Source organism: Mesoplodon mirus (genome assembly GCF_964341445.2).
Source record: "Mesoplodon mirus genome assembly, chromosome: 20".
Taxonomy (NCBI): Eukaryota; Metazoa; Chordata; class Mammalia; order Artiodactyla; family Ziphiidae; genus Mesoplodon; species Mesoplodon mirus.
This window is the reverse complement of record NC_138996.1, coordinates 36,329,455-36,473,633: the sequence shown is the minus strand read 5'-3', so window position 1 is coordinate 36,473,633 and position 144,179 is coordinate 36,329,455. Positions and strand designations below refer to the sequence as shown.

At 39.4% G+C, this 144,179-nt stretch overlaps 1 protein-coding gene across 2 annotated transcripts; it reads right to left on the bottom strand.

Annotated features, from left to right (window-relative positions):
- Window positions 1-43,411: 43,411 nt before the first annotated feature.
- On the bottom strand, window positions 43,412-88,265 carry NEIL3 (nei like DNA glycosylase 3). Of its 2 annotated transcripts, none has more exons than XM_082608569.1 (10): window positions 88,003-88,265; window positions 80,707-80,834; window positions 72,840-72,974; window positions 72,320-72,533; window positions 69,524-69,598; window positions 67,787-67,953; window positions 58,175-58,344; window positions 56,312-56,729; window positions 50,544-50,718; window positions 43,412-43,485 (listed from the first exon to the last, which is right to left on the bottom strand). In XM_082608569.1, exons 1-10 carry the CDS (start codon window positions 88,156-88,158, stop codon window positions 43,429-43,431), a joined length of 1,695 nt encoding a protein of 564 aa, XP_082464695.1. In that variant the 5' UTR covers window positions 88,159-88,265; the 3' UTR covers window positions 43,412-43,428. The 2 variants fall into 2 exon arrangements, with proteins under 2 accessions (XP_082464695.1, XP_082464694.1); XM_082608568.1 differs by lacking the exon at window positions 43,412-43,485 and adding an exon at window positions 48,834-49,135.
- Window positions 88,266-144,179: the final 55,914 nt, after the last annotated feature.

Below are 144,179 nucleotides of genomic sequence, written 5' to 3'. Positions count from 1 at the left end.
AGTAACCCTGAAGAAATCTGTTTATTCTAAAGAGTTGTTAGGGGAGTGAAATGTCTCCCAAGTTATCTTTTTAAATGCTGTTCCATTGTATTCTGAGGTGATATGTTTTGTCTTTTACTGAATAGGTTATTATTCAGAATGCTCACTTATCTTTACACTCTTCATTTTGAATTCAACTACACTCTGACTTTTCTGTAAATCTTTTATGAGCAAGGTCTCTGGTGGGTCCTCTTTAATTGGTTAAGGATTATCAGCCGAGAACACTGTCAAAACTCTAGACAGTATTTCTTTTTAAAAAAAATCATGCACAAAACTTTGCCTGGGATAAGTTGTCTGGATGCAGATAAAAACAAACCGTGCTCTTTGCCCACAAATTCTATTTGAACCTGGCTTGTCAAAACAAGGAGGGCTTTCAAGTGCTCCATTAGCAGTCATATTCTTGAACAGCTTTGCTTTTTAAAACTGGATAGTTTGTGCTATGATTCCGACAAAACTGAAAGAAGGGGATTGTAGGCCTTTGCTTATAAAATATTCTTGTAGCTGTTCTTTTCATGGTATGAAATGCAAAAGCCTCTGAAGGGTTTCTTCTGTCATCTTACAAATCTAGACAGCAATGTCATTATCCAGTGTGAAGGAATAAACATAAACACACACACACATCCACCTGCCACATGGACACCATTTCCTTTTTTTTCCCCTATTAGGTTATTGTCTACCCCAGAGAATTCATGCTTGACTATGTATTGGCCCAGTTCAAAATCTTCCCTCACCTTCTTCCTTCCCTTCTTACCTGAAACTTGTGAAACATCTTCCCAATCTTTTCCCTGTTCATATCAAAACATGCACAAATGTCTCCTAGGCTTTTCTGTGTACACCTTTGGAGAGCCCCAATAACTAAGATGACTATTACTACATTTGTAATTAAACGTATTTCTAAATACTGTATTTGGAACTTCCCTGGCGGTCCAGTGGTTAAGACTCTGTGCTTCCACTTCAGGGGGCCCAGGTTCGAGCCTGGGTGAGGGAACTAAGATCTCGCATGCCGCAAGGCATGGCCAGAAAATGAAAACAAAACATAATAAGTAAATTAAATAAATAAATACTGTATTAAACTTAGAAGTGGTACTACAGTCAATGTTAGTATGTTTAATTCTAAATTTTCTATGCTATCATACTTATGCACTAACTGAGCTATTTTACATCACTTTTTAAATCATTTAAAAATAAAACTGGATCACTAATCATTAGAGAAATGCAAATCAAAACTACAGTGAGGTACCACCTCACGCCGGTCAGAATGGCCGTCATTAACATGTCTAAAATAACAAACGCTGGAGAGAGTGTGGAGCATGTAAGTTGGTGCAGCCACTGTGGAAAACAGTATGGAGGTTCCTCAGAAAACTAAAAATAGAATTACCATATGATCCAGCAATCCCACTCCTGGGAATATACCTGGACAAAACTATAGTTTAAAAAGATACATGCACCCCTATGTTCATAGAAGCATGGTCACAATGGCCAAAACATGGAAACAACCTAAATGTCCGTTGACAGATGAATAGATAAAGAAGATGTGGTACATATATACAATGGAACACTACTCAGCCATAAAAAAGAACAAAATAATGCCACTTGCAGCAACATGGATGCACCTAGAGATTATCACACTAAGTGAAGTAAGTCAGAAAGAGAAAAACAAATACCATATGATATCACTTATATGTGGAATCTAAAATATGACACAAATGAACATATCTACAAAAGAGAAACAGACTCATAGACATAGAGAACAGACTTGTGGTTGCCTGGACGGGGTGTGGTGGGAGGGAGAGGGATGGACTGGGAGGTTGGGATTAGCAGGTGCAAACTATTATATAAAGAAGGGATAAACAATAAGGTCCTATTGCAGAGCACAGGGAACTATATTCAATATCCTATGATAAACTATAATGGAAAAGAATATGAAAAAAATGTAAAATAAATAAATAAAATTAGCATTCAAAGCCAAGATTAAACTAAAAATGAAAACATGTGCAATATTCTGTCTGATACCATAAGTTGAACTCAGGGAAAACAAGCTGATTTTACTGTTACTATAAGTTAAACATCATTAAGAAGATACATTTCCTGCCAAGGTCTTCATAGCAGGCATTACAAACCTAATACTACATCAGCAAATTTTTGATTATTACTTTTGGCTTACATTCTATTGGGTATAACATCCCTCTGCTTTTAGGAGACATGTAAAATTGTTGCCAGCTTTGAGAAGTTGTTTCAGATCAGCATAACTGATCATCAGAACTAAATTATATTAGTCTTTAAGCCTTAATATACCTTATTTTGGATTTGCAATGCATTTCAAGATGTCCTTATGTCCACTGTTCTTAGATTTTAGAAAAATCATTCACAGCCATTTGTATATTCAGGAAATTCATGAATCCCAGCACATGCAGAGTTGTGTTTTCCCAAAACCTGCTTTCATTTAGGCAACTCCCGGTCATCAGTTAATAGGAAGGGCTTTCCCACCACTCATCCTGCACCAGAGAGAAATTTTCTGCAGGGAACGGGACCAGAGCTGTCCACTCCAAACACAGATGTCTTGCTGGGAGTCCCTTTCCTTCTTTTGAGATTCTGATCTGCTTTGGGAGAAGGGCTCAAAGGGTCAGGGGTAGTTGAAAGAACTTGCACAGGGGACAATTTTTATATTATCTCTTTCACCTGGGAGATTTTTCATAAGCCTGCTCAGAACCTCTCTGCTTGGTATGCAATACAGAAATAACGGGGTAAGTCTCATAAATTGAATTGAACTGACCATGGATTTGAAGTTGCTGCCTTTCCCACTGAGTTAAAGCCAAACAGAGTTGCCTCCCCCGGCTAAGCTTTGATCAGTAGTTCAGTACTTCCCTCTTCCTGACTCAAATGCATCCAGTCCCCAGCCCTGGTTTTATTAAATGTTCTTGTTCACTTCACTGGAAATGCTTTAACTCTGGCACCTGCTGGCTGTGAAAGTGATTAGGATTTCATGGGACCAGAGCATTTCATTTCTAGTAAGCCACACCACGGCCCATAAATTAATACAGGATTATGCCTCAGCATTTACTCTGCAGGCTTGTTTTGAACTGAAAAGGAAAGGCAATTGAAAGGATGAAGAAAAAAAGCAAATGCTCAGATGAAAAGTGAACAGTTGTACAAAACCTGACCGTGTGTATTAGCATAAGAGCTTTCTTAGGAGGAAACTAAGAAGCATACGCTGTGGTACTCGTTCCTGCTTATAAGCATCATCCCTCCTCTCAAGACCTGACTCACTTTACATATGGAAAATGTCTTACCCTCTGCCAGAACGTATATGGGTCATCTTGAACCTCGCTGAAAGCCAGTTGAGTGATTGCAGTTACAATCCCAGCTGAGCCCAGCTTCGCAAGCATTCCCACCAAGGTGCAAGATTCCTGAATAAAGCTGTCTTAGACCCTCCGGGCCAGCACATCCAAAGCCAAGTGCTACCAAGTGGCCTTTGTCAACATCAAGATGAGCAGGAGAATCACCCCAATTAGTTCTGTCTGAATTCTTAACACCTGCAGATGGAAGATTAAAACGGAGCCAGTATTGCTAAGGGAGCTCTCTGAAACACAGCTGGGAGGTCACTGAGGGACTGTGACTTACACATACTTCAGCCTGGATGGGATCTGACCTTTTGACCATTTATTATCCTAACGAAGGCATCGAGAACATCTGCCAGAAACTCAAGATACTTCTTGGACCCCTACCCTAAAATAACTCCTGATTCCTTAAAGACAAATATTCCCTGACATGTCAATCATAATTCTCACCAGGCAACTTTAACAACCATGTGATTTTTTGTCTTTATAAGACCCTGACTCTTTCCCTCCCCTGAACCCTCTTTTGGTTTTACCTGAATCTGTGTCTCCCAAACTGCAGTTCTGAAGACCCCAAATAAAGCTCCTTGCTCTTACAGGGTCGATACTGACTATTGTTCAACATCCCCAAATAGTTAAGATAATATAAATGTTGTTGTTGGCCCATGGGCCAAGTCCAGCCCACTGCCTGTTTTTGTACAGTCTGTGAGCTAAGAAGGGATCTTACATTATTAAGTGGCAGAAGAAACACAAAATAATATTTTTTGACACAAGAAAATTCTATGATGTTCAAATGTCGGTGTCCACCAGTAGAGTGGTATGGAAGGACAGCCACACTCTGCTTGTGTGCTGTCGATAGCTGCTTTTGCAATACAAGGGCAGAATGGAATAACTGCAACAGAGATTTCTAATTTACTACATGACCTTTACAGAAAAAGTTTAACTTCTTTTTTTTTTTTTTTTTTTTTTTTTTTTGCGGTACGCGGGCCTCTCACTGTTGTGGCCTCTCCCGTTGCAGAGCACAGGCTCCGGACGCGCAGGCTCAGCGACCATGGCTCACGGGCCCAGCCGCTCCGCGACATGTGGGATCCTCCCGGACCGGGTCACGAACCCGTGTCCCCTGCATCGGCAGGCGGACTCTCAACCACTGCGCCACCAGGGAAGCCCTTAACTTCTGTTTTAAACCACTAAGTTTTGTGTTGATTTCTTACACGGCAATAGATAAGCAACTGTCATCTAAGTCAAAAGACAAGATCTGGACTTCCCTGGTGGTGCAGTGGTTGAGAATCTGCCTGCTAATGCAGGGGACACGGGTTTGATCCCTGGTCTGGGAGGATCCCACATGCCGCGGAACAACTAGGCCCGTGAGCCACAACTACTGAGCCTGTGCGTCTGGAGCCTGTGCTCCGCAACAAGAGAAGCCACGATAGTGAGAGGCAGGCGCACCGCGATGAAGAGTGGCCCCCGCTTGCCACAAATAGAGAAAGCCCTCACACAGAAACAAAGACCCAACACAGCAAAAATAAATAAATTAATTAATAAACTCCTACCTCCAACATCTTCTTTAAAAAAAAAAAGACAAAGTCTTGCAAATGGAATACTTAAGAAACACATCTTAATACAAAAGTTGATTTTTTTAAAAAACATCTTTATTGGAGTATAACTGCTTTACAATGGTGTGTTAGTTTCTGCTGTATAACAAAGTGAATCAGCTATATGTATATATATATCCCCATATATCCTCTCTCTTGCATCTCTCTCCCACCCTCCCTGATGAACCCCTCTAAGTGGTCACAAAGCACTGAGCTGATCTCCCTGTGCTATGCGGCTGCTTCCCACAAGGTATCTATTTTACATTTGGTAGTGTATATATGTCCATGCCACTCTCTCGCTTCGTCCCAGCTTACCCTTCACCCTCCTCGTGTCCTGAAGTCCATTCTCTACGTGTGTCTTTATTCCTGTCCTGCCCCTAGGTTCTTCAGAACCATTATTTTTTTCTTAGAGTCCATATATATGTGTTAGGATATTTGTCTTTCTCTTTCTGACTTATTTTACTCTGTATGACAGACTCTAGGTCCATCCACCTCACTACAAATAACTCAATTTCGTTTCTTTTTATGGCTGAGTAATATTCCACTGTATATATGAGCCACATCTTCTTTATCCATTCATCTGTCAATGGACACTTAGGTTGCTTCCATGTCTGGCTATTGTAAACAGTGCTGCAATGAACATTGTGGTACATGTATCTTTTTGAATTATGGTTTTCTCAGGGTATATGCCCAGTAGTGGGATTGCTGGGTCATATGGTCGTAGTTCTATCTTTAGTTTTGTAAGGAACCTCCATACTGTCCTCCATAGTGGCTGTATCAATTTACATTCCCACCAACAGTGCAAGAGGGTTTCCTTTTCTCCACACCCTCTCCAGCATTTATTGTTTCTAGATTTTTTGATGATGGCCATTCTGACCGGTGTGAGGTGATACCTCATTGTAGTTTTGACTTGCATTTTTCTTATGATTAGTGATGTTGAGCATTCTTTCATGTGTTTGTTGGCAATCTGTATATCTTCCTTGGAGAAATGTCTCTTTAGGTCTTCTGCCCATTTTTGGATTGGGTTGTTTGTTTTTTTGATATGGAGCTGCATGTGTTGCTTGTAAATTTTGGAGATTAATTCTTTGTCAGTTGCTTCATTTGCAAGTATTTTCTCCCATTCTGAGGGTTGCCTTTTCGTCTTGTTTATGGTTTCCTTTGCTGTGCAAAAGCTTTTAAGTTTCATTAGGTCCCATTTGTTTATTTTTCTTTTTATTTCCGTTTCTCTAGGAGGTGAGTCAAAAAGGATCTTGCTGTGATGTATGTCATAGAGTGTCTGCCTATGTTTTCCTCGAAGAGTTTTAAAGTTTCTGGCCTTACATTTAGGTCTTAAATCCATTTTGAGTTTATTTTTGTGTATGGTGTTAGGGAGTGTTCTAATTTCATTCTTTTACATGTAGCTGTCCAGTTTTCCCAGCACCACTTATTGAAGAGGCTGTCTTTTCTCCACTGTATACTCTTGTCTCCTTTATCAAAAATAAGGTGACCATATGTGCGTGGGTTTATCTCTGGGCTTTCTATCCTGTTCCATTGATCTATATTTCTGTTTCTGTGCCAGTACCATACTGTCTTGATTACTGTGGCTTTGTAGTATAGTCTGAAGTCATGGAGCCTGATTCCTCCAGCTCCGTTTTTCTTTCTCAAGACTGCTTTGGCTATTCAGGGTCTTTTGTGTTTCCATACAAATTGTGAAATTTTTTGTTCTAGTTCTGTGAAAAATGTCATTGGTAGTATGATAGGGATTGCATTGAATCTGTAGATTGCTTTGGGTAGTATAGTCATTTTCACAATGTTGTTTCTTCCAATCCAAGAACATGATATATCTCTCCATCTGTTTGCATCGTCTTTAATTTCTTTCAACAGTGTCTTATAGTTTTCTGCATACAGGTCTTTTGTCTCCTTGGGTAGGTTTATTCCTAGGTATTTTATTCTTTTTGTTGCAATGGTAAATGGGAGTGTGTCCTTAATTTCTCTTTCAGAGTTTTCATCATTAGTGTATGGGAATGCAAGAGATTTCTGTGCATTAATTTTGTATCCTGCTACTCTACAAAATTCATTGATTAGCTCTACTAGTTTTCTGGTAGCATCTTTAGCCTTCTGTATGTATGGTATCATGTCATCTGCAAACAGTAACAGCTTTACTTCTTCTTTTCCAATTTGGATTCCTTTTATTTCTTTTTCTTCTCTCATTGCTGTGGCTAAAACTTCCAAAACTATGTTGAATAATAGTGGTGAGAGTGGACAACCTTGTCTTGTTTCTGATCTTAGAGGAAATGGTTTCAGTTTTTCACCATTGAGAATGATGTTGGCTGTTGGTTTGTCATATATGGCCTTTATTATGTTGAGGTAAGTTCCCTCTATGCCTACTTTCTAGAGGGTTTTATCATAAATGGGTGTACAACAGTTAATTTCTTAGCCACATACCTTTAAAGTTAAAATTTTTAAAGAAGTTAACTGAAGAAAAATTAACATTGAACTTGCTAATTTTTTTCTCATTTATTGCATACAAATGGCAATATTTTATTCCCACAGGGAACAGGATGAATGTAACCTTTTTGAACTCCTACCGTCCACCAGGCACTGTCCTAGGCCATGGACATGCAATGGTAAGTCAAAACAGATCATGACCCTGCCCTCTTGGAGCTTACTGTCAAATGGAGAAGAAAGACAACAATCAAATAATTCCACTACACAATGTGGAATAGGTGTATCACAGTAATTACATATAGTGCTCTGATAACTATAGCAGGAAGATCTGACCTAGCATTGACGACAGCTAAGTGTCCCCCAAAAACATGATACTTAAGTTAATATCATAATGGTGAGTCAGAGTTAATTAGGCAACACGGGGTGGGCATGCTGAGCACAGAATTTTCCAGACTTGGTGTGTACGGTACCTTTGAGGAGCTGGAGACAAAGAGGATGGTGCAAGATGCAGCCTGAGATCACAGGGCTTGGTAAACTGTCTTACTGCTTTTAAATTTTAATCTTAAGAGTCACTGAAGTATTATAAGCAAGTGGCATGGGAACAGAGAAGGGTCTTGGCTTTAATGTTATCTGATTCACATTTTGAAAAATCATTTTGCAGTGTGGAACAAATGATTGCTGGAAAGCAGGATGGTGTCATACAGAATGAAAAAGGAAAAGGGCTGGTGATAACAAACATTGGGGAAATAAAAACAAAATCTTCTTGCATCCCAGAAATCATCTTCACAAAGGTGGCAGAGAAATAAAATCCTTATCTTGTTGAATAAGCATTAAACCAGAACACGATTCACATCTCAGGCAACCCGCTAAGAGGTTGCAAAGACGGAAAGAGATCTCCCCCTGTGCACAGCTGTGGAGCAGTTCTGTGCACCAGCCAACAATCCTGGGAGAACAGGAAGCCCTGCACAGCTAACCAATCCCAGGGGGAGATTCACACTACATGGAAGATGGCAAAGATAGTCACGATGCTGGTCACCAGGAACAGAAGAGCAAACGCTCTGCCTGCTGCCTCTTGGTGGTGCCCAAGCAGGGCAATTCGCCTCCATGCACCCCCGTCCTGATGCAGTGGAGGACGCCGTGCCCTCCCCGTGGAGGACAGACCTAACAGCAGAGTTGGCCAGGTGCCACATGACACACTCGCTTCAGGTGAAGACCAAAGAGCACTTACGGAACCTGAAACAAGGAAAGATATTCCCACACAAGGTGACAAGCCCAGCATGATTTGTGTGGGCTACTTATCTCTTGGTAAGAAAGTGTTCCAAGCCCAAGGCCACTCCTATGCTGCTGAGGGAAGCTTGTAAGACTGTGCATGAGACCAACTTTCCCAACAGTAGCCAGGCAGATACAACACATCACATACATGCTCTTGAGATAAACAACTAGTCCTCAAGTAAGAGGACTTGACAGCACCATTGGTCACACATGTTCACCCCAACTTTACCTGGTAACTGGGGTGGGGTGACCATTTACGCTAGCAAATTGGCTTTATCCAGAGGAAAAACAAACTTCTCATATCTTTTTTGACTCGAGGTGTTTTTGCAACTTGAAGCAAGATGGCCACAAACTTAGGCTCCTACCCTCCCACACAGACTGGGGGTCACAGGTGCTATCTCTCTAGATGTTACGTTTCAAAGAGACAGTTGCCAGGTCCTTGGGAAAAATATTTCTGGGTCGTTAAGCTGACAAAAGTTCTACGAAGTCTTCAAGAAAATGTATATACATTTCAAAGAGAGGAGAAAGTACTTAGAATTTTTCTAAAGTAAATGCTTTGAGAAAAAGGAGGAAAAAAATATCTCTTATTTTCAACAAGGAGAATTAAGCGTCTTAATTTGTTTTTCCCCTTACACCTGTCCAAGGGAAGATAGAATGTATTTCAGAAAGAATGGAGTGTTGAGAAATGAATACCTTCCATTAAATTTAGGGTCACAGAAGTCATTGGTGACTTTCACGAAGACGGTTACTAGGATGTCCTTAGAGCAGAAGCCAGATGGAGTGAGTTAAAGATGACTGTAGGTGAGGGGATAGAAAGAGTAAGAAAAATAAGCTTCAATTTAATGAAGCTGCCTGTGAGGAGAGGGAGGGAAGCCATACCTGGAGGGGAGTCAGGCAAGTCCGAGGTTGCTGCTTTTCCTTCAGATGGAAGGTGCCCAAGCAGGTTGAAAGCCAACGAGGAGGCTCTAGTAGAAAGGGAAAAGGGGAAATTCAGGGTAGAGAAGCAATAATTCACGGCGTGAGATTCCTGGGGAAGTAAGGGGGGATAGGATTCAAATCTAGGGTAGAAGGGTTGAAAGCTTGGCAGATGAGGAGAGTTTGGGTACACGGAGACAGCTCTAAATTCTAGAAAGCAGTTAGAATTGTGATGAACAACTTTTTAAAGAGTTACAGATTTTGTTATATTTTTGTTTGAAGGCTAGATTAGTTCTGGAGAAAACAGCGTTTAGCCCCATATGAGTGCGAGGGAGAGACGGTCACAGCGGAACAACTGTACTTACAGAAGTGTGAGGCCAGGGAGAGAGGCGGCAAGCTGGTATCCTAGGGGAAGGAGGAGCTTTCCAGAGCCCAAGGACACCAGGCTCAGATCTGACAGTGGAGGAGGGCCCTGTTTAAAGCTCCCAAGCTTTAAACCTGCCCAGACAGCCCCAGCAGGACACACGGGCACCGAGGCGGGGAAGGAAGCTGAGGAACACCTGAGTCTCTCCTCCTGCCCTCCCAGCTGCCGCCGCGGCTTCCTGTGGGCAGGACGCAGCCGAGATCAAGGAAGGGGTCAGCCTCCCAGGCCTCAGAGCTGAGTAGAGAACAGGAAGGGGAGGTGGAAAGTTGAGGACCTGAATTCTCATTACATCTTTAACCGTGAATTGTCTTGAATGTTGTATCTGTCTCCTCTTGACACCCTCAGATGAGGGATCGTTCAAACACAGAAAAGAGGGCTTCCCTGGTGGCACAGTGGTTGAGAGTCCGCCTGCCGGTGTAGGGCACACGGGTTCGTACCCCGGTCCGGGAAGATCCCACATGCTGCGGAGCGGCTGGGCCCGTGAGCCATGGCCGCTGGGCCTGCGCGTCCGGAGCCTGTGCTCCGCGACGGGAGAGGCCACAGCAGTGAGAGGCTCGCGTACCGCAAAAAAAAAAAAAAAAAAAAAAAAAACAGGAAAGAGAAAGTGCCGAACCCAGAATGGTCCACTGGTGACACTCGCCTGGGTTTGCTGTTGCTCCCCTGGACACCTCCCAGCCTCCTCTTCTTGTTTCTCCGCCTTGAACGTCCGCCTTCCTCCGAGCTCGGTTCTGGGTCCTGTCACCCTCGTCCACGCTCCTCGGCTGCTGTCCTGCCGTCTCATCCACTCCCGTGGCTCCAAGTCTTGGCTACAGTGGGATGACTCCCAAATCCGTTTCTCCCGGCACCTCACCTCCCCCTGACCCTCTCCCTCTCCCTCTCTCTCCCCTCGTCCAACCCCCCCCCTCTCTCTCTAACTTGGACTCATGGCTTGACGTGCCTCCTGGAAAGCTCCACTGGGACGCCCTACAATCATCTCAAACTCCTCAGGTACAAATGGAACTCCGTCTTCTCACCAAACATGTTCCTCCTACCACGTTTCCCATCTCAGGGGTTGACAACACCATCCATCCAGTCCTTCAAGACCTCGATACGCTTGTCTGTCACCACACACAGAGTCAAGCACATTTACCTCCTGAATGTTTCAAATCCATATGTTTCTCGCCATCCTCAGCAGCAGTTCCTCAGCTTGGCCACCACTTTCTCTCATGGCGACTATTCTAACCAGGCACCTAACTGATCTTCTAACCTCAGCTCATGGCTCTTCTCTGACCCATTCTCTAAACTCCACAGCAATCTTCTGATAACTCAAATGTGATGATACATGTAATTCTCAGGCAATTACACTGGTGCTAGCATAGAGGGCTAATCTTTAACATGGTTGAAAACACGTTGTAAGGGGCTTCCCTGGTGGCTCAGCGGTTAAGAATCCCCCTGCCAATGCAGGGGACACGGGTTCGAGCCCTGGTCAGGGAAGATCCCACAGGCCGCGCCTAGAGCCCGTGCCCTGCAGTAAGAGAAGCCACCGCAATGAGAAGTCTGCGCACCGCAATGAAGAGCAGGCCCCGCTCGCCGCAACTAGAGAAAAGCCTGCACACAGCAACAAAGACCCAAGGCGGCCATAAATAAATAAATAAATTCATTTTAAAAAACAAACAGACGTGTTATGATATGGTCCCTGCTGACATCACCAAGCCCATTTTTCACACGTCCCCACTCCTCACACGCTGTCTCCAACCAGACCCCCTTCCTCACCAGGATACCTCCTCTGCCTCTCCTCCTTCTACTGTAAAGGTCATCACTTCTTTCTTTTTTTTTTTTTTTTTTTTTGCAGTACACGGGCCTCTCACCGTTGTGGCCTCTCCCGTTGCGGACGCGCAGGCCCAGCGGCCATGGCTCACGGGCCCAGCCGCTCCGCGGCATGTGGGATCTTTCCGGACCGGGGCATGAACCCGTGTCCCCTGCATGAGCAGGTGGACTCTCAACCACTGCGCCACCAGGGAAGCCCAGTCATCACTTCTTACAGGGTGCTTTCCCTCACTCTTTCAGTGTCCCTCTTAAGGGCTCACCCCGCCCCCATCATAACATGTATCACATGAAATTGTTATTGCCTATAACTGTCCTTCCTGAATGATAAGACAGAACTATTTCTGCGTTAAGTATTCTCTCCCCAGTTTCAAGCGTAATGCTTTAACCTGAGTAGGAAATCAATAGATATTTTCATATAAAAGAAAGAAGGAAGGAAGCAATAAAACTCTTCCATGGAACAATGTTGGAATTGGTCATAAGGGAATTTTGTAAAAGTATAGGATGCTACAGTAGCTAAGGTGGCCGACGGGGTGGTTTAAACTTTGAAGGGTAGGGGAAGGCAGGATTCTTAGCTACTCGTGGTGGTACCTGTAGGCACGTAGATCTTGCTCTCTTAAGCCTGAAGTTAGAGGTAGAATTAATTACATGAAAACTTCCACAATAACAACATTTATTAGTGACAAAAAATGGTCTCTGTTGATATTGGTACATGACAATTAAGTAGTAAGACGTGACAGGCTGTGACTGAGCCTGCAATAAGCCACGTTTGGGTGTTTTGCACACGTGTGATAACAGGGTGTCATCTTGACAGTAGGTAGGATCCTGAACCCAGTCTACAAAATATTAAATTGCAAATTTTCCTGTGAAAATCTTTTTCCTAGATTCTTTCCCTTTAAGTGCTTTAGTATCAAAGTAGAAAAAAAAATAAGGGAATTTTGAACATTAAAAAAATTTTAACTTCTGGACTTTGATGAACCAATTTTAGGATCTAACTACATCCCTCCTTACTCGGCCAGGTCAGAAGCAGCAAAGGTGGGATGGAGTGAAAGTGCCCCTGCTGCTTTCTGCCACCTTTCAAGAAGGGCATTTCTTTTTTTTTTTTTTTTAAGATTTATTTTATTTATTTATTTATTTATTTTATTTTTGGCTGCATCGGGTCTTGGTTGCGGCATGCGGGATCTTTGTTGAGGCATGCAGGATCTTTAGCTACAGCACGCAGGCTTCTCTAGTTGTGGCATGCGGGTTTTCTCTCTAGTTGTGGCACATGGGCTCCAGAGTGCGTGGGCTCTGTAGTTTGCAGCACGTGGGCTCTCTCGTTGAGGCACGCGAGCTCAGTAGTGATGGCGCACGAGCTTAGTTGCCCGGCTGCATGTGGTATCTTAGTTCCCTGACCAGGGATAGAACCCGCGTCCCCTGCATTGTTAAGGCGGATTCTTTACCACTGGACCACCAGGGAAGTCCCAAGAAGGGCATTTCTTTATGTGATGGCTGCTAACTCAGCGGATATTTAGAAATTTTCTCTCCCATGAGAGAATACCCTTCAACTTTTGGAACAGCATATCCAGCATATTGGTAAGGTGGGTAGATGTTCTTAAGTCAGGGACATACTGTCCAGAAAGAGACAGACAGACAAACAGAGGAAGTCAAAATATCTTGTGGGGCTTGTCCTTGGAAAAATAATTATACCTTCAAAGATTCACTTTTTTGATATGACATAAATAGGAACAATATATTCATCAAGTCAGATTTTTTTTGTCTTCCATGCAGGGAAATTTCTGTAATCAGCATGCTTGTTTTGTTCTAATATGTAGGAATCTTTGCTTCATGGCATAAGGAAGATGGAGGTGTGTGAATATCACAGTGTTAAGATTTTGCTTGGGTCCATTTTGCTCCCTGATTAACTCTGTGGCCAAGTGACATTGCTTTCTACTAGATTTATTTGGAAACCACTGTCCTTTCTTACAGTTGAAATCACTTTCCTGCAACTTTTGCTCTTTTAGACCAAAGTACTAGATTTATGCCTTAACTCAGCTGAATTTATTGGCCAGTAGGCGAGCATGCAGTGTCTTACTTGCACATTGGGGCAAGGGGTCTGTCACATCTTTCTTTCCTACAAGTTCCATTCAAGTTAGCTATGAAAGCACATTATGCCACTGAACACCAGATGTGGCAGGTTCTTACGGCTTTGTGAACAGGTTTGCCATTTTTGTTTGGGTTGCTGAGTCAGGAAATTGACATTCCACTGTTGTGGTTTTAAAAGTATTTGCTGTGACTTCATTTTTTTCTCCCCTCTGACAGTTGAAGCAGAAAGGTGGATTAGCTTCCTTGATTCCCATGATCTTCTCTGTAGTATTCTGCTGATACACTACTGTGTCAGATAAGTTATGTGAAGTAGAAGAAAATGTCACCTAGTAAATGTGACAGTGTTTGAGGGAGGCCTTGAAAGATATTTCTTGACATTGATGGGTCTCCAAGAAATGTTTTTTAAGGACAGGCAGAATTCTTTTGAAATATTTGAATTGGGGTTTTTTTTTCTGCCGAATTGGCTGAAAGATTACCATGCAAATGCCAACTTTTGTTTTTAAGAGACATAAATTGAGAAGGTCAGTGTAATATTCTACTTGATTTCATTCCACACTGAGAGTTATTGGAAGGTGTTCTTCATGGCACTTGAATCCTCTGTTTTTTCTTATTGTCATACAGTAGATCACATCTCAGAAAGACCAGGTTCTCACTGCCACATGGAGAGAGATTTGAGACAATGACGGGATAATATCTGGTGACAATGTACGTCTTCATGTTTACAGGTGTTGTGTTGTGAATGGTGAACAAAGGCTTAAGTACCTGTGACACTTTCAAAGCCTTTTGATTACAGAGAACTGCCTGTAGTTTCTGGCCATCTGGTGAAGTTGAGTTTAGTTTTCCTTTAATTCAGTATTTGTTTCATAATAGCTTATTATTATTTTTTAAGTGTACAAGATTTCCTGTTTTTCCTGATAAATCACCTTTATCTTTTTACCACATTGAGAGAATTTGAATCACAGTTAAAATATAAAATGCTCAACTATACTTCAATAAAAAAATAAAAATTAAAAAAATGTAAAATGCTATCCATATTTTTTTCATGGTCAAACATTATTATTTTTTTAAATCAACATTCAGTTTCTTCCTTTATGCTATCCATATTTTTGAGGCAAGGATACATCCCTCAAAACTTTGTAAGGATGAAGGAACTGCTTACAGAGGTAAGATTAAAATGGAAACTCGGTGATTATGCCTAAGGACTAGGCAGAAAGTGATGGCTGGGTGTTAAATTTGAGTTCTTTGCCTTATGGATTATATCACTGTGTCTTGGTATGATATCAGGAAATCAGTATGATATAAAACCCTGAAACAAGGTGTTGTGGTTTAAGCTGGACTCTTTTAATTCTTCACAGAACAGAGACTAAAGACAATAAATGTTTCTGAACTGCTACAGTGGATCATGACTTTTACTAGTTAGGACTGCTGATTGCTAGATTTGTTCCTCTTTTTTCCATCAAAAATTAAAACTTCTGAGTCATTTTCAGCACCATATTGAATATATTTTTCCCTTTATTGACAGAAGAATTCCTGCAAATATAAAAAGACTTAGGTCCTAACTCTCATTTAGTCAATTACTGGCATTTCAGTACAAATGCAACCTTCTCAGTTGAGAGTTCCTGTCTTGCCTTCCTCTTGGTATTTACGTGATCTGTAACAATTACCTCTGGGCCTCAACTTCCTTCAGCTCAGCACTTAAGCACTGCCAGGTAAAGAAAACGCCCCTAATCATTCTCAAGAAGTCTCCCTATTTGCAAACCAGTCTCTTCAAACTAATGAGCAATCAGCAGGGCCTTTACTGGAGCCAAGAAGAGACCGGATAGTAATTTTATTGCCTTAGATTTAATGAACAGAAACTGAGATATGAAACTGGATGAGAAGGAAACCAATGGTATTTCTGTTAGCATTAGAAACATACCTGAAAAATAAATAACATAGATAAATAGGGAAAAGAAGGAAAGCTTGCCGAGCAACGAAGAAAGACTTGCCAATGCTAAGTAACTTTTTCTGAATGTGGTAGCTGACATCTCCCCTTAAATACACTCTTTTCTGTCCTTCACAGCACACCTCAGGCTCTGGTAACCAGGTTTGATCTGCAAGATGAATTAGGAAAACCCTACGGACACAGAGGGAAACAGACAGTAATCTACAGGGAGATGAACCACCCGTCCAACTTGAAAATACGTGGCTGGGTCCTAGGTCAACTCCTGTGCTAATAGCACTTGCTTGCTCCCTGATTTTTCCTTCGGGAAATCTACTTCTGCAGAATATGTGAAAAGAGCAAGAATTTAGGAAGGGTGGAGGCAGGTGGATGAATGGGAATATGATTTGTATTAGAAATAATATCAGAAACAAAAAAATACATGTATTCTTTTGGAGTTGATGAGTTGATATTTTTCCTGGGAACATTTACTAGAATCCTGCCCTGGTTCAGAAAGGTTGACTAATCCAAAACTTGATGTGGCTCAAATAATCTGAAATTTGATACAACTCACATTTTATGGTACCTAACCCAAACATGAAATAGAAAAATTTGATTTATTTTCTGAAATTCCCCTTATAAAATTAATATTTGCTTTGAAAAAGTGAGACTCCATATTCCTGCATTCACTCTATGCCCTTATCATTCTTTCTGTGGATTTATCAGACCAAAATACACACAACATATGTGTGTACATTTGTGGTACCTGGCTGCACACAAACATCACACACAGGTTGCTGGAAGCTGAGTGATTAGCAGGAGAGGAGGCTGAAAGGAGGATGGTTTATGAACTGGGTGAACTGCTAAGGTATCCAAGAGTGGCCAGGAATGATGCTACACTCAGGAAAAAAATGAAAACCAAGGAACAAATGAAGAGAAGCAATATAATGAGAAAGAGGAAACCAGAGTAACTTTGAGTGGAAGGATGAGAGGGCCTTCTTCCTCTTTAGCCAAGCTGTGATTTTACCTGTGATCTATGAGTTTCGAGAAAACGAACTTTGCCAGCACACTGCTGAGAAGAGTTGACAACTACCAAGAAACCTATGGATGGAGAGAGATCTGAACAGCACAGCACCCAGTTGGAGCCCTGAGAGAGTAAAACAATGGATCCACTCATCCTTTGGTTATTTCTTGATTTTTCTTTCTCAGACACTATTCTATGTCCAGGAGATAGAGCGATGAAGAAACAGACAAGGATCCTCCCCAGTGAATCTCATGTAGGCAAGGGTGTAGGGGAGGATTGGGGAGGGAGGAGTTATCAATAAACAAACCCAACCATGAGATCCTCTCAGACTGACTGGTAGGGTCTGGGTGCAGATTTAGGTTGGTTGATCACAGGTCTTCCCTGAGGTGGTAACTTTGAAGCAAGGTCTGAATGTTGGGTGGAGCCAGGCATGGAAGATATGGGGTTTGATATTTTGCAGTGAATATTAGTTACCAAAATTGGCCCCTAATTATCCTGGCCATCTCTAACACATACAGAGTTGCAAAATGACATCCTACTAAAAGCATTTCTGAGAGTTCTGGCAACTTCCATGTAAATGTTGCGTTAAATATAATGCAGTGTATGCCATAGTCATTCTTTGACGTTTTAAAAATAAAATCCATCCAGTTCCCTCTCATACTCAGGCATATGTCTCCTGTTAAGATAATCATCTTCCCTTTGATCTTCCAGTATTAATTACGGCTCCTTTCAACGTTGGCGCTCTCAAGGTTAATTTGAACAAAACAAAAACATGTTTGGGCTATGTAGAAAGTTTTCTTTAGAAAAAGATTATACTAAATGTTTGTCTTGGCAGGAACAAGTATTTTTTTTTTGCCTGTGATTCAAAACTATCTGTGTTATTTCATACCTGCTTTCAAGTAGCAGAGCTACACCTTACATGATAACCAAAATGCTATATTTCTGCTCGTGACTATTTACATATTGGCAAATTTCCCTGTAATGACATCTCTTCATGTCTTAAGAGCAGGGGTGGTGCCTGGTTTGGCTTCGGGCTGTCTATCCAAGGATGTGTGCGCAGTGAAAAGACTTGGAAGACGACAGAGAGCTCCCTCTGCAGCAAAGGCAGGTCTGAGTACTGTCCAGTGTAATAAAGGTAACGTCTTCCTCTGGGCAAAGGTCAGACAGGCTTACTGCTTATTATAAAGGATTGGGGTTCCTTTCCATTATGCAATTGACTACCTATGCAGGCAACACCTGCCTTCTTCATGGCACCTGGCGGGATTCAGGATTCAGAGAAATGGTGCAAATACAGATACTCTGGCCACTGCTGCATCTGTGGGTAGTGAAGTCCTTTGTTTCTGACCTGGGAGTTTCATGTCTTCTTCCAGCATTCATAAATCTGTTAGGCACACTTGTTGACTTGCATTCAGATAAAGTCTTAGACCCTTCACCATTCTTGACAACCAACATGTTAAGCATCTTTAATTTCAAACATGGTATATAATGAATGATAAAATACAGTTGACAGTAGACCACTGATAGAAGTATAAACAGATTCCCCTGAAGGTATGTCTGAGGGACAGATTATTCTGGCTGGAGAACATATGGGAAGTTTTAGAATTCAGTGGAGTGCTTGGGGAAGGGCAGGGCTTTTTCAACCGTTGGAATAACAGGGAAGTGCATTCCTAGCAGTGGGAATAGTTCGTGTAAAGTCTAAGAGCATGTTTGCCAATGAGAGACTGGTTACAGTGGGAGTAGGGCCATCGGGAGACAATAAGGAGAAATAAGCCTGGAAAAAAAATAAGCATCCAAATTTGGGGGGACTCTGAATTCTGTGTAATTTTTGCTTTTCTTCTTCATTAGAATCATGGAGGATTTTTTTTTTTAACAAGAAAGTTTCACACTTTGTACTTTGCATTGAAGAACTGGCTTTGGTACTGGAAAACAATAACACAATTATCTTATTAAGATAATTTCTACTCTTCCAAAATGAGGGTTGGCATTGTCTTAAATATTCTAAACAAAGGGTGATTTTTTTTTCTTTACTGCTTTCAGAAAGAGAAGGCATGCACACAAGTACTGTAGATAAACTGCACAGTTCACCACCCTCTCATAGGTAAGATAGGTAGTGTCACCAGGATGATGAGAAATCAAGGCGTCTCCTCTTTTTCCTGTGTAATCTATGACTCCAGGAAATGGTAGATAGCTATCGAGACAGAGAAGCACAACTTCCCTTGTAACCAGCAGGACTCTATGGCCCTATGGGGCCTTTCTGGGACAGAACCCTCCCCCATATCTGTTGCCACTCCTCTCTGGAGTACCCAGAAGTACCCAGATAATAGTATCTCATGCATATTTCGTGAGTTTTTCAGATGCTAAAAACCGCAACCAAGTGGAAGAAATTAACTACCTGATGGTCATGAGCGCAGCCCCTAGACCTTCTGGTGCCTTAGGACTGATAATGTTAACCATCTTATGACCTCAACATCAACCAATCAGAGAAGTGCACACGAGGTGATCACATACCCTGAGATGCCCTTCCTTCACCTGGCCTTTAAAAATGCTTTGCTGAGGGGTTTCTCTGGTGGCGCAGTGGTTGAGAGTCCGCCTGCCGATGCAGGGGATACGGGTTCATGCCCTGGTCCGGGAAGATCCCATATGCTGCGGAGCGGCTGGGCCCGTGAGCCATGGCCGCTGAGCCTGCGCGTCCGGAGCCTGTGCTCCGCAACGGGAGAGGCCACAACAGTGAGAGGTCTGTGTACCGCCAAAAAAAAAAAAAAAAAAAAAAAATGCTTTGCTGAAACACTTCGGGGAGTTTGAGCTTTTCTGGGGGTCCACGAGCTACCCATTCTTCTTGCTTGGCCCTGCTATAAACCTTTCTTTGCTCCAAACTCCGATATTTAGGTTTGTTTGGCCTCACCGTGAGTTGGGCACCATTTCGAAGCAGATTTTCAGACCCATGAGGCTTATTCAAGGGAACAGCTCAGTTTCTTTGCACAGCAAGTTTCCTCCTTCTACAGAAAAGGTAGTCTGGCTAAATATATATATATATATATATATATATATATATATATATTTCCCAGAAATACAGCCTGAAGATTGCAGCCTTCATCTCTTGAAAGACCTTAGTAAATGTCAATGATTTGAAGGTACACTCCAATGTCACATCAAGGACCATGCTTGCTAGAAACAGCTCATTTACACTCAGAGGGAAATAGTCAGAAATAAAATGTGGGAATGTAGCCTTTCAGATATCTTAGCAGTTGATTCTTGATAGAATTGATGTTAAAAAGTTCTAGCATTGATGATATTTATCACAACAGCACAATATGAAAAAATCAAGGTCACTTCCTAAATGTCCTTTCACTATGTTGTTTTCCAGAAGTGTAAATATGACAGAGTGTCTAGGAGCTGCCTAACAGTGGTTTTATCATAAATTCTGAATGATGAATGACTTTCAGACAGTCCTAAGCATCCCACAATGAGCTCTAATAATACCAAAGGAGATTTTTATGATGAATACAAATGACCCCTAAAGCCCATAATGCATCATGGAGAGTAATATCACAATAAGAAGGGAGAAGAAAATGAAACTCTAAATGGGCATATGCTTTTATGTACTTTGATTGAATTTGTATTCTTTCACTCCCTCAATCCAACAATAAATATTATTATGGAAAATAAAAAAAAATATCTTAAATATCTCTGAAAATTTGATCTGTAAGAAAAACTAATATCGCATTTTTATTATAAGACATTTGCATTATAATTTTTACTTATTAGCTAAGTTTAGTATGAAGATAATGCTTTACACATGCTCCCTTCTGAAAAGATTTTTACATGTATTCTCACTTAAACTCTAAAATAACTCTAAGGAAATATTCCCATTTTATAGACAAAGGAACCAAGGCATTAAAATGACACTTTGGCTAGCTCACAGGGTTAGTGAATGATAAAACCAGGAGTAGGAACTTTGGTTGTTTGAAAATTGTACATTAGCCTTACCAACTACCTAAGAGTCACATAAATTAATTTTAAGGCTACCATTCTAGTAAATCTTATTGTGTAAAAAATGATCCCTGAACTTAGAGGCGTTTCATTTTTTTGTTATGACTGTGTGTCAGGGGTCTGGGCAGGGCTGGGCTAGGCATATCTTACCTGGGACTCTGATGCAGTCATGGTCTGGAGGTCAGCCAGGGTGGCAGTCCTCTGGGGGGCTCAGCTGGCCGAGATGTCCCAGAGGGTAACTAACGTAGCTGCGCTGGAGACTGGCTGTTGGCTGGGAATTGAGCTGGGGCTCTCTCTCTGGATCCTCCCAAAGATGCCCCTCCAATGTATGTTGTCTCAGTGTAGCAGGACCTCTTCCATGATGTCCGACTTCCCTCAAAAAGAGCACCTCGAAGAAGAATGAGGCAGAAGGCATAAGCTTTTATGATGTAGCTTGGGAAATCATGGCACCTCTTCTACTATACTCTATTCATTAAAGCAGTCCCAAGCTCTTTCCAATGTCAGGAGTGTTAAATAATTTGTGGCCTTTTATTTTTAACCACTACTGTCTCTAAGGTCACTTTTCTCCTCTGATTTCATTAAAGAGAAAATTTTGTTTAATTTTTATTGAAATATAGTTGATGTACAACCCTCTGATTTAATTTGAGCTAAATATCTCTCACATAAGTTTATGATAAATTTTCTAACAAAACCCAAAAAACCCCACTAATCCAATTCATTCCTTTAGAGGTAAGATAAATTCTAGGTGATTTTTATCAAGTAATTTTAAGGTAAGAGACCTGCTTAATTTGCTTTTATGTTCAATGTTTTATATTTTATGTTCTTAATTTTGATTAAGAGGAGGACATTCTATAATCAGTGAGGTCTACAAAGACTAACTACAGAAGAAAGTGATAATTTCAAAAAGAAGAAGAAAACAGGATCACAAAGCTTTTGCTCTTAATAACTCCTATTGCTCTGTGGTCAGCTCAGAGCTTTTTTGTGAGGGAAACATGACCTCTGCATAAATGAAAAAAAGGATAATGGAGTAAACATCTGTGAAGTTTATATAATAGTTATCAGTTTTTTCTTAATGACAGTTCAGTACCTTTTTCTAAAACCGAGTAGAAAGAAAGTAGCTCACCTAGTTGGATTTAAAGCACTCCCTCTAACTAATGGTGCTATGCAGTGAATGATAATATTGCCTATCTCAGGATGCTCTGTAGCTGGTTCTACATCTTTCAGACAATGGTACCCACACACGACAGACCACTCCATGTGTATCAATTATTTCTTAAACTCAGTTGACTGCTTAGAAATGATAGGTGGGAAAAGCCATTGCAATTACATTTAAGATAATTTTATCCTATGTAACAGTTTACATCTATGTTCTGTGTCAAAGTTTTGAAACATTTTTTATCAGATTTTGATAATATGATCCTCACAACAGCCTTGGAAGGTAGACAGCATCATCATTTGCAGTCACATTTTAATGCTAACTATATAAGGTTGATAAATTTGCACACAAACTCCTAACAGTAGATGAAGAGAGGCTAGAGCTGGTGCCTGATTCCCCCAGTATGCTTTCCATCAGATTACCAACAGAGGAGGAGCCACCATGACAAAGGGAAAGGGGAGTCTGCTGGTTTTGTTATTTGGCCAGAATAGGTCTGAGCTATTTCAAAAGCCCAGGTTATTTGGAAAACCCAAGGTATTTCAGGAAAGAAAACATGTAGTGGTTAAAAAAGGGGGGGGAGGGGAGCATCAGTCTAAGAATTGAAGAACATGCAAATCATATCTTTTCTGTTATTCTCAAGTTTAGAAGATAATTTGCTGCATTAACATTCACGGGCTTTGAGAAAGAAATGGAACAGTCAACAAGATATGACTGCAAATATGTGAAATCATGCAAGTGAAAGATAATATGAAAATATAGTTATCGTTGTGGTAGTTAGTACCCTTGGGAGATATACTGTTGCTTTTTAATGTTGTTAATATATGGTATTTTCAACTTAAAAATAAATCTGATTGATTCCTCAAAGTCTAGCTTTTGAGGAAAATGATGACGTGGAAAAGCTGGGAAGGTATAAGACATGCACTGCTTCCTAAATAATTATGTGCTTTTTGCTCTACTTGATAATTTTGGTGATCTTTTACAAGCAGGTGTGGAAAAGCGGATTGTATGTGGCTCTAAAGTTGTTTCTACTCAAATGAGGATATGTCTGAATCCACAAACCCCTGTGTGCTAAGTACTGTTGTTTACTTGAAGACAAAATTAGTCTCTGAGCCCAATTCTGACAGTCTGGTGGCAAATTCCATTTCAATAACTATTGGTGTCCTTCTGTTCCAAGGTCCTCAAAGTTTCCTGGGTGTGTGGAGACTCACTCAGAGCTGACCACATGGGGATGCTCCACCGATTTTGGATGCCTCAAACACGTTCATGTTCCAGCCCCACATGGTCCCCGAGGGTCAGCTTCGATGCTTCGGAGCCACTCAGCACCTTTGACAAGGTTGCGGACTTTGCGATTACAGTCGGGTATCTCTGCAGCTCTTTCCTTCGTGCTCAGAGGCGCTGGTCTCCTGCCCTGGTATAAATTTCTCCAGGGGCTCAGGATTCTTGAAAACAAAGGCCAGGCTTTAAAATCTTGCTTCTGCCACTTTGCTTGGAAAAGTTATTTAACTTCTACAAGCTTCAGTTTCCTCATCTGGAAAATGGGGATAATAAAATTGGGTTATTGTGAGGATTAAAGGAGTTAACATGTGAAAAATATTTAGAATATGGTCCCCAGTACATGGTAAGTGCTAACTATTGATATTCTCATCATCCAAATAACATAGTTCCTGGAGTTCGAAGGTACTGAAGCAGATCCGTAAGTTTTGAAATCTCTCTATGTAGAATGTGTTTATACATAATATTTTCAATACCTAAATGTATACTTTGTTCAATTAAGCTTAGAAGAATAGAAAGAAACAGCAGTTTTTAAAGCAGCTCTGCACTCATGCATGATTTGGGGAGAATCAGAATAGAAGTATTCTTTGTAATGTCCTCCTTACTGCTGGTTAAGATGGTAGCAATGGATCTAGGGATATGTGTCCAGCCTATATTTAAATTGACAGGAAATAATAAGACAGCAAGCAGGTGGCTATTAACCCCCCCTTGCCCAGTGAGGTAAGTATCTGATACTGAGTAAAAGGAAAGTATTTTAGAGAAAAAAAAATTTTTTCTGGGGAAATCCAATCTTTTGTGCAACAAGATAATTCCTCCTCAAGCCAAGGCTCTATCTAAAACACTTCCTCATCCCAGGAGCAATAGAGTCACAGAGGTCCTTGTTAGAAAGTCAATCACAGCAAATGTTGTGCAAAAAGGAATCAGATCCTGTGTTTTAACATTAGAGGAAAAAAGTTAGAAAACTAGGACTCTGTCCTAAACTAATGCAGCAAAGGCAAAATAGAATACTGCTTTTGTTTTTTGCTGAAGTAAAAAAAACATTTAATAGAACTAATGAACTAACGCTAATGACGTTTGGAAATCCCGCTTGTTAAAGTTTATTGTGTTTTGTCTTTAACATACAAATCACAAAAAATTCTACTCAGTATATAAGTAAACAGGGTCATTGATCAAGTTTTACCAGTTAGATCTTGAGTTACAATATCAAAACAGATCCATGTCTAAAAACTGTTGACCCTTTAATCACATTCAGTTCTCCAGGAGGATCTAGTGTAATTTTTTTCATTTCATTTTTACCCCAACTATAGAATTTATAATGAGAATGAAGGAAAAAATTGTATTAAACAATATATTGGGAACTCTTATTTCCTTAGCATTCTCTTTTCCCAAACTTCTTGGCTCCCCTGCAGACACCAAGTACAGTCGACTTTTTCTCTTGCACTGTGCTTCACATCTCTTTATTTTTATTACCAGAATAGCCACTCTAACCTAGACCTTTACCATCAACCTCATGACCAAATTATTGCAAATGCTCTCATTCTTTTCCCATTTCACTCTGTACAGTATGTTGCTCATAGACTATACTTTATAAAACTCATCTGTACTAAAACTCTTCAGTACTTTTCTGTAGGGTTAGATCTAGTACCTTGAATGACTGGGTCTCATCTCATGTCGTTTCATATTCAAGATCTTACATCAATCTGCTTTCCACTATATAATTTCTTACTGTCCTCAAATTATGGCCTCCATCCAATCAAGTGGGCTTCCTTCCAGCCCTCTGAATATGTGCCATGGAGACTCCATCTCTGTGCCTTTGCTTGAGTGGTTTTCCCATGCCCAGAACAACTACCTTACTAAAGTCACATTTCTTTGTGTCTCACTAGCATCCTAACTGGTGTATGAAAATTATTTGCAAAATTCCAACTCAGAGCAATGTCTTCTTTTTCTGAATTTCTACAGCATTTCTGGTAACGGTCTGTGTTCATATTAAATAATTCTTTACATTGATTTCTAATTGTTTCATTAAAATAAAATATTCTGTACATTGTGAGAGATGAGTAATTACTCCCAGGATGTATCTATACAGTGAAAATGAAAAGATGATTAGTTCAGATATCTGATGAATTGTAATATTTCTCTACATCCAGTTCAGACCTTTCAGAACAAATTGTCCAAGTAGATAGAGGAGTGGCTGGAGAGCAAAGAAAAAACAAACTGAAAAGCACATCCTCAAGTCCACCTACCTGTACTAAGCAAACCTCTGCAGGCAGCTCCTGTGGGTGTAGTTTTGGTGCACCTTTGTCTCTCAGAGGTCTTCTGCTGCTACTCCCGTCTCTTCTTTCCCCATTTTCAACGATCATGAATGCTCATCAAAGGTACTTTTGCTCTGATAGCAGCAAAAATAGTTCAGTTATAAAAATCAAGCTTTATGTTGGTTATGGTCTATGGTCTTAAACTTAGGAATACCTGAATAGTTTTTCATTACAGAATTTTACATATTTATCTCAGAATGACAAGATAGGCTTTTTTTTTTTTTAAATCTGAGATTGAGTGAGAGAATCGGAAGTGCATGCAATAATCTCTCAGGGTTGCAGGGGAAATAGGATAGTGAGGGTGACCTCCAGATGACAAGGAAGAACACAGGTATTTTGAGGTAGCTTACCTTCTAGCTATTGCTTCAGTGTTAGTTAAGGAAGGGAACTTTGAAGTAAAGTTATGTAGTAGAAGGAATTGTGGAACCACAAATGATTAAAATTACAATAATTGTAAAATCTGAAGGATGTGATTTCCCTACCAGATACAAATGTATCAGACAACCACAGAGGAGACACAGGGAACAGTAGCCATTTGAATGAAGGAATTTCAGTGGCACAGAGAAGGTGCCCTGCCACTGGAGAGGCTGATGGTCCATTCTGGTTAATAGATTGAAGAATCAAATCCAAGGCTTCTGAATGGTATTTCTTAAGACAACATTTAATAAATGCAAACCAAATAAATGCAACCAAAAGTTTTAATGCATGAATGGCAAGCGTATTCAGGAAAAATATGGGCTTGCTGTACTAATTAAGGAAAGATGAACTTTGCCTAAACAAGGTTCAAATTAGCTTCTGATAAAATCAATTAAATATAGGGAAATAATTCTTGATTTAAAACTTCCAGGGCTTCCCTGGTGGCGCAGTGGTTAAGAATCCGCCTGCCAATGCAGGGGACACGGGTTCGAGCCCTGGTCCGGGAAAATCCCACATGCCGCAGAGCAACTAAGTCCGTGCGCCACAACTACTGAGCCTGCGCTCTAGAGCACGTGAGGCACAGCTACTGAAGCCCGTGCGCCTAGAGCCCGTACTGCACAACAAGAGAAGCCACTGCAATGAAAAGTCCGAGCACCTCAACGAAGAGTAGCCCGGCTCACAGCAACTAGAGAAAGCCTGTGCACAGCAACAAAGAGCTAACACAGCCAAAAATAAATAAATAAAATAAATAAAATTTTTTTTTAAATTCCAGAAAGCCAACTTTTAAAAAAATGTGAGATGTAAGATTTTTAGCTTCCAAGGCTCAGTTGAGAGTAATGAAGGAATTTTATAGAGTATTTTATAGAGTATTTAAGGAAAATAGGAAGGACTAAATTGCTTATTACATTGGCCAATTGAACTGTGGGAGGAAATAGAAAAGCCCTACTGGACTGTGTAAATTCTTCAACACCTGTGTTAAAAGCCCTAATGAAAACACATTAGCAAGTGAAAGGAAAGCCTGCCTAAAATGTGAATGTCCCATGCTTGGAAGATGAAAGAGGATAGAGATCATGCAGATTACAAAATCACCAGGAAGGCTACCAAAAGATGGGAGGAGGAATAGCATTGCAGGGGAAAAGCAGAAAGCACCATGGTATTGAAATCTTACTGTGGAAAGTATGTACTTGGTGTTAGGCCATCTAGTATTTTTTTTAATGGCAATGGAATATATGACAGAAATCTGACAAGGATAAATCATCCTAAGCTAGGAGTATGAGTACTAACAGGGAGAAATGCAAATTTTAAAGCACAGTGATTGTTTATAATGTACGACTACCCTACTACTCTACTGGTGAAATTTCTCCATTGGGCGAGAATAATTTAGGGAAGGATAAATGGCTACAGCCTTGAATCTGAGCACTGAACAGAAGTCCTCGCTGGAAGTATTTGTGAATTAAGCCACGATATAATAGGAATCAATGTCTTCTTGGAGAGCAAACACTTTAAAAAAATCTATCACTTGGTTACTCAGCTTTAGGAAACAAACCATGATAAAATGCAGGTACTGTAAGGCAGAATCAATAATCAGCAGGAAATCTGTACACTGTTTAAAAACACTCTGGAGCAAACCCAGGAAAAGTGTAAGCTATGCATCAAAAAGAACCGTCTCCCATCCTTCTTCCTCCTACCCCTTGGCCTGACTCTGACTCCTTCCCTCCCACCAGTTACTGCCCCTCTTTCCCAACTTCTTACACATGGAAACTCACAGATAGCACAGTTACCTGGCAAATAATAAGCCAGTATTATCAAAAATATATCTTTTCAAAGATGGTTATTTTTCCAAATGAGAACCAAAGTCCCATATATTGTGGCAGATTAGGAACAAACTAGAAATCTCGGAGGCCAGAAATAATTCAAGGTGTATTAAGATTACCCCAGTCTCTCAGGATGAACATCTTGGAGTTCTTTTTCATTCTTTTTCTCCTTCATTCCCTATATCTCCCTTTTTAACCTAATTGTCCCAAATCTAGATTGTAATAAGTACAACTTCTGGAGTACTTCCTATAAATCTGTATGAATATATTTCCTCTAATGCTCAAAACAATGGGTAAGGTAGACATTACAGCTCTCTTCCTGGAAGTAAAAGAATTAAGGCCCAAAGACCTACAGTGTTTGCCCAAGGCCATTTAGTGGGCAAATGCCAAGAGCTGTGTCTTAACCAAAATTCCTTTCATTAACTTGAGTTCCTTTTCTTATAACCCATCCCCGTCCACCCCAGCAAGGCCTCATCACCTCTTAATTATTGAAAGAGCTTTGTGACTTTTAGATGCGTATCCCTTTTTCAACTCATCCTTCACAGTAGTTCCCAAGCAAAGCTTTCATATCAGAAATAATTTGTGACATCTGTTTGATCTGTACTTTCAGAAGAATATAGTCGATGGGAAAAGGATCCAAAGGAGGGCAATTAGAGACATCAAGAAGAAGGAGAGACAACAGTGTAGTAACAGACTGGCTGAATTACACCTCTGAAAAGTCAAAGCTTAGACGAGATATGACAGGTGCCAATAATATAAGAAGAAAGGAAGGGAGTGAACACAGATAAGGCAGCAAGTCAGAGAAATGCCAGGAAGCTCAAAGGAGTGATGAGTGGGGAACTTTCAAAGGTCTAAAAGGAAGAGGAGCTTAATAGGATGAATAATAAACTTCTGAAAATTCTACTCTGTGAGATGCTAAGTATAAAAAACATGAATGACTTCAAGATGGCTTTGGATAAATCTACAGATAACAGCCTTGTAAAGAATCATTAAGGGAAGCGTCTGCTATTTGGAATACATTTTAATTCTTTTGAGGTTAACATCATCTATATTAGTTAATAACTTCCTTTTTTAAAGGACACTCTGTGGCTATGGTTAGAGACAGAATCATAGGCAGAGCAGTTAAGAATCTCATTCTATAGGGAAAGGCAATGTAGCTTGATTCCACCTATGACTCTGCCACCTGCTATCTTGGTCAATTCACCTGTTCTTTCTAAGTTTGAGGTTGATATCTGCAAACTGGGGGAAATGATAATTCCTACCTCAGAGTATGATTGTGAAAATGAAAAAGATATCTATATCTATGTCTATATCTATAGCTATATATTTCCATGCCTAGGACATGGTAAATATTGAAAAATAGTTAGAAATCTATGAACCTTCCCAATAATTTTGAAATAACGATGAGAACCAGGGAGCAGGAAAGGAAGAGGAAGGGAGGGGAAAAAGGGATTGTAAAAATGGAAATAAGCTGGGATATTTCAAATAAATGTGTAGTGTAAGGAAAGCCAAACAAACTAAACAACAAAATTTCTCAGTTAACAGGAAAAGTGGAGATGAGAAATTAGTAGAAATGATTGAAACAGACAGTAACCAAATAATCTGACAAGTTAATGAATCCATTAGGTAACCCTCTGCAAGGAAGAAGAGACAAGATACAAAATTGTATGCAGATGTAACTTTTGTTTCCCAAGATAGTCCCCAAATGGTACAAGGTGCTGTCACAGATAAAAGCGTAGGAAGCTCACTGCTTTGAAGTCCCATCTCAGTGGTCCAGTAGGAAAAGAGAGGACCTCAATTCAAGGTAAATGTGGCCCATGAAGGGAGCACCATGATTGGATTTGTTTAATGTTACTTCCCTATTTCATAGAAATTTGATGTACTGATAGTTTAAATAAATAATTTATTTGAAACTGATAATGTAAAAGAGAGTGAAAATAATGATAATCAAAGAAAACTGAATATTGTTAAGTCAGTGAAACCTCAGGCCTGACCTTTTGCTATTTGTCCACAAGCATACAGAGAGTTAATTTTTTTAAGGAAGGAGAAAAAAAGTGTGCTCAGATGTGGGAGGGTTAGCATAAAAAATGATAAGTTATCTTTAAAAGGGTTTTATATTTTTTCATAGGAGAAGATGTCATAAGCAGAAAATTTATTTTTATAATACTGTTAACCTTTGATTTATGACCTAATATTTATCAGGAAATTGTCACTTATAGAGAGCTATCATAATTTATATCAACTAGCTCAACTCTTCATCCACTGATGCCAGAGTAGTCTATATAGTGAAATTCAAAATCGAGTAAAGTGTTATGTATATGAAGGAATTTAATAAATTGCAACATTATTTTATTTGCTTATTAGAAAATACAAAACAAAACAAAACTGTGGATTCTTTCCCAAGAACAAGTTCATGTAGTAATCAATAATCATCTGAAAACCCAAAGGAAAGAATAGAAAACATTCTCAATAAACCAAATGGCTTCAAGATAAAGTGCTGTGATGAATGAAGAAGAAATTCAAAAACTTTTATTCTGAGAGAACAGCCTTTTGACCATCATTCCCATCATGGGAGTAATTACAAGAGAATGAGTTAAATCGATACTTACTCTAAACTAGTCCCCTGACTTTTTTTTAAAGAAAAACATGGAGGTAAGCTTTTTATTTTGATATTTGTCTTTTAATAAAAAGCAATGAAATACAGTAAAAAAAAAAAAATCACCAATTAATGCACAAGCTAGGTGATAGTTCATTAATGTTTCATTTTTATCACCTTCTTTACTTAAAGTCTGAAAAGGCTTTTTTAAAGAATACAAGATTTGAATGAGTTGGAAGAGTGATTGGTAAGTATTCTTGGCACATCAAAGAATGTGGGAAAAGTCAGAATAATAAAGGAGAAAAGAAGAAACATAGACTTGAAAACAGGTTCAAATACCACTGAGACCAGACTGAAGTCTCTCAGCTCTGCTGACAGTAGAAACACCTGTCAGGGAAGCTTTTAAAACATACTGATGCCTGAGCCCCACTCTCAGTGGTTCTGATTTAATTGGTCTGACTTTGAACCTGGGCATAGGTATTTTTAAAAGCTTTCCCTTCTTTTAATATGCAACCAGTGTTGGGCATGCCCTGTATTAGGCCAGCACTTCAGGTGTGGTGCATGGGCCCTGAGGGTTCCTAAGACATTCCCACATGGTCCATGAAGTCATAACACTTTTCATAGTAATATTCAGGCATCATTTGTCTTTTCCACTGTGACTTTTGGCACTGGCAATGATGGTGTAAAAGCAATGATGGATAAAACGGCTGCCATACTAGCATGAATCAAGACAGTGGCACCAAACGATGCTAGCTGTCAACCTATTTTTCACAATCACGAACTTGAGGTTAAAAAAAAAGCCAGTTTCTCTTAAGAATGTCCTTGATGAGGCAGAAAATACTGTTAATTTTTATTAAACGTCAACACTTGAATATATGTTTTTTTAACATTCTGTGTGACAAAATGGGGATTACACATAAAGTATGTCAGCTCCGTAGTGAAGTATGATGTTGTCATGAGGAAAACATTGTGATTGTTTGAATTGTAAGCTAAAATTAGCCGATGTTTTTGTAAAAGATGTTTTATTTGAACAAATGATTAATAGGTAAACTATAGTTATACAGATTTGGGTAATTGGCAGACATTATATTGAAAATGAATAAAGTAAGCCTGGTACATCAAAGGAAAACAACCATCAGTATGTGTTATCAGTGATAAAATTTGAATTTTTACGTGGAAATTACATTTTCGAATACTTACCTTCACAACAATGAGATTTAACAGCACCTCACAAGTACTTGACTTTTCTTATGAGATCATAGTCATAATAATAAATATTACTTTTTGGTATTGTATAATGAAATCATACATATTTGTAAGAGCTGCATAAATCAGTTACTCAATATTTTCCAGATGACCAATGCATGATGTTACAATAGCATGCATGGGTAAAAAATGCTTTCAAGTACAAGATAAGCCAATGGATTTCAATGTAATAGAGTAAAAGAAGTTCATTGATATGGTATCAATTTCTATGTTGCATATAGCATTTAAGAAATTACCACTTGTCAAGATTTGGTGTTGTATCAAAGAAGAAAATCCCAAATTAGCTGATGAGACAATTAAAATACTCTTCCCTTTCCCCAGGACACAGCTGTGTGAGGCCACAGTTTCTTCTGGAACTTCAATTAAAAGAATACATTGCAACACGGAATTCAGAAAGAGAAACAAGAATCCAGCACTCTTGCTCTAAGCCAGCCAGTAAAGAGCTTTGCAAAACCGTAAAATGATTCATCACTCTTCTCACTAAATGTGTGTTTGTTTTGAAAAATCTAGTTATTTTTCACAAAATATTTTATGTTAACATGTAATGGGTTTATTATTTTTTACTTAATAAATAGATGTTTATAATGTCTCTATTTTAACTTTTAATACGGTAAATATTGATAGATGTAACGCACACCTACATTGTGGTTCTCAGAAAATTTTACCAGTGTGTAAGTGGTCCTGAGAACAAAATATTTGAGAACTGCTGCCCTAAACCAGAGGCAGGTAACAAAGCCTGGTCAGACGACTGCTCTGACTAAACAGAAGGAAACTGAGCAAGCTGACATGGAATCTGATACTAAAATCCCAGGGAAGCCAGGAGAGCATTGAGGAACCATGTGACATTGTCAAGGGAAAGTGACAGACCAGAGAGATGGCTTTCATGGTGGAGAAAATGACAACGATTCAGGCACGAGAAGACTGAGACCTGAACCTGAGCTTTGATTCGGATCTGTGGAAAGGAAGATGCAAACATTCTGACTGCTCTAGAGAAATTATTCTGATTTTTATTTTTATTTTTATTTATTTATTTTTTTGTGGGACCCGGGCCTCTCACTGTTGTGGCCTCTCCCATTGCGGAGCACAGGCTCCGGACACGCAGGCCCAGCGGCCATGGCTCACGGGCCCAGCCACTCCGCGGCATGTGGGATCTTCCCGGACCGGGGCACGAACCCGTGTCCCCTGCATCGGCAGGCAGACTCTCAACCACTGCGCCACCAGGGAAGCCCAATTATTCTGATTTTTAAGGCAAGGAGTCAGAATTCACTCTAAGATGTTTGTCTTGGGGTGACTGCTACTGATATATACACCCCATGGTTGTTTAAGGGGTCGGGAGGCCTGGAGGAAGAGCATTAGAAATTAAGTCCTGCTTTGCTTTGGTGAGGTTCTTCCTGCCCCCAAATTCTTTGTGATAATTTAAAATAGCCTGTCTCATTTTTAGGATTTTACTCTCTGTATGAGGCTCTCTGAATACATCCATTCAGTTCTATTTATTGTGTCGGTCTTGAATGTGTTATATGATGTATGTTCACAGGTTTGACATCTCTGGGAGTGGGAAAGAGAAACTGGCCATGGAGCTATTGAGTGGAGTTTGAGGCCCCTCAACCTGGGGTCTCAGAGCACCAAACCATGCTCCAGGAAGGGCAAAGACTTCGGGAGGTGAGCTAAAGATCACCGAGAATAAGACAAGTTTAGATCTTTGGGATACGACAGGTTTTGCAGAAAGTTGAGAGTGATCCTTTACTCTGGGATTCTTCACTGGGTTTGATACAATACATTTTCAAGAGCTGACTGGCTTGCTGCTTGCTTAACCCTGCTTCCTATGAAGTGCTCCTTGAAAATCAAATTGCCACATTACATTTGCATTGTGTATTACGCCTGGAGTGTTGGCCTTTGAAATAGATTGGTCAGGGCTGCTATTCACAGAAGAGCAAAAAGCAACCAGCTTGATATTGATACTGAAATTGTGCTCTCCTGGAGAGAATGCCAAAGTAAGTTATCAGAGACTACTCTTGAAAAATAAAAGAGCTGAGTAGAGTGGGAAACACACACACACACACACACGGCCCTCTCTCCTTGACTAAACACGTCTTCATTCAGCGGGAGTACTCACATTCTCAGGCACAGCTGAAGATTCTCCTGTAATCTCAGAACGAAGTCAACGTCTCCCTGACTTCTCATTTATAGCTTTGCTTCCTGACCCTTTTGTGCTAGTCATATTCATGCATCATCGTCACCTGACGTTGGATGTGTGGAGGCTGTCTTTATGGCCTCTAGGAAAAGGACATTCACTCCAGTTCCTGAGGGACAGATATAAAAAGTCAGCTTTCAAGAAATTTGTTAACTGACACGGACTTCTTCATTCTGTAACCCCATTTGGGGGAAAATAATTTCAAACTGGCCTCAGATATTGGAAATATGTCAAGTTCCAAGAGGTCAGTATTGTCCATCAAATATTTTTCTGAGAAAGGCAATGCTGAAGGCAATATCATGGACCCAAAAAGCTACTAACACTTTAACTTTGTAATATAGCATGATGTTTAATGAATTTATTACCAGTGGTCTTGAATATCTGAATTAATAGCATTATTGTGAAATAATAAAATTTTATGAAACGACCTGATCAAAATAAAGGTTTCTTTTCCAACTTATTGCTTATAAGAGATTTTCTGATTATCAATTAAGACTTTGGAGTTGGTCTCGGGACATGAATCCACCACCTTCTCCTCAGGTTGCCAGCTTTTCTGATTAAGGCACCTTTCCTTTCTACTGACACTTGCTCCTAGAATTATTGGCTTTTGAGTGGCCAGTAGCCAAACCTGAGTTCGGTAACATTTTGATGATATTTGTGTGGAGAAGGGAAGGAGAAGAATCTATCCTTCTCAACGATAAGTGCTTTGGTTTTCTTTAGTCTAAAACATCTTCATTTCTTTAAATTTTTTACTTGAAATATTTCAAGTTTTCAGTTAATAGAAATGTCTCAAGCATTATGCTGTTGTCATAAATCACTTAAATTGCCAGGTTATATTTTACAGCTTCGGTTGCTTGAATATTTATTGTAAAGCACCAAGTACAATAATTTCCATTTTTATAATTAATGAAAAGATCTGGAAAAATAATTCTAGTTGGTAAGGCAAGAGTGAATGCAACGTATTCTCAAAATGTTGTCAAAGTTCTTAAGTATCATGCCCTTTCGTGAACACACTTTAATTAGAAGAGCAAAGGGAGTGTACTTACTAAAAGCTGAGTCACCGACACTTTAACGTTGTGATGAGCCACCAATAACAAGATGCTGCTTGGCCATCTTACGAATGCCCTTCTTTTCAATGCACAACTCTCTTTTTTGGTGCATTTTTCTATAATTTTGGAAATACTTCCTCAGTCTTAACTCATTAAATACTTCCTTCATGAGGGCAATTAAGCCTGCATTTGGATCTCCCAGTGTAATTCTGATGACACTATTTAACAATTATACTGGTCTCCCCAAATCTCTCCTAATCTCCAGCTACCCAGTACTCATATCATAACCTTAGATGTAGGAGAGCCATCCAAGTAGTTCTCAGCCATGGTGTTCAAATAACTCACTTTGGAAATGCCCCATTTTAACATTCTTTATATACACATTATTCTTGAACTTGTTTTCTCATCTGTGGAGTGATCATAATAAAATCTATTTGCATATGTATATTATATCAAATATCATATTGTATACCTCAAATATGTAAAATTTTTATTTGTCAATTATACCTCAATAAAGCTCAGGGGAAATCTTAAAAAAAAAAAATCACAATTATACTTGTCTCAGACCTAACCTATCTACATCTTTTATTCTTTAGTTTGACTCTGTTATGTTCCTGAACTATTATGTCTATTCATTCTTCATTCTTTAAAGAATGCAGTCTACTTTCTTGTTATACTAGACAGCAGTTTGGTTGTGCTTTTTTTCCTCCAAAATTTCTTTTATATTGCTCCCAAGGCCCCAGATAGTTATCCTTGACTTGAACCTACCATTTCCTCCTCTGCCTTTTCACCTGTCATGCACCCTCGAACATTTCTAATACATGCACTTACCAGAGCCTTGCCTATGCTGAGATTCTTATTTATATCTTAATCATTTTCTATATCAAATACTACCTCTACCTCATTTACAGCCTTCTTAAATCTTTAATCTGTGAGTTTCAGAAGATCTAGGATTCTGCTGCTACACTGTTAGCTCTGCATTTTTCAAAGCTCTATATTCTTGACCTTTTCCTATAATCATTAAAGATTATACCTCAAGGCTTTTTCATCCTTTTTTTTTAAACTCTCAGTTACCAGCTCACTTGGTTTATTCTTGATATCTTTTAAACTTTCTTATACTCTACTCTTGAAATGGTCCCATAAAAAAAAATAATCGCAATACAATGTACCTAATCTCCATTGTGTTTCTGTGAAGTTTACTTTCACAGTATTATTCAACATATAGCAGTAGAATTCCTATAGTCTGTGCTAGAAAATGTGTAGGGCACTGAATATAAAACGTTATGCTGCATATAGGGCATCTGTCATTACGTGTTTACTGAACTGATTCCTCAGTGTCATCATTATGAACCTAGATTCCTATTCGAGGCTATAATAAAGGGTTGACTTTACAATTGAATGAGACGGTAAGGCCCCTTACCATTTTGAATTCTTGATCTCTGCTTTTTGTGGTTTCCTGCATTTCTCTGTGTCTTCTTGCTTTTATCAGTGTGGATACCAAGAAGCAACCTCTATCCCTAACTTGTATTTCTGCTTTTGTCTCCCAAAGTCTGGAATAATAGACATTTATAATGAAAGTAATGCACAAAGAGTAAATAGGCTGAGAATCTGATCCTCATTTTTAAGATGGTAGGAGTTCACCCCGAAAATGAATTGTGGAAATGTAGTGCCTAGACTTAGGGAGCTGCATATCTCCTCAAAAGCATGTTTTGCTTATTCCATGGTGTTCTACTTCTGTATGACTGTGGGACACACAGGTTCAAAATACAGATGTCGTTAAATCTGTTAGTGAGGTAGCTAAGGGTATGCTAAAAATTTATTCACCTCTAAAATGCATGTGCCATGGCCATTCCCTTAGGTGAAGAGAATAATAACTTAGGGACAGACAGTAGGCAAGGAAGAAAGAGGAGAGTGGTTTGTGGTCTCCACAAGCCACCCCCACCCCCCGTTATTTGCCAGGTGTGGTTAGTCAAGGGGAGGGCAGGAGAGTCACCCCGGGGAGTTTGAGATAAAGTTGTCCTCCAAGAATAAAATCAGGAAGATTCAAAAAGGTAATGGATGAGATTAGTTATCTGTGGAAATGACATACCCTAAGGAATAGCCAGAAAGATTATGTGGAGAAATTTAGAAACACCCTGAGGAATCTGACAATGGCAGAAACTTGATTGTATCCGTGTATTTCCAGCAACAATCGAATCAAAGTAAATGGATGAAGCTGTAACACAATCAAGCAGGAACCTAATCTGTTATAGTGAATAGATTAAGTGCTCTAATCACAATCAATTGTACTGTAACCCACCTGAAGAACGAAGGTACTAGCAGATGCTGGGGGTGTGGAGAGCCCAGGAAGCCAGGATTTGTCTGTGACCAGCTCCCTCCAGCGTGAGAAGGGCGGCCTCAGCCTCCACTTCCGAAACTGAACCCGGGGCTGTTTCCATAGCAATTTGTATTTCAAAGGCTTAATTCACATGTAGATTTGCCCATCGGGGAGAGCGAGCTTATCAGCAAAGCAGACTTCCCTATCAGTTTGGAGGCCAAAGGATTGTATTCTTAGAATTAAAGTAACAGCCAAAGAGCAGTCAGTAAAACTAGTAAAGTAAGAGGATAATGTTAATTCCACAGCCGCTATGGAACGCCTACCATATTGAAGCCGCTGGCCTAGGAGCTGGGAATCCCGTGTTGAATAAGAGAAAACCCGTGCCTGCGTGGAGGGTTACGTGGAGGAAAACACATTCAACAATTATCCAGTACATTATTTTGTTACAATTGTGATTATTTCTAGGAAGAAAATACACACGATTTACTTGAACAGAAAAAAACAAAAAAAAATACAAACAAAAAACCCGCAGAGGCCCCTGAACTGATCTGAGGTTTAGAGAAAGCTTTTATGAGGATCCCTTTGGTTGATTTACGCTTGTCTTACAAAGGGGAAAGGGATGGAGGAAGATGAGAATAAACACAAGTTGAGGGAGTAAAATTAGATTAACACTGTGCAAATAGTGGTGACAGTAAGTAGCTCAAAAATGACCTGTGACAAAACAATTATCCACAGAGAGACTATTTAGAAGACTATTGCTAATATTCCTTTAAGAGTGGCTCCAAGAGAGGCTTACAGAGTGATCCACATTCCGGAGATGATGTACTCTTCAGAAATGAACGCCTTCCAATATATTTAGACCAGACAACAGCTTTGAAGATTTTACACCCCTGGAGTTGACCAGGAATCAGAATTACCTATGCTCCCTCCCGAAACAAAATGAAGAGTTCTGGAGATGTGTTCTGGACGCATGCAGCCCCTTTGTAAAGCGCTGGACAATCAGCTACAGCGGACAAGACCAATCTGGGGATGCAAGACCGGAAGACATAAAGGTGGAATGACTGAAAAGTGATGTTGAAACAGAGCATTCTCCTGTAATTTCCTATTCGAGGCAGAGAAGGGTTACTGAAAAGTTTTAGAACAACCAAGCACGTGCTCTACGTGGGTCTCAAGGGCGCTGGAGCAGAAGCTGCATTACCCAGGAACGTGTTAGGAGTGGGGTGTCGGCCATAAAATACGGAGTGCTAACATCCTGCGCTGTGTAAGAGAGAGGAGGGAGCCAGCATGTGTCAGCTCCCCAGTCAGAGACCACAACAGAAAGGGAGCAGGGGCAGATGAAGCAGCAAATAGGCGACTCAAAAAGCTGTCCCTCCTTGCAAAAACACAGAGAAAATATTTTGGAGAGATGCTCCAAAGATTGTCAAGAGAACCAATCTCACAGGGGCTAAGATGATAAGGCATTAAGCATTGATTCTTTAAGTCTGTATCCCGTAAACTTTTATTGAGGAAGTTATTTGTTTAGAGTGTTTGCAAAATGTTATGGGGGGTTTACCAAATCCTGCCTTTTAGGAGTTTACAGTTTCACATATGCAAGATTTGGTGCCAAAGCAGCTCAACAGAAAGCAAATCAGTACAAGAGAAGATGGATGGAAGGAAGGCAGGGAAATTCTAATGGACTGTGTACAAAGGGAAGGTTACGTTTTTTCTCTAGGTCTCTAGCTTCTGAAATCTTAACTTTAGTGAAACATTGTTTTCTTCTTAGTTCCCATCCCCTGTGAACTGTTCACTTGACATTCAAGACAGAATATTTCACACTCCGAGATAAAGACTATTTGTTTTGTTTTCTTCTAAAAGTCTATTGGGGAATTTTAATCAAGGAGACTTCACGGGAGTTTTAATATGTATCAAAGTAAGGGGATCCCATTTAAAATAACTATGTAGGGAACCAATCACTGACCCCAAAGCGGGAAGGTAGAAAGAAAAGGAGGTTTAAAAATGATGGACGGGAAACACAGCAGAGAGCAAGGGCTGGACTGCTTTCAAAAGACACAAGAGGAGAAAACAATTGAAGATCACCTGCAAAGAGACTGGCATGTATAAATTGTTTAATTATGCAAATAATTAATGTTAAAACCCCTTCAGAACCACAGTATTTTAGACTTGGAAAGGGATTTTAGAAATCTTCCAGTATAACCTCTTCGTTTGATGGCTGAAGACCCGGAGGTCCAAGAGAAGTTCAGTCTCTTGGCGGAGTGAGACATTATTTAGCGGCAATTATTGTTGCCATTTAGAGGCAGGGCTGGAGCTAGAAACTAGGCAGCCTGACTGCCAGTGCCTTCACTTTTTTTTCCAACCTCACATCCCCTTTTCACTTCAGATTAATTTACCTGTTAGAGCACACTCTAAAAAAACTGTCACATGTTTATTCTAGTATATTAGATTAAATGTTTTCTAAAACACATGCAGATTCTCTGCTCCAGAACAGTGGTTCACAAACCGGAGTTTGTAGAGAGGTTACCTGGAGAGCTTGTTAAGGCAGGCCTGCCTGGAACTCCATCCTGGAGCATTTACCAAGCTCTAAGGCGATGCTGATGTTGCGGGTTCACATTTTTATCAGCACGTTTCCTAGCACTGGACAGACAGTAGTTACAGTAAACCATTCTTGGAAATCTGGATGAGAACAATCAACAACTTGCAATGAGTGAACAACACGGGACACATGACCAGCGCTAGAGTTACTTGGTTAGCTCTAGCCATGGATCAGAGGCGTCATCAATAGCCTCTTTCCAGGCCAAAGCGCCTTTTACAAACCTTTCTCTCTGCCTACAGCCGCCTCCTGCATTCCACCTGGCACACTCCTCATCCCCAGCCTTGCCTCCTGGTGTCTTTCAGGTTGTCATGGGAGTTCTCTCCCCTATCTCCTCTTCGAACCCCGTATCTCTGTCACACTGAACTGTGACTGCGATTGCCGCTTTGAATGCTCACTTCCCTCCGAAGACTTTAAACTCCTTGAGGCACTATACTTCATCTACACTTTCAGCCTCGCCCAGCAACAGGCACAGAAATAACATCTGTTGAATGAATGCTTTTATAAATGAGGATAACTCGAGAGAAAACAAATATAAAATACATATGATAGAACTAATTCTCTGTGAGTGAAATTCATGGTTCTTAGTTGTATGTTTATTATCTTTTATTTACCTACGTATCCGTCTATCCATCTACCCATCCATTTTATCCTTAGTAGGCCTATAAATAAAATGAAAACTTCTGTCAAAAAGCAATAAGCATGTGAACATGTGTAAATGTAATTTCACGTGATCTCAAATCTTTAATGCAAGTATTCAGAAAGTACCACCCCGAAGTTTAGCACCACTGATGATAATACATTCACTTATTGCTGTACTATCTCCTCTAGAGACGCGATTTTACAATGTACCTTCTCCTCTAGTGTCTGAGATTACATTGGGGAAAAAAACCTTTGATAGAACCTGAGGTCCTTCTAAGCACATCCAGCCTTGCAGGAAGTCAGGCACTGAATTTAGTTGATGACATTCCTGGCAGGACCTAAGCACCTTACAGTATACTCATTTCCATTTTAAGAACTCTGAAAATTTTTGGAATTTTGTCTTGTTATTAAGTCTATAATCTCATATTTTTCTGGACTTGTATGGAATAAACATAATTCATTTTCCTATCAGTCCCTCAGATTTCTAGATTGTTATCATGGTCCATCCAGCATATTTCCTTTAGTTAAAAAGGGATAGAAAAAAATGAAATTGTGTTTTTTACATTTTTTAAGAAATACTTATCAAGTACATTTATTAATTCAAATGCAACTATATATTTACTGTATATATCATCATTCAGATCCATGTCTGAATATAATCTCATTCAGAAGGGATATATGGGAATGATAAGCACTCATTAAGAGAACTTTACAAATTGATTTCTGTCTTATCCTATTTCAATTTCCAATTTTACAGGAGCTTTTTGGTCATCGGTAGTATCCTTGCTTCCATATTTCTCATTGATAGAATTATATCCACATGAACATTAGGAGTATTATCAGAAGAAAATTTAAAGTGGCCATCTGCCATCCAGCCTTAGAATCGTCCTTAATTTTATTTCATGGTGACACTCCCGCCCAGTTCAAGACATAGCTGATAGACCTCCCTCCCACTTGAGGTCTCCATGTCTGTTAAAAAATGAGGTACTTGAGTTTATGCAGCTGTTCACGAGCTAATTATCTGCAATCACTTCTGATTACTTAATAGGCCATGGTAGGATGTGTGTTTGCTGCTATGCGGAGTTTACACATTAGGTTTTAATGCGCTGATATGGTTAATTGTTGCGCTCACTGCTGCCTGCTAATAGACCATTCCTGAAAGCGAGACCATATCTCAATGGAATTTGCTTGTTTATTTAAATAAGTAATAACTACAAACTCAGATCCTAGATCTAGTGTTTACCATTTTAAGAACACACTTTTCTTTTTTTTAGTGCTGGTCATTCCTAATGCATTCAAATTATTCAAGTTTGGAGAAAACGAGTTATTAAACTAATGAGTCCATAACCAACTCGGATAGTTAGATTTAACATTTTTCCTGCTCTGTTCAGTTTCATAAATTGTTTTCTGCCATTGACAGCAAAATAAATTCTTTTTAAATGGAGCTAAACACTCTGAGTATAATAATATAATGAGAAAGATATATGCATATTAAAAGCAGATGAATATTTATTAATATGTAAACCAAGATGCCAAGGTGAGCGATTGGGAGTGATACAGAGATGTGCACACGGACAGTAGGTGTGGAATTGTTGTAATGAGACTGCTCATTTGCTTTGCAGTTTTGCATTTTATGAGAGCATTTAGTCCAAAAGCTAGTGCTTAGTTTTAAAAATTTACAAGGCTGTTCTTTTGTTGACTATCCATATATTTGCGTTTCTGATGGCTAAAAATGGAGGCATAGTGTCCGTATAGATGCTTTAGGCATTTCTCTTTGTCTTTCCCTTTCTGTTCATAAGATCTCTTTTTTCCTACCGTCACTTCTTCATTTCTTCATCTCTTTTAATTTCCTGTGTTTTCCCCTCCTTCACTACTCTTTTATTAGAGAAGCAAATAGGATTTGAATAATAAATAGAAAGTATTTCAAGCGCCCAAAACGCTTGGCTTTTATTCTGCAACTTCCAAGAACAGTAGAGTTCATCCACTCTCCATGTGTTTGGGGGCCTTGCTCTGCCTTGTCAAGCACTGGACTCACCCCTTTAAAAACAGATTTCAGTGAATGGGACTCTACGCACTGCTGGGGCCCATCACTCTGGGTGAAACTGTGCGACCCAATGACCTGCTTTCCCAGAAACACTGTATGCAGTGCTTCCATGCGCTCAAAGCCAGAATCTCTTCTGCAGTCAAAGAAATAGGGAGAGAAGGGGATGCAAGTGATTGTAGTTGATAAAGATTTACACTCGTTGTTGGGATATATGATTTCTATCTAGAAGAATGGACGCCTGGATTACGATGGACCTTTGGATCTCTCAGTTCTTCATGAATGAAGGCTTTTCATAGTTCCTTCCTGTTTTGTATTCCTAAGTGTCTGCTGTGTCACTGGAAACTTAACACTGAGTCACCATCTTCTTCCTAACACCTTCCTTATGAAGTTCCAGGCTCTCCGTTCCCCAAACACGACTGCACTTCCTCCTGTTCCCATGCTTTCCTCCCATTGCTCCCTTCCATCCCGAGTCCTTCTCTGTCTGGTGAAGTCCACATCCTTTTTTAAGGCCACTACCAGGGCTACTTCCTCTCTGAAACCTCCCACAATAACCGCTGTAAGTGTAGGAGGAGGAGTAAGAATAATGAAGGTAAAAAAATGAACTCTTGTGTTTTGACGGCCAGGGATTGTGCTCAGCCCTTTAAACAGATACAGCACTTTATCCTCAAAACAGCATTGGAGATGGTACCATCGCCACCTAACAGGTGAGGTACCTAAGACTCAGCACACAGTAGCCCAAACCTAATAAAATATCATGTTCAAGGTCACAGGGTCAAGGTCAGGGTCAGGGGTGGGGCAGGCTTTGACCTAGCAGTCTGACTCCAGAACTCAATTGTTTTCTAGAATCTAAGTAATTAAACACTATACATACCATCTTGCATGGCATTGGCAGAATAATTCCTTTTTTCATTTGTCCAGAAGGCCCACTGGTTGCATCATTAACCCAGCACAGGTCCCGGTGGTGTGCACTGGCTTGCTTCTCTGCCATGGGCTCCCTAAGGGAAAAGAGTGACTTTTTACTTTTATATCCTGGGAACAAAGAACTGGCCCATCCCAGGAACTCCACTGGTAGCAGCGAAATGGAATGAATTCTTCCTTTACAGATATTCCCCCTGTATTTTCCTTCATATTCCCTATGATCCAGCCAAACAGGACTCTTTGCTATTCCCCACACATTCCCTGTGCTCTGAGCTTCTTTGCTGATGCTGCACCTACAGCCTGAAATGCCCTTGCACATACGCAAATCTTCACCAAGGTGAAATTCCAGCTGCTGTCTCTCCTGAGGTCCCTCCAGCTCCTGAATCAGGCGTGGGCTCTCCTTCCACACTCTGCGTATAGAGCTGCTATCCCTTAGTATCTCTCCCTCATTTAAGCATTGGCAAGATCTACTTTAAAAATACGTATCATTGGATTTTTCACATAGTAGGTGCTCAATAGAGATTACTTGAATTAAACACTAAGAAGTGATTTAAACCAGTTGACTTGGTTTCCTACAAAATGAAGAGGTTCAAACTCATGGGCGTTGGACGGGGTACTCACATTTTTTTCATCTCAGGGTAGCACTAAGGCAGCCTTACACTTTCTTTCCTTTCCAGTGAATGCACACCCTTTGATCTGATTAGCTTGGGCCTGTCCGTGAAGACTTTCATTTAAATTACCAGAAAGATTTAACAGCTTTTAGACACCAAGGAATTTCTTTCTCTTTCATAATAAACCAGTGACACTCTTTTCAATGACATTTAAGTGACTTCATGTTTGAATAGTGGTAACAAGATTAACAATGTTCAAAAGACTGACATGATATTAAACCTTCATCTATTAGATTCATCAAATGTTTACAAGTGTCTACTGTGTACAAGGCACAATCTCTGGTAAGAGTCTCTGAAGAACAAAGAAGGGTTACATACAATCCCTTAGGTGAACATCAGGAAATGCAGACAGGACAAGTAATACAACACAAGGCAAACACTAGCATAAGCTCCAGAAGACATATAAGTGCTGCAAAGATATACCAAGAAAAAGGAGGTTAAATTTTTTGGAAACTCATTGGAACATTTGTTCCTTCATCCCACACCCCAACTTGCTAATAATGGTGGTCTAGAATATGCGATGGCAGGTACCTTTAGAAAGTACATGAAAATAATGGATTTTAAAAAAGAATTTTAATAGAAATTAAATAAAAGCAATGGAAAGTAATGGAGATTTCAAATAAATTTATAGAAATTTTAACATGACAAATTTTAGAGAAAAAAATGACCACGATCTTATTGTCATTCGACAATTATTTTCGTTTGTGTACATTAGATATTTGTACATATCAACAACATGCAATTCTGGGTACAGCCAATTTTCTTTAATACACGGAGAGGGGAGAAGCTTATTCAGAGCGTGCAAATTTCATTCAAACCACAGCCTGCGTGACATATTTCTGACTTAACCTACAGCAAACCAGCTTTCTTAAAGTGTAAAATGAGAAATAACAGTAATAGATGTCACAGGGTAGTCAAGAGGATTAAATGAAAGAATCTATGGAAAGTGACAGCAGCTGTCACCAAATAAGGGCTCAGAAACAGTGGCTCTTAAAATCATCTTCCTCATTTTTACCCCCTCTCTCATTGTTTTCCCCTGATCATGAAAAGCCTTTATATTCATATGATGTGGTTTGAAGTACCAAGAAATAGGCAGATAAACTCCAGAGAGATGAATACCAGCAGACCACACAGCAGCTTCCAAAGGTTCAGACAGTGATGAACAGATGCAGCTCTGAAGGCTGCCAGCCTGGTCCTGGTTCTGCTTCTGTGGGAACCAATGTTGTTGATGCAGAAGATAACAATACCAGTTCCCTCCACCCGGTGGCATGAGGAGACACAGGCACAGCGGCTTCTGCCCACAACCCTCTGCAGAAGATGTCCTAGAAGCACCAGGCAGCTCAGGGAATCACCTTCTGTGTCTGCAGACAGCACCAGAGGGCTTGATGAGGACCCACAGCAAAACCAGAAAGAAGCAGACCAGAACTGGATTGCAAAGGCTCTGAAAACTAAGCTGTCACTGGAAATAGAGCCCACAATGTAAGTCAGAGCCTACACACTTAACTAATCTGGATGACTGCATGCTAAAATATAATATTTACACAGAGCCTCCTAACATAGTAACAAACATCCAGGATACAATCAAAAAATCACCTGTTCTGCCCCAAACTGATAAAAACATGTCTGAAGGAGAAAAGACACTTAACTGATGAAGATACTGAGATAAATCAGATATTAGAATTATCCAATAAGGATTTTAAAGCTGACATCATAAAAGTGCTTCTGGAATCAATTATAAATTATCTTGAAACCAATGGAAAATCTCACTAAAGAAATAGAAATTATAAAGAAAGGACCAGGTGGAAGTTATAGGTATGAAAAATACAATTATTGAAATAAAAAATTAGCTGGATGATCTCGGTAGTAGAGTGACGATGACAAACAACAGAGTCAGTGAACTTGAAGACAGATCAATAAAATTTACTCAGTTTGAATGAGAGTGGGAAACATAGACAGGGAAAAATAAATAGAGCCCAGAAATCTGTGGGATAATAACGATCTAATGATCTAATATTTGTATCACTGGAATCTCAGAGAGGAGGAAGCGAGTGGAACTAGAAAAGTACTCAAAGAAATAGTGGTTGAAAACTTCCCAAGTCTGGTAATAGATATCACATATAGACACTTAACTTTTTACAATTAGAGTTAATATAGAACCACCTCACACACAATGTAGAAAACTTGCAACTGTATAGCTCCTTTGACCTCTTTATGCTACAATTCTCATATCTACATGCATTATAAATCTACAAGACTATAACTTTTTTTTGCTTTGAACAGTCTCATGTATTATAATGAAACTGAGGCAAAAATAATATATTTATTTAGATATTTGCCATTTAAGAGTTTCTGTATTGCTTCTTGAAGATTTGAATTTCCATTTGGTATCATCTCCATTTAGCATTTACTTCAGTGAGCATAGTTATAATGGCTGCTTTAAGATCCTTGGTAGATTCCAACATCGTGGTCATCTTGGAGTGTTAGTCTTTTCTCTGAATCTGGGTCACATTACTCTGGATCTTCTTACGTTGCATAATTCCCGACAGAACCCTGAACATGTGAATATGATGTGGTGGAGACTCTGGATTTGGCATATTCCTCTAGACAGGAATATGATCCTGCCTAGAGGAATGTTGATCCTTTTGTCTAGAGGAATGTTGATCCTTTTTTCCTAGAGGAATGTTGATCCTTTTGTCTAAGGCAAGTGGATTCAAAGTGCAAATTCTCTTGGTTCAGTTCTTTTATCTATCCAGTTCTTTTAGCTGCTCTGTGTTGTCTGCTCCACGCCTGTGTGTATGGTCCAGGGGTCATTCAAGGTCATGGGCAGTTTAGACACAGAACTTGGGCTCCCCATCTTGGAATCTCTTCTGAGATTTCCCTCTTCCCGGTGGCTGTGGTTGGCCAGACTGTCTGCTGGCTCTTCAGCCCAGAAAGACTCTGGGTTGAAACCGACTTTGTGCTGCCCTCAGGATAAAAACTGTAAAACCTGGGAAATTACCTCCAGGTGGTCCCTTCTTCCACATTTTACACACCTCCAGAATCTGCCTGCTTTCGTTCACTCTCCAGTATTGTTTTTTTGTCCAGAATCTGAAGCTGGGTTCAGTTGGAGCTTACTCCACAATGGAAGCAGAAACCTCCTTAAGATTTTGATGGGAAGTTTCCTTAAAACTCAAAATTAAGTTTGGAAGAATGACATTTTTTAAACATCCATTCTTTCCAGTCAGGGTCCTGCTTTGTCTATCCATCTGATTCTTTGATGTTTGTCAGTAAAATTTTCTTTGTTTCTTAGTAGATAAGTCTCTAAACTTCTTATATTGAAATCTATTGTTTCACTTGCCTATATTTCCTTGTAATTAATTTGCTAATTTTTGGAGACTGGAATTTATGGAAGCTTGATTTGCAGTAGGCCTTTTCCCTTGTTGTTGTACAATTAATTTGTAGTTGTCTTCTGAATACACACTATGTGTACTTCACATCATGTCACTAAGACCATCAATGGTCCAGTCTCATTCCTGGTTTGCTCTATAGTTATTACCCTGTTGAGCAATTTAGGTGAAGACCACGGATCTTAGGTTGGTTCTAATTGTGTCTCTTCAGTGTAGAGTTCAAATGCAGGATGATGAAATATGCTCTGTCCCTGCTGGTAATTTCATATGCTGCTAACTTCTAGAGCTCTGCATGGGCCATTTAGTTTTAGAAGGGGGAAGGGTTCCAGCCATCTTCCATGCTGTCTTTTTTTTTTTTTTTTTAAATAGATTGAACCAGCTCTGAATGGAATTTTCCACCAACATGCAGAAATGCATTGATTAATGTTTTTCTTTCCTTTTGGGAAATAATAATACCTGAGCTAAATTTTTTTAAAAAAAGAAGAAGAGTTAAAATAAAACTAGAAATAAAAATATCACATTAAGCTTTTGAAATGAACTTTTAAAAATTAATAGGTATTAAAATCAAGATCAGAAAAGTTTAAACCAACTTCTCTTTTAAAGATATAGAGATGACTTCTTTTCTTAAATGTTACTTTTATATTCTGAATCCCCACAGCTTTTCACAAAAATGCATTTGAAGTTATACAAGTGTTTGGCATGTCTCTAGCATCTAGAGGAACTTGATGTTTTGTTTGTTTATTTATTTAATTTGTTTATTATTTTTGGCTGCGTTGGGTCTTCGTTGCTGTGCGCGGGCTTTCTCTAGTTGCGGCAAGCTGGGGCTACTCTTCGTTGCGGTGCGCGGGCTTCTCATTGCGGTGGCCTCTCTTGTTGCGTAGCACAGGCTCTAGGCGTGTGGGCTTCAGTAGTTGTGGTGCGTGAGCTCAGTAGTTGTGGCTTTTGGGCTCTAGAGCACAGGCTTAGTAGTTGTGGCGCACAGGCTTAGCAGCTCCGCGGCATGTGGGATCTTCCCAGACCAGGGCTCGAACCTGTGTCCCCTGCACTGGCAGGTGGATTCTTAACCACTGCACCACCAGGGAAGCCCTAGAGGAACTTGATGTTTGTTGAATAAAGAAGAAAATATGATTTTCTATAATGAAGATCCCATTTCTTACATTTCATTTAAGAAAACAAGAAGTTCCTTTAATCATATGTTATGAATAGTGGTGATATCTGAGAAATTATTCAGTTCAGACAGAATAATTATTATTTTATTGTACTGCATACTGCTAAAAAAAAAATCACTGCTTCCCCAAAGAAGTTACAAGAGACCAAGAGCATACTAAAAATACTTTATTGTCATAACTAAATGCATTAAATATACATTCTAAATGGAATATATTGTATATTTGATAAAACCCATATAGCACTCATCAAGGCAAAAAAAATTGAATGAAAAGATGGCACACAAATAAAATGAAGAGTTCTCGAATATTGCAATAACTTTAGCATCCTGGAATAATGTTTATTCCTGGCCCATTTTCTGCCCATTGGAAAAAATTGCACTGTTTTTCTTTCCCAAGAGGGCACACAAAAAAATTCTTTCCATTATTAGGTCCAATCTTCAACACTGTTCTCATGATGGAGCGTTTGCCATGGCTGCAGAATGGGAAGGACAAATCTGCCCACTGCGGGGGAAACAGATTGTAAAGTTTAGATGGAAGGTAGAATGACAGACAGGCTGAGCCTCGACACATTTGATTAGTACTGTACTGTCTTCACTGCTGTTCCTATTAATTTGACATTGTAAGATACACGTAAGTCATTAGTTGTTGCCCCTAAAAAACCTTATATCCTATAAGAAGCATCTCTAACAAATTCGCTTGAATCACACAGAAAATAGTCATAATTCTGAGTTTCCCTCTGTCCAAAGGCATACTTACAGAAGTTCCTTCACTTTATTGAAAATCTCTCTGTAAAGCAAATCACCAGTGTTCCTGCTATAGCTCTGTTTAAGCTATTAAGGTCAAATATTTGTTATGATTTTAATATTAAACTTCCTTAGTCTCCTAGGAAAAGAAAGCATCCAATACATAATTACCAGGACTAATTCACGCAAATTCCATTGTATTATTCTTATCCTTATTAATTTTGGCCTCAAGAGAGCTACCAAGAAGGCTGTGATATTGCTAATATTGCCAATAATATTTTCTCCATTACATCTATACAAGCTTTGAGGGAAGGAGATCAGGAAGTTGAGTAGGATGGAGCCACATCTCGGGCAGGGGTTATGCTCTAAGATCATGATCAAATTTTCCTTAGGAAGGTATCACACTGAAGACAGATCATTTCTCTCTCAGCAAGCCCAACCAGAAAACTTTTGCTCCAGCGCCTAAACAGATCCATATTTTCTTTTTCTAGTTAGGCACCAGATGAAGCAGCTGGGAAAAATATATGTCTTTAAACCTTAGGCTCACAGTCAGAAGTGAGAGGCTCTCGTTCTGTGGAAAGCACAAAGACTGACCAAAAGCTCCGAGATTCCTGTCTTGTATCTCACACTCATTTGCAGGGACAAACTCATAGATTGAAAGGTTGGGGAATCACCTACATCTAAACTGTTATTGCGCCATCACTTGTTTTGGTTAAGCCTGTGCGGTAGGATTTGCTATGTTTACTGTAAATCCAGGGCATGTAAATTATTTCCCTGGGTTCTTCTATCCAATGCATAAACCAAAGGTTTGGATGTCACACTGAAGTCAGGAAGAGCAAATATCTATCTTGGATTATCAGTCACCTGGGTGACTCAATACCTCTCTCTTTGTAAGCCAAGGGGGCAACACTTCTACCCTGTTGTTACAAATATGATATATTCTAATAATATTCTAATAATGGAATAGCTGTCATTTGATTAATTTTCTTTTGGGGATGAACCTCTTCGAATTTTCAGTTATTCAACATTCAGGTTTTAGACTAAATGTCAGTCAGCATGGCTTTTAAATTTAAAGGTAAAACCAGAAACGGACTGCTATTTGTTACACTTTAATAACTGAAGTATTCAAGGACACTATCATTAAGCTTGTTAGGTCATACACGTACTTCAAAAAATCCACATTGTGCTTCTCTCAGTAGAGGACAAGCATAAAAGCACCTGCCCTTGTTTTCTCCATCCTTCCTCACCACGTGGAGAACGCAGGGGCGGTCATGTTTACTGCAGCGGGGACTGCCGGCATTTAATGAACGAGGACCACCTGTCATGTTACTCTGAAGCTCCCTGTAATGACAAGTTACACAATAACTGCAGCATGATCGTGCTAAAAGGGGTCATTCACAGCACCTCACCCCGCATCGGAATCCCGCCTGTACAAAGAGACGGTACCAGAAAGTGACCACCATCAACTTCCCGCAATTACTGGGTTGGCCAAAAAGTTCATTTGCTTTTAAGTAAAAATAAAAGACATCTTTCATTTTCACCAAGAATTTTATTGAACAATGTATTCACCAACTGAACGATCTTTTTGGCCAACCCAATACATACACTCCTACATCTTCTTAATTCTTGGTTTTCCCAGGTAATTTCTTTCCACAGCTACCTATTTATGTAAATTAAATTTAAATTAGGCATATCATTTAAATTTCTCAAGAATAGAAACAGCTGAATTGCACATCCAATTTCTTAGTTTTCATTTGTGACATTTGGTTCTTTTCTTACCCAACATGACAGGGTGGCCACTTTTATTTCCCTTAAAATATTCTCAAGTCCAGCTGTCCCGTGATGCCCAAAGGAACTAGATTCACAATCTTCTCCAATTATTTTCTCATCAGTAGCAAACTCTCATCAATGGTTCTGACAAGGCCAAAGAGATCTACTGTCCAATTTAAAGACAATTTTCTATGCTTTTCTTTGACCAAGTCTACCACAATAGTTGCAATCATATTTCAGCAAGTAACAGGCTGCCTGGCAGAGCAGAAATGTGTATTTTGTAAAGCTAGCGAAGAAGCTTTAGTCTCCCCCCATGATTAGATCAAGAGTGTCTGGAGGTTACCCCTGAGTACAGTGTATAAAGGCCAGAAGCCGGGCTTCCACTGTAGCTGTCTAGGTGGAATGTTTTCTTTGAAAAAGAGCTTCATGATTATTTTTAATTTTTTTATATTTTGCATATTTTAATAATGTCTTTATAAAAGTCTTCTTAATAAACCAACTGAAGAGAAAAAGAGCTCTTATTAAAACCAGAAGCCCTTCCCCTTAATAGCCCTATTTTTAACTTTTTAATGATAAGTTCTTCCTTTCTTTTTTTGTTAACTTCTAAAGAACAAAATACCATTCTTAAATGATTTTTTAAAAATGCTTATAAATCAGAGGTTGGTTCCCTTTTCCTTGCTTCCTAAACCACATTCTTCCCATACTTGTTCCTATAATGATGCCTTGAGGCGTCATATCTAATCAAAATGTTAAGAGTGTGAGACTTTTTTCCAGTTTTATTGAGATAGAATTGACATACAAGGGATCTTTTATTTGTGGTGAAATTGGTTTACACTCATTTATAAAATAGATGCTTAAATATATTTCTTTAAATGGACTCAAGCATCCTGATGTCTGGGATGGACTCAAACATCCTGAAGTTTCTGAAGCTGCTTGGGCAGCAGGCGTGTGCAAGATGAGAGCAGCTGTGGGCACAGCTAAGGAAACTGTTATCATTAAATATTTCTCCAGCAGGTATTTTGTTGGTAGCATTTTCAGGGTAGGGGATAGTGGCTTATATTTTAGCGTTACGGGGGGTGCTAACCAGAAATAGGGAGGGTGAGGGGCAATAGACTTCTCTTTTCCAACCCCCTTCACTTCAAAAGCCCCCCTCCCCAAAAGGGGCAATATTAAAACGTTAACTTCAAGAGAAGCTGAACATCTGGGTGGTTGTAGAGAAGTTGAGTGATTTCAAAATTGAAGCAGGTGGGTCATAAACAGTGCTTAAAAAAAATTTAGAGGAGGAACACAGAAGGTTAAGAATCTTAACGGAAAGAAAGAAACTGATGCTTTTGTAAAAAAAAAAAAGTACACACATGCAAACAGTTTTCTATATTATTTGGAAGGCTGTCTGAGGTAACAGTTAAACATTTTCAAACCCACTTGCTTCAACCTAGAAATCTCCAGAGTTTTGCAAATCCAGGGAGATGTTTAGATTTTCTTACTAGTAAAGCTTTCCTGGAGAGGAGCACGGTGGAAGTCAGGATTAAGGTGGAAAGGAAAGATCCCAGTGTTTCCTATAGGTTCCTCATTTCTGTCTTCAGTTCTGTTGCTTCCTTGGTATAAAGTTAAAGGAGAAAATAGCCACATGCTATCTTATCCCGGCCCTTAGAGTGTGGTCCATCTGACCAGAAGCATCAGCATCACCTGGCAGCTCCTTACAAGTACAGAATTATCCTCCCCTACTCCAGATCGCTGGCAGAATCAGAATCTGCATGTTAACAGGACTCCCAGGTGATTCATATACACATTAAGTACTGAAGCACTGAGTTAATGTAACCAAGACACTGATGCCATCTGTGAACACATAAGCTCTAAAGATGTACAGGGAATCTTAATTTTATGAGAGCAAACATTATCCAGGGTAATTAAATGTTCTGATTAATTGAGGACATCCTGGTTCCTCTTTGTTTCAATCATTACTTTAAAAACTTTCGAAAATGTAGCAGAGCATTTTCTTGGGTAAACTTAGCATATGGGATAGTTTAACTTATTTTGATAACTAGGACCATCATTTTGAATACTAATACTGGATTATAAACAGTCAATATAATAGATCAGCATTGGAAAATCTTTTTCAGAAGGGACATACGTTTAGGCTTGTGGGTCTTATGGTCTCTGTTGCAAAATACTCAAATCTGCTGTTTTAGCATGAAAAGCAGCCAGAGGGAATATGTAAACCAATGGGAATGGGATGTGTCCCAATAAAACTTTATTTATAAAAACAGGGGGTGGGCTGACTTTGGCCCTGGTGGCTGTAGTTTGCTGAGGTAGAAGTTGTCATTAGAACCAAGAGTAATGCTTAATGTATAATAGGTTCTTAATAAATACTTATTAATAAATAAACACTGAACATGTTCAATAAGCACTGTTCAATTAACACTGAACAGAGATCAGATAAAAACTATTATCAAGAAGGAAGACATTACCAAGCACAGGTTTGTAATTTTTTAAATGGGTATTTTTTCAGTGATCAATTTATCATGGTTTAACTTATTTTACAGATAGGGTGATTCATTATAATAAAAACATTGAACTGATCAGTCTCACTGAATGTAGATTTTGTAGCTCAGCAGTATTTCAAGGATCGTAACAAACAAACAGAGGTTAAATGACTCATCCTGGATGGTCCCAGGTGGTTCTGACATCCTTGGGGACTGAAAACACCAAAAGGTGAAGCAGAAGCATGAATGAGAGGTGAGTGCTTCACTGGTGATTAGAGGTAGAATTTGGCAACCCTGATGGCGGCAGACCTGAGAAACCGTTAGTGATTTTCATTTCACTCATTTCACTCATCTACGTGAGCCTTTGCATCAGCTCAGGAAAAACTTCAACCCAAAACACGTTATGCTTCTTTGAAGTGGTTATCGCCGTGTTTTGCTCTGCATTTATAATAATTGGATCAAAGACTTAAAACTGTCTAACAGTCATTCTTAACTGCTTAAAAATTGGTTCAACGATCTAATTTATAATCCAGTAGCTGGATAAAATTCAAGTCTATCTAAAAACCAATCTGAAAATATGCCCCATCAACATAGCATGTATCATGTGGTGATGAGAGCAGTAATTAAGAGAACAAAAGGCAAATTAATTACCATACAATTATTAAAGAAACAATGAATTCTCTGAGTTGGACCACCTGCTTTAATCCTATTATGTTGTGAGCTTCTGCCCGGCATCTTGTCCACAAGATGAACACTGTAGCTGCCAGACAAGGAGAAAAATGAAACACATGACAGTAATTTGCAATTTATTCCTTGTAAAGTAGCTGGGTGCAGAAGGGCTGCTGGGTGAATGTATTTCATCACTTGACATTTATTCTGCTAGTTGATGTTGATTGATTTTGGAGTCTCATTCCTGGGGTTCTTATATTCAACACATACGCACGCTGCAATGTTTCTAAGTAAAGCTGTGTGCTGTGATTAATCATATGACCCTATTACTGATGGCTTATGAAGAAATCTTTAAAATTTAAGGTTACATTAATGTTTTTTTAAATCCATAATTCATTAGTTAAATTGTCTGAGATTTTCTACAAAGCACTAAGGAAATAAAAATATGCCAAGATATTTCATTTGAGTACAAAAAAAGCCACAATATTTTTAAATGATCACATCTGCTTCTTTCCACTTAAGCTACACAACAGAAAAGGCTGTTCAAAAATGATTTTCCTACAGCATAGCCTCCCAACTCAGACACTCTTAACTAGCTCCTTCATAAACTTCCGTCATGACACATTCATTAGTGTTCAGTGAAAAGGTGGTGTACTGATCAAGTCAGTTAAAAGTTTGCCTGCCAGAGCTTAACTCAAATGTCTATATTTTGTGAGTATTATGGACAAAAGTCAAACCAGTTATTATACATGATTATGAACAACAACAACAACAAATCAGCCAAGGATAAATGATCAAGATTAACTGATGGTAAAATTAGAGTCAGTACAAGAAACTCAAGATTGAAGCATCTATTGACCAAAAACCGTCTCAGAATTCTGTTCTTAAAGGATTCCCAGAGGTTGGTCTAGGTTTGTGCAATGGTGGTCCTTCATCTCACTGCTCAAAGAACCTTTCCATCAGCAAAGACATAGCTCATCAGGTGAGAAGCTGGAAATCAGAATCCCTCCTGAGATTATTTTAGATCCCATCCACAGCAACTCTTCCTCTTCTCATCCCCCGTTGGCAAGAAAAGGCACAGGGGAAGAAAACTCACCTTCACTCCGTTTAAAATAGTCTTCCCTTCATTTAAAGAGGCTGGATATACAGTGTCTGCTTTCTGAAGGAAAAGAAAATTGTGGAGAGATCTCTCTCCCTGACGGAGGCATAATATCAGGTGTGATAGGAGCCCCAGCTAAAGAAATTAAACAAGGTTGGGGAAGAATAGTTCCAGGATCTGCCAATAATCATTAAGGAACAAGGATGACATTGTTTATTAAAATTTCTCTGTCTCTGGTGACAGCAACTGGGGGGTCTTCTCCTGAATGTGTAGCTGGTAGTCTCATAAAACATATCTGATCTGGTAGTATTCATTAATTGGAATTACAACTTTTTACTTTCAGGTCCAAAAGTAGTACTCACGGCTCTTTGAGCCTTTTTGGTTGAAACAAAGACCGCCCTCCCTGCCCCCTGGCTGTTTGAAATACAGTCACTTTCTTTGGCAGAAATGTCACTAAAAATATCTCAGATCCCTCTCTTTACAACAGAAGACATTTACTAAACGTTATGAATGATAGTTTCCCTTCTAGAAGAACTATCTTTCATTGGAAGAAAACCTTAAACAAAACTGCTAACAGTGGAGACAGCCAACCGGTAAGATTATGGGGGATTTCATCATTATTCTTTATACTTTCCAGTATTTTCCAAACATTCTGTATTAAGCATGTATATGGTTACAGCCAGAAAAAAGCAAAACAAAACTTTCTACAGATGGAGGAAATTCTGTTCTTCATTCCCTTCCCTTCTCCAATATTATAAGCTAGAGGAGGCAAGGGATGCAAATTACTGTAATAGTCTTTCAGGGTTTGACTGACATTTCCAAGATCAGTTCAGCTTCCTCAGCAATGGATGATCTTTCTGCATTCTTAAAACTTACGCAAATACCTTAAAGAGCAAGGTTAGAAGCATCATACCTGTTAGAAAATCCAGGGTTGCCACTTTTGAGATCCCGTGATGAGCAGTGGGTTGTTTTTAATCTTTTATATGCTGGACTAAATAATTTAGACGGAGAGCAGACCATAGATGATATGTTTACTTTGTTAGATAGTTGAGTTCTAGAGTTTGTTCTCTCCTTGGAGGGGTGCACTGTATCACTAAAACAAACGTTAGTAGGAGGGTTTGGAAATTCCCCATCTAGTATCTGGTTTGGGCTTTCTTCTCTTTCCAAAGCACTGGATTTATTGCTGAAATCCGTCAAAACAAGGGTTGTAGTTCCAAATGCAGTTTTCCTGTTGATCTTCACTTCCGTCCTTGGTTTTCCAAAGCTATTACAAGGGTATTTCACTAAACTGGTAAAGGCGATAGGATTTTCTTCATTCTTAGGTACCGAATCTGGAAGGAGAGACCAGTAATTCTGCATTATTCCTATAAATACATTGACTGTTTGAAACATCTTTTCATTCGATTAAAACATTTAGTTCATTTATTACAGTGACCTCATGTATAGAACTAATAATACAAAGTTAGCTTGAGCAATTCAGAGTTAACCACCTTCAGATTGGGAAATAAAGTACCATATGAAGTACAAAATTTCCAGGGACTCAGAGATGGGTTTAATAAAGATTTCTACTTGTTATGCTTTATGTTATGTTTAAGCATTTAAAGGTTACTGAGCTATCAATTTTGTTGCTATTAGACCAAATATTAAAGCAGTGTAAATAAGAGGTGACACCCCACAAAGCTTTAGATCAGTAGTTAGAGCCTATATCTAGATTATCAGGAATGCTTCTGTGAATGACAAGACCAAGTGAAAGGCCTATTAAAATTAAGTAAAGATGAATTACTAAGATTTACATTTACTAAATGTGTTTCAAAAAAGCGTCCTAGGATTTTGGAATCTGTTAATTTATTCTAAACTGCAGTTATCTGCCTTTCATACTCAGAAAAAAATAACAAGATAATAATTAAGATGTGTAAAGGCATTTCAGAATGTCAGAATAAATGTGGAAACCTAAGACTGGGGTTTTCTGGGGGCTCTCTGTTGAATGATACTGCAGAGGGAGGGACAGAAATAGGAGACACAGTCCCTTCTGCTACCAGCAAAGCTGTATAAGGGGTGATGCCTGCATTTCTGGCCCAGCGAACACAACACAATATGACAGCTCATACAATGGGGGGTCCAGAAGTCAAGAATGAACTTTCTCCTCTCTAATTGAAGAAAGAAAGAACACTTCGAGAACACAGTAGAAGCTGCATCAATGAGATGGTTCTTAATCACAGGTTTCCTCTGAGGTTCTACATCCTCTGCACGCATGAAATTGAGCTATGAAGAGTTATTCTGAAGGATTTCAATGAAATCAGTACAATTGTCTGGGTAAAGATTTTAATAACAAGGGGTAGGAGGCTAAAGAAGTGAAAAAACTCAGCATTTTCCTATTCCACCTGCAAAGATATTCTTACAGAAATCCTCCCTTTCAATTTATGAAACACTTGGACGGAATAACAAACTCAAAAGTTGCTGAAATCTGCATAAAACAAAGCTTTATTGAATAATTCATTAGAAACAGTAGAGAACAGATGTGATCATCTCAGTTTTTTGAGATACAACGGCACAGACTCTTTTAGCACAAGCGTGCTTTCCCCCCGTTAAAAAAAAAAGTGCTCAACAGAATGTCAGCATCGTTTACATGCAAAGGCTGGCAATTCCTTGAAACCTTTCAGAAAGAGAGCATTTTACTTCATTATGAAATATTAAGACGGAAGAAGATATGTACCTGACTTTGTATAATTAACCCTCTTTGAAATGGAAGGAACTCAGAATCAAAATTCAGTCTTACCCGTAGGCCTTGAAGTCAGGCAAGCATCACATGCTTTAGAAGACGGCTTATTTATTAGCGTACAGACCTCACATGTCCACTGCTCTTCAGACTTCCGGGCCACAGAGTCCATAAGATGACCCCCTCTGCTAGATGGCCAACTGACTGTAGTATTTCTAGCTGGCAGCCTGCTATAAGAGAACTTCTAAAGTTAATCATTGACACTTTCATTATTGTCTTGTTCTTATACATTCTGGGTATCTTAGAAACAATTACAGAACCATTAATACCCAAAGGCTACATGTTTACTATTGCTTAGAAGTTCTAGCTCTCTCGGAATAAAATGTTTTTACTTGGGCCCTGCTGATTGCTTTTAAAGACAAAAATAACAAAAGTTTTAGAGTCAAAGAGTTGTGTGTGTGTTTTTTAAACTAACTAAAAATATTTGACATAACCACTAGGGAGCATTTCTCAACTAGCTTTTTAAGTAAGTGGGGCTCTTCCCAAAGCAAAACTAAAATATCTTTATTCAAATTAGGGAGGAAATGAGTCACGTAGAAATTAGAGCACTGAATGTAAGGTGAGAAAAGTTTTACATTTACTTTGTGTGCCTCTGGAATTTCTCAGTATCTACTGGGCGCTAAATCAATTGATCTATAATCTATAACGATGGAATTCCTAATTGACTCTTTACTGTTACAGGAAATGCCTTTCTAAAGCTCTGATATAGTCCTGCTCTTTAGCACATGGCTCTGGGTCCACAGAGCACATCACGTGGTTTAGCAGCCAATGCAGTGTCATGGATTCCTTTCATGATTCCAAACATTAATATTGAAAAAAGTTCTTTCAGTAAAGGCTTTGTACCTTACGTTTCACAACACTTTGACTTTCAAAGGTAACCTTGTCTTCTGTAACATTTTGCTCCTACGCATAATTATAACAGGTTTAAAATTCAGACTTGCCTGGTAAAATCATAAATAGCATAAGAAAATCTGAAAGTAAGACACATCTCATTATGTTTTTTTATCTTTACTTACCTTGACTTTTAATGCCATTCAATATTTCTTATCCCTGTAAATCAACTTCAATAAAATAAATTTTTAAAAATATTTCTTATTCCTATGGAACACGAGACCTTCTATAGAATTTACTTGACCTAATCCCTGCCCTCTACTAGCTTACTCTGAGAGGCAGCATCCTACATTTACTCATAACTAAGTAAACACAGTTTAAATAACCTTCAGATTTTCAATGTGCTCCAACTTTTAACCATTTTCATCTTCTATCCTATAAATTTCATTAACCATGGGATTTTATTGTTACATAAAGAAGCTTTGGAAGCATTCTCTCCTTACTGCTCCATTTCTTAATCGCCTACTAATAAATTCTTTCCAATCTCCAATTGGACATTTAACAGGAATTTCAACCTTAACCTGTCTGTAGTGGGCTGAATGATGGCCTCCTAAAGACAGCAGGTCACAAAAGCAGGAACCTGCAAATGTTACTTTATAAAGAGGATCTTTGCAGATGTAATTAAGGATCTTGACTTGGGGAGATGATTCTGGGTTATCAGGGTGATCTCTTAATGCAAACACAAGTATCCTTATGAGAGAGAGGAAGAGGGAGATATGATACACACAGAAGGGGAGAAGGTAATGTGACCACACAGGCAGAGACGTGAGGAGTTGTGTAGCCACAAATGAAGAACACTGGCAGCCACCGGAACCTTGAAAAGGCAAGGAATGGGTTCTCCCCTAGAGCCTCCAGGGGAGCACAGACCGGCCCACACCTTGACTTCGGCCCGATGAGACTGACGCTGAGCTTCTGGCATCCAGAACCGTGAGAGAATAAATTTCTGTTGCTTTAAGCTATCAGGTTAGTGGTAATTTGTTATGGCAGCCATGGGAAGCTAGTACAAATAAGTCAGGACCCCCTGCCCCCATCCGCAACTCTGCTAGTTTGTCACATCTCAGTAAATGGCATCACCATCACTCAGTTGATCAGGCCAGAAACCTGTGAGCCGTCCTTAACCCTTCTTGCCCTCATACCTGGTCCACCAGCAAATCCTGCAGGCTCTGCTGCAGAGGCAAATCTACTAGAAACTCACGAAGCCTCCACGGCTTGCTGTGCTGTCCTCCGTGGATCGGAGTGGCAGTGTGCAGAGTGGGGGCAGTCACTCCAGCTGCACGGACGTTGACGACACTGTCGTTGGTGTCAGTCCTGGGGCTCTCTCTGGGCAAGGCCCACGTGCTGCCAGCACTAGCTCATACCTGCTCAGTGCCCAGGGATGGTGTGCCGGCCTGGTACAGGGAGCGGGTGCACTGTCTTAAACTTCCAGGACAAGCGATGCTGTTCCATTCCTCACTTAGGGGACGTTATGACCTGGGCTGCAAGTCCACTCAACACATGCGCCACCCACCACTGACCCATGGACAGCCTGGTAGAGGTTCAAGGCAGAGACAGCTGAGGGAGAGAGATCCAAAGGCTGGTGGTTCTCAGAGAAAGGTCCTTGGGCTCACAGTGCCTGCACCACGTGGGAACTCGGTAGTCCTAGAGTCCAGGCCACTCCCCAGACCTGTGAATCGCACACTCTGGGGGTAAAGCCCAGCAACCTGTCCAAGTTCTACATCAGCTGAGTCAATTGCTACAGTCTACTCTGATCCCTTAGTCAGGGAGCCACAGTACTTCCTGGAAGCCCCCCCAGAATGTGTTTCTCCTGCTGAAACCAGAGGGAATCTGCTACCATGAGACTTGAAATGAGAGGGTGAAGCAGGAAGCAGCTTACACCTGCCTGTATTCTTTCCACTTGTTCCATCTGTGGACAGCCCAGGCAAGGTCACCTTCGGGAGTTCCAGTCCCTGAAATGTGGGTTTTTATAGTTTTTCCACTGATGCTATGAAATTACCCCAACATTTATTTTGGCTCTATGACCCATAAATTCCCATTTTAAGATAATCTGCATTGGGTATCTTTCATTGTAGTCAAAATTTGAGTCCTTTGTAAATTATGTTTTTAAACATGACAACTATGTAGTCAAACTCTCTTCCCCAAACAGGGCTATGCTGTCAAGATTAACCCACCAGTTTTTCTTCACGTCTCCCAAATGCCCTATAATTGCTCCATCCCCCTGAAAAATCTCTGCCAGGTCAGGTCGGCCTTAAGAACTGGTTTGCAAACAACACTAAATTCTCATTAACTAGCAACCAACTCTCAACACATTTCCAAACTAGATGGTTTCTAGAGACGTAAATACGTCTCCGCATAGGAACAAAACATCCTCCTCTCCTGCAGCTCACTGAATGCACAGGGCGCTTCCCCGTGCACCTTGTCAGGGGCTGTTTTCTCTTCCAGGAAACCCCTTCCCTGCCTCTTGTCTTTGATGAGTTCCCATTTCTTCCCACGCTAAGCTCAAACTTCACCTCCTCAGAGAGATTTCTTTGTTCTTCCCAGGTGGATTTCAAGGTTTCCTCATCCATACTATAGCTCCATTGCCGTTAGCACAAATGTGCCCTCTTGCAGCATTCGCATCACAGGGTTCTAATGATCTATTTACTCCCCACATTAGACCCTGAGCACTTCGAGTGACTGTATTCTATTTTCTCTTTGTTTTCCCAGTACCTGGCATATAGCAGACCCTAAGAAAGTAAATAGTACAGAAACGAAAAAGTGAAACAGAAATTATAAAGACTCTAGTAAAAAACAAAGAGTATAGGTATTGAAAGTGTGGTGTGATCAATGAAAACTGGAAAATCTGGGGAGGACTTCGGGAAGGGGTGAAGTAAACTTTTAGTGACTGAAGGAACACAGGAATTTAGATCATTACTACTGGGCTTCTCATGTTTCAATTTAATTTGAAATGACTTTAAAGTGAAAAAATTTAGTCAATATAAAAAGTGCTCAAATGCTCATCCAGAAAATAAATTGAATATTCCTAACTACAGAAATCTCTAAGAGTGGGGCAAATATTACTGGTTTTCAAATGTTTCATTTTGTATACACTTATTTTGCAATGAGTCTTGAGCTGGATGCCAATAGAGAGAAAACTAGGTCAGGAGGGAGGAGGGAATGCAGGGCTCAGGACATTTCCAGTATAGCACGGCCTCCCTAACTTGTAGTAACTCCCAACTCTCTTTCAGGGAACCCTTGAGGCTTTGAATCCTAGTTTCAAAAAACCTTTGGAATTGACAATGATCTTATTTATATGATAAATAACATGTTTACTTGATAATCTGGAAGAAATTTTTTTTTTTTTTTTTTGTGGTACGCAGGCCTCTCACTGCTGTGGCCTCTCCCGTTGCGGAGCACAGGCTCTGGACGCACAGGCTCAGTGGCCATGGCTCACGGGCCCAGCCGCTCCACGGCATGTGGGATCTTCCTGGACCTGGGGCACAAACCCATGTCCCCTGCATCGGCAGGCGGACTCTCAACCACTGCGCCACCAGGGAAGCCCTGGAAGAATTTTTTAAAAATTGAAAAGCTATCAATTCACAGAAAACAAATACATATGGAACATTAATCACTTATTCAGTAGACAAATATATACTGAATGTATTCTATCTTCCAGATCCAGTGTTATACACTTTTGATCAAATAAATATACACCTATAACATTAAAAATAAGAAACCCATAAATCTGTGTAATATAGCATATTATTTAAACATATTTCGGATCTGTATGAGAGTAAAATGGGATGAGGAAGCTGAGAAAAAGGGGATATGGTGTGGTTTAGAGAAAAGTAATCAATAACAAAAGGTGATGAACAAAATGAAACATAGGAACAAGGAGAAAAAAAAAAAAGATAGCTGCAAATATATTTATGAAGACATAATGGGGATCTGGACCACATTATCTCCATCCCAGGGCCCTGAGCTCTCCACAGACAAGATGGCGCCTCCCTCCTCCTTTGCTCTTTTCTATATACTTTTTCAGTGAACTGATCTTGCTTTAATACTTCAACTAAGAACACGGGTAGTAACACTCAAGCCATCATCTCCCACCCCCTTCCCACCCTATGTAGACTATCTAGTCCATATATCCAAAACTTAATTTACCTCTTCCATTCTACCCGTCTTTCCCACATATATAAAGTGAAAATTTCTGTTTTGGGGCCTGGAACTTTTTGCTTTATCCTCCATAGCAAACCTCTCACAATACTTGCTGGCATTAACATTTTTTTAAAGTACCTATTTTTCTCTCCATTTCCAGTGTCTTGACCTCAGGACTGGAAACCATCTCTCGCCCATCACACTACACAAGTTTCACATCTGTTTCTTCATTTCCCGTCCTAATTATGCTATAATCAATTAAAAAGTCCTTAATCTACTGATTCAGGTAAGACATTAGCCATCTCCAGAACTACTACTGATTCCTACTAGCTGATCCCATCCTACCTGTAAAACTAACTTTTGCTATTTAACAAACTTGGGGAGACTTCATTTGGCTCCGCCTCTGTTATCATCAATTCAAGGTTTGTGGCAATGCTCCGAGTAAATAATGTCTGTTTGCTCATTTATTTAGCCAAAATTCTTTTTTTTTTAACATCTTTATTGGAGAATAATTGCTTTACAAGCTTGTGTTAGTTTCTGCTGTATAACAAAGTGAATCAGCTATACGCATACATATATCCCCATATCCCCTCCCTCTTGCATCTCCCTCCCACCCTCCCTATGCCACCCCTCTAGGTGGTCACAAAGCACCGAGCTGATCTCCCTGTGCTATGCGGCTGCTTCCCACTAGCCATCCATTTTACATTTGGTACTGTATATATGTCAATGTTACTCTCTCACTTAGTCCCAGCTTACCCTTCCCTGTCCCCATGTCCTCAAGTCCATTCTCTACGTCTACATCTTTATTCCTGTCCTGACCCTAGGTTCATCAGAAGCATGCTTTTTTTTTTTAGATTCCATATATCTGTTAGCATACAGTATTTTTCTCTTTCTGACTTACTTCACCCTGTATGAGACACTAGGTCCATCCACCTCACTACAAATAACTCAATTTTGTTTCTTTTTATGGCCAAGTAATATTCCATTGCATACATGTGTCACATCTTCTTTGTCCATTCATCTGTTGATGGACACTTAGGTTACTTCCATGTCCTGGCTATCGTAAATAGAGCTGCAATGAACTTTGTGGTACATGACTCTTTTTGATTATGATTTTCTCAGGGTATATGCCCGGTAGTGGGATTGCTGGGTCATATGGTAGTTCTACTTTTAGTTAAGGAACCTCCATACTGTTCTCCATAGTGGCTGTATCAATTTACATTCCCACCAACAGTGCAAGAGGGTTTCCTTTCCTCCACACCCTCTCCAGCATTTATGGCTTGTAGATGTTTTGATGATTGCCATTCTGACTGGTGTGAGGTGATACTTCATTGCAGTTTTGATTTTCATCTCTCTAATGATTAGAGATGCTGAGCATCTTTTCATGTATTTGCTGGCAATCTGTATGCCTTCTTTGGAGAAATGTCTATTTAGGTCTTCCGCCCATTATTGGATTGGGTTGTTTGTTTTTTTGATATGGAGCTGCATGAGCTGCTTGTACATTTTGGAGATTAATCCTTTGTCTGCTGCTTTGTTTGCACATATTTTCTCTCATTCTGAGGGTTGTCTTTTCATCTTGTTTATGATTTCCTTTGATGTGCAAAAGCTTTTAAGTTTCATTAGGTCCCACTTATTTTTGTTTTTATTTCCATTTCTCTAGGAGGTGGGTCAAAAAGGATCTTGCTGTGATGTCATAAACTGTTATACCTATGTTTTCCTCTAAGAGTTTTATAGTGTCTGGCCTTACATTTAGGTCTTTAATCCATTTTGAGTTTATTTTGGGGTATGGTGTTAGGGAGTGTTCTAATTTCATTCTTTTACATGTAGCTGTCCAGTTTTCCCAGCACCACTTATTGAAGAGGCTGTCTTCTCTCCATTGTATATTCTTGCCTCCTTTATCAAACATAAGGTGACGATACGTGCATGGGTTTATCTCTGGGCTTTCTATCCTGTTCCATTGATCTATATTTCTGTTTTTGTGCCAGTACCATACTGTCTTGATTACTGTAGCTTTGTAGTATAGTCTGAACTCAGGGAGCCTGATTCCTCCAGCTCCATTTTTCTTTCTCAAGATTGCTTTGGCTATTCGGGGTCTTTTGTGTTTCCATGCAAATTGTGAATTTTTGTTCTAGTTCTGTGAAAAATGCCATTGGTAGTTTGACAGGGGTTGCATTGAATCAGTAGATTGCTTTGGGTAGTATAATCATTTTCACAATGCTGATTCTTACAATCCAAGAACATGGTATTCTCTCCATCTATCTGTATCATCTTTAATTTCTTTCATCAGTGTCTTATAGATTTCTGCATACAGGTCTTTTGTCTCCTTAGGTAGGTTTATTCCTAGGTATTTTATTCTTTTCATTGCAGTGGTATATGGGAGTGTTTCCTTAATTTCTCTTTCAGATTTTTCATCATTAGTGTATAGGAATGCAAGAGATTTCTTTGCATTAATTTTGTGTCCTGCTACTCTACCAAATTCATTGATTAGCTCTGATAGTTTGTATGTTATTTGCTGCTTTTCCCTTGCTGCTTTCAATATTTTTTCTTCGTATTTAATTTTTGATAGGCATTAATATGTGTCTTGGTGTGTTTCTCTTTGGGTTTGTCCTGTATGGTACTCTCTGTTTCCTGGACTTGATTGACTATTTCCTTTCCCATGTTAGGGAAGTTTTCAACTATAATCTCTTCAAATATTTTCTCAACCCCCTTTTTTTCTCTTCTTCTGGGGTCGCTATAATTCGAATGTTGGTTCATTTAATGTTGTCCCAGAGGTCTCTTGAGACTGTCCTCAATTATTTTCATTGTTTTTTCTTTTCTGCTTCCTGGCAGTTATTTCCACCATTTTATCTTCCAGCTCACTTATCTGTTCTTCTACCTCAAGTTATTCTGCTATTGGTTCCTTCTAGATTATTTTTAATTTCAGTAAGTGTGTTGTTTATCACGGTTCACTCTTTAGTTCTCCTAGACCCTTGTTAACTGTTTCTTGTACTTTCTCCAAACTGTTTCCCATATCTCGGATCAACTTTACTAACATCACTCTGAACTCTTTTTCAGATAGGTTGCCTATTTCATCTTCATTTATTTGGTCTTGTAGGTTTTTACCTTGCTCCTTCATCTGTAACATATTTTTCCGTGGTTTCGTCTTTTTTTTTGGTTTGTTTCCTCTTTTTGATAGGTGGTGCTGTATTCCTGTCTTACTGGTTGTTTGGCCTGAGACGTCCAGCATTGGAGTTTGCAGGCAGTTGGTTATATCCAGGTCTTGGTGCTGAGATGAGGACCTCCGGGAGGCCTTACTCCGATTAATATTCCCTGGGGTCTGAGGTTTTCTGTTAGTCCAGTGGTTTGGACTCAGAGCTTCCACCACAGCAGCTTGGTCCCGACCTCTGGTCTGAGACCCAACATCACTCAAGCTTTGTGGTGTGGTTGAAAAAAAAAAAAAAGGAAGAAAGAAAAAAAGGAGCAGTACAATATCAAAGAATAAAAAACAAAATAAAATTAGAATGATAAAAAATACATTAAGAGAAATAAAAGTATAATTGAAACAACCAGTTGCTGGGGGTTCCTCCCATCCCCTTAGGTGTCTGTGGTCTCCCACCAGTGCCTGGTAGGTGCCCTAGTTGTGAGGAGACGGAAATTCCGCATCCTTGTAGTAGGCCATCTTGACCCCGTCCCCCTATCTCTTTAAAATAAACTTCAAATTACACTTTTTCTATGAGATTTTCCCAACCTTTTGTATACCTATAAACTTCTAACATCTCCCCAAACTTTTATAGCACTTTATGTGCTTCATGTCTGTACTGGTTATTTTGGCTTGTAATCACATATAGTTCAGCTCCTTTATATTGTTAATATTTCAGCCAGCCTTCCCCAAAGGGACCTATGGCCCCTTACCGGGGTAAGTACACTGCGGAAAAGGAAACTGTCAAAGCTTTGAGGACTACTGGACACTGGTTCTGAACTGACACTAATTCCAGGAGACCAAAAGCACCACTGTGCTCTGCCAGTCAGAGTAGGGGCTTGTGGAGGTCAGGTGATCAATGGGATTTTAGTTCAAGTTCATCCCACAGTGGGTCCAGTGGGTCCCTGAGCCCATCCTGTGGTTACTTCCCCAGCTCTGGAATGAAGAATGGGAACAGACTTACTTAGCCACTGGCTGAATCAGCACACATGTGCTTAGTAAGTAGTTGGTTGTTTCACCAAGAAGACTGCAATTTTGTAAAGAGAGCTTGCTAGTGTTTTATAATATTATTTCAAAAGCAAGAACTTTGGAAAATACTTGCATTTTTCCAATTATTGACAAAACTACACCTCCTGGTAATCACTCTACAAAGGAGATGAAAGTCAAAGCCTGGATATTAACATCAAAGTTAGAGATTTTCTACTGAATTCAGAAGAGGCTCATAAGTCATCTTCAGCTCATTCTGGTTTTTGGATGATATTATTTACTATTTCCTTCCAAGGGTTCAAAAACTTGTGAGTTATGTTCTGTTCTTAACAGCCTGATAGCTATTCAACTATGTTCTCTTATTAATCGCGTTTTTGTTAGAGGATTAGGGCAAACAGTAAACTTTAAATTAGATTTCTCACCATACGTCAACATGTTGAGGATTTTCCTTCTGACAGTGAGGACAGAAATATGTCATTCTCTTATTCTCCCCTAAGCGACACACAGTTATTTTGCAGCAGCACTGACCACAATTAGGACGCCTGTAAACCTTATAGTGGTTAGAGACAGCAGATCCTGCTTTGTGGCACTAAAAACAAACAAACAAACATTACAATGTTATCTACAAAATAGTATTGAAAGATATATCCTTCAAAGTCATTTCTAAAAATAATTTGTTAAAAATGTACATATGTTTATACATATGTCCTCATAACCTTTTCTTTCGAGAAAAAGGTATTGACAAGATTCAGCAACATTTGTCAAATAAGATTTGTGTGAAATAATTAAGTCATTATTTTATAACTTATTAGTATTCAAAATTGCTCTTTGCATGGCTTTACCCTCCTATCTAAATGGGATATAAAAGTTCTATAATTTACAATGTCTTTCATGCTTTTAAGGTTTTTATAATTAAACATAATTATGTGGTTATAAGAAAAAGACTAGATAGCTTTAAATCTGATTATTTTTATAACACTGAAGCTGCTCACTTTGTTTAAACAGTCAAAAAATTTATTCCTAGGGAGAAACACTTAACAAGATCATCTTCTTTGTTGACCTCAAAAGGGACAGTTTTTTGTTTTTAATCTTACAGATTCACTGAAAAAGAAAAATTTAAATGCCATCTTAGCAGTGAACATGTTCTGTTTTGGCATAAGTTCTATTTCAAAAGACACTGATACTCTCTGTCACAGTTTTAGTCTACTCACATACAGTTAAAGCTCCTACAAAGAGAATGTTAGGGATTTACATCAGCAGTGTGAAAATTTAAAAGCCCAGAAATATGGTGGATCATATTACAAGCTGAAAATTACAGGAACAACTCATATTAATTTAAACAAAGTACTGAAATGCCCATCTTAATCTGAGCAGAAAATGGATAGGTATCTGTAATCATCTTTCCCTAGAATAAGTGAGCATATGTAATACTAAAATAGCCATCGATACTCAGGACAGGTATGTAAAGCAAGAGGCTCATTAACACTTTAGGCCAATTAATGAAGAAGCCTACAATACCTGACTTTCTAACAGTAGTAAAAACAAACATTTTGAATACAGGAAATGGACTGTAGAGAAAAAAGGACATATTTATGATACTTCGTTTAAAGACAAAATGTGTTTACTTAACTCTATATATGCATATATATGTATATACACAACTTTAAAAATTTACAGTTTAGTGAGGACTTATTCTCAAAACAGTCTCTGTGGTAGATAGAGAAGTATTATTATCCCATTTTACAGATAAAGAAACTAAATCTAAATTAAGTTACCTAAATAATATTAACCACACTGATGGTAAGTGGCAAAATCTGATTGAACTGAAGTCTATATTTAGCCCAAAGTACTGAATCTCTCTCTAGGCTACCTATATATTACTTTTATATATCCAAAATTAGAACAAGAGTCTAAGTAAGTAAAATGCTAACGTAGCTGTCCCCCAACTCAGTGTAAAGATAATTTAATATAATTAGACAAGTTTGGACCGACCTGTGACCTAAAATTTCAAGGTGTTAATTATGCCCATAACGTGTCACTCTCCCCTATTGCACCTCTATGCTCTTACCACTAGATGGCTACATACAGCCTTGACATTTCTGGTGCAATCAAAGGGAAATAACTGACATTTTACATAGTTGAAAAATTTTTGCTCTTACCCTGTAAAAAAGAAGGCTGAAATAACGTATCATTTTCACAAGGTGATGTGTCTGTTCATCTGTTAACTGACAAACCTTAAAATAGAAAAACAACTCAGGAGAGTTTCATAATTTGTTCATTATTGTAGAAAAACAATACCACTTGCCAGTTCTACCTAAGAGTACTTGAAATAGATTCGAAATATATGCATCTCTTCTAAAACTCATATATCTACTCAGTGTTATTAACAGTGTATATTTTTAAGTGATGGTACTACAGATAAAAAATACCATCCATTCTCAAACTTATTTACAAAACAGAAATAGACCCACAGACATAGAAAACAAACTTATGGTTACCAAAGGGGCTAGCTGGGGGTGGGGTGGGAGATAAATTAGGACTTTGGGATTAATGGATACACACGACTACATAGAAAATAGATAAACAACAAGGACCTAACTGTATAGCATGGGGAACTATACTCAGTATCTTTATTTTTTTTAAGATTTATATTTTTTTGATGTGGACCATTTTTATAGTCTTCATTGAATTTTTTACAATATTGCTTCTGTTTGATGTTTTGGTTTTTTGGCCGCGAGGCATGTGGGATCTCAGCTCCCTGACCAGGGATCAAACCCACACCCCCTGCGTTGGAAGGCAAAGTCTTAACCACTGGACCGCCAGGGAAGTCCCCTCAGTATTTTTTAATAACCTATGATGGAAAAATACATATATGTATATAACTGAATCACTCTGCTGTACAGTTGAAACTAACACAACATTGCCAATTAACTATACCTCAATTTTAGAAAAATTCAAAAAAAGAAAAATACCATTCTTATAAACTTCAATTCTAAATTCAAATATTTATTGAATATCTATTCTGTACTGGACATCTTCAAAGTCCCAGCATTGCCTATCATCCACCTTGAAAAGTCTTGCAGGAGAAAAAGGTCACTGTCAAGCTTTAAAAAGATACGAATTTATAGACATGCTTTAATATTAAAGTACATGTTAACACATGGAAGAACTCAGAAACAGACCTTGCTGAAGAATTTTTTTGTGACACAGCCTAGCATAAACCTCAGGGTCACCCTTTGCAGAATTCATGATCGTTGGGCACATGTAGTTTCAATAGTCATTCCAGAAGAAATTCTAAAGACCCACCTTTGTTGTGTGTATATGAATACATATGTATATCTTTATACAACAGAAACAAATTTATCAGTGCCTATAAAATCTAAAACCATCTAATCAACATAATCCTTCTAAAAGTATTCTTTTTTCATTTATTTAAGGTTTAAAACATATGTACTTCTCAAATTCATTTATTTCTTACCACATCTTATGTACTACGTTCAGTCACATCTTAAACGGCTAGTTACACTTTTTCAATCATTGTGCGTGTGCTTTTAGGGGGCTAATAGCTAGGCTTCAGAAATATTAATTTTTAACCCCCTCACGCATTATGGCCAAACGATCTTTACTAGATGAACGGCCGGCTGGATGTACTGATAAAAAGTAAATTGTCAGTTTATCAAAGATAACAACAATGTTCTGGTCAACAACACTCTGGGTACTTTTTTCAAAAACATTTTCCATAGAGTTCTAGATGATTTTAAAAAGCTCATAAGCTCATTAGTGTTAGAATTCTGTTTCATCATTCCCATATTATAGAAATTTGTCAAGCTTGTTCCAAGTGTCAAAAAACAGAACCAAGTCTACAACAATTATTAACTGGTTTCTTTGAAAACTTATTTCCTACTGATCTGAATTTTATAAAAACTCTCTGGGAAGCAATTGCACAAAATAAATAGGTACCTTGGGAATCATGTAAAAGATGGTTTAGTTAATAGAGACTATTTGGGTCTGGATAAAAGCCCTAATGTAGCTTTCTTCCCTGGAAACTAAAATATATGTATCCTTCCACCTGGGTTTGAGTTCTAACCGCTCTGACCTTCTTACAACTTGGCCCTATTAATCACCGTTCCGTTTTTTTTTTTTTATTTTTACAATTTTAACCTCTCCCTCTCGGCCAGTTTGTTTTTTTTTTTCCCCAACATATAAATAAGTTCATGTCACTCCAGTTGAAGAATAAGAAAAAAAAAAACCCTAAAAATCCAGTTCTTGTCCCAACTTCTCCATCCAGCAGTCTAATATTTTCCCTTCGCTCCAAGCTAAGCTATTTTAACAACCACTCTAAGTTTTGTTTCCGTTTCCTCACTAATCACTTATTCCTTATTCTCTGCTACCTGACTTCCATTCTTACCATTCCACCAAAACAGCATTTTCTAATGTCATGAATAGGTACAAATAGGAATATATGAGTGTGTGTAGAGTGTGAATTTAATATGCCAGAAAGTAAAAGAAAGTTGTGAGCTTAGCTCTTTCATACGTTCAACAAATATTTCTTTAATGCCTTCCAAATGCCAGACACTGTATTCTAGATACTTCGATACATCAACGAACCAAACAGACACCTCCTCCTAAGGGACTGTGTTCTAGCAGAAGTCAGATCCTAAACAATATATATAACAAGTATCAGGCTATATTTGAAGGTGATCAGTGGTGTGGAGAAAAATAAAAAGAAAGCAAGTTACGGAAGCCTGGGAGGAAGAAGTGGGTGGCAGGGATGCACACAGCAATTTTAAAAAGAGAGGCCAGGGTTGGCTTCACGGAGAAGCTGACGTGAGCAAAGACCCCAGAAGTCTGTCTGGGGAGAATGTGTTACTGCCATGCCGATTTAAGTGTTCCACGTTGGTCCCTTCACAGTATTTAAAAATATAGAAATCATTCAAAAACTACTTAAAACCTACTTGAACAGCAGGATGAAGACCACTGTCAAAGAGAGCTTCATTTTTGATGATGTTTCCCACCCCGGGCAACACTTTCTGATCCATTAACACGTCACACAGCATCCGTCCTCTCTGCTTTTTCACTTCACTTTCTGCTCTTGAGAAACTAAAGTTAGGTGAACATACGTCTAATTCTTCCATCATTCTTATTCTCTGTTGGCTTTCTGCTGAGTTTCTATAGAAAGGAATAGAAAACACATTAATCATGTGCCTGGTTACAATTCACAAAGTGTCATTTAAAATGACCTTTGATATAAACATAAACACTTTATGTTAACCAGCTTGTAAGAGTTACATAGCCAAACAATGACGACCCTAACAAAACATGTTATTTGAAGAATCTTTTAAAATGATGTTTTATCAGTTATAAACTACTTTAAAATTTTTTGTTTATTTATTTTCACATGTGACATCCCAAACCCAACTGCAGAGCCAACCTGGCAGTTTTGCAGCTGAAGCAATTTTTAATTCAATCTTTTACCTGATTTCTACTGATGAGTCAAAGAAACAAATCAGATCTTTGGAGAGCTGTACTTCAAACACAGGGGAAAGTCCATTTTTATTTTTAGACTTAACTGGATTAATCACGAGGGAGCCTTTCATTCCAAAATGAATCCTAGAACAAAAGCAAACCCATCTTTGAGCGGCAGTAAGTATATCAGGCATGAAATTTTTGTTCCTTCACTTTTTGGAATATAAGCAAAGAAATGTTAGTCACAATAGACACTTCAAGGGCACAAAATGATAGTTAATATCATATTTTTGTTAATGGCTTTGTATCCTTATAAAACTAGATATGGCAATCATTCTTTCAACTCACAAAGAAAATACGTTCCTAGAGAAATAATAAGGCCCTGACAGTAAGCCCAAGAAAACACACCCCTGTTCTCTTTTCTTGTCAGATGAGGTATCTTTTATTCACGCAACAGTCTACTGTCTCTCAGCTTTTTCTCTGATTCAAAGGCTTGGGGTGAGATAAGGCTAAATTTAAATCGCCTATAGTTGGTGTTTTTATGAATTCTACAAAGCCACCAACATTCACATTCCTTATTTCTAGCCACAGTAGATTGGAAATGTCTACCTATTCCAAAATGAGATCTACAATTCAAGACACTTACTCTTTTCTACCCCCCCTGCTTTGGGATAACACAGTGAAACAAATTTTTGCAAAATCTTTCATATTAAAAGAAAAGAGAACAAGTCAAAATGCTATTGTCTTCCATTCTTTTAGTTTCCTTCTACCTTTGTATGTATTGGGAAGAGGGGATTTATAAATATTTACAGTTAACTTGAAAGCCACAATGCAGTGATGAAAAATGCATAGCCTTTCAGTTTTTATAGGATTGATTAGCATGTCCAGTTAAAAAAAAAGAAAAAAGAAAGTGGTTTTACGAGACTTCTGATGATGAAGATCAGAAATGACTCTCAAGATGAAATATTGTTTTCTGCCTTTCAAACCCTTCTCCTTGTAGTTTGTTGAGTTAATAAATATGGCTCTTTTGGCAGCAAATGTTACTGCTCTGTGCTTCCAATTCCAAAGCACCATGTTATAATATTGTACAAGGTTAACCAGTCTAACTTTAAAGATGTGGGTTTTAAACTCTGTGTGCCCTACTATCAATCATAAATGCATTTTACATGCCCCATAGTTCTTGACAGGAAAAATGTGTGCCTGTAAGTACTCCATAATTTAGCTTATGGAGGTTCAATGCCAGTGAAAGGTATACAACTGTCATGCCCAGAAGCCATCATACCTAAAATCTTTTCAGCTGCATGGCTCCTAAAGTGGATTCTAAATCACTTTCTATAATGAAACTGCATCTACATATAAAATCTCAAAGGTTAAGACCCAATTCAAATGCAGGAGTAGCCCCAGTAAGAACCCCAAATCAAATAAGTATGCCTTTTTTTGGTCTTATAAATCTATTCAGGGGGAAATGTGCATAAAAGTAACTATTTTTATAATAAATTTTATTTTAATGAATTTTTATGAAATAGAAAAATGTTATGATAACTGAGCCCCAATAAACCAATAAATTTTGTTTATTATTAAGTACCCTTTATCTTAAACTAAGAAAAACATATCAGTACCATGAAAATTTTCAAGGCACAGTAAATACCTGTACTGTTATAACAATTTTCATACTGATGTTTTATAAACTCGGACATATGCCCCTATTAACATTTGCATTCCAGAGTCAGATTTCCTTTCCGAGATTCCTCACTGTTATCAAGCCAGTTGAGGAAAATTTTATTAGATCCTTATTTCTATCTCTTGATCCCCTCAAGCTCCATCCACTCCCAATCCAACTGGTTACCTGAGACCATTCACTCTGCATAACATGACTGCCTGCCCACCGTGGGCTTTAGGCCCAACCGGGAGTGCTCTCTGTCCTTTCCTCTGATCCCATGCCTTTCACACAGCTGATTCAGGAATGGAAACCTGGATCAAGCTGGATTCATCAGCGTTTTCCTGAAGAATTTATCTGGGACACAGAGAGATCAGTTTCTCGTTAGGATTGGGAGATCTATCATGGGAGCTGTCTAGGGTAATGTGTCCTGACATGGGCACCAGAAAAGCCAAGAGAGGCCTGTCTGCAGAGACACAGATGACAGTAGATTTCAGGGGGGAACAGAATCAAGAAATGCAGAGAGTCCTCATGGCATTTAGTCTTTGCTTCCAGTTCTACCTGAAGCCTGACTGCATTATCTTCCGGTATCAAAAGACACCCATTTTCTTATAATAAATAATTACTAAGCTTGTTTAAGTTGGGCTTCTGTCGCTTGCAACCAAAATTCTAATATAAAAATTATGTTCAAACTAAAAATTGAAGTGATAGTAAGAAAATTCCTCTAGTTCGAAATAACTGCCTAAAACAAATCAATAAATAAGACCCAATACTATTTTAACCACCAGCCACATTCTTCCTGGTTATCACTAGCAGAATAATCTGAACATCCTTAACCAAACACAAATAACATCAACAAGAGTACTGTCACAGGTTCAGATAAATGACAACTACACATGCAGAAGAGGCAGTTGCTTCTGAAAATTATCAAGTGGTCAAAAGTGTCATATGGATACTAGCGTGCAAAATAGCTGAATATAAAGATTGTTAAAACTTATGCTGGGAGTTCAAAGAAAGAGGTTATAAAAAGAAAGATATCGTCTTAACTATGTTGAAAAGGTAAAAGGGAGTTCTGCTTCTACTTAGGATATAGAAGCTAAAAGCGAGTATGGATCCTACCCTAACAAGGAGAGAAAAATCACAGTATTTATAAAATCCTAAATTTTCTTGAGCCCATCAGAGACAGGACATTGCAGGCAGCCAGGTGAAATAAATTCCAAAGAGTGATAAGCCCCTCTGTGGAAAGATAGACACACAAAGTATTCCATCTGGGGAAGTGTATGGGAGAAAGAGACAGCTACTGTAGAAATGGATAAGAAGAAAACAGCTAATATTTTCAACAAACTTTTAAATAGTGTGGCTAGTCTGACGGTTTAGAATCTCTGGAGCCCCAGACACAAGGAGAGTGTGCCCTCACTTGTAAGCTCTTTCCCACAGGCACCCACAAGTTAGCTGCCCACAAGTAAGATGTGAGTCATGGCAGGGGACCTGAAAGAGCCACCCTTGGTGACATGGGACCTGCCTGCATAAAACCCTGTCTCCTTGCTTCTTGAACATGCCTCTTACATAAAGCAGAAGTCTTAGAAAGTTTTAAGATGCTCTAGCCAATAGAGAGGTACAAACAAAAAGCTGTCTGTCCCTGAAGGAGTAACAGGAAACTACCTGCAGGCAGAGGAAGTCTTGTGTGACAAGGATAAGCAAGCAGTCTGCCACTGCGGAGGGAAGGAAACCCTTCTGCCTCCAGGCCCAGGCCAAGTGCACTGCTGTTAAGAACGGAAGCAAAAGCCATCTGCCTCTAGGCATGAGGCAGGGAATCAACTTTGGTGCAGACTCGTGCAGTGATACTCAAGGCACCAGTCCCAGGGGAGAGAGCAAGGAAACTCTCTGACCTAAGGCCACCCACACAGCGAAGGAAGCACGGCTGCCTTAGGGAGGAGAGGGGCTGCAGCCCTGAGGCCCACATGTTCAGGGCCTGCCCAAAATTAAAGCTGCTCTGGAAGAAACAAGAACCTCTGTTTCCCTATCACGAACCTCTCACTGAGTAACAGGCAACAGCAGTCTGCCCCCGGGGGGCTGGGGGACCTGAGTGTGGAGAGACTCCCTAAGGACAGGAATATGCAGGGTAGGTAGTCAGTAGGCAGCTAAAAAAATGATGATACGTCCATAGACTAGAACACTTTGTGCACATTGAAAATATTAATGTACATTTTGACACTGACCAACGCAATAAGCATGTTATGTAAAAAGGGAAAAATATAAATTAAAATTCCTGTTTATATAAAAATCATAACATGCAATATCATATTATAATTCATGCATATGTAATATAAACTATATATGGTATATATACAATTTATATTTTATCTATGATATTTACAAAAACTGTTGAGTGTTTTCTTTTTAACAGTAGTAATTATGGGTGGTATTTACTTTTTCCTTTAGATATTTTGGAACTATCTTAAGGTTTTACAATTGGCTTATATATTACTTTAAAATATGGGAAAAACTGCAATAAGATGATGTGTACTGTGAAAAGAAGCAAGAAAAGGAAAGCGGCATAACTAGTGACCCGACCCTGTAGGCTGTCGGGTGCAGAAGGGAACGTAAATGACTGCGGTAAAGATTTCTATATTTTCTCCAGTTACACATGAAAGCATTATGGTAATTGAAATACAAGATAAAAGCTACTATTTAAAAAATTAAAAATATGTATTTTTCTACCTGTAGATTACTTTAATGGTCAGTTTTCTTAAATTGCAAGTGATAGAGACCCAGCTCAAAAAGTGTAAGCATTGGGCTTCCCTGGTGGCACAGTGGTTGAGAGTCCGCCTGCCGATGCAGGGGACACGGGTTCGTGCCCGAGTCCGGGAAGATCCCACATGCCATGGAGCAGCTAGGCCCATGAGCCAAGGCTGCTGAGCCTGCGTGTCCGGAGCCTGTGCTCCGCAACGGGAGAGGCCACAACAGTGAGAGGCCCGCATACAGCAAAAACAAAAACAAAAACAAAACAAAATCCATGAGCCAGTAAAGCAATTATACCCCAATAAAGATTTAAAAAAAAAAAAAAGTGTAGGCATTAAGGGATATATGGTGGCTTACGGAGTCTCAGGAAGGCTGAAGAATCACACCGCAGGCAAGGCAAGAAGGTGGATGCCTCTTAGCAACAGAGGGAATTAGGGGCTCAAATGCCTCTGGGATTCTCTCTGCTTTATGGAGGCTGGCTGTATTTTCCATCACCTTGTCTTTCTGGACAAGCCAATGGCCACCTACAAGTCTTACGGCCTCACAGCCCCAGCTTTCCTCCATCACGAGAGCCTAATCCATCTCAGCTCCAGCTGAGAAAGTTTACGAAAGAACTTGGGCTGACCCAATCGACTACGTGGGAGAGAAAGTTAAGTAAGATTATGCTAAATTCAACTTGAATTCTTTGGTTATTGGGACCAGATGATCAGTTTCCAGAGGAAATGCTGTCCCCAAAATATAAGTGGGCACTTGGACAAACAGTAGGTATTCACTACTCTGAAGTATAATATTTCATTTGGAGTCCTTATCACACTCCAACTTTTCCTAACATGTTAGGTGACAGATTACAAAACTATGTTTAAGCTCTAAAACCCTCTTATAAGTAGCGTATCATGGATTCCTTAGAGACTTTTCAGCAAACCAGAAAGAACTGTCACCTTATCTCTTGCATTTCTCTTTAGAGGATCATATCACTCAAGCTCCAATAAATTACAAAATTGATTATGTATAATGTTTCACTAAAATGGCAAAGCCTCCAAAATATTTCAGATACAGTTTCTGGTCTCTGAGTATGCATGTAATTGCAAACAATTGGAGTCACATAAACCATAAGTTGGAAATACCAAAGTGTTTTAGAAAAGATATTCATTAAAAAAAAAAAAAATAAATAAATAAATAAATATATATATATATATATAAGTTCACGATATAAGCTGCGTTCCTTTTGATTGAAAATAGCAGATTGTAGGATGGGCACGTCTGGGTGAACAGAGTTACAAATAACGTAGTACAGGCAATACATGCACTCACGGTTAATAGAGATTCTATTCGGTAGTGGGATTGTGAAGGTATAAATTTATTCTTGTTTGTTCACTGTTTCTCAGTTTGCTCTAATGAGTATGTGATACATATTTAACAAAAAATTAAACATGACTCTTTTTTGTTTGTTACAGATGAAGAGCTTCTGTAAAGTGTTCAGAAAGAGTATAGGTGTCAATCACCCCTAACGCCACATCTGCGCTCCTAAAATAAACTCATATCAAATCATTTTTATTGTTTTCTGGCACTATTTCGAGCACTTTGATACATCTTTTAGCAACAGAAATAGTCACTGTCTAATTTGTATCTTTCTGAAGTGTGGATTTTACATGGCAGATTCTCTTCCAGAGGGCTAGGCCTGTATTCTACTTTCATAACAAATGAATCCCAGGAAGATTCATGGCCTGGCCTATAAGATGTACTAAATCCATGGGCAATTTTAGTTGTGAGAAGCTGCCTATTGAGGGAGAACTGTGATCATTAAGCATGTCTCCTACTATCGGCTTTCTAAAGAGCAGACCAGCTTGGTGGGGAGGAAACAGAGGTCAGAAATGAAGACTACATTTCTATCTCACGCTCACAGACCTGCAGCCTTACACAGGACCCCATTTCTCTGACACTGTCATCCATCCTCCCAAGAAGCGTAGGTTAGGAGAGCATTTTCGTAACTTATGTTAAATTGTGAAAGGGAATACAGGTGATTTTAGGTTGCTCACTTCATATTCAAACAGCTGATCTGCCAATGACCTTGAACTGTTACATCGTATAGCAGTCAAGGCCGTAGGAATCGCAATGGTCCCCATCCATGTACTGAGACACGTACTCGCCAGGGATGGTACTAGTTACTTAGTTTGAGGAAACAGGTGCCCTTGTTTAGAACTTCATGGAACACTTGCTGACAGCTCTGCACCGAGAAATGATTCCCCCCTTACCAGTCTGGTGGAGAATACTTGATAAAAACCTCCTTCTCGTGCTATAGAAATAAATCTGCACCTCACAACAGAGAATCAATAACATATCAATGTTTTCAACTATCTTACATGGATCCCATTGTGTCCTACTCTGTCTGGAGCAAAGAATTTTCAATCACATCAATCAATCTATTACCACAATAATGTAGCCTGCAGTAGATCACTGCTGCATGAACCTGGAGGCGTGAGCTGATGTTATCAATTCCAGGCTGAGAGAAACCATGAAGGGACAACGCTGTCCAAGGACAGCAGCTGCTGACAATGAAGAGACCACGTCAAAGGAAAAGCAATCACGTAATGTCTGAAGTACTCTAAACATGCAATAGATGAGATGCAATAAATAACAATCATAGAGTCATATTATCTCTTTGCAACCATTATTCACCTTCACTTAGAAGCATGGGGTCCAGTAACAACTTTTAAGAAGGTGAAAACTGTTTAATATCTTAATATTAATATCTTAATATCTTAAACGTTAAAAAAGATTTAAATTTACAGTTTGCAACAGATTAGGCTAAACTCCGAGAAGACAGATTTGAGAGACATATTAATCCACAGGCCTTTTTTTGTATGTTTTGCAAAAATTAGATAGGTGGTTACATACTTTTTGACATTTTTATCATTAAGTCAACCAATGTGTTAGCAATGAATTTCCGTAAGCACTGTGAAACAGCAGGGAACCGGTTACTTCTGTGGAAACTTTTGAAATCTATAAATAAGTTTCCATTTCCGTACAAGCCTTCAGAGAAAGAAGGAAGAGAGAAAAATGTAAAAATCCAGAGACATTCAAACCAAATGAAGAGCTGTCATAAATATAAAGAGAATAATGTCGCTAAATGCGATAAATATTTGGTGAAAATGAGAGGGAAAAGAGCATCCTGGGGAGTTTGAGGAGGGGCAAAACAGAGCTGGAATGCTCTAATTCCCTTGGGAAGCCCTGCCAGACTGTCATCTTTTTTTAAAAAGAAATAAATTGACTAACCCTTCAAGGAACAATGACATCACAATTTATTCTTCTTCTGCTTATTGCTTTCCATGATAGAATCTCAACCTCTTGTATTAGAGCTCTCTTAAAAATGGAGTACTTTCTATGTATTTAAATGTGACATGCAGCAAACTGCAAGAAAAGCCTTCTACACATCTCTAAACATAGAGAGATAAGACGTACTGTACAGATTTACCTTACCGTAAAGCTTTTGGCCCAAAGTACATAAAGAGCTCCTTCCCCAGAGTTTCCACACCACTGTAAAAGTGTCCATTAAACAGCCTCAAGAAATTCTGGCTGGAATCTTTATTATTATTCAGTGCAGCAGCCTAGGAGAAAATACATACACATATGTAAACACACACAAACTCGAAACAAAAATCATAATTTAATTCTTAATGTTTTTATATTACTTCATGCCCAGGTACATCCAGTGAGAATAATCTCCAACAAGTCAAATAATGTAATCAGCCGTTTACATACATTTTGTCAAATTACTAGGCAGTCATTTAAAAAGAGAGAGGCCAAATAAAAATTAAGTGGAAAAAAAGTCATTGGCACACAATCAAAATGAACTTCTTCCAGGACCACATCGCTCCGTGGATATGAAAAGCACAGAAAAATGATGTGAATGTTTTAAAGCTAAAAACTAGGGCACAGAGTCTTTCATTTCCAACGTGCAGCCAAGGTCCTCGGAAGAGCATTCAGATACAAACAGCTAAAAATGGTGGATAAGATATGAAAACAAGACATTTTGACTCGTAAGCCAGTAAGGAAGAATAAGAGGTCAAAAACCAAGTAAAAGTGAGAGAGAACCCCAAAGGTAAGAAGCCAGCTTTTATCAGAAAGGCATTTTACCAGACATAAGGAATGAGAGCTTCAATTTCATGGTCTTGTGGGATATGGGGGATCAGAGATAAAGCCTGGGGTTCCCCCAAGGAGGGGGATCTGATTTGAGGTCTTCTCCTCTCTCCCTCCCCAACTGCAGTGTTCAGAATAAAGGAAAAAGAAACCCACTACTCCTTCCCCCATCAGCATATGCAAAACCAAACAACATATTGTTAGAATTACAACATATGAACTGACCAGTATCAAGAAGATCAAGGAAATTACAAACATAAAATCTCAGTTCTTCTGTGGGTGAAGGAAAGGAATGGGTTGAGTTTAGATATCCCTTGAGAAGCCCTGCCAACCTATCTTTTTTTTTTTAAAGAAATCAATAGACTAGCCTTCCAAGTAACAATGACATAATGACATAGAAAATGATGACATAGATAATGCTCTTTTTCTTAAGCTGGGCAGTATGTATACTGGTATCATAAAACTATAAAAGTTTTAGATACTGTCTGTGAGCAAATCACAACTCTCCCTCCACTTATGTTAGGATGTTACCATTCAGTGACTCTCAGACTTTTGGTTTACAGACATCTGTCATCCTATATATTTAAGATGATATGTTCATTCTATTCTTTGACTAAATTGGTCCTTGTTTAAAAAAAAAAAGACAACTGTGGTATTTAGCTCAAAGGGATAAAGGGATAAGAGATGTTAAAAAGAAGAAAAAAAGATTGCAAATTGCTAGGGACTAAATCTTGTCCCCTCCAACACTCTTTACATTGAAATTCTTATCCCCATTGTGACTGTATTTGAAAATAGGGCCTTTAAGAGGTAATTAAGGTTTAATCGGGTCATAAGGGTGGGACCCTGATCCAATAGGATTAGTATCTTTATAAGAAGGGACACCAGAGAACACACTCTCTTCCTCCTGTATACTCAGAGGAAAGGCCATGTGAAAAGAAAGTGGTATCAGCAAACCAGGAAGAGAGCTTCACCAGAAACAACTGGCTGGAACCCTGGTCTTAAACTTCTAGCCTCCAGAACTGTAAGGAAATTAATTTCTGTTGTCTAAGCCACCCAGTCTGTGGTATTTTCTTATAGCAGCCCAAGCAGATGAAGGCATGAACAGACACTATTCTTCCACTAAATCCATTCACAGTTGTAATGGCTACAGCCAATGCCAAACTTTCCCAACTGCCTAAAGTTCAAAGAACTGGCTTTACATCTCTCCTCTGCAAAATAAGAACTGCGGAATCAATCACAGACTTAGAGAGACCAATGACGAATGCACAGGAGTAATTAATAGTGACAGCCTTGCAGTTCTGCACGAACCAAAAAACAAAAAAACAAAACAAACCCCCCCTCCAAAAAAAAACCTGTGGGAGATTCTAGCATCAGGAACTATAGACACGTGTCACCATGTCCTCAGAACATTTGCCTCTGATTTCTCTTCTCTTTCTTGGATGAACTCTAGTGCCAATTCACTGGACCACCAGGGAAGTCCCAGAATTCGTTTTTTAATACTTGATGAGGTGCTTGGGTTTAAAATGACATGTTAGTATAACCTCTTCCTTGCTCACATGTATTGTGTGTCCCTCTCTCTGGTACTGGAATTTCCCCACTGGAAAGAGGAATCATCTTGAGGTTTTCAACCTGCCAAACCCAGCACAGTGTTTTCACCAACCACTATGATGGGACTTAACAAACTGAATGATGATCTGTCTGTGACTTCTGTTTCTCCCTTATTTGTCCATAAGCTCCTGGAGAAAAGTAACTCTGGTGTTTAATATCCCTGGGAGCCTCACACAATGCCTGGGATTCAGGAAACATCTGTGGGATTAATCAGATCCCTCCTTCTTCCCCTCTTAAAACTGAGTGTGGCTTTAAAATACAGGGTTGCTGTCTTCCCCACCCATCATCCCCATCTTGCTTTACCAAGGTTTGCCAAGGTTTCTTGGCAAAAACTTCTACTCTACCACCTGTTTTATCTCCTTTGAAAATTATTAACACCCTAGTCTCTTATTTTCTAATTATCCTCAATGGAGTGAGGCTTAAATATAGGAGGACCAAATTCTCCTGACTACCAAAAAGCAAGATGGATGTAAAATACTATATTTACCAGAGTTTCCCATAAAGTAAAAAGAACTTTATGGGAAGGTTTAGGAAGAGATTAATGTAGTTTCAGCGACCAGTCCCAGCCTGTCCTGGTTTTTATTTAAGATGCTTACTTAGCATTTAAATGGCTGCTTTGAAAACATCTATTCCAATACCTTATTTGGGTTTTGAGGTGATACAAAAAGATCTTTTTATCCAGTTGTCTATCACGTGAGCACTTGACCAAATCCCCTGATTCCCAGTACACTATCATTTCTAAAATAATCAGCTTTAGATAATATACTCAGGGCAAAATAAAAAATTCAACTTATAATCGCCCATCTCAAGCACCTGCATATATTTTTAACTGTTTCTTAAAAACTCCATTTAGGGGAAATTCTGGTGTACCAGTGATGGTTTGTTCCATTTATTTTGAGAGCACCTGTGTACAAACTGGGAAAGGCTTTTGCAATAAACCAAAGATTTACAAGATATTCACTTGCCCTACCGTGGAATCTGGGGTTATCACCTCTTTGTATAAGCTTCAGCTGTCCAGACAAATTCAAAAATTAATTTCCACAACCCTATTATTTTTGCTGTAACTATACACAATGGCCCAATATATATGTGACTTTCTCATTTTGGCCCCTATAATCCTATTACAGTATTATTTGAACATTTCATCCTTTTTTTTTTTTCCCTGAAATAGAGAGGAAAATCTCCTTTGCCACAATTTTAAGTAGGACTGAGAAGGGTTCACGTTCCCATTTTCAAGTGGCTTAATAATATGAAATCGTCAAAACAACACATATCTTCGGAGACAGCACATGATTTATTGTGCGATTACCATTTATCCTGCCTATCCATGGGTGAACAAGGAAGATGAACTTTTCAGAAGAGAATAAGACTTTTCCATAGATAAATGTTTCAGCTCTAGTGCGGTTACATATTTTCCCCAGAGAGGAAGAAAATAAAACCATATTTACATTCATAGTCTGTCCTCCTTTTTGTCTCCCACATGCTTTACTTTCCTAATACAACGACACTTTCAGTAATCAGAAGTCACTTCTCTACCAATTTAAACCATCAAAGAACCTAGTTTTAAAATGGTCTCTAAGCCCCAATAGAGGTCTTTAGGTCCTTTCATCAAAATATATTCTACAATTTTGTAAGAGCAGAGGCTATAAGTGCTTACTCAGAGGCTAAATGCTTTATACACAACATGAGGGCACCAAAAGATTACACCCCTTCATAAGGGAATAGGTCATGCCTCTGATAAATGGGTCTGGTGAGAAAGCCCTGATGTGGGAGAAAAAGGAACAAACAACTGCCAGGACGTTTACTTTACATCGCTAGGCACTAAGCTAAGAGTTTTATATGTCCTCTAATCTAATCCTGACCAAATAAGCAAAGATGTAAGTATAAGCAGCTCCAGCTGAGGAAGTAACAAAGGAGCTGGAATTCAAAATCAAGATAATCATATGTCCTTTTCTCTACATCACCCCCAATACTTCGTTGTTTGGTGAAAGCTCCAGTGGCCATGGAGAGTCATCTCCCTGAGTTTCCTCATCCGTGAGACTGTTGTCTGTTGTCTGTTGACCTTGTTCCATGACTCTATATAATGCTGAGTGCTGAGTCATTAAGGTGAAACCATTATCAGTATCCACTGAAGAAGATTAGCTAGTGACTATAATGCAATTTTAAAACCCCTTTTTGGATTTAAACAAGTAAGCTTCATTTGGCTGGAAAACTGAGTCTCTGTGGATAGCTCCTTCCTTTACGTACTGGCAATAAAAATGAGCTCTGATTCTTTCCCCCCCACCATGAAGAAGGCAAAGGAGGGAGGAAAACCTTTCCTATGTGGCTTCACGATTTTCTTGTAATAGGAATTTCCATCTAACATACATAACAAAACACATACTCGTAAAGAAAGAGTACGAACTGCATTTAGTTGTACATCCTTCATCAAAACCACTCTTGCACTAGTCAGAGCTTTGCCCTTCTCCATCCACTCAACTGTGTACGAGACGCCCGCTCTGCTCGAGGCACAGTGAAGACCAAGACGGGTATAGGAAGAGCCGGCTACATGTATGAGCCTGAAGGGGTGACGGAGGAGCCAGAGGATCAGGTTCCGAATGAAATGAATACTTACAAATAAACTGTTTCCTGTCCTGTGTTGTGAAGGGAGATCGAAAACGTATGCAGATTACATACCAATTTCACTACAATACTGTATCCACCCAACAATTAAAATCGGAGGATTGACTCTTCACAGCTCATTAACCAGACATGTTCATTTATACTCCAATGTTGTTTCGTACCATAAGGTTCTACAGCTCCAACAGAGTTTTATGCAATGTGCTTACAGAGTTGCATAATTTTATGCTGACAAGACAGTGGATCAAAACTCAGAGAAATAGGGGCTTCCCTGGTGGCGCAGTGGTTGAGAGTCCGCCTGCCGATGCAGGGGACACGGGTTCGTGCCCCGGTCCGGGAGGATCCCACATGCCGCGGAGCGGCTGGGCCCGTGAGCCATGGCCGCTGAGCCTGCGCGTCCGGAGCCTGTGCTCCGCAACGGGAGAGGCCACAGCAGTGAGAGAGGCCCGCGTACCGCAAAAAAACAAAAACAAACACACAAAAACATTAAGTGGGATTCTCACAGAAGGAAGTTTATCTAACTCATCTTTGTATCCTCGGGAGCAAGCTTAAGACCTAATACAAAATATATTATTGTTGAATGATGTCAATGGTGACACCTGTAACATGTCATGCCATAGTTACCAAGCCCTACTGCCTTTACTTCCGAAACATCGACTTTGTTCCCTTCTCTTCATCTCCGCCACCAGCACCTCCTCCAAGGTCCAGGCAGGCCTCCCCGGATTCCTTCAGTCCTCCTGTAACTGAGGAAGCTGCATCTACCCTGCCTTTCCTCCACGCTTTTTATTTTACCTTTGCAAGGTAGAGTGATCTTTTCAAAGTGTCAATGGATCTTATCACCCTTCAAAGACGCCCGTTACTCCTAAAATGAATAGAGTCCCTACCCAGGTCTACAAAGATCCCCAGCGTCTGACTCCGACTCACCAATCCCAATCCTGTCTTATTTCAAACCACCTTCCTTCCATCTCATCCTCCCTTTTCCAGCCACACCAGGTTTCTTTCAATCCCTCATGTATTCGCAGCTCTCTTCCTTTGCTATTCTTCTGCCTGAAGCGCTCCGCCTGCCAACCTTCAGTTCAGGTCTGCATATCTCCTCACCCTTCGTACCTCAGCTTAACTGTTACTTTCTCAGCAAAGCTTTCCCTGAACTTCCTGTAAGTTCTTATGGAACCGTGTATCCCTTCTTTAGAGAAGTTATCAATGTATATTTCTTTCTGTTCTTACTTAATGAATGTCTGTGTATATTCCCAACTAAAGAATAGACTCCACAAGATGGTGTTAGTTTTTGTTCCCCAGGTTCCTTGAATGAGTGATTTTTCTAAACATTAATATTCTTAAGAGACCACTCAAGATCCATCTCTGTGGTACCCTGAAGTGATTTTGAGAGAAACGCTACAATAAAAGAATAGGTGCAAAGTACTAAGTGACACATAAAGTCAAAAATAAATAAAGTACAAGGGCAACCGGAAGGAGATGCAAAACTTACTTTTTCCAAGTTTGAAAATTTATTTTCTCAAACTTAGAACCTCATTTCTTTCAAGTTGTAAGCAGATGCTAATTTCACAGCAGGCAACTTTTGCTTCCAGGACCAAAGGCTATGGTGAAGCTTTGCAGGAGAAATTGAAGTACTGCGCAACACTGCACGCATCCATGAAATACAACCATCCGTACATCTGAAGGGCTTTTAGGCTCGAAGGCTTGATCAGAATATTTTTAGTTCTAAATTCTAAATTCTAATTTAGTTCTAAGTCCTAAATTCTGACCAAATGAATACCACACCACCTGGAATGCATGCCCGAGTGGCAAGCAGCTGTGCTACAATTTCCTTTAAAAAGCAATAAATCCACTTAAGGGAACCCAAACGGGTTTCACTGCCCATTCATTAGACGGCAATATTAAGTTGAGTGGGAAGGCTGGTGCTAAATCTTCTATGTGAAACTTCAGAATTATATACTAGTTGTGATACATTTTCAATTGCAGAATATTAGGCGAGAAGTTAGAATTTTATCCCACAAAGCTTACTGTCTTAAAAATGTGAAGAAAGAAACACGTCAGGGGTTGCGGAGATCTGATCACATTAACAGCAGAAAATGCAGCTCTAGACAGAAGGGACCACCTTTCGCTGGGCTGTAAAGAAGTTAAGCGACCTGGAATAAAACACCTTCCGTCACTCCCCGCCCGGGCCTCTCCACGGCAGCCTTAGCCCAGCGGCCCAGCAGCTCTCAACTGCGCAGGCGCAATAGCACGGCCCTCTCCCTCCGGTGAAGACAAGGTCAGCTTTCGGGAACGCGGGGCCCCAGGGAGCCTGGACCAGAGCAAAGAGATGACACTTTGGACCCTGGAAACCCGACGGGGTTTTTATTCCACTTCGCCCTGCTGGTCCCCTCGCAAGATATAGGAGCGGCTTACCTGTGAGGAGCCCGCAGCCCCAGAGGCCGAGGGCGGCGAACCGGGCCCCCCCGGGCTCTGCAGCGCTCGGCCCCGCATGTCCGTCACCGCCTGGCCCGGGCGCACTCGCGCCCGAATCTTCTCTCCATTGAGAGTACAGCCCGGTCCTTCCACCATCTCCCGGGCCGCCCTGTGCGCCACTATGCTGCACGGCCCCGCTGAGAAAACTGCCGCGCAACCTCACGTCTGCGCGGGCACGTACCTCGGCCGCGAGGAGATTCAAATATCCCGCGCGCCCGGCCCCGCCCCGGAAGCCCCGCCCCCATCCGCGGGCCGGGCTCCCGGGCGCAGGCGCAGTGGCTCAGCGCCCCGGGCCGGGACGCGGGATTACAGGGAACGAAATGTGAGCGCGAGCGCAGCCCACCTGCCACCCACCGGGGCTGAATCGTGAAAGCGGAGGCAGTTGAAACCTCAGAAGCTCCAACTTGTTCTTTGCTTTGAGGTTTTGCCTTTGTCTTTGAGCCGCTCCGTACACCCACATTTTGGACCTTATCCTCTTATTCTGTCCTGAAATCCGAGGTTGCCTGGCAGGCCTTTGCTTGCCCTCTTTGGACGTGGGTGGGCGCAGAGGGAGTCAGGGGAGGGTTGTAGAGCAAGCAGCTTTTGCTTTTTCTCTTATAGGTTTAGCATGTCTTAGAAAACGTGGCCGTATATGCCAAATATATTTTAGTGTGTATATTAAAATCCTCTTCATTTTTTGATAGCTGAACTAAGCAAGACCCTACCCAAATTCATGCAACCATTCTATTTTGGGATGAACGCTATTTGAAATTGCTTTTTAAAAGTCAGGGCAGGGCTTCCCTGGTGGCGCAGTGGTTAGGAGTCCGCCTGCCGATGCAGGGGACGCGGGTTCGTGCCCCGGTCCGCGAGGATCCCACATGCCGCGGAGCGGCTGGGCCCGTGAGCCATGGCCGCTGGGCCTGCGCGTCCGGAGCCTGTGCTCCGCGGCAGGAGAGGCCATGGCAGTGAGAGGCCCGCGTACCGCAAAATAAAAATAAATAAATAAATAAAAGTCAGGGCTCTATATAAATCAGAGGGCAATGCATAGCTTTTCAAATTTACACAAGGATGTGTGCATGTCAATACATAAAGATAAGGACTCCATACAATTTTTTTAAATGAAAAAACTAATCATTTTTGAAAATTGAAACAGCACATTAAAACAGTGTCAATTTATAAGTGATTTAACAAGCATACCACTGCTGTCGTTAAACCAGAAAAATATATGTAGTAGAGACTTGAATTAGTATATATTACTAAAAACTTGAATTCAAAAATTTGAAAAGTAATGTCTTTCTGTAGGCAGAGATTAGTGGTCAAAAGTTAGCTGGATCAGGTTCAGAATTCTTTGTACTTCCTTGCTTAATTTTTGGTTTTTTAAAATAAATTTATTTATTTTATTTATTTCTGGCTGCGTTGGGTCTTCATTGCTGCATGCGGGCTTTCTCTAGTTGCAGTGAGGTGTTCGGGTTTCTCACTGCGGTGGCTTTCTTGTTGCAGAGCAGGGACTCTAGGCACATAGGCTTCAGCAGTTGTGGCTCGCGGGCTCTAGAGCGCAGCCTCAGTAGTTGTGGCCCACAGGCTTAGTTGCTGCAACCGAGGTATGTGGGATCTTCCCGGACCAGGGCTCGAACCCATTTCCTCTGCATGGGCAGACAGATTCTTAACCACTGCGCCACCAGGGAAGCCCTTCTTGTTTAATTGTTGTTTACTCTTCTACGTCAAGTTACTAAATAATCAAGGAAGAATCCTATTCCCTACAACCCAGATTCAGTCATAATCTCTGCCCTTTGATGGAAGACAGTCCTCATACACCTTATTCACGTTTACCTTTTTATTCATTATTTTTTGCTACCTAACAAATTATCCCATTTGTTATTTCAAAGTTTCTGCAGGTCAAAAATTTGGCAGGGGTCTGGGTCATAGGTGCTGGCTCAGTGCTTGTCAAGCAGTTGCAGCCAAGACATTGGCCAGGGCTGCAGTCATCTAAAGGTTTGATTGTAGCTGGAAGATCCACTTCTGAGATGGCTCTCTTGCATAGCTATTGGCAGAAGGCTTTGGTTTCTCATTTTATGGGTCTCTCCATAGGGTTGCTTGGCTGTTTTCCTGACATGGCAGGTGACATCCCCACCGCGTGTGAATCAAGCCGGAAGGCAAGGAGGAAGCTGTACTGTACTGGCCTTTACTACCTAGTCTCTGAAGTGGCATGCCCACACCTTCACTCCTTCAGTTTATTAGAATCCAGTCATTCGGTACAGCCCACAACGGGTAAAGGAGGGGAATTAAGCTTTATCCCTGGAAGGGAGGAGTATCAAATAGCTTGTGAACATATTTTAACGCCATCACAATCTTCATTCATCGGATTGATTCATCATGAACTTACTCTCTTTAGCTCTTGTGTACTGGGGCACATTTGGATCAAATAAAATCTTTAACTTGAATTAGGTTTACCATTCTCCAGAGAGCTGAGTAAGAGCTGGGGAGTAACACTGAAGACACTGAGAGACGTCATTGATGCGCCCCTGCAAGGCCAAGCCATATTTTGTTTATCTGTGACGAGACTCTGAGTCTTTGGATACTTCTCTTTTTTATCCTTCCTTACATGCAGTTAAGAGTGAAATCGCATGCACTCTGCATCTGCAGTGTTCATAAACAGTCATCTCACCATTGCAAGCAAACCTTCCCTGGTATAGACTCGATTTCTTCTTAAGCATTATTTATTACTTGATGACTTTATAAAAGTCATTCATTTTCTCTAAAACACACTTTTTTTTTTTTTTTTTTTTTTTTTTTTTTGCGGTACGCGGGCCTCTCACTGTCGTGGCCTCTCCCGTTGCGGAGCACAGGCTCCAGACGCGCAGGCTCAGCGGCCATGGCTCACGGGCCCAGCTGCTCCGCGGCACGAGGGATCCTCCCGGACCAGGGCACAAACCCGTGTTCCCTGCATCGGCAGGCGGACTCTCAACCACTGCGCCACCAGGGAAGCCCCTAAAACACACTTTTTTCTTATGTAAAATAAAATAAGTTTCTTATAAACCTCCATGTGATTTTTTTTGTTTTAATTCCCAAATAGCATAACATATATGAAAGCACTTTGAAAACACACACTACAAATTCAAGGAATTAAGATAAATTCTATTTGCTCTGCCCAGAGTATGCTCTGTACTTTGTTTCCTGGCTCATGCTGTTATTCTCACCTTTTTGTATCCTTGTCTTCATCCCAGTTTACTGAAATTCTCCCAATTTTTAAGTCCTAATTGAAGGCATATCCTCTAAGAAACCTTCCAGGTACACTTTACAAATGAAGGAACGGAGAGGGGCACGGAGAGGTTAGGTAACATGCTCAAGGTCACACAGTTGGGATCCAACCAGGCAAGCCAAGGTCTTAGCCAAATGTTTTCACCAACATCACTTACAGGACACTAGCCCTCAATCAAATATTTTTAGGAACAACTTATGAAATGGTGGTTTAGAGGAAAAGCACCTTTTAGTCAGCCTTATATGGGAATTAAAGGCAATCTCAAAACCTTCCTTTAGCCTATGAAGTTTTAACATATTCTGGTTAATGAAACTTTGTTTTTACCCTTCTCCTTACAAGGTCTGTGTGCAGATTTTTAGTTGGAACGATAAAAATGTAGCACGGGGGAAATTTCGTTCATTTCTGTGTTTTACACAAATTACTTGAATATATTTAACAGGTAGATAACATCCATCCTCTCTAAACATCCTCTTAATGTTAGCTCCGAAGAGAGGAAACAGTCATTAGTGAACATTACGTGCAGGCATTTTCAGGGGTATTTACTAAAGAGTCTCCAGTTTATACCCATTAAGAGAAACTTGTAACGTTAGATGACAAGAAAAATAAAATGCACAGCAGCAGAAACCATTTTTGACACTTTCATTGTCTGAAGTATATACCAAATGCTGGGACCTTGCAAAGCAGTGGATTTTGTTCCATTGTGAAGGCTGGAAGTGCCAGGGGACAGTTTGCTGCTTGCAAAGTCAAAATCTAAATTGCAGAATCAACCATGGGCTTCTGGGTAACTCATGAAACCACCCTGACATACCTAGCCTTTTCACAGTGATGTGAAATCTAGGATTGGGTGCTTTGATTTTGCCAGATTCTCCATGGAAGGGATTTTTCTAATTTATTTCTTAATTTAAGCCTATTTAGTAAGCAAAGGTAGTTTCTGAGCATGAACTTAATTTGGGGGAAAATAATAACTAAATAGTTATTAAACACTCATAAAAGAGCCCAGATAATCTCTTTGTGAGGGGTTCTCTCCATGAGAGAGGATAGGAGAATTAATTCAGTTTCTATTTTGAAATAGAAAAGCAGGTTATTTTTTGTCAATATCTCGGAGCAATATTCTTCATCGATCTCAGGCACTGGAGAGCGTATTCAAGTTGAGCCATGAAATCCGCCATTTATTCATTCATTCAAAAAGCAATGCAATTATTGGGCACCTAATTTGTTGCAGGAAGAGTGCTAGATCCATGGATACAGATATAAGTCAGAGATCTAAACAGCTCACCAACTAGGGCAGCGAGAAGAGGAAATAAACACCAGCGTGCTGACAGGTAACCTCAGGGTGCTCCCGGCAGACACAGGGAGGAGACCTCGGTTTTCCGACATCTCCGCTAAATTTTGAGGAGACATAAATAAAAGTTTATCGCATAAAGGATAGGAGAAGGGGATTTTTAGGCAGATGGGGGAAACATATTTTACAACGTCAGGAGGTGTGAGAGAACCTCATATTTGGGGGGACCACAAGAATATCTGGAGGACAAGAGGATAGGGAGTGGGGGCAGATGGGGCCCAGAGAAGTCAGCAAAGCCAGATGATGGAAAACCTGAATGGTACACTAAGAAGTATGGGTATTCTGTTGAAAGTAACAGGGGAACAAATAGAGAATTCTATTCAGGAGATGGACATGCTTAGCTTTGCTTTATTAAATGATCCCCAGCATGGTGTGAAGCAGTGGGTCTCAACCGGTGACATCTGGTCACAACTAGGGGGAGAGGAACTACCGGCATCTCATGGGTCGAGGGCAGGGATGCCACTAAATATCTAACAACGCGCAGGACAAGCCACCACAGCAGATCGTTAATTACCCAGTCAAGAAAGTGTTACCAGTACCAAGGTTGAGAAAGCCTGGTGAGGCAGGCTGAATAAGGCTCCCCCAACCCTAACGTGTTCGTGACCTAATCCGTGGAATTTGTGAACACGTTTCCTTAAATGGCAAAAGGGATCTGACAGATGTGATTAACTTAAGGATTGTGAAATGAGGAGATGATCCTGAATTCTCTGAGTGCACCCAGTGTAATCACAAGGGTCTGATAAGAGGGGGCACGAGAGTCAAAGACAGAAAAGGTAATGTGAGGACAAACCCAGTCAGTGAAGGAGATGGATGATGCTTTTGAAGATGGAGGAGGGAACAAGGAACGCAGGCGACCTCCAAAACGAGCAGCCCTGTTGACACCTTGACTCCAGGCCCGTAAGACTGATGTTGGACTTTTGCCCTTCAGAAAAGTTAGAGAATAAAGTTGTGTTATTTTAAGCTGCTAAACATGAACTACTTAGAGCAGCAATAGGAAATTAATGTATCTGTCTCGGAGAAAAGGACAGATGGGAAAGTGAATCTTGATGCAGAATAAACAGTAAGCAGGTGTCAATATTGCCAGGCACTTATCTGAGCACTGGAGACACAACAGTGATTGAGGCAGGAAAAAAAATTCTACTCTCCTGAAACCTATAGTTTTGTTTTTTTTTTTTTTTTTGGATGTGCGAGTTCTTACTATAGTCCAGGAAGTAATGTCTGTATAATGCTAACTTCCTTTCCCAGTCCATCATACATCAGCTAACTTTCTCTAAAACTTGAGAGTTTTACTTTTGACTTATTCGAATTTATCAGTATTTTACATTACGATTTGTGCTTCCCCCCTCTAGTCCAAGGTATTTTAATGTCATAAAAATACCTTCCTACATTTTTCTATTAACTTTGTTTATAGTTTTATTATGATAGATTATTATTCCTAATTACCCACTCACTTCTTCATATCACTATTATTAACCCATTCCTACCACGTGTCCTTATAAAGGAATAGACTTCACCACACCATTGTCAGGACAGGCCACTGGACTACCTTTGGCTGATTGAATGCAAGTTCTTTTATCTGATCATAAACTTGTGAGGGAGAAATAAAATGACTATTGTTGGAAGCCACTGAGACCTTGGGATGGTTCATCGTGCAGTTTACCCTCGGGAAGTTTGACTGAAACATTTATGTTTACATTTAGGCCCTTTATCTATGATGCCATCATTGTTACATGCAGTTATCCTTTGTACATAAGTCTGTTTGGTCTTCCTATTCTGTTTCATTGATCTATCTGTTTGGGTACCAATTCAACTCTATTTTTAGTCCTGTGATATTATAATGTGTCTTAATATTTCATGAGTTTCCACTTTTAGTCTTCCTTCTCAAAATTATATTAGCTTTGTATGAATGTGTAAACTTCATTATATTTAAAAGCAGTTTCATGTTCTCTTGCAAATTCTGAGATACTGATTATATATATACATTTAGTTTATAGATAAACGGGAAACCATTAATAGCTTTACAATGTTAACATGCCTTCTTATATTAAGGTCTCATTTGATTAACTTTAGAAATCTGATAAATGTCTCTGTGAAGATGTTGTGCTTTCGTCGTTGGTCTAATTCCTAGGATTTCATAGTTTGGGTTGATATTTTGAGTGGCATATTATCTTCTCTTGTATTTTTAGTTGGTTTTTACTATGTAAGGTGCTGGACTCCAGTGTAAAGTATACCCAATTGAGGAAGAGAAGAAAATATTAGCGCTTCTATAAATACTTATTTTTTATTTTATTTTAACATTTTAATTTTTAGGCAAATAGTACCTAATATATTAATACATTAGTTCTATAATAATAATTATTATTATAATAATAGCTAATTTTTATGAGACACCAACTTTGTGCTATTCAAATGCTTTCCAAGTATTAATTCACTTAATCCTCACAATATCCTAAGTGGTAATTTTTTTCTCATTTTATAGGCAAGAAAAATGAGGCAGAGAGTGGTTATGTAACTTGTATAAGTTCACACAGGTGTAAATGACTGAACCAAGATTTGAACCCAAGGCAATCTTGCTTTCAATCTCTACACTATGTTGTTTGTAAAGTACATAATTGCAGTTTATAAATAAACACTGGGATCATACTGGGCTCATAAAACGAGTTGGTTTGCTTTTTGAAGATAAGAATTATATGTTTTTTAAAGTTTATTTATCAAATTTTAGAGGAACCAATATTTTGAGACCAGTGGTGTAGAAAAATGCTATTAATCTTTAAAGTTTATCTTGTATCTGGCAATTTCACTTAACTCTTTTATTAGATACACTAACTTGTTCATTCTGTTAGGTTTTCTACATAATCTTATTATTTGCAAATAATGGCAGTTTTATGTCTTCCTTTCCAATTCTTATCACTGCTAATTATTTTCCTTGTCTCATTGTGTTGGTTAGGGCCTTCAGTACTACACTGAATAGCAGTGGTGATAAAATATATCCTTGCTTGTTGAGTTCAAAATTTCTTCGATAAACACTATCTAGCTGAGTCTTTTCAATGAAGACTTTTATTGTTAAGACGTCATATATGCTCCCAGTTTTCTTAGTTTCTTTTGTTTTCTCATTAAATAAGTGTCAAATTTATGAAATGCTTTTTCTGTATGTACTGAGGTGATAAATGTTTTTTTTTTAGTCCACTGTCATGAATTACATTGATAAAGTTTTGATCAGTAAGCCATTGTACCATTCCTAAGATAATTCCTACAAATTCACACTGTATTGTTCTTAACAGACAATGTTTACTTGGCTAATATTTTATTTAGTATTTTCTTATCTGTGTTTAGAAGTGGACTATTTTCCTTTTTCGTTTGTATTGTCCTTATATAGTTTTAATATCAAGATACTAAGCTCATAAAATGACTTGTGCAGTTTTTGTTTTTTCTGGAAAAGCTTTTATAGGATAAATTTATCTGCCTTTTAAGGTTTCACTTAACCTCTAAAGGACCTTATTTCAACTAACTCCAAGGTATTTAGTTACCTAAGAAGAAAAAGAAGGATACCAAAACTGTACTATGGCATTTTCTAGAGATACCTTATTTAGTCAGTTAAATATGTTCTGCAATTCGTCATAAGATAAGTGAGCTTTACAGCTTCATAGTAGAATTTTGAAATATGTAGTATTTGGCAATTTTGGAAAAGATTAAGAACATTAGCGCTTTTGTATATTTGCTTCATGGCACTGTCATTTGGTTGCCAACCACTTTTGCAGGGTGTTTCCCCACAATTCCTGTCAGATTACTAATGAAAAGAATTAAAATAACTACGTCAACATAAACTAAGTTTTATTGAGCAAACTGAAAGACGAAAAGGAATCAGGTCTCAGAGGCAGTTACTATAAACATTAGATTTCTGGTGCAGATGACATTTGTTCTAGTGAGAAGTTACATCAAGGATATCCTTCTTCAAAAATGTGGCATTGCACAGGAAATTATACTCAATATTTTGTAATAACTATGAGAGAAAAGAATCTGAAAAAGAATATATATATATATATATATATATATATATATATATATATGAAACTGAGTCACTTTGCTCTACACCTGAAACTAACACAACATTGTAAATCAATTATACTCCAACTAAAAAAAAAGAAGGAAAAAATATCATGTACACTTGAAATATATTTTTTAAATGCAGCATTGCCACTTGAGACAAAAAAAAGGACACTATTATTTGCCTTGATTGGGTCAGGATGTGGGGAAGGGTTTAGTGAGGTGCCCTCCTTAAAGAAGTAAAAGCTATCAAGACTGTAAGAGGTTTGCAGTCTTCTTAATTGCAGATTCATTGTCGTTATTTTAAATGACTGCCAGTTTCATGTAATGAGTTACTGGAAAACTCTTAAGACCTTAGCAGGCTGTGTGCTCTTTTAGGAATGGCAAGGCATTTGGAGAAGTGGAAGCAAAACAGAGAGGGAGGTGACAGCAAACAAGATAAGCAGAGACTGAGCCACTACAAAGAAGAAGAAGAGCATAGGAAATTGTCTCGAGCCTGAGAAAAGACCTGAAGTTTAAAACAGAAATGCTTGCATTCTGTCCTTATGCCACGCTATCTATACTTTGTGGACATTCCAAGTTTGGCTGGATTGCACTGGGGCCTGATGTGAAGTTAGGTAGCTGTGATAGCTGTGAAATGACAGCAACAGATGGACCTCGCTAGCATGAAGCAATCAAAGGTGTGCACAGTTTAAGGAAAAATCCTCAATCCTGAGCTTGACAGACCATATAGAAGCAGGTTACATCATTAACTAAAGGTCAGATATCAATACAGTGAGCTTGTTTGCGACAGCTGGGCACGCTCTAGCCTTCTCCATCACATCTACCCGGGAGATAACCTGTCAGCTATATGTGTATCCATCTCTACCTGTGTAACAGAACAAACAAAAATCTCAAGAGATGGTTGAGTCCAATCTATCGTATTTGATGTCTTATTGAGAACACAATGGGCATAATATAGTGAAATAGATTTATATTCCTAGCAGAACAGAAGGGCCCAGTTCAGCAGACAAATATAAGATCACTTCTTGACAAAGTGATAGCATATATAATTTAGCATATATAATTTTAATCAGCTACCCAAGTCAACAGAAAAACTTAGTCTTAAGTAATTTGTAGATGTCTTGAAACCCATTAAAAAAACAAGAACAATATTTTGACATTGTTCAGGGCTCAAAGTTTATCTGTTAAACCTCAAGAAGGATTCTTTGGCATTTCTGATCTAATTATTATTGGCTTGGACCCCATTTAGACTAGTGATTAATTTACAACAGGCTCTATTTTCCATTATTAATCTCTTAAGACTTGAAAAGTTTATCAGACCCAAAGCTATTAGATATTCCAGATTCTGTACTTTTTGCTTACTTGCTATATATTGACTCCGTTTTTTTTCTGTTCCACTATTTTCATTCGTGAAGCAACTGGAAAATGCGAGTGTGTGTGCCTGTGCACACACAAGTAGAAGTTTTATAATCTTTCAGGGATAAGCACTCACCTTCACAAAATATTCAAATTTAAGTTAGCAGAGCTGAGAAACACTGCATTCTATTCCTCTGCTAACTCTCAAGTAGGGCATCCAGAGCCATATCCTAAATGCCAACTGGAACTGCTCTCTGTCTTAGATGTGGAAGTTTACATCAGTAGATATTCAGGTGGAAGCTTGATTGTGAACGGGTTGATTAATTCCCCAGCACATGCATGTGGGAATTTGCTTCTGAAGTTCAGTGCTAATGCGGAAGGGATTCACACTGCACTTTGGGAATTCAAAACTCCCCAAGAGAAAAGGGTTAAGCCTGACGTCAACTCAGAGGGAAAAGGCCAAGGCAGTTACAGAAACACATTTGCAGAGATACCAGATAAGAAAATAATTTTGTACAAACTTCACCTTGTAACGTCTTGCAAACTGTGCAGGAAATCGAATTGTTTTACAGAAGAGGAGTCAACAATCTTCCTCTGTAAAGCCTGGACTTAATGTTTCATTTTAGAAAAAGGAGTGATATTTCAAAGAGAAAACCACTGCTTGGAGGACTTCTGATTACCAAAATGATGCCAAATGGGGGAAAGTCTGCACTGAGTTCTTTGCATGATAACGTGGAAAGTGTTGAAGTTTATTTTTTAAAGAAATTGTTCTAGAAGAGTAGAAAGTTGTGAAAGTATAACTCAGAGAAAAGTTTGAATTTGGCTTCTGATAGAGTAATGAGTCTCTTAATACTTTATCTTTTAAAAGTTCAGCTGCATATAACAGAAACACAGTTATGGCAGCTTAACCAAATAGGGGTTTCTTGTTCTTACACAGTAAGCCTGGACAGAGGCAGGCCAGGTGGCATAGCAGCCTTGTAATATCATCAACGTCCTGGATTTATTTTGTCTTTCCGTTCCTTCCTTCGCACGGTTGCGAGATACCTCTGACCCCCCTTCTGTACGCCAAGCAGGAAGAATAAGAGAGCTGTGAAGAGGAAGGCTGGCACCTGTGTCAGGAAAGCAAAACTACACGGAATTCCTAGTTAGCTTCCAGCTAACCTCACCGACGAAGCCATGTCATACGGTCAGCCTTTCCTGTAATAGAGTCTGAGAAGCGGTAGTGTTGGATTGTTTTGGTTTTTTGTTTGTGTGTTTTTTGGCTGCATTGTCAATATAAGCTGAAAACAAGGGTTCTTTTAGTAAAAGCAAAGGAGAGCGTGGCTCCCGGGTAGGCAAGCAGCATGCTGAGCCCCCTGCGCGGCATGTTTACCAGCGCCCATGCTGAGCTGGCACTGCCATGACGTTCCCACTGCTGTTTTGTACACTGTGCCCTCCTGTCCTTATTTTGCTTGACTGGAAGTAGATTTTGTTCAACACAGCTCTGGTGCACAAAGCTGAAGTTCTCGGGGAAAAACGACACTCTGAGAGCTTGCTGCTCCAGAGCCCATGGCTCCACAGGCTCGCAAACGACAGCTATGATGACCGCCCACGACCCGTCCACGTGGAGAGGCTGCCCAGGTGCGTCAGGCTGCCAGCCCGGATGCGAAGTCAAAAGCAAGTCTGTCTTACCCCTAGGTTCTTCATGACCTTTTTTTTTTTTTTTCTCAGATTCCATATATATGTGTTAGCATACGGTATTTGTTTTTCTCTTTCTGACTTACTTCACTCTGTATGACAGAGACAGGAATAAAGACGCAGACCTACTAGACAATGGACTTGAGGACACGGGGAGGGGGAAGGGTAAGCTGTGACAAAGTGAGAGAGTGGCATGGACATATATACACTACCAAATGTAAAATAGACAGCTAGTGGGAAGCAGCCGCATAGCACAGGGAGATCAGCTTGGTGCTTTGTGACCACCTAGAAGGGTGGGATAGGGAGGGTGGGAGGGAGGGAGACACAAGAGGGAAGAGATATGGGAACATATGTATATGTATAACTGATTCACCTTGTTATAAAGCAGAAACTAACACACCATTGTAAAGCAAATTATACTCCAATAAAGATGTTAAAAAAAAAAAAAGGCAAGTCTGGCGTCATTCTTCACGTGGGGCAGCGCTGAGAGCTGAAACTTCAGGGATAAACCGTGTGGATAACAAAAAGCCCAAAGCAAACAGTGGTAGAACTAATAGGATAAACCTAATGGAGATTTTAACATCCCTTGTCAAGTGCATACAGTAAAATCTCCAAGAGAAACTCTATGCTGGGAAAGAAACACATTCAATAAACTTAAAAGGCTTGATTTTTAAAGCATGTTAACCGACAGTAACAGACTCAAATTAGAAATCAATAACACATCTAGATAAACCTAGACGTTTGGAAATTAAAGAACCCCCTTCTAAATATCAAAGAAGTCAAGGGGAAAAAAATCACAAAGAAAATGAAAACTTGATTTGAGAAAAATTATAATGAAAATATAGCCTATGAAATGTTACGGGATGCTGTGGGATGTTGCTAAAGCAGTACTTAAAGGGAAATTCTTAAATTAGGAAAGAAAAAAGACTTAAGATCACTCTAAATTTCCACCTTAAGAATCTAGAAAAAGATAAAAATTTAAACCAAGTCCCATGGAAGTGACACAAAGGACCGAAATAGATGCTGACACATGTAGGGACCTGGATTACAGGAGAGGGGTCCTGAGTCTGGAAAACACACTGACTTGTGTATCTGCTGACGTGGAGCCTGAATGAAAGTCAGGAAAAAGGGTTTGGGTGTTAGCTCAGTTACTGATATACTCCCAGCACAAGACAAATCACCTGTGTTTTGGGATCTCAGCTTCATTATCCATAAAATCAGAGGATTTGGACAAGGTGATCTCTCAAGTCCCTTCCAACTCTATGATTTTAAGTGTCCATGTCCATGAACTAAAGAGGTTTGAAAAACAGAGGCTTAACTTATTTTATATAATGGAATTAAGAGCATGAAGTTAAAGACATGAGGAACTAACTCCTTTGGTCAACTTTTGGCCTGAAAGTATCAACCCCCCTAACCCTATGACTCATACATTACCTGGGGATCTATAACTTCCTGACACTTATATTTAAGATTTCAGATTTGTACTTCTCATAGTATCGTATTCTTTTCTTATCCATTAAAAAATATCTCTTGGGCTTCCCTGGTGGCACAGTGGTTGAGAGTCCGCCTGCCAATGCAGGGGACACAGGTTCGTGCCCCGGTCCTGGAAGATCCCACATGCTGCGGAGCGGCTGGGCCCGTGAGCCATGGCCGCTGAGCCTGCGTGTCCGGAGCCTGTGCTCCTCAGCGGGAGAGGCCACAGCAGTGAGAGGCCCGTGTACCTCAAAAAAAAAAAAAAAAAAACTCTTGATGGTGAGAACAACTCAAGTAAATATACCTAGGTGTTTCTATGTGTATGCAAGTACCTAGCAAACATCCAGATATATGGGTACATAACTATATTTACATATGTACGTGGGTATATATGTGTGTGTGTATATATAAAATATACAAATGTGTGTGCACATGTACACATTGGTAAATACGCGCATACCTCAGAGACACTGCCTGTTTGATTCCAGACCATGGGAAAAAGAGCCACACCAATTTTTTGGTTTCCCAGTCCATATAAAAGTTATGTATTTAAAGACAATTCCACCAATAACACATGTTCTACATAACATCATGTTTGGCTTTGAGCTAGAAAAAAATCTGGAAAACAGTGGCTTAAACACAGAAAGGGCTTCTTTTTCTCACACATGAGATACTGTGTAGATAGGGAGTCCAAGGCTGCTGTAGCTGAAGCTCTGCAAGGTCATCAAGGCTTCAAACTCCTATTTCCTACTCTGCCTTCCTCAGCATGTGGCCTTTGCACTCATGTTTACATAATGGCTGCTGTCCCTCCAGCCATCACATTCTGATCCCAGGCAGGAAGAAAGGGAAAGATCCAGAAGACTTTCCCATAAGGCTTTGTCTTGTCTTGAGAAGGGATCCTTTCCCCAGACATGTCTGCCTATACCTTACTGGCTAGAACTAGGTAACATAGCTTTCCCTAGCTGCAAAGTTTTTTGGGGGAAGTGAAGATATTTACATAGTAAGCTGGAAACCTTGATGATCATCTCCAACAAAACCGGAGTTCTGTTAGCAAGGAGGAAGGGGAGACTAGATCGTAGTAAGCGACAAGCAGTTTCTGCCATGTGCCTACTGTAGAAAAGTTAGAAAAAAACGAAGAGGCATTTCTCCATTCTTTTTGTTCCATTTATTTATTCCTTTGTTTAGCCTTTCTCCGTCTGTCTCCTGATCCATACCTTATTTGAAAAATAGAGGTTTTTGTGGCCTTATCTCAGAGAGTTAAAGTGACATTGAGGCTATATCCTTAAGTGATAGCTTTCTGACACAAATAACATTCCCCCCACCCCACCCCCTGCCCCGGGAGAATTTAGTCGCCCAAAGATAGAACCTTTAAGGGGGAAAAAAATGTAGATAAGGGTTCGGGGCAAAAAATGGTTTCATGATGGACTGTCAGCATTTTATTTGGGTCACAAAACAGGCCATTTCCTGTCTTTGCGAAGCCCTATACTTCTTAAATCACTGCCCTGTAACCGGCATGTGGAGACAGACTTGGTCGAGGCCACAGAGGCAGCAGCCTTCCCCGCCTGCGTGCCCGGCGGCTGTTCACTAACGGCTCTAGACACTGATTGCCCACCATTGTCATAATCGCCGCGGGTTATAGTTTTGAGTGCCCATGGGGGGCATGGCACTGCATGGTGCAAAGTGTTTACTGTCCTGTTTCTGCTTCCGAATCCTTAGATGTTGTGCTCACACTGAGCTCAGCTCAGACTGCAAGCAATACCGTCCGGTGCTGTCAGCTACCTGAAGTTAAAGCTTTTCACACTGTGGACATTCCCGGAAGGAATCTGATGAAACAGTGACACTACCACTTTTTAGCTAAGTTTCTTCATCATTAATGGATTTTCTCAACAAGCCTATTAGCAGGTACTATTTTTTTGATTTACGGAGCTCAGCAATGGCATCGCTGACTTCAAGGTTGGCCAGAACCTTTGGGATTTGGAGGAAAAAGAGCTAATATTTATCAGTCCTGGGGACAGTCTTACACACTACTAGGTATAAAAGAGATAACTAATAAGGACCTGCTGTAGAGCACAGGGAACTCTACTCAATACTGTGTAATGGCCTATATGGGAAAAGAATCTAAAAAAGAGCGGATATATGTATATGTATAACTGAATCACTTTGCTGTACACCTGAAACTAACACAACATTGTAAATCAACTATACACCAATAAAATTTTTTTAAAAATAAAGATAAATGCTTTATATTTCATTCTTGAATTATCTCTCTGAAGGTGTAATCAGTACACACATTTTGTAGATGAAGCAGCTGTCAGAAGAGTTTAGATGAGTTGTCCAAAGTCACATAAGCTGGTAAAAGATCAAAACTGAACTTGAACCTGGGTCCTAATTTAATTATCTTTCAGCTACAGTACACTGTCCTTTAAGAAGTGTCATAATATTTCACCAAGAGGTCACAAAACCCAACCCTCATTAGTGAACTGGGTTTAACCTAAACTGAAGGACCCTTACCTCTTATTGACATCAGTGGTTACCCCATATGAGGAAGAACAGCTGCTTTCACAAAGTAAGTGAAGGGACTCAGGAAGTCTAACAGAATTCAGGAATAAGGCATATTATTTTCTTCACGGTATATTATGTACTATGTACATTTACCATAGCAGAACTAAAATTACACTCTATGCTTGTTGATTGTGCTTTATTTCCCCCGTACATAGTTACATTTTTATTCTGCTTACTGACTTTACGAGTCCTCCATCATTGTGATAGTTTTCCTAATAGAGTTTTCCTAATAGTTTATCCTGGCTCTTAACTCTTCTTTCATTGAGTAGCAGTTCCTAGCGATGCTATATTTGATTCGTGCTTTCTTGCTTTTGTTCGAGTGCTTTCGTAATTTTCATCCTCATTCACATCAGCCTCAATCCCCTCCTGCATTATTTCTGAGTGGTACTAACTGCACATTTATTTCCTGAGTATGTTTTAGAATCCTCCCTCTCCCCTCTGTATTTTACAATTGCAGATGGCTTTTCTGCAGCATTCTTATTTTCTCAGAGTCTCTACCTGTTAGAGCTTGAGGCTCCGCTTGCTTAACGATTCGGTAAGAACCTGCACGTCTGCGATTATGATTGCTATTGAACCTGATTGTGCCTTCTATTTCACAGGTGTCATGATTTTACTTATTTCTAATAATTCCATCTGTAATGATTTTAAACTGTATTGTAACTCTAAAAAGGAATCTTGAGGACCTTTTTTTGCATGTTTCCTGCTCTACAGATTTTGCTGTGAAGAGGCTGCTCTTTCCTGTAATCGTTCTCAGTAATGAAAAGTGTTTCTATTAGAGACTAAAGCCCAGAGTTGTAGCATTAATCTCTCCTGTTTCTTATGCCACACGCTCTGGCCTTTAACCCCCATCTCCCATCTCAAAACATGAGATACACCATGTTTGTAGCTTTTCAAAGCATTTTTCATTAGCCTCATACTGTCTTGATATTCAGGCATTGCCTCTGACAAGCACGATTATTTAATAATGTAATATTCTGGCCCATGTACTTCCCCACGATTACATGGTTAGAAAAACAATGATGAGCTATATAATATATTCTGAGAGAGACTAAAATAAAATATAATAGCAGATCTAAATATAGTTTTGAAATAAATAGACGAATTGAAGGAAAGAAGGCTTGCATAAGAACCAAGAAAAGAACACAAAGAACTCTGGGACCAAATGTAAAGGAATAGTAAAACAGCAACAGCTGTCTATAAAATACATGAAAATTAAACATAAGGTTCTTAGCATATTTTACCTCACAGAATCATGATACAGTTTTTAACCCATTTGAAAGAAAACCAGCAAGCATTAGAATTACCCACAGTAAATGGCCGAGTAGATACTGAACAAGGCAGCCTGACATTCGACCTGCCCACATCAAAACGCTGGGGCAGACAAGGGTCCAGGTGTGCCGGCCTGACCTGGGCTCAGAAGACAGTGGCACTAGGGACCCAGCCTGGTGAGCAAAACTTTTGAGTCAAGAGAGGACACAGGAGGGGCTTAGGTTGGCTATAAGTGTGTAAATCTGAGCACTTAAGATATTCTGGGGTAAGGCAGACCTGCTCCATTTACAACTGATTCTGATCATGGGAAATTCATAAAGCATGTAGTCAGAAACTGCATTATATCACATGCTGTTATTATCAGTTAGCATGTATGTGATGCATACACTAACAGAAGGCTGCAGAGAAAATAGTTCAGGAGTCAAAATAGTTAAGTGAAGACAATCAATCTATATTATTTTTAAAAGTTTGGAAATCCTTGCCTTGACAATAGGAAAGTTGAGTTTTTTTATGTTATGTCATTTTCTTGTGTGATTTAAGCTTATGTATTTTTAAAAATTTATTTATTTATTTATTTATGGCTGTGTTGGGTCTTCGTTTCTGTGCGAGGGCTTTCTCTAGTTGCGGCGAGCAGGGGCCACTCTTCATCGCGGTGCGCGGGCCTCTCACTGTCGTGGCCTCTCTTGTTGCGGAGCACAGGCTCCAGACACGCAAGCTCAGTAGTTGTGGTTCAAGGGCCTAGTTGCTCCGCGGCATGTGGGATCTTCCCGGACCAGGGCTCGAACCCGTGTCCCCTGCATTGGCAAGCAGATTCTCAACCACTGCACTGCCAGGGAAGCCCAAGCTTATCTACTTTTGTACTATTCCTCCATTAATAAGAAGCTCTAGTCACTTCTTTTCATTGTACTACATAAGCAGTGACAATTAGATTTCCTACTCCTCTCACATTTTGATTCTTTAAGCCCCTTTTAGTAACTTCTAAAAAAAAAGTCTCTCTATAGACAAGGATTTTACATGTCAAATAGTGGCCTTGTGAAGGGCTACCAATTAGACATCCATCTGTGCATAAATATTTCCCTTAAAAAATAAGTCTAGGAAGATTAGTTTATTTTGGCACTCAGGGTAAATTTCTTTCATCAGCATATTACTGGCCCTCCCCTCTCCCCCAGTTTTCTTCCTGCTGCACCCCCAGTCACGACACCAGGTGACCAGAGGGGTGACGACTCTCTGAAGCTAGCCTGAGTGGACACGTGGCAGAAGTCGCTCCGAGAGAGACAGCCTCTGGGCCCTCCACTCTCCTGGGGGCCCGTCGCTGCCTCTCAGCGGCTCGCCTCACCCACAGGTGTGGCAGTGTGCTTTGTGGACCCTTTTCATACTCTGTGCCTTACACGATGCCTCCATCCAGGGCCTCCCCTCCTCAAACCTTGGGAGCTAGTTGTTCACGGCTTACTTGCTTGTGAATAGTTGTTTCTTAGGCTTTGAATAAAATATAGTCTGACATTCATTCACTCATCCAGCCGGAGACCTTCCTTTGGAGAGCAGAATAGTTAGAGGGGCCAAGACCCTCACTCCCCGGGACCCCAAACCCGGCCTCCACGGACTGGTGAGGACTGGAGGATCACTAAGCACTCAAAAACAAGATCTGTGACAGAGCCAGGAAAGGAGAATGGAAACTCTGGAGTCCAAGGAAAGGCCTTGGTGGGGAGGAGGACACCCAACAGTGAGTGGACGTGTCAACCTGCTGGCATCTGTAAGGCCGAGTCGGGGGCGGGGCTGGAGGGGGTTGGTCAGCAGGGTGAAGCGTTTTTAAGAAGAGACAGAAAGTTCATAAATAGCTCTGTACCCCCTGCAATTCTGATCTGAAGCTTCCGGAAGCAAGTGAACTAGGATGGGAATTCCCGTCTAGGGACAGGCAGCTAGCCGACAGCTCTGAAAGGGGAATGATGTGAAGCCAGCGTTTGCTGGAATTAGAATAGGGGTCAGTAAGATTTTGCTACAAGGGGTGAGAGGGTAAATACTCTAGGCTTTGCCCGCTATGAGGCAACACTGAAGACACTGTGCAGGAATTTATATGGCAGAAGAAAAGACAAATTTGCACAAAGATTTTATGGATGACCTTCAAAATATAATGATGATACTTAAGTTCATTTTTTTTTTTTAAGATGTTGGGGGTAGGAGTTTATTAATTAATTAATTTATTTTTGCTGTGTTGGGTCTTCGTTTCTGTGCGAGGGCTTTCTCTAGTTGTGGCAAGCGGGGGCCACTCTTCATCGCGGTGCGCGGGCCTCTCACTATTGCGGCCTCTCTTGTTGCGGAGCACAGGCTCCAGACGCGCAGGTTCAGTAGTTGTGGCTCACGGGCCCAGTTGTTCCGCGGCATGTGAGATCCTCCCAGACCAGGGCTCGAACCCATGTCCCCTGCATTGGCAGGCAGATTCTCAACCACTGCGCCACCAGGGAAGCCCCTTAAGTTCAGTTTTAAAAATATAGGCCTACTAATGAGAAGAACGGAATTCTATTTTGAGGGCATGGCATTTTGCTTAATTGAGGTTCAAACTTAGTTTTCACTACAGTCAGAATCAATTGCAGATTTATCTGTTAATGTTGATCCAAAATGAGATCTTAAGTATTTCATCTTCAAAAATACCTTTTCACACTTACAGGTATCACCAAACACATGTCAGTAGAGGAATGTATGATTTTTTAATTTAAAAAAAATTTTTGGCTGCACTGGGTCTTCGTTGCTGCGCGCGGGCTTTCCTAGTTACAGTGAGCAGGGGCTACTCTTCGTTGAGGTGTGCGGGTTTCTAACTGCGGTGGCCTCTCTTGTTGCAGAGCACGGGCTCTAGGCGCGTGGGCTTCAGTAGTTGCAGCACGTGGGCTCAGTAGTTGTGGCTTGCGGACTCTAGAGTGCAGGCTCAGTAGTTGTGGTGCACAGGCTTAGTTACTATGTGGCATGTGGGATCTTCTCCGACCAGGGCTTGAACCCGTGTCCCCTGCACTGGCAGGAGGATTCTTAACCACTGCGCCACCAAGGAAGTCCCGGAACATATGATTTTAATTGAGCATATTTATCGATTGGAAGGCATATAGAATTCTATTATATTTTTCTCTTGATGTTTGATTTTAGCATGCCATTATGTTACATATTAGTAATTTCCAAAGGAAGACTACATGAAAGCTCCTCCATTGCACCATTAATTGTATTTTTAAATATGGACTTTTTTTCTTACATTTGGATTAAGGTCTGAAAAATGCTGCTAGAACTATATAATTTGAACTTGGAAGCTATATCTACTTCTGCAAATTTGTGTGGAAATAGAGATCTTGTTTTTTGTTTTAACTTTTAATAGAACATGACATCTATAAGGAAGTTTTATTTTGTTTCAAACAGCATTAGTCATCATAGAAATGACTTTACTGCAGAATAAGTTTTGCATATAAGCACTCTTTTACCTTGTAATTTTACGTCAAATTCATTAAGGAATGTTATCCAGTTGGCACTAAAAGCTAATTTCCAATCATCCAGTGTTTGATAATAGTAGTTGAGGGTAGTACTTCCAACCACTTAAAAGTAGAAAAGCCATTCTCAGGTTGTGGGCTGAACAAATACAGGCAGCAGGCAGGATCTGGCCTGTGGGCCTTTGTTTGCCAACCTCTGACTTTTCCTTGAGAATGTCTGTTTTCCACAGGGCCTCTGGAGTTGGACTCCCAATACTTACTGAATCTTGTGACTTTGGGCAAATTATTTAACCTCTCTAAACCCTCTAAGACAGGATAAGAGTTCACCCCCTTCCTAGATTTGTAAGGATTAAATGAAGGGAGTGCCTGAAATACTGTAAACAATTAGTAAATAGTCTTTAGTAGTAAAATAGGAAAACCACCATAATACTATAAATGGATCAAATAATTCAACCATGTGAAATAAGACTGGGAGGGGTGGCAGGGGCGCGGGGACAAGGACTGGAGTTGCTCTTCTGGAAGTGAAGCTGATTCAACGAACCTGGGGAGCCTGCTATGGAGGACACCTGCCCACCACCCGTCACCTGCTACCTGCGTTCTTGTTGAGGGACTTCACTGTTAGAATTACGGTAAGTACTCTATTAATACTGCCATCAGGACACTCTCTGTTTTGTTCTTTATAACCACCTTATGAGCTAGGCATTGATACCACTGTTTAGGCCAGGGAGTCAAGGCTGCCATCCTGGAGTTTACCCAGTCCAGCTTCTCCCAGCGTCCTTGCTCAGCTCATCCACCCTCACCAGTTCCCGGCAGTCACTCCCCAGCTAATCCCATTTCTTCCTCCTCCAGAGGACCTGCCAGCAGAGAGCACGCTTCATGAGTTTTGCCCCTCCTCAGACCTTGAAACTGCCTTTAAAGGTGTTAAAGTCCTTATATATGACTTTTTACGTGACCTATGTGCCGACCCTCCTTCCACAGGGGTTGATCCTGAAACGGCAGGTGTGTCTTATTTATTTTTGTGTGGACAGAGATGACTACTGAGTAGTTATTCAGAAGAAAGTATTGAATTAAGTAATGGATGAAGATCATTACATAAATGAAATAGTATTTTATTATTATTCCTCACTAAAGACAGTGCTCTTCAGGCATTTATTTCATGCATTCACTATTTTCATATTCTTTTTTATATTATATTATTTATTTATAAACTAAAAGTAACCTTTTATAGAAAGAACACATAGATTAACATGCATTCATGTTCAGGTCCCAAGGTTGCCATTAAAAAGCTATGGGGACTTAAGCAAAAAAGTTCACTTCTCTGTTCTTTCTTTCATTTCCTTATCTGAAAGTTATCTTTAAGATCAAACTCAATTCTGAAATTCTATGATACTTTTCAAAGCATAAGGTTTACTTCCGGTAACAGATTCTGTATTATTTGTATTTTGAAAAATAGCCTATAAGGTTTAAATTAGGTAGAGAAATGCAAATCAAAGCTACGAGGTGCCAACCCACACCAATCAGAATGGCCATCATCAAAAAGTCTACAAACAACAAATGCTGGAGAGGGTGTGGAGAAAAGGGAACCCTCTTGCACTGTTGGTGGGAATGTAAGTTGGTGCAGCCAATATGGAGAACAGTATGGAGGTTCCTCAGAAAACTAAAAATAGAGCTACCATAAGATCCAGCAATCCTACTCCTGGGCACATAGCTGGACAAAACTATAATTCAAAAAGACACATGCACCCCTATGGTCACAGCAGCACTATTCACAACAGCCAAGACATGGAAACAACCTAAATGTCCATCAACAGATGAATGGATAAAGGAGATGTGGTACTTATATACAGTGGAATACTACTCAACCATAAAAAGGAATGAAATAATGCCATTTGCAGCAACATGGATGCAACTAGAGATTATCATGCTAAGTGAAGTCAGTCAGAAAGAGAAAGACAAAATACCGTATGATATCACATGTGGAATCTAAAATATGGCACAGATGAACCAACTATGAAACAGAAACAGACTGACACAGAGAACAGATTTGTGGTTGCCAAGTGTGGGTGGGGGAGGGATGGAGTGGGAGTTTGGGGTTAGTAGATGCGCAAATTATCACATAGAGAATGGATAAACAACAAAGTCCTACTGTAGAGCACAGGGAACTATATATATTCAATATCCTGGGATAAACCATAATGGAAAAGAATATAAAAAAGAATGTATATATGTGTATAACTGAGTCACTTTGCTATACAGCAGAAATTAACACAACATTGTAAATCAACTAGACTTCAATAAAAAAGATTTAAATCAGGACTTAAAAATATCTCAGCTCTACATGGCTTTAGGAGATAAACAGTGTCCTTTTATTGTTTGATAGAAATATGTAAAAAAAACATATTTGGTATAGGAATACTAAATTTTGTTAAACTGTTTCCTTGAGTTTTCCTGGTTTTTTTTTTTTTTTTTTTTTTAATATATGCCATCAGCATCCTAACTTGATGCATCCTTGAAATTCAGCATTGGGCTTTTTAAACCACATTCAAGTTTCACTGCCCATAAGACCAGTGTCTTACCTGGGGCTTTACACTGATGTAGTCAGCAGCCAAAACTGAAAGGACCCATCTGACTCTGGCAGGAGGAATCAAGGAAACTGCCCTCTCACCTCCTAGAAATGTGCTTTATCTGAGGGACCTCATAAAAGGAAAGAAAACTCTAATGTGGTGTGTATACGTGTTTTTCTTTCAATCAGCCCAGCGTTGAGTAATGCTTTTCGTTATTGATTACCAGGAAAGGGACTGGTCATTGCTATCCTCCTCCAACACATTGCATCTTTCTTCTTAGGAGAGTCACCAACTTGTGCAGATCGCTTTACCATGTTCCAAGATCTTCTCCCGCCATAAGGCAGGACTGCGGCTGTCGTCCTGTGTGTTCCCAGCCACTAGCTTAGAGCCTGACACATAATCCCTGACTCAAATAAATATTCTCTGAACAAGAGAACGAATGAAAGCATCATCATGTCTGACACTCATGACATTATCCCCATTAGACAGATGAGGGAAGAATGGATCAGGCAGGGTAATTGAGGACTAGATCAGGGTCACAGAGATGATAAGTGATAGCACTAAGCCTTAAGCCTGACCTTCTGACTTGGGAGCCATTATCTTTTCAATGACTCCAGGCTGCTTTTCTCGGCAAATCATTAAAGCTGTACAAGTTTTTAAACCAGACCTATCAAGTCACGTTATTTTTCAGCAGATTGTATTAGGAACACTTCAAACTTTTGTCTCTAGAACTTTTATGGTGTTTGGAATCATAAAGCAGCCTTAAACTTCCTCAGCACAAGAGCACCAGGAAGGCCAGTTGCGAAACTTTGCCACAAACTTTTAATGGGCGTCTGTAGAGCATTAGGGTCCCCATAAACATTCCGGGGCACTCCCCAGGAGTTCTGTGGGATACTGTTTCCCAAAGCTGTCCAGAAGTTCCGTGAGGTTAGGAACATTTTTGTGTCACTTAGGCAAGTATGGCATCTGCAGGCTCTAATTTCCCAGGTCCAAGGAAAGAAAATATTGGTAACAGAAACTTTCTCCAGGGGCCTCTGTAGAAAGCAAGCTCACTGATCGCAAATAAACCATTTCTAAGACAGCAACAATTCCGTTGACTACGTTTAAAGACAGAACATGCGGTTCCCAAATGCAATTTCAGTTTTCCAAAGAGCAGTTTTACTCTTTTTCAGAAATGCCTGTGTGATTATTTTTTGCTGTTTTGTTTTGTTTTGCTTAAAAGGGTTGCTTAGTGTGCCTCCTTAGTCAACATGACAAAGGAAAAGAACAAGCAACCCAAGTATCCCCTGAGGGCCTCAAGGGATTGAGGACACTGGCTTAAACAAACAGGTACTCCCGGGTTGCTGGTAAAGACTTTTCAAATCAGGCTAAAATACTCTTCCAACTCTGACCCAGTCAAATTGATTCAGATTAAATGTTTTCTTTTTTCCTTGAGAATGTCTGTTTTCCACAGTGTTTTTAAGAAATCCCCTTAAAAATACCGAGACCTCCGTAATAAGATGTTAATCTCTTACATTAAGAATTGGATTAAATTTCCTTACAGTGGCCATTCTTGGGTTTTATTATGTTTGGCATATGAATTTTTTTCTTTTGACAACACTATGATTAAAATTACTGACTCTCTGCTTTCTAAATTTGTGCTATTAGGCCTTCGTATATGTATGTGTATTTATTTATTTTTGGACAAGAAATTAATAAGAATTTGGCACCAGGACCAGCAATGGCGTCAATATTTTAGGACATTTATATACAGTTTTGGCTATGTAGGGAAGGAAAATAATTTTCCTTTACCCTTCTGAGTTCTTAGCTGAAACCCCTGTAATAAAAGACAGATTAACCAGAATAAAACACACAGGCGTTTGATTAACATGCAGACCTCAATGTATACATGGGAGATGCCCAGGGAAAAATGAGTGACTCCCCGAGTGGCTTAGAACTCAGGTTTAAATACTATCTCAACAAGGAAAAGGGAGGGGAACTGTGCCCTCTTAGGGGAGAGGAAATCATTTTTAGGAAGATGAATGGGCCCTTAGAAGAGCAGATGGGAAGTGTGCTAGTTTGTGACAAAGTGTGTCTAGGTGTGGTGTCTACTTCTAGTTTCCTCTCCTGTGACAAGAGTCCATCTTCCCTGGTTGATGAAACTCCCAGGCAGGGAGTTTATGACAATTGGTTCCTTTTGGGGGATCTGTCTACAGGCAGATAAGGGGGTTCAGGGAAAGCCTCTCCCTGCATTGTTGTTTTCCAAGTGCCTACAGCTCCCAGTAATCAATACACCAAAGTGGGGACTTTGGGGTGTCCTGTTCTGTGACCCTGCATCAGCTCTACACCTCTCCTATACTCCTCATAGGTAAGACATATGTGGTTCAAATATGTGTAATCCCTTAGAAACGATATGATTTTCCCAGTTTAATTAAAAGTTTATAAGTAACGTTGTGACTACTTTTATCTGTAAAATTATACTCTAAAGTAGCAAAAAAATCTTTTCAGGATAATCATTTTGGGAGAATGAAGGATGGGCTTAAATTTGGGGTTTGTTTATTGTGAGCATCCTACCAGATTATGAGCTTTTCTATATCATCATGGCTGTATCCTCAACACTTAGTCGGATGACTGATTATATTACACATTCAATAAAGCTTTGTTGACTGGAAGATCATTAAACTATACACACCATGTGTTGACCCAGGGGTCAGCACACTAGGGTCCCATCTGGCCTATGGCCTGTTTTGATATGTCCTGCAAGCTAAGACGGTTTTTATATTTTTAAAGGGTTTTTAAAATAACAAGGAAGAATATGTGACACAGACTACACGGCGCACAAAGTCTAAAATATTTACCACCTGGCCCTTTACAGAAGAACATTTGCCGTGTTTAAAATCTTTATTCTTAAACATACACCTATTTTTTAGACATACTTTAGCCACAACTCAGACCAATTTGCGGAGTAAGGTTATCCGGGGTGGGAGACCCTAGTATTGCCTATTCAAAGTCATCTTCCTTCTCTCTTATTAACAGAACTCCTATTGTGTACTCACCTCTTGGGATGAAATGCAGTAGGTCAAAGCCAGTCTGGCCAATCCCAGTCGTCTCTACTAGGGATCTGTCTGGGGTAGACGTGTGACTCAGTCCTGGAAGATGAAACAGAAGGGGAAATGTTCAGGGAAACATCTGGGAAGGATCTTACTCTGCTTTTGGAAGCAAACAGAGAGAAAGAAATATACATGTTTGCTCCCACTTTGTTCCGTCTTTCTCGGGACACAGTTACGTGCCGATGTGTTTCGGATCCTTAGCTGTCATCTTTTAACCATGAATGGAAAATCAAACGATTCACAGTGATGCTGGTCTCACACTGTGTCACTGCTGGGCTCCTGGACCTCAGCACCACCCACCTCCAGTTTCCTTGTTATTTGGTAAAACAGCACGGCTTTTCAGTTTAGGCCATTAATTGTGTGCTCTCATACTTGCTGCGAAAATATCCGGATTCATTCAGGTTGCAAATCTGTTCTATTACTGAGCTAGAGTGAATTATTAAAAGTTTGCTTGGAATGAGGAGCTTTCTCAAATGACTTAGAAGCATGAGTGAAATGATAGTATAAGAGGGATTATAGACAGGGATTAAAATAATCTGGTACTGCCTTATCTTGGACATAAGCATTTGGGCTTACATTTGTATAAGAAATAGCCACTTGGAGAGCAGAGTGAATTCGACCATGCAATCAATTTAATTTTCCTATCTGATTAAGAAGTGTGTGTGTGGTGTACGTGTGTGCATGTTCTGTAGGAACATGGAATGCATGGATTACACCTACCTAGAGATTTTTCAGAACATACCAGACTAGGAATTAAGGAGGAAAACACCTTTGACCTCTCAATAAAGACGTTACAAATCCATGCTCTATAGTTCAGGCTTCTGAATTTCATTAAGAACCCCAAGTTCCTCCCTCAAAGCTTGTTTCCAGAATGAATAAAAACGCAATGCTAGGAGTCAAGATGGCGGACCAGGAGGACGCGGAACTTGCGGCTCCGCACAACCAGGGCACCTACCAGGCCCCGCTCGGGGACCACGGACACCTAAGGGGACGGGAGGAACCCCCAGCCACCGGGTAGGACGTGGGGTGTGGGGGGGGAGTGAGGGGGAAGAAGTGGAGGCGGGAAGGGACTGGCGCCCTGAGGGGCGGCTGGGGGAGGGGAAGGGATCCCAGGCCCGAAGGGGAAAATTGGGGAACCACTGGGAGGGCAGAGGATCAAAAGGGAGCGTGGCCAGGTTTCCCCTGCCCACTTGGGCCCCCGGGAGCCTATTGAGATCCCCAGCCTCATCCTCTGCCCACCAGGCCCCCTCCAGCTGCACGGGTCCTGAGGGAGAGGGAGGGGGGGAGGGGGAGCAGAAGTAAAGGCCTGACCTCCAGGACCGGCACCCCTGGGGGTTGGCTGGGGGAGGGGAGGAGTTCCCACACCCAGTGGGACCCACCCACAGTTAGGGGTGCAGCAGTGACAGGGGAGACCCTGGGGGTGGGGTGGGGTGCAAAGGAATGGAAGGGAACTGGGCCAGTGCTTTCCCTGTCCACTTAGGCACGGGGAAGCCTGTTGGGCTCTCCGGCCTAATCCTCTGCCCTTGGAGCCTCCCTCCTGCTGTGCAGAGCCCAAGCCCCGCCCCTACACCCCACCCAGGGTCCCGCCTCTACACTCGGAGACCCCCTCAGAGACCCCCTACAATGCCCTGGAACTAAACCCCACCCACACACCCTCACCCAGGGCCCTACCTGCAAACTCTGGAACTCCACACTCCAGAGGCCCTCCTTCCACAGGCTGCCACTCCCCTTCGAGCAGGTCCTAAGGAGTTGCCCCACCTAGGCCCCGCCCCTCGTTCAAACTTTTTTCTTTTTTCTCTTGTGGTTTTATTTTACCTTGTTGTAGTTGTTTCAATTATAGTGTTATTTTTCCTAATATATTTTTTATCTTTCTAATTTTATTTTGTTTTTTATTCTTGATATTGCACTGCTCCTTTTTTTTTATCTTTCTTTCTTCCTTTTTTTTTTCTACAGTGCCACGAAGCTTGCAGGATCTTGGTTCCCAGGCCAGAGGCCAGGCCCAACCTCCTGTGGTGGGAGCTCCGAGTCCAAACCACTGGACTAACAGAGAACCTCAGATCCCAGGGAATATCAATCAGAGTGAGGCCTCTAGGAGGTCCTCATCTCAGCACCAAGACCCAGCTCTATCCAACTGCCTGCAAACTGCAGTGCTGGGCGCCTCAAGCCAAACAACCAGTAAGACAGGAATACAGCACAACCCATCAAAAAAAAAAAAAAAAAAAAAAAAAAAAAAAAGAAATGACAAAAAAATTTGTTACAGATGAAAGAGCAAGGTAAAAACTTACAAGACCAAATAAATGAAGACGAAATAGGCAACCTACCTGAGAAAGAATTCAGAGTAATGATAGTAAATAGGATCCAATACCTCAGAAATAGAATGGAGAAAATACAAGAAACATGTAACAAGGATCTAGAAGAACTAAAGAGAAAGCAAACAGTGATGAACAACACAATTACTGAAATTAAAAATACTCTACAAGGAATCAATAACAGAATAACTGAGGCAGAAGAACGGAGAAGTGAGCTGGAAGATAAAATGGTGGAAATAACTGCCAGGGAGCAGAGTAAAGAAAAAAGAATGAAAAGAACTGAGGACAGTCTCAGAGACCTCTGGGACAACATTAAACACACCAAATTCGAATTATAGGGGTCCCAGAAGAAGAAGAGAAAAAGAAAGGGTCTGAGAAAATATTTGAAGAGATTATAGTCAAAAACTTCCTTAACATGGGAAAGGAAATAATCAAGTCCAGGAATCACAGAGAGTACCATACAGAATAACCTCAAAGAGAAACACACTGAGGCACATATTAATCAAACTATTAAAAATTAAATACAAAGAAAAAATATTGAAAGTAGCAGGGAAAAGCAACCAATAACATACAAGGGAATCCCCATAAGGTTAACAGCTGATCTTTCACCAGAAACTGCAAGCCAGAACGGAGTGGCAGGACATATTTAAAGTGATGAAAGGGAAAAACCTACAACCAAGATTACTCTACCCAGCAAGGATCTCTTTCAGATTCAAAGGGAGAAATTAAAACCTTTACAGATAAGCAAAAGTTAAGAGAATTCAGCACCACCAAACCAGCTTTACAAGAAATGCTAAAGGAACTTCTCTAGGCAGGAAACACAAGAGAAGGAAAAGACCTACAAAAACAAACCCAAAACAATTAAGAAAATGGTAATAGGAATATACATATCGATAATTACCTTAAACGTGAATGGATTAAATGCTCCAACCAAAACACATAGACTGGCTGAATGGATACAAAACAAGACCTGTACATATGCTCTCTACAAGAGACCCATTTCAGACCTAGGGACGCATAGAGACTAAAAGTGAGAGGATGGAAAAAGATATTCCATGCAAATGGAAATCAAAAGAAAGCTGGAGTAGCAACACTCATATCAGATAAAATAGACTTTAAAATAAAGACTATTACAAGAGACAAAGAAGGACACTACATAATGATCAAGAGATCAATCCAAGAAGAAGATATAATAACTGTAAATATTTATGCACCCAACATAGGAGCACCTCAATACATAAGGCAAATAGTAACAGCCATAAAAGGGGAAATTGACAGTGACACAATCATAGTAGGGGACTTTAACACCTCACTTTCACCAATGGACAGATCATCCAAAATGAAAATCAATAAGGAAACACAATCTTTAAATGACACATTAAACAAGATGGACTTAATTGATATTTATAGGACATTCCATCCAAAAACAACAGAATACACGTTCTTCTCAAGTGCTCATGGAACATTCTCCAGGATAGACCATATTTTGTGTACAAATCAAGCCTTCGTAAATTTAAGAAAATTGAAATTGTATCAAGTATCTCTTCCAACCAAGTATCAAAACCAGACAAAGATGTCACAAAAAAAGAAAACTATAGGCCAATATCACTGATGAAGATAGATGCAAAAATCCCCAACAGATACTAGCAAACAGAATCCAACAGCACATTAAAATAAAAGGATCATACACCATGGTCAAGTGGGGTTTATCCCAGGAATGCAAAGATTCTTCATTATACACAAATCAATCAATGTGATACACCATATTAACAAAATGAAGGATAAAAAGCGTATGATCATCTCAATAGATGCAGAAAAAGATTTTGACAGAATTCAACACCCATTTATGATAAAAAGTCTCCAGAAAGTGGGCACAGAGGGAACCTACCTCAACATAATAAAGGCCATATATGACAAACCCACAGCCAACATTGTTCTCAATGGTGAAAAACTGAAGGCATTTCCTCTAAGATCAGGAACAAGACAAGGTGGGAAGCAGCTGCATAACACAGGGAGATCAGCTCGGTCCTTTGAGACCACCTAGAAGGGTGGGATATGGAGGGTGGGAGGGAGACGCAAGAGGGAGGGGATATGGGTATATACGTATGCATATAGCTGATTCACTTTGTTATATAGCAGAAACTAACACAACACTGTAAAGTAATTATACTCCAATAAAAATGTTTAAAAAATGCAATGCTATGTTGATGCTATTTTACCCTGTTTCTTTATTTTGACATTCCAGCTTCATAAGTTGCGTTTTCGCTGCCACATAGGCAACTTCTCAGGGCTCACAAGAGTAACACTCTTCAGACTTCTATTAACTCTTCATTAGCTTTGTTAATGATTGCAAAGCCTGCTACATACTAACACTCATTTTAGTTGGACTGCATATTTTCTGAAAGCTTTCAAGTCATTTTATGATTGGCACAAATAACAGTTTGGATGGACATTCCACATTCTCACCCATCTCTGACTTGTATTACTTTTTATTATTGGTTAATCTATGAAATTTTATGCATTATTTTATTCCTGTTCATTCTTGTGAACTTTTAACTACCCGGCAGGGGTCCATACTTCCTGAATTTGTGAAGAGACAACTCCTTGCCCCCCACCAAACTGCTCTCACATAACAAGTTAAGGAGAGAAAATTTCTGTATCTCAAGAAAAAAGGGGTACATTTCTATAACGAAATTCTAACATGTACATAGTGCTTTACAGTATAAAGTGCATTCATATTTCTTATTTTATCCTCATAAAAACTCCATAAAATCAACAGGTGTGGCTTTCTGTATGTTTTGTATTGAAAAAGCCAATGCTCAGAAAGTTTGAGACTTGCTCAAGTCACTCTCCTTTGAAGAAACGGATTCTAGCTCTGAATCCATGTCTCCTAATTCTAACCTCTAACAGAAGTAGGGCATTTGAACTTTTTTTTAAAAAAATTTATTTATTTAATTTATTTATTTTTGGCTGCATTGGGTCTTCATTGCTGCATGCTGGCTTTCTCTAGTTGCGGTGAGCAGGGGCTACTCTTCATTGCGGTGCGCAGGCTTCTCATTGCAGTGGCTTCTCTCATTGCGGAGCATGGGCTCTAGGCACATGGGCTTCAGTAGTTGTGGCACATGGGCTCAGTAGTTGTGGCACATGGGCTTAGTGGCTCTGCGGCATCTGGGATCTTCCTGGACCAGGGATCGAACACGTGTCCCCTGCATTGGCAGGCAGATTCTTAACCACTGCACCACCAGGGAAGCCCTGAACTGATTTTTTTTTTTTTTTTTTTTTTTTTTTTTTTTTTTGTGCTACGCGGGCCTCTCACTGTTGTGGCCTCTCCCGTTGCAGAGCACAGGCTCCGGACGCACAGGCCCAGCGGCCATGGCTCACAGGCCCAGCCACTGCACGGCATGTGGGATCCTCCCAGACCGGGGCACGAACCCGTGTCTCCTGCATCGGCAGGCGGACTCTCAACCACTGCGCCACCAGGGAAGCCCTGAACTGATTTTTTGATGATGGTATTGCCACCATCTTTTTGAATGACTTTTGGAAATGATTAATTTTTGAAACAGAATTTTTGTCAGAGGTAGCCAATTAATTAGGCTGACCGACATCTGACATTTTCACTGAAATGAGGGAGTCTATTTAAAATTTTCTCCATCCATTTCTCTTTTAAAAACATGTAGGAAAAATGTTCATCCCTCATTAGGAATATGTAGAAATATTTTGGAAATGTGTGAACACAGTATGTAAGATCAGTGTAGTATACAACTATAAATTCTATGGGTGTAATGTGTCAGATTGTCAATGTCAATTGGAGATTGTAATAAAAAGTGTAAACATGAAGGTCCCCAGTTAATTTGCCATGCTATCTTTTTTCACTTGTATTCTCAGTAGATGACAGAATTCTGCGTACCTGCCCATCAGGTTTTCCTGGTGGTCCACATATGTTCAATGTCGTTCCATTTTAATTAACCTCAAGATTCTAGTTTATGTGGCAGAGCTGGGTTCCCTAATTATTTTCATAAAACTAGTGATCTTCCCAGAAATAAAGCATGAGAGAAGATGCAAGCCATCAGAGCCACTGCTAAATCTCACACAAATAGGCAAGGGTACTAGAAAAGTAACAAACTACTGTTTTGTTTTTTTTTTTTAAAGATGCTCATATTATTTAATTTTTGCTGAATGGTGTTAGAATTAACTCTATAAATGACTCAGGGGCTAATTATTTTTCTTTCTGGACATCTATTTATCTATATGTATATTTTAAAGCATATTAAAGAAAATATGCCCTATGGTAATAGTTTTCATCTTTATAACGTATGTGAAAAATTATTCTTGTTTTATCCTCTCAGGATAGTTAAGATGGAATTGAATTCACTGTTGCTCACGGCCTTGACAGAGAAAAGCCAGGATTATCTTCAGAATCAAAGCTTCATTATTGAGATAAAATGAAAGAGACTTTACCGCTCTTTATGTAATTAAATGCAATCATTATTAAGAAAATTTTTCTGCACAGCTGTTAGGATGAAAAAAATTTGCATTATCAGTAATCCCTTTATATCTTTGACATGCTTCATAGCTCCTTATGTATTCCCTAGTCTGAAAATGAAGGAGAATTTGAACCCTTCCATAGGTAAGTGTTGCTTATTTGTTGCCTTAATAGCAATTCTACACCTTGTTTCTTTGTTTTTTTTAACTCGGTGAACCATTCAAATGATTAAGATGCCATGTCCTTACAATTTATCCACTCAGTGGCTTGTAGATAAAGGGTCAAATGGCCAAGCAGGTCACAAAATAATCAATTTGGTTTAGTCTCAAGCTTTGACAACTGAAGTAATAGCCTCCAATGAGGCTGTTAATTAGGCAACTTGTGTCATAACATATGTGTGAGAGTGGAGGTTGCATTGTGTTCCAACATAAGGGTCTGGATAGGTCCATGGTTGGGGAACTGGGGTGACTGTTGTATTACCTAAGCTACTTGACCACATCTGACAAGATTTTCCAATATATTCATTAGTATTAAAAATATAGTTAAGGGCTTCCCTGGTGGCGCAGTGGTTGAGAGTCCGCCTGCCGATGCAGGGGACATGGGTTCGTGCCCCGGTCCAGGAGGATCCCACATGCTGCGGAGCGGCTGGGCCCGTGAACCATGGCCGCTGAGCCTGCGCGTCTGGAGCCTGTGCTCCGCAGCAAGAGAGGCCACAACAGTGAGAGGCCCGTGTACCGCAAAAAAAAAAAAAAAAAAAAAAAAAATATATATATATATATATATGTATATATATATATATATACACACACACACATATATATATATAGTTAAATTTCCTTTGTCTAAATCTCAAATGATTCTGAACTCAGGCAGGGAAGATAGAGGTGTAGCATACTGGGATCCTTAAAAACCCATGTATTTATCCAAGTTCAGTAATTAGTCCAAGCTGAGACCTGAAAGGCCTGGGAATTTCCCATTCCAGTCCCTTGGTAAGTGGCCCTATGTCCTTTTGGGAAAGACTGGAAAGAAGATTCAGCAGTCACAGGTCCTTCCTTAAGGGAATCTGTTGTACTCTTTATTTAATCTCACTCGTTGTCTTGAGAAGTGATTTACACCTAAGAATTAGATGAGGTGGCCTTCTACTCTTTTCAGGTGTCAAAGACAGGCTTTTGCTCACAACACCCAAGATTTGTAAGTTGACTCAGACCCAGCTGGGCTCTAAGTCATCTGCCCAACCATTTTAGTCCAAGAGATACCATGGTAAATCAGAAGCTACTAAAAATCCTTATGGGGCAAATTATTCTGGTTATCTTTCTGTTCCTGCTGCCTATTTTTGTAACCATGAGCACCTCGTTTCTAGCAGTTCATTGCTGCCACTTAGTCTTTTCCTCTCTGTGATCCAATCCTCCTCATGGAAATCAGTGAGCCTATATCAACAGCTGCATTTCCACCTTACATAAGGCCTACTGGGGACGTTTTCCAAGGTGCTCTATGTCTTTTTTTTTATAAAAATATATATTAAAAATTTTTATTTGGAAATAATTTCAAACTTACAGCAAAGATGCAAAAATAAGCCTATATGAAGAACAACAAATGCCCTTTACCCTGGTTCACTTATTTTTAATAGTTTGCCCCATTTGCTTTATCAATGGACTCTCCCGCTCAACATTTGGGAGTAAGTTGCATATCTCTGGGTCTTTTGCCACTAAAAGCTTATTTCCTAAGCAAAAAGATATATTCTCATGTAACAACTGTGCAGTTATCATCTTCAGTAAATTTAACATAAATTTCATACTTTTGTTTATCTATCATCCATTTTCAATTTTGGTCCATTGAGCCAATCATGTTCTGTTGAATTTGCTTGGCCTCCAGTATAAAATGTAGTCTAGGGTTAGGTATTGCACTCAGTTGTCATGTTTTTTTGAGACTCATTTAATTTGGAACACTTCTAAAGCCTTTCTTTTTCTTCTATCACTATTTTTACTATTTATTACTATTATTAACATTTCTCCAGAATACAATCCTCCCCTACCTTTCAAAAAACAGAAGAGAATGTTCCTCATTTTGAGTTTGTTTGATGTTTCCTCATGATTAAATTTAGATTATGTATTCCTAGGCAGAACACTACATAAAGGACATTGTGATTTGATGTCCTTCTCAGGGTATCAAATCAAGAGGCATACAATGTCCATCTATATCTTTATCACCCTGTGAACGTGTCTGATTTCTTCACCTTGCCTTGCAGTGACTAAACAATCTAGAGGGACAATTTAAGATCATACAAATATTTTGCTCCTTATCAAAATTTGTCCCCCTGATTTTAGCATCAATTGATGTTTCTTGCCTGTACCAATCTTTACTATATTACTATAATTCCACAATTCCATTCACACTTACCAGTCAACATTTGGCATTCTTCTAAAGCAAGAGCCCTTCTCCTCTTTCCTTTCTTTCTTTCTCTCTCTCTCTTTCTTTCTTTCTTCTCTATATAAGTACATATCTTATATACATATATATAACCATATATATTTTCTGTATAAGTCTATACCAAAATATACAAGTAAACATATATATGAAGGTGAATATATATATATATATTTAATATATTTTAGTGTGGACTCATAGTTTCCCATTTTTTTACCCCAGTGGTTTATAATCAATTTATTTCTAAATGCTAGATATCTAATGTTAAAGCCCCCTCAAGAGAAATTCTTGCATAATAGATTGAGTGATTTAGGAGCATATCAAATAAATCCATTCCATTCTTATCTTTCTAAGTTTTAAAATTCCTCTTCCATATTATCCTACAATTTTTTTTTTTTTTTTTTTTTTTTTTTTTTTTTTTTTTTGCGGTACACGGGCCTCTCACTGTTGTGGCCTCTCCCGTTGCAGAGCACAGGCTCCAGATGCACAGGCTCCAGATGCACAGGCTCAGCGGCCATGGCTCACGGGCCCAGCCACTCCACAGCATGTGGGTTCTTCCCGGACCGGGGCACGAAGCCGTGTCCCCTGCATCGGCAGGCGGACTCTCAACCACTGCGCCACCAAGGAAGCCCCTATCCTAAAAATTTTAGGCATCTCACCTTCAGTTAGTGCAGGCCACCCACTGAGTCCATATCCCAGTTGACCAACCAAGCCAACATTTAATACCATATTGGAAGTTTATGTTGGCACAGTGAGCATATAATCCCTGGTAGGTACACCCATATTGCTATATTTGGCCTGATCAATAGTTATATTTCTTTTTCCTTTATCTAGCCCTCTTGGAACCATTCTCACACATAGTCCTCAGCTTTCTGCCAATATATATTAACAGAGTCATGGATCCATCCTGATACGTGATGTACCTTCTTCCATGTCAGACTGTATTTGTCTCGTTGGGAAAAGCTGGGACCTCACTCTCGGTCATAGCTACAGGGTGCAGTAGAGGCAGAGGTGAGGGAAAGGAATTGTCATCCCTTTGAGAGGTGAAGGTATCACAGGGTCTCCACATGAGTCAAGGCTTGTTTCATCAGAGAGGGAAGGACTGTTGGCCGAGGTATTTTCACTGGTCTTTGGGGATACACAGTGGTCAAGTCCATTTGAATCCACCAAAATGTCCTCAGTCAGGACTCCACTTTCTCTTAATAAACACTCCAGCTTTGACATACAAAGCATGGCAAGGCTTTGCATTCAATTTATGTTGTGATTTAGCAAATTAGAGGAACTGACTCTGTCTGATTTCTGGCTATGTCAGTTTCGAGGCTGCAAGAGATGATAAATGTTCCTTAAGTTTCTAACTATGTCTTGGGCTGAGAATTGAAAACTCAGAAAGCGTGTTCCTCCTCCTCCTAGCACAGTGTAAAACCAGGATCCACTCCAAATATCTTAAAGAGGAAAAGATGAAATGCAGAGAATTATAGGCTTACGTTAAGGAAGACTGGAAGGACAGATTGTAGTTGAGGCACCAGAAATGACTTCCACAATCAAGAGCAGAGATCCCCAAGGGACCGATTCCACTGGGACAAGCACTGGAACTGAGAGTGACCGTGGTGCAGGGACCAGTGATCTGGTCTCACAGAGCTAACGCCATACTGCCTCTGACGCAACTCCTATCGAAACAAAAGAAGCAGGAAAAAGGACAGTTAAGAAGGCAGAAAATCTTCAAATTTCCATGACCTTGTTTGTTAGGAAAATGTCAAAAGGGACAAGAAATGGTTTCGAACTCATTTTAACTTAACAAATCTCACTCGAGTGCATTCAGTGTGAGGAAACTAATTTGTATCCAGAACCCTAGTTGCCATGGATAAATGTTGTTTTCAGTTTTCCCAAATCTCAGTGAGAGATAAGGTAGAAATCTAGGCTGAACAAGCCAACCACAGTATTTAGCACGGTCCACCATCGAGAACTGCCACACTTGGACTCACAATCAAAACCCATTTACCTATTTTTAATGAGAGTTGTGAGCAGCAAATACTCGATTCAATGCTCATAGTGTGTACGTATAAACCATACTCATGAAATTCATAAAACAGATGATTCCAACTCCCCCAGACTTAAGTGTATGACACCTCTTTTCCTCTTTTGTTTAATATTCTTAAATCATAAAAGTACATGGCACCGAGCTCATGCCTAAAGGGATTTTGATATTTCATTTTATACTTAATGGCAATGCATTTTTCTTTTCTAACAAAGCCTTGTATGTTAATCAATCAATAATTACATTTATTGCAATTAATATATTGCAATTAATATAAATTACAATGAATATATTTGCAATTAATTAATTAATATAAATTACAATGAATATATTTGCACTTCAGGCACAGCAAGACCCAGCCGATCTTTCAACAACATGGTATGGAAGATCCAGTCTAACCCTCAGTAAGGAAGAGTCTTATCTCCTCACAGAGGTAGCTGGGCTAATCTGAGTGTGCTGACCATACGACATCCTCTTGACTGTTAACTAACAGATTGGCTAACTTGATGTATCTGTTGATATAGGTCGGATGTAAACATATCTTTTATGTTGTTGCTTTTATCAGTAACTGCATTTTTAACTGAAGTAGAAATTCATGGGGAAAAAAGGAAAAACACAACTGTAGGCTAATTGGCTTTGAAGCTCTGGGGGATTCATTTTATTATGGAAGATTCAACTGAAAGATAAATGCACACACACAGCATGAAAAGTATCGACCACACGGAAACCACAGGAGAAAGCTCAGTTGGCTTGTGAAGCTATCTGATGCAGAGGTGCACAGACATAAACTAACTTTTATTGTGTTTGTTTTATTTATACTTGTTTATTTCTTCAAAGCAAGGACTTATTATTTGAAAAAGAATTCATTGAAAGGGAAAAAAGACTAAGAGAAGAAACTTTAAAAAGCGTCTTTCTAATATCTTATTTGAAGGTTTTCATTTTGTGGTAAATTATTTTGTTGCATTTTACATTTTAACTTATGTTTGCAAACGTTTACTAGTTAACACATTAACCTTTGTAATTCTTGCCTAAGAATATTTATTCCCCAAGCTCTGCTGTGAAAAGAATCTCCTTTATATAATAAAGTAAGGTGGGTATATATTAGAGTCAAGTTGCAGTTATTATCTGGCCTTTTGTGTAGGAGTAGTTGACCTATAAGAATACCTTTCCAAGGCAAAGCCCTCTGAATGCTTTGTAGCAATCAAACACCAATGGTGTCACAGGGAAAAACCACATCTTTACTTCTGATTGAGTGTCTAGAAGATTCACTCCATTCTCTGAACAATGTAGATTGATCTTTGGAAGAGATAATGTTAACAGATATATGGTGCAAAGTTTTAAACATTATTTCATATGGTATTTTTTAAATTTACTGAAAATAAGTATTTTCAATTGTATCACAAAAATCAAAATTCTGGCCCCAACTACAGATATGGAAGATGACACATACAAAAATATCACTATAAGGAAACAGAAGAGGTAGCTGAGAGAAGGGTGGTGTGACCTTAGGAGCTGCGAGCAGGGCAGGGAGGGGGAAGGAGATCACGTCGGGCTTTGGTGGCTGTTTAACCATTTTTATTTCAATTGGAAGTCACTCTAAGATTTTAGCAGGGATGTGACATGATCCTATTTATGTTTTACAAATATCAGTCTGCTTTTTATACTTTTATAGCAATAAATGTCATGATGATTTTTAAAAACTAATTAATTAATTATTTAAAAAAATTTTGGCTGTGTTGGTTCTTCATTGCTGTGCACGGGCTTCTCATTGCGGTGGCTTCTCTTGTTGCGGAGCACGGGCTCTAGGCGTGCGGGCTTCAGTAGTTGTGGCGTGTGGGCTCAGTAGTTGTGGCTCGCGGGCTCCAGAGCACAGGCTCAGTAGTTGTGGCGCACGGGCTTAGTTGGTCTGCAGCATGTGGGATCTTCCTGGACCGGGGTTCGAACCTGTGTCCCCTGCACTGGCAGGCAGATTCTTAACCACTGCGCCACCAGGGAAGCCCTGTCGTAATGATTAATAGCACATTTTTGACAGAGTATTTATCCCTTTTAACAGATGTTTTCATGATTTCAGCTAGTTCACTTGTAGCACAGATACCATGTGAAAGATGCTTTTAAACACAGAAACCGGGCCTCCCTGGTGGCGCAGTGGTTGAGAGTCCACCTGCCGATGCAGGGGATACGGGTTCGTGCCCCGGTCTGGGAGGATCCCATATGCCGCGGAGCGGCTGGGCCCGTGAGCCATGGCCGCTGGGCCTGCGCATCCGGAGCCTGTGCTCCGCAACGGGGGAGGCCACAACAGTGAGAGGCCCGCATACCGCAAAAAAAAAAAAAAACAAAAAACCCACAGAAACCATCTTTAAAACTGTTTCTGAATGAAGATGGGTTTTAACATAAATAAATGTGATATGTATAAAAAGCAAATTTAGAAGATCTGTACATGTTACTGTGAAATAGAAGATATGTGACAAATATTATTGAGTGCTTCACAGTGTTGTTGATAAAAGTTACAATGTGGCTAAACAGTTCTTGTTGTAGGTTAGGTGCATGTTAACATTAGTGTATTAAAATATTTAGATAGGGCTTCCCTGGTGGCGCAGTGGTTGAGGGTCCGCCTGCCGATGCAGGGGACACGGGTTCGTGACCCAGTCCGGGAGGATCCCACATGCCGTGGAGCAGCTAGGCCTGTGGGCCATGGCCGCTGAGCCTGTGCGTCCGGAGCCTGTACTCCGCAATGGGAGAAGCCACAACAGTGAGAGGCCCGCGTACCACAAAAAATATATATATACTTAGACAATATTTGCTATAAAGAATACTGATGTAGCAATATACAATTATAATGTAATTATAATGATATAATAAATTATTATCAATACATAGTTCTATAATATATAATATTACAATAAACAGACTCAGGCTTACTATTTAACTCATAGTTTAAATATAATAAGTTAAAAGGCAAAAAAATGCCAGCATTTTGGTAGAATTCAGTAAAAAGAATGCCTGTTCTGGCCTGTATAAGGAACTGGTGAGACTAACAGGTTTGTACAGACAGTGCATGTTTTTTGCAAAACCACCACTTAGAAAAAGACCGTAGCTACCTTTAGGGTGCTGGGTGTTTGTATCTCATTCATATACACAAGTTGTCTTTTGGAATCAGAAGCAAAAACCGTGGCCTATAGCACTGGTTAAAAGCAGGAGCTATTGCTCTAACAAAGAGTAGTTCTCTACCTGAGCTGGTAGGAGATTGGCAGAAACTCTGCTCTTAATAAGCGGAGCGGGCTCACGGTCCCGCAGCGCCCCCTGGAGGACGACGGCAAAGTCGCAGCCCGTCAGGCCGCAGGAGGAAAGCAAGGGACCCGTGATGCTGATGGGCATTTCCGAGAAGGAGGCTCTACATGCAAGGAAAGACCGCGGAGAGCTGGAAGGTGACAGGACAGACAGCAAGAGAAAGGGCGTAATGCAGTCGGTTAATGATTCTAACCGCTGAGAACGTCACAACTGGTAAGGGAAGGTGGCTCAGGTGAATCACCTCTTCATAACAGTCAGGGAAATCCTTCACAAGATTTGAATGTTCTTACGTATCAGGACATGTGGAAATATTTTGCTTGTGACAATAAAGCATTAAGGCCAGTTTTAAAAAAAGGATATATTATTGAATCTGCCACCTGTCAACTTTGAGAATGCAAACGAAAAGAAGCCTATGAATACAGCCCAGAATGTGTGCTCATGACTCTGTTGTTACCGTCAAAGGCTGTCCTGGTGGTTAATTTACTGCTGATAAATTTTTGATACAGCCAAATTATCATTGGGCTCTCACCACTGTACAGGAGATTGTTCCTTCATATTTTAAGGTGACCTAAAAATACAGAATACTCAAAAGATAAGTGGGAAATATTATTAGCCAGATCCCTATTCTTTTTAATTACACACAGATGCAATTATTCTTTTACACGGGGTTGGAGAAGAGATGCTCCTGAAGTACTGGAAATTCTGCAAATGTAAATTAGGGGTGCAGAGGGCAACTGTGGTTTATCCACAAGAGACATAAAATAGCAATTAACAGTTTCAGGCCATGGCAAGGGGGTGTAAAGAGGTGTATTGGACCCTTCTTTGCCCAGGATTTCTGCGGGTTTTTGGTTCCCTGCCAATCACTGTGTCGGGGCAGCTTCCTTAGTGCACCTTGATAACGCCATAGCATGTCTTTGGTTTTAGCTTAAAGTCTCTTGTTGAAAGTGTGAGTTAATATTGGTTCTAATACTACATTCATGTGATAATAAAATATTGCCAGAGCAAGGCTGTCTATTTCACTTTCCAACCACAGCAGGAATTGAATCCACAGCCTCAAAAATGAATTATTTTCACTTAAGTACTTATGTAACTAGACATAAGATCACAACTTTAAAAAGCTCTAAAGACTAATATTTTACGAAGCACATACCTCTGCACATAGGGACTATGGTAATAAAACAGACACAGACTTTCTCCTTCACGGAACCTAGAGGATAATTATTAATCTTACAGCAGCCATTGATTTGGTTAATTTGTTGCTTGCATTTGCATTTTTAAGAAAGTTTAGAATGTTTAAAAAGATTGGCTTTGGGTAGAAAGTGAGATACCTGAGGTTTATTTCAGGCAAGTGCAGAGTGAGGAGCCTGTAGTAACGACCAGGACGGAGCCGCTCTAGGTTAAGGACGGAGATGACGTGGATCACTGTCGTGACTAGGACGGAGCCGCTCTAGGTAAGGACGGAGATGACGTGGGTCATTGTCGTGACTAGGACGGAGCCATTGTAGGTAAGGACGGAGATGAAGTGGGTCACTGTCGTGACTAGGATGGAGCCGCTCTAGGTAAGGACGGAGATGACATGGATCACTGTCATGACTAGGATGGAGCCGCTCTAGGTAAGGACGGAGATGACGTGGGTCATTGTCGTGACTAGGACGGAGCCATTGTAGGTAAGGACAGAGATGAAGTGGGTCACTGTCGTGACTAGGACGGAGCCGCTCTAGGTAAGGACGGAGATGACGTGGATTATTTTCATGGGCCAGTGTTCAGCCCCTGGAGTGGATTACCCAATTTGATCCTCACATTGTCTGATGAAGTAAGTGTTCTTACTATCCTCCCAATACTCAGGGAGTTTGAGGTTTAGCTGCAATTAAATCAATTGCCCAATGTCACACAACTACTAAGTATATATTTTAGTATTTCTCACCCAATTAAAAATCTAGAAAGTGGAAGAGTTTTAGCAAGAAATAATTAAAATAATTAGGGCTTCAATACACACAAATAGATATTAGTAAAACCACAGAGATGCCAATGTCAGGCATCATAATGTGACTCAATAACTGTCACTACCCTCTGTGTACTGTTTTACTGCTCTTATAAACCACCAACAATTTCCTGCTAACGCTCATTCCAGAAAGAAGTCTTCAGAATATTATAATGATTAGACGTGAAGGTGAAAGGTGGAACTGTCCGTCAGGAATAATCTGGTTTTCAAAAACAAGCTCTTTTAAACTGTTTGTACACAAATCATTCAGCCAAGAGCAAGACAGCAGAAATTCTTAGCAGGAGGGAGATGGGAGGTCAGAGCAGATTTCTGCAGTCAGTGGGCACACAGCGAAAGGAAGCTTTTAAAATGAAAAAAAAAAAACCTGAAAATAACCCAAAAAGGCTTTGCCTCCTCTTGTTCATAATAAAATGCTGACACAACTTTAATTATAGTGCTATGAAAATGCTGTTGGACTTCACCATATGGGACTGAGTACAATAAATATGTTATATATTGGTTCTTAGGAAAGGAAAATGTAGAATATCCCCTTTGTAAGAATCATATTTTTATGAGCCTGCTGAAGAGTAGCTGAACGTTGAATCAAATCACGAATTCTCAAGACCATCATAATCAGAGTAGGCAGAGTATATATTTGCTCAGGGAAACATCTGTTAAGGAATTTCTCCTGAGTCTCATCAGTAGTTGGCAAGCGTTACTGCTTTAACTATGTTTTCATTATTGGCCTGTCGGCAGAATAGTTTATGCTACTTGTCCTTCTAGGATTAATTCACTGGCGAAGAAACAGCCTTTCTAACGGCCTGCCTTTGTTGATAATGCTCACAACAAAATTTAAATTATAAATTCACTCCCTGATTTGTATTTTATTGAATTGTATTCTTGAATTTTATATACATGCAAAGAGCTCTAAAAAGGATATAAATAGTAAGCTATGAAATGAGTGTGAATCAACTGTGGTATTAAAATTGACAACTTAGCTACTTTTGGAATATTACAGAAGCCGTATCTTACCTTGTAACGCTTTGTTCACAGAGATCATGCCATAATTTCTGATACTTCTCAGTGAAATTATTGAAGTTGGGTAAATTATATACATAGAAAAATCTTCTTTGGTCCAAGTAGAGGCACTTTCAGGCAAAATATATTTTCATCAAACTCTCAAATCAATAATAGGAAGTAAAGCATTTTCTGGAAAAAAAGAAGAAAGCCAAAATAATCATCTTCTTTGATACATTTATCTCATAGATGTATATATATATACATATATATATATATATATTTTAAGAAGATATTGGGGGTAGGAGTTTATTAATTAATTTATTTATTTTTGCTGTGTTGGGTCTTCGCCTCTGTGCGAGGGCTTTCTCTAGTTGTGGTAAGCGGGGGCCAGTCTTCATCGCAGTGTGCGGGCCTCTCACTAATGCGGCCTCTCTTGTTGCGGAGCACAGGCTCCAGATGCACAGGTTCAGTAGTTGTGGCTCATGGGCCTAGCTGCTCCGCGGCATGTGGGATCCTCCCAGACCAGGGCTCGAACCCGTGTCCCCTGCATTAGCAGGCAGATCCTCAACCACTGCGCCACCAGGGGAGCCCTCATCATAGATGTATATTGCAGGTGGCATACATAAAATGTAGGATGGGCTCTTTGGGGGATATGTTTGACATTAAATACATTTGTGAACAGGATGATATTTCCTTTCTAGTCTCCATTCAGTGCTTCCCATGTGCCATGTAGTCAGTAAAAGGCTGTCTTGATAAACCCATTTATATTTTGCTGCGTAACGTTTACAGTTGATTTGCAAGTGATTAATTTTTGAAGTTCTGTTAAGAACACTTAACGTGAAATATACCCTCTTAAGACAAGTTTAAGGGCACGGTATGGTGTTGTCACTATAGGCCCTATGTTGTACAGCAGGTCTCTAGGATTTACGGATTTTGTATAAATGAAACTTTGTACCTGCAGAACAGCAACTCCCCATTTCCCCTCTCCCCCGGCTCCTGGTAACCACCATTCTACTCTCTGCTTCCATGGAGCTTGACTACTTTAGATTCCTTATATAACTGGAACCATGTAGTCCTTGTCCTTCTGCGACTGGCTTATTTCACTTAGCATCATGTGCTCTGGGCTCATACATGTTGCACGTGGCAGGCTTTCCTTCTTTTTGAAGACTAAATAATATTCCATTCTATGTATACACATATTTTCTTCATCCATTCATCTGTTGATGGATATTTAGGTTGTTTCCATATCTTGGCTTTCGTGAATAATGCTGCAATAAACATGGAGATGCAGATATTGCGTTGAGATCTCGATTTCAATTTGAGGATGTGGAGAGATTGGAACCCTTGCACACTTTTGGTGGGAATGTTAAGTAGTGCAGCTGCTATGGGAAACAGTATTGCGGTTCCTCAAAAAATTAAAAATAGGAGTACCATATGACCCAGAAATCCCACTTCTGGGTATATATGCAGTGGAATTATTTTTGTATGGCACTTGCTAAAACCATATCAAAATATCATATAATTACTATTATAGAAAAAGATTTCAGTTTTCTCTAACACTTTATCTGGTCAAAATATTAATATAACTTGGCCAACAATAAGCATGGACGAGAATGAATGTACTATTTCCGTTGTGTGCAATATCAACCTACAGTTGCTGATGGTATTATTAAGTTTCAGTAATCGTTTAGGTCATCAATCTCTCCAAGCACCTTTCAGAGTGTTTGATGACAATGCAAACACCAAGCTGTGCTACATTAAAAAATGATGAATCTCTGTCCAGGTAAAGCTCTGCCCTTTGGCTGTCATAATGTATCACCATTTTGTTTACAAATGGGTATTCACTGTGCTAAACGGCAACAGGGTACAGGGACTTTTATAAATAGGTGGAATGTTGGCGCTAGCTAATGTCAGAACTTATGTGGTTGAAAGTGCAATTGGAAATCTAGGGAAAATAATCAGTTCCCTGTGAAATAAATGACTTTGTTAAATTAAAATCATGGTGATCAGTTATTTAAATGTCAAAAGATGATTTATTTAAAGTATCATGCTTTTCATAGGGTAACTCAATTTTAACTTTAAATTTTCACTCTTAAAAAATAAAGTCTGTGTTTCCTACCTAAACATAACTTTACATCATCATACATAATTTTGGTAATTCATAAATTTCAGAGGAATCTCTTTCTGATCTTTGCTGTTAGATTCATTCAGCCATTAGTCACATTATGGCCATGTTATTTTGTTTTGGACAAGAAGCTTTTATTTTTGACAGGAAATTTATTTCCTGAGCACACAATGGAAATGATTGTCTTTAACTCCTCTTTTGCTGATTGATTTATAAGGCAGCTGCGTTCACTCTCATGCAAACTTCCTTATTAATCAAAGGTGGCATTTTACAGATACACAGGAGGAAAGTTGTGCAGTGCTTGCTGTAACTTTTTATTTTACTATTTTATTTTATTTTTTTGACTTATGTGTTTTGTCCTGTATCTGTGTTTACTATGATAATTATGTTACTTTTGGCTCTATTATCATTCTTTATTCAATGTGCATGGTAAAACCTCCATTTTTATCAGCAAATTTTTTTAAGCATACAGAAAAGTATGGAAACACTACAATCATCACACCAAGGGAACAACACGAAGCTTTATCAAATCTTTAACAATTTGATACATTGAGATTTTTTAAAGAAATGAAAGATCACACAAAGAATTGCAGTACTTGGCTACCTTTCCCAGACTGTCTCTCTGCCCTCCATTCATATCTTGTTCACTAGAATGTTTGTCAGTTTCGTGTATGCATTTATACTATTACTGCACAAGGATCTATACATCCACACTATGTCATGTTTTGTATATTTTCAGTCTTTATACAAATAGTCTGAGACTGTGAATATCATTATTTAACTTGCCATTATTTTTCAGTATTCTGTCTTTGAGTTTTCACCGTGTTAATACATACATCCCTGAATGATTCATTTTTAGGTCCTGTACATTCGGCTCTTGATGGAGTGCATGACAATTTATTCAATGAGCAGTTAGGACTGTGCCCTGTCTTTCACTGTTATAAACATGCATGTCACACCATATGTCTGCTTGCCACACATGCTAGGATTTCTCTAGAAGAGTACCTACTTAAATGTTCAAATGTGTGTATCTACAACTTTACCAGGAAGCTGCTGTATTGCCCTCCAGGGAACGTGTATACACTTTACACTTTTGGCAGTGTATAAAAGTTCCCTATTTTTCCACAACCTTACCAATGGTTAATATCATCAAGCACTTTCAATGTTGTCAATCTGATGGATATGAAATAATATTTTGCTATTTTTTTCATTTCCCAACTTAGAAATGAGCTTGAGTATATTTCCATACATTTATCAGACATTGGCTGGTCATTGGATTAACTATTCATTTTCTTTCTCACTTTTTTGGTTGTTGGCCTATTTTCTTATTAACTAGTAAGAGCTCTTTGTATGTTCTTATACCTAATTCTTAGTCAATTACATGAATTGCAAATAGCCTCTCCCAATTGGCAACTGATCTTTTCACTTGTTTATGGTTTCTAGTTGAAGAGTTAAAAATTTAATGTATTCAAATTGATCAACTTTCTCTTTTATGTTTTGAGGCTTTTGAATTATGTTTAAGAAGCCTTTCTCTACCTTGTAGATATAAAGATATCTACTATGTTTTCTTTCAAAAATTTTACAGAGTAGATCTTTCATTCACTTAGAATGGATTGTAAAGTATATCTTATTTTATTTTTATTATGTATAATAAAATCTGTTCTCACTGTAACATTTATTGAAAAACAAACCTTTCATTTATTTCTAATGCCCTTTCTGTCATGTATCAATTTTCTAAACATTCACAGGTCTGTTTTTGTCCTCTGAGTTCTATTGCATATGTCTAATTTATACCTTTATACCAAGGCTTGTCATTTGTTAGGACAAGACCCACTGAGCCACGCAAACTCATGTGGCACCATTGTTCAAATTAGAAAATCTCTCCTCTTCCTCAAGATGTCCTTGGAGACCCCTTGGAGACCCCCTATTTTTTTTTAAACTTATTTTTGTCTCATTGATCTCCTATGTGAATTTGGGATAAGATTGTCAAGTTCTATAAAAAACCCCACTGGAATTTTGCTTGGAATTGAGTTGAAATTAATAATTCATTTGGAGAGAATTATATTTTTATAATATCATGGCTTTTCAACCATGAGCATGATTTATTTCCATTTATGCAAGTCCTTATAATATTATTCAACATGTTATTATAATTTATGTTAGATTTATTCCTAGTTATTAGAGTTGCATGGAGATTTTGTTTGGCTTTGATACTTGGCCAAAACCAGCTATTTAGTGGAACTTCAACCTTGGTTCTTAATAGACTAAATAGCTGCAAGCCAACTTCAATATAATTTCTGGCATCCCTGAACTTGAGTATGATCAATAATTCTGTGATCTCAAAGGTTTCTTTCATATTTAAATATGGTTACAACATCAGAAATACAAATAAAACATGTTATTTGGATTTTCTGTATCTGAATATTCATTTAAAAATATATGTAAATAATCTAGATGGTACTCGGAAAGAAAATTCTCCTTATGTTGTTTTTGTGACGAAAAACTATTTTGAAACAAAAGGATCTATTTATTATTGCAAAAGCACAATGCTGTAGTAACTAATAGTGACTATAAATATTAATACCATGAAGAAAACTACTATAAACTTTCAAATGGTTAAATATGTAGGACAATAAATTTGAGGATTAAGTTAGACTTTGAGAATGAAATTAGCATATTAACAAAGAGTATGTCAACTACTTAAGATAGAATATTCAATACTTTTTGAACCAACAAATGTTTACACAATTTAAGCAATATAAGGCAGAATGTTGGAGATTACATAATAAATCTAATCTTTGTGCAATTGTTCAGTGTACAGTACTCAAAAATTTAAATGAAGGAAACTAAGAACTCTAATTTTTAGCTATTTAACTAACTTTAACGCATTTTTCTCCTTAAGAAACTATAATTGAAAACGAATGCCCATTTAATTGTGCAGCTGTTCTGTGTAGTGGCTGCACAAACAACTCAACAGCTGAAATTATGGAGAAATAATATTTCCTGCATTATGAAATTTTAAAAAATTATTTTGAGAACAAGCCTTTAACCATTTTCAAGGTTCCTTGGAGAAGTGGTATATTCCAGGGCTGAAGTAGGGAAAATAAGAGATGAGCCTGGAGCATTGATGTCAAAAAGTAAGGAAGTTCTCAGGCTTCCCTGGTGGCACAGTGGTTGAGAATCTGCCTGCCAATGCAGGGGACACGGGTTCGAGCCCTGGTCTGGGAAGATCCCACATGCTGCAGAGCAGCTAGGCCCGTGAGCCACAATTACTGAGCCTGTGCGTCTGGAGCCTGTGCTCTGCAACAGGAGAGGCCGCGGTAGTGAGAGGCCCGCGTACCGCGATGAAGAGTGGCCCCCGCTTGCCACAACTAGAGAAAGCCCTCGCACAGAAACGAAGACCAATAAATAAATAAATAAATAAGGAAGTTCTCAAAAAGCAGTGGGGCAGATCGCAAGGGCAAAGGAGCCAACTTGAGGAGGTCCTGATGCCCAAAGGTGTAGCGATTGCAGGAACAAAATAAATAATGAACGTATAGAATTTAAAAATCTGAGTCCATACTAATATGAACAAATAAGTAAATAGGTGGGAAGAAAGAATGGCTCTCTTACAGAAAAATTCCACTGAATAAATATATGAGAGAGGGAAACAATGGATTGCCGTTAGAACACCATGGGAATCATTATTTCAGGCAAGAGCTGCCAGTGCATGCTCAAATTCCTAGGCAAAAATTAGAAGAGAAACAGGATATTTGCCTAGTCTCAAGAAGTCTCCCTTAAGATATTTGATTAAAAGGGGGAAAATTATAACTTCAGAGTGAAAAATTATGGCAGACACCAGCTTAAGCAAGTGACATGTCCAATAATAAGACATATGGGCATTATGTGCTCCCTGACAAGATGTACTGAAAAGCGCACAGCATAATTGTGGTATTCTTGCCCCAAATGCATAAACTCTATCTGATCATGAGGAAACATCAGACAAATCCAAATTGAGAGACACAAAATAACTGACCCGTAGTCTCCAAAAGTGTGATGCTGGTGAAAGACAAGGAAAGACTGAGAAACTGTCACAGATTGGAGAGAACCAAATAAAGTCTTTAATTGTGTTGTACTAATGATAATTTCTTAGTTTAATAATTACGTTTATGTAAGATGTTAATATAAAAGCAAGTTGGAGGGGGGGTGTATGAAACTGTGTTATTTGTGCTCTTTCTGCAATATTTCTGTAAGTTTAAAATTATTTGAAGATAAAAGTTTAACCAAAATGTACATATTTTATATTGTTTGTATGCAGGATTTCTATACACGTACTAGAACAAACATGTACTTTTGAACATTAAATCTTTGATTATTTGGTTTAATCGGTTTCTGTTATAGTTGTATTAAAATTCCCCACTATAATTGTGGAATTATTAGTTTCTGTTAATAATTCTTTCTGGTTTTGCTTTATGTATTTTGAAGCTGTGTGGTTAGGTGCATACAAGCTCATAGTTTTTCTATTTCATGGAGATTCTGTGTTCCTTTTATCCCTATTAATGCCTTTTGCCTTTAATATTATTTCATCTAATTTTAATATTACTAGAAATATCTTTAATTATTATTAGCACTGAGCACTGTATACTTTTCCAATTCTTTTATTTTCTTCCTTTCTGTAATGTTTTTGTTTTATATATTTATATATATATATTATATATATTTATATATATATTATATATATATTATATATATTTATATTATATATATATAATATATATTTATATATAAATTTATATATATTTCTAGCAAGAAGTTTATAGATGGATTAGATAGTAGTCACAATTTTAATCTTTTCATATAAAAGTTTAATCTGTTAATATTTATTATAATTACTGATATATCACAGCTATAAATATATTTTATTTTATGCTTTTATCTTTGGCAGTGTACCACAATATGCATTCTCTCTTTCTTCTTCTGAATAGACCTCTTAGCTGGGCACATGGCTGACTGCAATAAATATTACATGTTCCAGCCACCCTGGAGTTAAGTGTGAGTATGTAACTACATTTTGGCCAATGGGATATAAAGCATACAGCCTTCCAGAGTCTTTATTCGGAGACAGTGGAGGATGTTCTTGCTTTCTTCTTCTTCTTCTTCTTTTTTTTTTTTTTTTGGCCCTTTCCAGCATTATTGTTCCTGGTATATGGATGCTTCCTTAGACCATGTAGACCAGGACCACATCCCAGGGATGGCTGAATGGTGACTTGAATAGTCTTTCAGGACAGCATTGAACTGTGTGACCATAGCAGCTCTGGACTTCTTATCTCTGGACAGTTATGTGATTAATGTGAGCACAAAATAAACATCTTCCATATTTAAATCTATATCTGTGTGTGTGTGTCTGTGTGTGTGTGTGTTTCTCATAGCTGAATCCAATCTTAAGAAATCTATCTTTTCCACTGTAATTTTTCTCCTTCTGTGACTTCTTTGGGGTTGATAATTTTCTACACTCCCTTCTTTTTCTCTGCATGCATGGAGAAGAATATAGATCTTATTTTTGTCAGCAAACATACTTAATTATATAGTTTAAAATAAAGTCTAAAGTTATTTCTACCTTCTCTTAAGCAAGACACAGACCATATTATAGTCAAATAGACATTGGATTTCCCTGTTTCCTTTTGCTTATTATTATCTAGATGCATTGCTGACCAGTAGAAATTTGTTATGATAGAAATGTCTGAACTGTCCAGTGGGGTAGTCACATATGGCTGCTGAGCACCTGAAATGTGTTTAGTGTGACTGAGGAAATGAATTTTTAATTTAAATTAATTTAAAATTATGTTTTAAGAGCTACATTTGACTAGTAGCTAAAATATCAGACTATGCAGGTAGAGTTTTAGTTGTTGTTTTATCTCCATCATTTAAACAAAAGATGAGTCAAGACATACCTAAGCTGTACTCTCGGCCTGGGAGTCCTGTCTCTCTTCTGCTATGACAATCCTATACATTTCCAGGTCTACCTTAAACCCCATTATCACTCAGTACTTACCCTCATTTCCTCACAGAGTCACAAAATATTCTATCTCAAATCATCTACTCTAAGCCCTTTATATGACAGAAGGGGAAAAATAGACTAAGTGAGTTAAATCAGGATTATTAACTTTAATTAGTTTTATGTGACATTTCATACTCTGTCCTGGCTTTTGAAAAGTTAATTTCAACATTCTTGTATACTATGACTACACTAAATATTGCCCATAATAACTGTATATTGATTAAGGATTAGAAATATTCTTTTTTGTATTGAGAAATTTTTATGGTATGTTATTCTATAAATCTGATAAGAAGTGCTTAATTGTACCATATATTAATGGTGGTAGTATTTTAATCCTCATTTGAAAATATACAAATACTAAAGTAAATAGACATCATTCTCAACATAAGTTTAAAGTGATCTTATAATACAAGGTGCTAGTAGCTATTACATACCTGCATTCATATTTTCATTTGATATGATAATCTGTCATAAAATATTGTAATGTCCAATTTAAGTGAAAAGAAAGGCAAAATACATACCAACTTTAAAGACTTAGTTTATATTATTTATTACTAGTCCCACTAAAAAAATTAATAATATGACAGACTCTATGGAGTCTAAAAACATTAAGATGACTGAAAAATTAGCATTTTTTGGTGTTAGAGCGTATAAAGGTTTATGTCTAAGCATCCTGAAATGCTGACAAAGAAACTTTTTTTAGGCAAGGAAAAGTGCTGCATGGTGATTTTTACATTTAAAAATAAAGGGAGTAAGAAGTAAAACCTTTAAAAATTTAAATCTCATTAGACTAGAATGGAAATTTAGACCTCAAAGAGACCTTAGCAATAATCAAATCCAATCCCTTCACTTGTAATGACACTGAATGTTAAGGCAGTTAACTAACTTCTCTTAGAAAACATAGCAAATTAACCAGAACCAGAGCTACAAGTGAGGTCTGCAGTTCCCTGTCAGGTATGCTTTCCACTAAACCAGGCTGTGTCTTTAGACATCATGTTTGTTGAGAATGTATTTTAAAGACTATGAGATGATACTTTTACTACAAGATTCATTCTACAGGAAAGTTCATGTATCTTTGGCTTAAATTGTAGGATAAAATGGAGTGTATGGCATTTCTACATCATTATTCCTATGGGCTAAATGAATTCTTTGCTGTCACTTATCAAAGATGAAAGGAAGAAGTATTATCATGAACTAAATACCTCATCCTCAACATTTCCCCACTTTCTACTTTAATTATAATAACCATTATTATGACTGATTATGCCTGTCGTCATCAACTGATGTAGAATTCTTCTTCGTGAGAGGGCTTATTCTCTTAATGAGATTTTATTAAGCATCTATTTACTACTAAACAGAAACTGTGCTAGGCACTGGAGTGTCCAGTGACCTATGACCTATGTCCAGACCTATGACCTTCATGCAGGATACATCCTGTAGTAAAAGCGATCCTTACATATTCTTTATGTTTGCAGCAAATATAATGTCTAGAAACACAGAGTAATCAAGAGAATCGATAGAATTAAAAGACATAAAGATCTTAAGTAAAGTAGAACAGAAAAGTATTGATTGCTTGAGCAAATAAAATTTATTGATAACCTTCGTGATTTGAAGGATGAGGTGAAACGATGGAATAAATTCGGAGGAAATTACAGTGGCAGCATTGAGTGCTCAGCTGAGAATGGAAACTGAAGCTAGAAGGCAGTTGATGGTTTGCAAGAAGAAAGTGGCCCAGGGATTGAAAGTCTCACTGTAGGTGAAGAACAGCCAAAGCAATAGTTAGAAAGAGAGTGCTCTGGAAATACGACTGGGTCAGAGGGAAGGAGCCATTTTGCAGTTTAGATTTTCCAGGGGTAATAAGATGCATTAGTGAGTGTTCCCCAGAGAATAATAGGATATAGATCTGTATGTATCTGATTGATAGATAGTTAAGAAGAGAGCAGACACTATGGACTGAATTGTGTTCCTTCCCCAAATTCATATGTTATGTTGAAGCCCTAACCTCCAATGTTATGATATTTAGAGATGGGGCTTTTGGAAGGTGATTAAATTTAAATGAGGTCATGAGGGTAGGGCCCTCATGATGGGATTAGTGCCCTTATTAGAAGCAACTCCAGACAGCTTGCTCTCTTCCTCTCCATCATGGGAGGACACAGCGAGCAGGCACCATCTGCAAGCCAGGAGGAGAGTCTTCACCAGGAACCAAACCCTGCTAGGACCTGGATCTTGGACTTCCAGCCTCCAGAACTGTAAGAAATAAATTTCTGTTGTTTAAGCCACAGCCTATGGTGTTTTGTTATGGTTGCCCGATTAGATAGAGAGAGGGAGTTGAGAGCGTGTGTGTGTGTGTGTGTGTGCGTGTGGGTGCGGGGGTGTGTTGAAGGAATTGGCTCATGCAACTGTAAGTCTTGCAAGTGTGAACTATGTAGTTCAGGACAGTGGGCTGGACACTAAGGTGAAAGTTGGTGTCGCAGTGTTGAGTTTGAATTTCGTAGGGCAGGAAAGCAGGCCAGAAGCACAGGCAGGATTGGATGCTGTGGTCTTGAAGTGGGATTGGGGTGGGTTGTAGAAGTGAAAACAAAACATCTGCTTTTGGAGTTGACAGTGAGCACATGAAGAGCTACACTATTGGGTAATTCATCCACAGAAGTCACCGATTTGGTGGTGACATTAGGTACATAATGTAACTAAGGTACCTTTCTTATTCTTAGAACACACTCAGAATCTTTTTGCATTCTATCTCTTCAATGGTCCAAAATGCAACATGAAGACTGCATAGCTGGTGATACTTCCAATGTGTCTTCAGCTTAGTAACTTGGCTATATGTTTTTCGTTTGCAATTACAATTTTAATATTTTCACACATCTTTTCCATTGTGGCCTAACAGTAGATTATTTTCTACAAAATACATGTACTATTGCAACTACTGTCATTTCAAATTTACTGAGTGGTTAGGAAATAGCATGTTATTACATGTAATCAGCCTCATGTTCCAATGATCAACTTCTGATTTTAAAGAGAATTTGGCTTTAGTGTCTGTGCTAGAAAAACTAAAAGACAAAAGCAATGCACAGACGGTTATGTAGAGGGAGCCCCTGCTTCGTATTTGCAAATCCATAGATACAACATATGCATTTTTTTGCAGCTTGAACATAATTAAGCTGGGTGGAAGCCATTCATTTGCACTATAGTAATACTGTTCTACATTTAAATACAGAAAGACTCTTGGCTCTGATTCCAGGTTGACAATAGCTTTACTTGTGAAAAATATAATAGTTAATCCAAGAGAATTAAGTGTGTAAATCTTATCGATAATAAAAATATAAAGTTAAATTCTTTTCAGAGCAATTGAAGGAATGCAGTATTACTATTAAGATGCTGACTCTTTTCTACTGTATATAAGTTTTAATAAAAATATAGTGATCCAAGCATACCTTCTCATCAGCTCTATACTTGAAACAATCCAGTTAACCTTCATGCAGCAGGGACATTTTTACTTTACATATTATCTTATAAATACTGGTTTCAATTTCACGAAACCAGAGGATTTTCTAAAACATGCCTACTGGATATTACGCCATAGATTCACATTTCAGCTCAAAGAAAAACTATAAACAGGTCTCATATGTTTTGTGAAAATCCCATTCTGGAAAGAAAAAAAAAATCAAAGACTGGTTGATTGTAAATCGATTTTACGGGGTATAAGGAATTCCTCACCTTCACATCTCTTCACCCTCAGTCTATTTAACCTCCACCTTCTGGGGCTCAAACGCCTGAAGTGAAAGAAATGAAGATACAGGTCCAACAACAGAAGCTCATTTTGAATATTTCAAAGTTATCTCCTTTTTACCGTAGCTCTGTGGATGACCTTAGGGATGTTGCTTGCACCTAAACAGGGCATGTTAAAGAAATTACATTTCTCTCCTCCTTGATACACTTTTATAGTGCTATTAATGAATTAGCCTTCTGGTACTTTAAATGTATTTTAAAAGTTTTATGTGCTGTGTTTATTGCAAATCTTCTGGTACACTGGAAAAGTGTATGCCGGTATCGTTATAATCTTCCTTTGAAATTCTCTCATATCCATCAAGTAAATGACTAAATTAGCAGGTAAATACGTTGTTACTGCCTCTGTGCTCAGGTCACCAGAGGCAAATGGTCATGAATGACTAATTCATGCCCTGGGGCTTCTTATCACCCCGTGACGGATAATGTGAGTCTCTAAATTCAAATTAATCTCAACTGCTTTCTAATAGCATATTTTCCTTTTACATTTATGAAATATATTTGTGATAGATAAGCAAATGTAGATTAGGAGCATATATGACAAGATACCA

Excerpts from the sequence above, each read along its gene's own strand:
- NEIL3 (XM_082608568.1), bottom strand. The coding sequence starts at position 88,158 with ATGGTGGAAGGACCGGGCTGTACTCTCAATGGAGAGAAGATTCGGGCG. Across the intron at positions 72,975-80,706 it reads TTTGGGCCAAAAGCTTTACG|GATTCATTTTGGAATGAAAG; the intron begins GTAAGGTAAATC and ends CTTTTGTTCTAG. Across the intron at positions 56,730-58,174 it reads CCTGACTTCAAGGCCTACGG|ATTCGGTACCTAAGAATGAA; the intron begins GTAAGACTGAAT and ends CTCTCCTTCCAG.